Source organism: Puma concolor, chromosome D1 (genome assembly GCF_028749965.1).
Source record: "Puma concolor isolate L17-30 chromosome D1, mPumCon1.1.hap2, whole genome shotgun sequence".
NCBI classification, from domain to species: Eukaryota; Metazoa; Chordata; class Mammalia; order Carnivora; family Felidae; genus Puma; species Puma concolor.
The window spans coordinates 3,967,886-4,105,810 of record NC_141676.1 but is presented as its reverse complement, the minus strand read 5'-3'; the positions used below and the strand labels follow the sequence as shown (position 1 = coordinate 4,105,810).

The following is a 137,925-nucleotide window of genomic DNA, read 5'->3' as shown; positions in this document are numbered from 1 at the left end:
ATGGATGGATGGATGGATGTGTAGGTGAGCATGTGGATGGGTGGGTGGATGGGTGGATGCGTAGGTGAGCATGTGGATGGGTGGGTGGGCAGGTGGGTGAGTGGGTGAGTGGCCCTGAAGGCTTAGTTCCCTCATGCCCCTCCCACGTGGCCCTTCCTTTCCAGGTCCTCAACCCATCACACAGTCTTCTTCAAGAGACTCTAAACTTCACTCCTGCCTGTCCTACTTCATGGTGTGCCTAAGGTCACCTTCTGAGTCACAACACCTTTGATGCACCCCGTGGTCTCAGGCAGACCTAGTTGCATAATTTGTCAGCTCCAAGGCAAAAAAGGAAATGCAGAGACTCTTGTTCAACAATTATTAATCGTTTCAAGATGGTGACAAGTGAGCATTGAAACCAACCGCAGGGTTTTTCTGATTACTGGCTTTTGTGACTGCAGGGGTGGCCCACCCATGAAGCTGGGCCTGCCTTGAAGGCCTTCCTAAATCTGCACCTGAAGGCCACCCAGCTGGTTCCTGCAAACCTCAAGGAATTCTGTGCTCACCCCACTTGCTGCCTCTGGGCATCTGTTCGGAATGTTCCCGCCGCCCAGGGTGCCCTCCCCACTCACCTCATGTATCTGCGCAGCCGTGGGCTAGATGCCAGAAGGCGAGATGGGATAAATCAGACCTCGTCCTGACTCTGCAGGGGAAGTGCTCAGAGGGCATCTGAGTGCCAGCTCGGCTGCGGCCCTGCCCCCCTTCGAGGCCCGGAGCCCACCGCTCTCTGTCGCAAGATGGACGGCACCGGGCGGGTGCCACCCTCACCCATCCGTGAGGGGCTCTGCTCACAGCCCCTCCTCCCTTTCTGCAAACCTGAGATATGACTCACATATACTAGAACACTCATCCTTTTAAAGTGTACAATTCAGTGGTTTTCAATATATACGCAACATATGTCACTACTGTGTAATTCCAGAGCATTTCCCACACACTCTCCTACAAGAAGCCTCGATCCCAATAGCAGAGCTCCTGCCTCACCTGCTGGCCCTGGCAAGCACCATTTTACGTTCTGTCTCTATAGATTGCCCAGAGGAGAGAGGTGCGAGCCCGGCTCCCACTCTGACCTTGACCCTGAAATACCCTCCTAGGTCTCTGGAAAATATCCACTTCGCCTTCAAAGTCCAACTCAGATACCACCTGCACCAAGAAGCCTCCCCAGATTTCCCCGGAAGAGACTGATAACCCCTTCTTCTGGGTCCTCCTGCAGGGCCCGGTTCCAGGACACTCTACCCTTTCTAAGACATGAGGCGCCTCCCTGCCCCCACTCCAGATCCGGAACTGCAGTCGAGTCCCATTCCTGAGGCCCCGGCTCAGCCAACCGGCCAGAACTTTTGTGGAATGGAAAAGAGGGAAATTGGCTGGACGCTAATGGGCCGCCAGATAAGCTAATTATTTCCTTGAGATCACTAGCTTTTGCTGGGAGGAGAGCAGGGCCGGGGGAGGGTGTAGGGTAGGGTGGGGACGCGGAAATGACAGGCGTGGACGGAGATGGGGCGGGAACAGCAGGCCGGAGGCGGCCGGCCGTGGCAGGAGGCAGCTTCGTCTTCAAACGCCCAGTTGCGTCGCTCCGTAGAATTTGTGCTTTTCGTGCAGGAAGCTCGGTGAGCCTTATCTGTGCTGCAGCGCCCTCCCCTGCCGGCCCGGGTGCCCCGGGAGCGGCCCGGGCCAAGGGCGCGGCCAAGGTCCCTGGCACCCCGCACAGCCGGAGGTCCTGGCGGCGGGAAGGGTGCGGGGAGGCGGGGAGGGGCGCGGGAGGGGCGCCCTCCCCTCCCCGCCCCTCTGCCTCTGCACTCCCTCCCTGCTCGTTGCCGGTCCCCTCCCGGCCCACCCACAGCCTCATTTGCGTCCCAGGGTCTCGCAGGGCCGCTCCTTTGCGCTCGGTGGGGGGAGGGGGTGGTGGGAGTTAGCTGGGGCGGGGGAGAACGAGATCGGCCTTGGCCGCGGGGGCCGCCCCTGCCCGCCGGCACCCCCCCCCCCCGAACCCCGCCGGCACCCCGAGCGCCGGGACCCCAGGTGCAGAGCTGCTCGCAGCGCCCCCGGGGCGGGACCGCCAGCTGGCTGCCCAGGTCCCTCTGTAAGTTTTCAAATTACACGGTGCGTTCCTGGTGGAAACACGGGAAACCCTGAAGGGTCAAATAAAAAGCTTCACAAAGTTGCCTCACGCTCGGCGGCATTTCCTTTCTGCCTTTTGTGCTGCTTTCTATGGATCTTTCCACTGTCCCTTCGTGCCTGTTTACAAAATGGAAGTCGTGGGGCCATAGAAACGTTTCTGTTCTGTTTTTCCCGGTGTAACGTTATTCATTCTGCCCAGTAGATGGATTGTCTTGGGAATATATGGAAACTGCACAGAAGCCCCCTGGTCACCTACCACCCCCCACCCCACCCCCCTCTATCCAACTCCCCTCTCTGGAAGTAACCAAAATTGTTAGCTGTGTCTTCTTCCAGACCTTTTCACTTCTGACACCAACCTTATATATCTCTCTCTAGAAATGGACAGTTTTATTTTAGAGATCTCTTTTAGGCAGATCAGATTGGGTCGTATATACAGTTCTGGAACTTGCTTTCCACCCACCCCCTTAACAGTAGGTTTTGGAAATCAGTTGGTCTGGACCTACCTCCTTCGCTGCTTTGATGTTCCACAGTTTGAGTGCACCTTTATTCATTTTGAGCATTCTCTGTTGTTGTTAGTTTGTCTCACTCTATCCAACCATTCATCCCAAGCATGTTTCTTAAGCACCTGCTGTGTGCCCCACCTCTTCCAGGCTGGGGAAGTACAATAACGGACCAAAGAGATGCCACCCTCTTGGGGCTCACTCTCTAGAAGCACAACGCACGTATGTGAGGAGGGGATATTGTATTTCTTGAACAGGGAGTATGTTCGAATCACTAATATGGTTCAAATAGCAAATCAATATTTTAAAAAACATCTAGAGGGGCGCCCTGAATGGCTCAGTCGGTTAAGCGTCCGACTTCAGCTCAGGTCATGATTTCACTGTTCATGGGTTCGAGCCCCGCGTCAGGCTCTGTGCTGACAGCTCGGAACTTGGAGCCTGCTTCGGATTCTGTGTCTCCCTCTCTCTCTCTCTCTGCCCCTCTCCTGCTCATGCTCTCTCAAAAATAAATAAACATTAAGAAAAAAATTTTTTTAACTATCTGGAGAAAAGCCGTACCCCCACCCCTGTCTCCTCTGACATACAGGTAACCACGTTTATGCTTCTTTTGTTACGCTTCTAGTATTTCCTTATAAAAATCCAAGGGGGAGGGGCGCCTGGGTGGCGCAGTCGGTTAAGCGTCCGGCTTCAGCCAGGTCACGATCTCGCGGTCCGTGAGTTCGAGCCCCACGTCGGGCTCTGGGCTGATGGCTCAGAGCCTGGAACCTGTTTCCGATTCTGTGTCTCCCTCTCTCTCTGCCCCTCCCCTGTTCATGCTCTGTCTCTCTCTGTCCCAAAAATAAATAAACGTTGAAAAAAAAAATTAAAAAAAAAAATCCAAGGGGGAATAAACAAGCAAATCCAGCAGGTCTCGCACTTATCAGGGAGATGCAAATCAAAATTACGGTGAGCCATCAGCTCCCACCTGTCAGCATGGCTAAACTCAACGACACAAGAAACAACAGACGTTGGCAGGGATGTGGAGAAACGGGAACCCTCTTGCGCGGTTGGTGGGAATGCCAACGGGTGCGGCCGCTCTGGAAAACGGTACGGTGGTTCCGCAAAAAGAACTACCCTACGATCAAGCAATCGCGCGCCTGGCTTTCTACTCAAAGAATATAAAAAATACTATTCCCAGCGGGGGGGGGGGGGGGGGGGGGGGTACAGGTGACAGGAATTAAGGAGGGCACTTGTGACCATGAGGGGGTGGTGTGTGGAAGTGTTGAATCACTATATTGTCCACCTGAAACTAACATCACATTGTATGTTACCTAACTGAAATTTATTTATTTTCCTGGCCGCTCGGAGTTTATTTTCCACTCGGTGTAAGGCACACGGGTGCAGGGTGTCGGGAAGGCTTGCCTGCTGCAGCCTGCCTGGTCTACGGGGAGGGGCGAGGAGGGCAGGGGGAGGGTTTCTGATGAGCCTAGCGCCTCCTGGGGTCTCCAACGCCGTAGCCGTGAAGGGGAGAGTGGACTTCTGAAAAAGCAGCTGGCCCACCAGTGACCTGGGTCGGCCGCCGGGAGACCGGGGTGGTGAGTTCTGGCTTCCCCAGGATACAGTGCACTTGATCGGTTATGTCACTGGCAGTGGAACCCAGGTGGTGCCGTGAGCGGCGGGCGGGGACGGCTGCCACGCTGTTGCTTGTGGGCTGGTGGGCCTAGGCGTGCGTTTACAGATCACAGGTGGCGGGGACAGGGACACTAGGCCACGGAGTCCATTTGCAGAGGAGACCGCCCAAGGCTGCTCCAGGACCCCAGTGCCAAGTGCGTGCGGGGAGACAGTTAACTAACTGGAATTTAAATAAAAATGCAAGAGGACTGGGTGGCTCAGTGGGTGAAGCATCTGACTCCTGATTTCAGCCCAGGTCATGATCTCTTGGTGCCAGCCCCACATCAGGCTCTGTGCTGACGGTGTGGATCCTGCTGGGGACCCTTTCCCTCTCTGCCCCTCCCCTGCGTGTGCTCTCTCTCTCTATCCCAAACTAAATGAATCAACTTAAAACAGAAATTATCATGACAACAGCAAAGAAACCAGAATATACCTCCCTTCTTTCTCTCTCCTGTAAAAGGAAGCTTGCTAGGACTTAAATTAAAAAAAAAAAAAAAAAAAAGTGTCTTGTTATTTTCCCGTAATTGCATAGAGAGCTTCCTTGAACTTCATATATCGTTTGAAGGTACACAGTGTTCCATCGTATACTTTATTTTACCGTGATTTATTTGTGCCTTGTGACATTTGATGTCTCCTGTCTTTTGCTTTAGAGACATCGCCGCAATGAATAACTGTACAACGGTCATTTCTTCCACCGACAAGTCTATCCACAGGTTAGATTCTCAGAATTGTGATAGTTGGGTCAAGGCCACGTGTGTGAACGCTGTCGATATATATTACTGAATGGCCCTCTGTACTTAAAAAATTTTTTTTTCTAATGTTTATTTATTTTTGAGAGAGAGAGAGACAGAGCAGGGGAGGGACAGAGAAAGAGGGAGACACAGAATCCGAAGCAGGCTCCGGGCTCTGAGCTGTCAGCACAGAGCCCCACACGGGGCTCCAACCGATGAACTGTGAGATCATGACCTGAGCTGAAGTCAGACGCCCGACCAGCTGAGCCACCCAGTGGCTACTAAACCAACTAAACCCTGCATTAGTTAGGGTTCTCCAGAGAAACACAACCTATAGGATATTATACATATAGCTTAATATAATACAGTGATTTTTTTGTAAGGAATTTGCACCTGCAGTTATGGAGACCAACAAGTGCCAGAGTCTGCAGTAGGCAAGCTGGAAACCCAGGAGGGCGGAGGGGACAGTTCCAGAGTGTGAAGGCCAGCAGGCTCAAGACCTGGGAAGAGCCAATGGTTCTCTTTGAGTCTGAAGGCAGGGGGGAAAATCAATGCCAATTCCAAGGCAGTTAGTTCCTTCTTAGGCAGTTAGGAGTGCCTTCTTGTTCAGGAGAAATGCATCCTTTTGGGCTATTCAAGCCTTCAACTGATTGGATGAGGCCCACCCACATTAGGGAGGGCAATCTGCTTTACTTAATCTGCTGATTCACATGTTAATCTCATCTAGAAGCATCCTCACACACACACACCCAGAATCATGTTTGACCAAATATCTGGGCCCCCCTTGGCCTGGTCAAGGTGACAAATAAAATTAACCTTCATATACCCTCCTTGGACTTGTCCCGGTTTGCCCTCCCCCCAGCTAGGGATGAGAGCAGTGTTTCTCCTGGTCTCACCAAAAGTGTGTGCCAAAGTGTTGGATTTTCCCCAGTCTGAGAAGTGATTCCTGATGTCTTAGTGCAGTCTGAGTTTGCGTTTTTTCATTATGAGTAAGGCCAGCTATCTTTTCACAAACTTGGGGGCGATTACTTTTCAGGGTACTGCTCAGATACTTTGCCAATTTTTCTACTAGCTTGTGGACCTTTTCATAGATTGAACTGAACAGTAACTTTTTTAACCAGCATGTCTTTTTTTTTTTTTTTAAGTTTATTTATTTATTTTGAGAGGTGGGGAGGGGCAGAGAGAGGAGGGAGAGAATCTCACGCAGGCTCTGTGCTGTCAGCGTGGAGCCTGAGGCGGGGCTTGATCCCACGAACCCTGAGATCATGACCTGAGTGCAAATCAAGAGTCAGACGCTTAACCGGCTGAGCCACCCAGGCACCCCAACCAGTGTGTTTTGTTTTTTTTTTATCATGAGCATTATCAAAATAAAACTCTGTATGATACAATTCATCCATCTAAAGTGTATATTTCAATGGTTTTTAGTATAGTTACAGAACTGTGCAGCAATCACCACAATCAATTTCAGAAAAATTGCATTATCCCCTGAAGGAAGCTTTGGCCATCAGTAGTCACTTGTCACTGACCTCCAACATTTCTAGGCCTCAGCAGCTACTAATGTCCTTTTGGTATGTGTGGATTTGCCGTTCTGGACGTTTCATACAAATGGGATCATACAATATGTGACCATTAAAATTTTTTTTTAATGTTTATTTCGGAGAGAGAGAGACAGAACATGAGAGGGGGAGAGACAGAGAGAGAAGGAGACACAGAATCTGAAGCAGGCTCCAGGCTCCCAGCTGTCAGCACAGGGCCCGACACGGGGCTCGAACCCAGGAACCTTGAGATCATGACCTGAGCCGAAGTTGGACGCTTAACCGACTGAGCCACCCAGGTCCCCCGATATGTGGCCTTTATTGTCTGGCTGCTTCCATTTAACATAATGCTTTGGAGGTTCATCCATGTTGTAATCTGTCCGTACTTAATTCCTTTTTTAGGATGGAACAATGTCCCGTGGTATGGACAGACTACATTTTGTCTTTCCATTCATCTATTGAAAGACACTTGGCTTCTTTCCACGTTTTGGCCGAGGGCCATCTTATATTCCCAGCAGCAGTACAGGAGGGTCCCCTTTAGCCACATCCTCACCAACACTTGTTATTACCTGCAGCTTTGCTTGTAGCCACTGTTAAAAAAGGAATGATAGGCCCCCAAAGGGGGTCACCTGTGCCAAGCCCACGTCAGCAAATGGAGGCTTAACGCCTAACTACAGTTTCAGCCTTCCCAGAAGTGGGATTTTAAACCGATCAGTCTGGAATGTCCTGATCAATACTGGGGGGGGGGGGGGGGGGATGCTTAATCGCCCCCTGCCTTCCCCCAAGGGAAGGTAACCTTGCCTGAAGCAGTCCACTCTTTGTAGAAACTTCTCCCCGCCCCCCCCCCCCCTTCTGCCTGTAAAAGCCTTCCATTTTGCACAGCTTCTCAGAGCTCCTTTGTATTTACTGGGTGCGATGCTGCCCAATTCACGGATCATTAAATAAAGCCACTCAGATCTTCAAGTTCACTCGGTTGAATTTTGCTTTTCGACACCATCCTTGGGTAAGAAGGAGCATCTCATTACGGTTTTGAGGTTTTGATTTGCATATCTCTGATGGCCGACCGGTTTATTGACCTGGATTTTCTGAGTGTTTTCTGTAGTCAAGTCTACTTTCTTTTCTAGCTTCCGAATATTAACTCATAGAGAAAACTGTCCCCGCTCTAGGATTATAGAGAGATTTTCCTATATTCTCTTCTAGTACTTCTATGCTTTCAGATTTTACCTCCCAACTTGGATCGTTTGGATTTCAATCTGGCAAATGAGGGGAAATATACATCAGCCTCTCTCTTTTTTTCCGGAAGCATGCTGTGTCCTGGCACCGCTGTGGGGAGGGATTCTGAGCAGGTGGTCAGGAAGCCCAGTGCCAGGAGGTGACATTTGCACAGGGACCCGAGAGGTAGGCGGAGAGAGCAAGCCTGCGTCGCAGGTGAAGAGATCTGCAAACATAGGGGCCTGGGAGTGGGAAAGAGCTCGGCAGTTTCTTTTTTTTTTTTTAATTTTTTTTTTTTTAACGTTTATTATTTTTGGGACAGAGAGAGACAGAGCATGAACGGGGGAGGGGCAGAGAGAGAGGGAGACACAGAATCGGAAACAGGCTCCAGGTTCTGAGCCATCAGCCCAGAGCCTGACGCGGGGCTCGAACTCACGGAGCGCGAGATCGTGACCTGGCTGAAGTCGGACGCTTAACCGACTGCGCCACCCAGGCGCCCCAAAGCTCGGCAGTTTCTAAGAACAAGACGAGGGTGGCTGCAGGTGGTGAGAGTCCGAGAATGTAGAGATGGTTCTCGGAGGTGGCCGGGTCACAGAGGGCCTCCTAGGGAACTGCGAAATGGGATTTTATTTTGGGTTTAATGGCACTGGACTGCTGCAGGTAAGATCCTGACAGCTATTTCCTCGGTAAGAGAACACCTAGAAAGGTCCAGGGCAATTCGTATTTTTCAGCGCATCGCCAAATTGTTCTCCGTAAAGGCTCTGCAAAATTTCCCCCTCCCCCCTCACTCCCCTCACTTTGTTATTTCAATGTTATTTGCTGCCGAATTCAGGATTTTCGAAACGTGGTTTAATGACAACATGGTGTTTTTTTTTTTTAATGTTTTAGCATTCATTTATTTTTTGAGAGGCAGAGAGAGACAGTATGAGCAGGCAAAGGACAGAGACAGAGGGAGACACAGAATCCAAAGCAGGCTCCAGGCTCTGAGCTGTCCGCACAGAGCCTGATGCGGGGCTTGAACTCACGAACAGGGAGATCACGACCTGAGCCAAAGTCAGGCACTTAACCGACTGAGCCACCCAGGTGCCCTGTTTTGTTTGTTTTTAACATTTTGTAAGATGTTTTTTGTATCCATTGGGAGAAAGGTGGGGAGGGGCAGAGTGAGGGGAGAGACAGAATCCCAAGCGGGCCCCGTGCTGTTAGCGCAGAGCCAGATGCGGGGCTCGAACTCACAAACCGAGAGCTCACCACCGGAGCCGAAGTCGGACTCCTAACGACTGAGCCACCCAGGCGCCCCTCCCTGTGGTTATAATACTAGAAATCACGCTCAGGGGGGTGGAGCTTTAACCTGCTCAGTAGATGCCCCACACGAGGCAGCATGACCTCTGAGTGTGCGGGTTGGTAACGAATCCCCCCCACATGCTTCCACGGCACTCTTTTTCTCGTCGGTTTCTTTAAAACAGTCCGTGGGGAGTCAGCCTGAGAATTCTTTGCTCTGTGTGCCCCGCACCCCAAGCCGGAGCATAAGCCCCAACAAAGCCTTGCCGGGGACCCGTTTGGCCTCTTGTCTATTTCTTATCGCTTGGCGAGGCCCCGGGTGGGTTGGGTCACTCGCCCTCCATCCCCAGGCAAAGACCAGTCTGCCTTTTTGATAACCGCACAGTGCCCGCCATATGGCTGTCACCTACTTGAGAATTCCTCTATCGCTGGGCATCCACATTTATTCTATCTTCGCTATTTCTTAATCCACCTGTGATACATGTCTTTGCATGTGTATCTCTCCACACACCTGATTATCTTCTTCTTCTTTTAATTTATTTTTATTTATCGGGACGCCTGGGTAGCTCAGTCGATTGAGGGTCCGACTTCGGGTCAGGTCACGATCTCACGGTTCATGGGTTCGAGCCCCGCCACGTTGGGCTCTGTGCTGACAGCTCAGAGCCTGGAGCCTGCTTCCGATTCTGTGTCCCTCTCTCTCTCTCTGCCCTCCCCTGTTCTCGCTTTGTCTCTCTCTCAAAAATAAATAAGCATAAAAATAAATAAATTTATTTGTATTTATCTCTTTTTGACAGAGAGAGTACCACGCATGTGCCAGCGGTGGGGGTGGGGGGGGGAGTGGAGGCGGTACAGAGAAAGGGGGAGAGAGAATCCCAAGCAGGCTCCTGGCTCTCAGCGCAGATCCCGTGAACCGGGAGATCCTGATCTGAACCAAAATCAAGAGTCGGATGCTTAACCGACTGAGCCACCCAGGCGCCCCCCGTTGAATCTTTTTAACACACACTCACACACACACACACACACACACACACACACACACACACACGCACACGCACACACACACACACACACACACACACACCCCTACCTCTCCAGGTGTGGTTCAGATGTTTCTGCTTGGAATGAGGGCTGGCTGTTTGGGGAGAGGTACGTTTGCGGCTGAGAAAGAGACAAACATTAACCTTTGATGGGATTGCCTTGCCCCGGGACTCTGATGGGGTCCAGCCCGCCACAGCCCTCCCTCCACCACCCTACAGAATTCTGGGGACTCTACACCTGGGATGGCGAGATAAATACCTAGGGTCAACTTCTGTACCTGGCTCCTCCAGGAGCGACCGGGGCAGTTCCGAGGCGGGTGCAGGGGAGAAGCGGGTTTGGGGCACCAGCACTCCCCACCCCACAATAGGCCTCTTTGGCCTTTGGGTTGCTTTGAGCTAAGAGCCATCGAAAACCAGCAGATTCAGCAAAAGCTCTAAAAACCGGGCACAAGGGTTTTGGGATTTTTTTTTGTAAAGGAAATTTACATTTATAAAGGTAATTTCCATTTGTAAAGCGTCTCCCTCTCTGGTACGGAAGTGGAGGACCCTCCACGCTAATCAGTAGAGGCGGCTGGGACTTCCGTCTGCGTAAGGAACCCACGGTTGCCACTCTTTTCTTGTCACCCCCGTCCCACAACGGGTCTAACACCCTGAAGCCAAATCCCCTTCCCCCTGGTTTTAGCCTAGGTTATAGTTATGGTTATTATAAGATGGTATGTTTAGGTCCAAATCCTGACCACCGTGCTGGGGCACTCGACCTTGTACGCTCGCATTTTTGTGCGCGTGTAGCGTGCACGTGAATACGCTTCTGTTTGATTTTCTGCCTCTAATCTGCCTTTGGCCGGTCCGTTCACAGGGCCCCGACCCGCGGAACCTAGGGTGGGCAGAGGAAAATATTTTTTCCCTCCCCTGCAGGCATTGTTTACAAAAATGCATCCTACATTATATAACACTTAATAGAGACAAATGCGTTGAAAAAAGTCCGGAAGACTTTGCCATAAATTGTTCCTTCTGGAGAGGATGTGCATTTGAATAACGGCCAATAAAAAGGGATTCTTTTTCTTCCTCCTCCCTCCCTCCTTTCTTTTTTTTTCTTTATTCCTCCTTCCTTCCTTCCTTTTCCTTCCTCTTTCTTTCCTCCTCCCTTCCTCCTTCCCTTCTTTCTTTCCTCCTTCCTTCCTTCCCCCTTCCTTCCTCCTTCCTTCCTTTCTTCCTTCTTTCCTCCTTCCTTCCTTTCTCTCTTTCTTCCTTTTTTCCTTCATTCTTTCTTTCTTCTTCCTCCCTTCTCCTTCCCTTCCTTCCCTCCTTCCTACCTCCCCCCTTCTTCCTTCCTTCCTTCCTTCCTCCCTCCCTCCCTCCTTCTTTCTCTTTCTTTCTTTCTTTCTTTCTTTCTTTCTTTCTTTCTTTCTTTCTTTCTTTCTTTCTTTCTTTCCTTTCTTTCTTTCTTTCCTTTCTTTTCTCTTCTTAGACAACAACAGGCCCAAAATGGAGTACCTTCACTCTGGCCCGCCAAGACTTCTTACCTAATCTGACTGCGGTTTCAGCCTCTCCCAGGCCTGGGGCTTGAAACCAAAGGTCTAGAATTTCCTGGTCACGCTAGTGAGCTCCTCTGCTTGATAGACTCCCCCCAACCCCGCCCCCACCATTCTCCGACCCTGCACCCGAAAGGGAGGTGACCTTGCCTGAAACAATCCTTTCTTTTGCTAATATCCTCCTTGTCCGCCTGCTCTGTTTCTGCCCATGAAATCCTATAAAATCCTTCCGTTTTGCTCAGATCCTCAAAGCTCCTCCCTACCTGCTAGGTCACCTGCTTCCCAGTTCATGAATTGAATCTGTTGAATAAAGCTGATTAAGTCTTTAAATTTGCTCAGTCTCGGGGCGCCTGGGTGGCTCGGTCGGTTAAGCATTCGACTTCAGCTCGGGTCGTGATCTCGTGGTTTGTGAGTTCGGGCCCCGCCCCGGGCTCTGTGCTGACAGCCTGGAGCCTGTTTCAGATTCTGTGTCTCCCTCTCTCTCCGCCCCTCCCCTGCTCGCGCTCGGTCTCTGTCTCTCAATAGTGAATAAATGTTAAAAATTAAAAATGTGCTGTTCCATTTCTGTTACGCTCCCAGGTAGGCCACTGTGTGTGTTGTAGCTTCTCTAAGCTTCAGGCTTATTACCTGTAAGGCGAGGATCACGAAACCTACCTTGCAGGATTTTTTTTATTTTATTTTGAGAGAGAGCTGGGAAGAGGGAGAGAATCTCTAGCTGTCTCCACACTCAGTGTGGAGCCCGACCTGGGGCTCCATCCCCTGACCCTGGGATCTCGACCTGAGAGAAATCAAGATACTCTACCCCCTGAGCCACCCAGGGGCCACCCCTCCCCCGCTTTCTAAATATAGCTAACCCACCCTGCAGGATTGCAGGATTGTTGTGAGAAATCCATGGGCGTGATGGGTGATTTTATATCAACCTGACTGGGGCGTCCGGAGACCTGGAAAAACGGTTATTTCTGGATGCGTTCTGCAAAGGTGTTTCCAGAAGAGATCAGCCTGTGGCGGTTAGAGTGAAGAGGGTCGCCCCATGTCCCCAGGGATGCGGGCGGACACTCTCCCATCCTCGGGGGCCTGGATGGAACAAACCGGCACAGGAGGGACGAACTTGCCCTCTCGGCTTGGGCTGGGGCCTCCACCTTCGGTCCCTGGACACTGGCCTCTCCGGTTCTCAGGCCTCCGGTTGGCTCTGGAATCACTCTTTCCAGGGTGTTTGGCTTGTACATGGTAGATCACGGGCCTTCTCCGCTTCCCTGCCCGTATGAGTCAGTCTCTCACGATAAATCTCCTCCCGTGTGTCTCCGCAAATCCTGTGGGTGCTGTTTCTCCGGAGAGCCCTGACTCCCCCGGCGCGCCCATTTGGTGATGCGCAAAAGGGCTATGGTGCAAAGGGTGCCTCCTCCCCCTGAGAGACGCACTCGGGCCAGACCCTGGCGGCAACTTCCAAAGATACTCCGTGTTGTGACGCACATCGACTTGTCTGCAATTCTTTTCCCAAGTGAAATGGTGTCTGAAGACGGCTAGCTCAGGGGCGCCCAGGTGGCTCCGTCGGTTGAGCGTCCGACTCTTGATTTTGGCTCAGGTCGTGATCTCACAGTTCGTGGGTTCGAGCCCCGCGTCGGGCTCTGTGCTGACAGTGTGGAGCCTGCCTGGGATCCTCTGTCTCCCTCTCTCTCTGTTCCTCCCTCACTTGTGTGCCCTCTCTCTCTCAAAATAACTAAATAAATGTGAAAAAAAAAAAAAAAGGAGAGAGAGAGAAACAACCAGCGTAAGCACCTGAATGTGCCCGGCCGAGGACGTCCCAGCTCTGCGTCTGGGTCACCAGTACTGCGTGGCTGGGACCCTACACAGGAATTTGGTTTCACCTGTGTGCGAATATTTTTTGAGCATAACTGGTCTGAGAAATCAGCTTGCCAGGCAGGCCTCTCTTTAAAACCAGCATTCATTCATTCATTCATTCATTCACTCATTCACTCATTCATTCTTCCTTTTATTTACACAGAGTTCACGTCATATTTTGTTGTATACCCTTCATATGACTCCATGGGGTTTTGACCATTTTGCAGCCAAAAAGAGTGAGCCAGAAACAGGTTAAGCAACTTTGTCTGAGCTCCCATGGCTCACAAGGGCAGAGCTGGGATGCCAACCCCGAAGGTACCCTCCAGCGGAGACAGGCAGCACTGGGCTCCACCAGCCCAGGTCGGGGAACGGCTTGTCACCTTGTCCCGTGTGGGGTGCCGGGCCAGGCTTTGTGCAGAAGGCTGAATCTACGATTATGTTGTCCTCGTTTGCGAGGAGCTCAGCCCCCCCGGGCGGATAAACAAAAAGACTTGGGGAGCTTCTGAGTGCGTGTGTCAGGACCTGGAATGAAGGGTGAACCCCGAGGCAGGGAGACCGGCCCGATGGCTCGCGCGGTGACCCAGGCATCGGCTTGCCACTGTGGGGCCAAAGGAAACAAATGGATGTCCCAAAGGAGGGACAATCCAAGCGCTGCTGTGAAGGTTCAAGGGCAGAACTCCTGAGCCGTTGGTTCGAGGAGGAGGAGGGGGAGGGGTGCGTGATGGTGCCGGTCCCCGTCGGGTTCCTGGAACAACACGTGGCTGGGGGCCCAGCCACGGTCCCCAGATGATTTCAGAAAGAACTCCTGACCCCGTTACACGGCCCCTGGGGCTGGCCTCGTGTCCCTGCATCTGCAAGGTGACGTTTCATCACCAAAAAATGTACTATAATGGATTCAAATGCACGTTCACTGGGTTCCACTCGCCCCCCTCCCCCTGCTGTCTGTGGCCGCATTTGGGGTTAAGGGATCGGCAGGGATGGGAGTCAGAAGGAAGGAACAGAAGTTGGAACCGGAGGTTTTGTTCTTAGCCGCCCCTAGGACGTCTGTCACGGGAGAATTTAGATCCATGCGCCTCGAGGTGACGTCTTAGCAGCTCTGTCTGGCAGGGATTCGAGGTGAAGGGTGACAGGCTGGCGGGTGGGCCTCTGGGGCCGTTGGGCTGGCTCATTCATGACTCCAGCCAGCTGGCGCTGGGCGATCCCTGGAGGGGTGTGGGATGCCAGGACGAGGAGGAACCGGGTCTCTGGGCAGCTGGCTTGGCCTTTGAAGGAAAATGTAACACATGTGGATGGAGTCCATGGCTAGACCCGGGCAGGGCCACAGGCTGGGAGCCACGGGGCACGTCAGCAGAGTTCAGGGCTGACCCAAGGATGTGCCTTTGGTGTCCCCCCCCACCCCCGCCCCATCTTGACCACTGTCTTGGGCTTGGGTTCCTGGGCCTGCTGGATGAAGGTCCCGCAGACCGGGGATGGGGGGCGGTGGGGGGTTCACATGATTTGTTGTCTCGCGGTGCCGGGGGCTGGAGTCTGAGATCACGCCGTGGGCAACGCCACATTCCCCCGCAGGGGCCGGGCAGGCGTGTGTCCCGGGGCCTCTCCCCTGGCTTCTGGTGGCCCCTCAGCTTGTGGCTGTGTCACATGGTGACCTCGCTATGTGTGTCCACATGGCCCCTTTTCCCCAAGGACACCGGTCACGCTGGATCAGGGGCCACCCTAGTCCAGCGTGACCTCATCTGAACTCATCACGTCTGCAATGACGCCGCCTCCGAGTAAGGCCGTGCTCTGAGGTGCCACGTGGGCCCCGGGGGGGGGGACACAGTTGAACCCGTGACCACCACCCACCCCGTGTTCTTTTGGCCTCCCTTCTCCGTGTTGGTCCTGGTGGTGGCTACACCTGTGTGTGTGTGTGTGTGTGTGTGTGTGTGTGTGTGTGTGCGCCCTCGGGGTGGGTGCTTGAGGCTGGGCTTTGGCTTCCCCTCCAGTAGCCTGAGGCCCGGGACTTGGCTCCTGGGTGACGAGAGGACGGCTGGGCCCCTTGGGAGCAGAAGCGGCGTGTGGCTGCGGTCAGAGAACCGTGTCCTGATAGGTGGCTCTTCCCCGTGTGGCCGTGAGCAGAGTTGAGGAGACGCGCCTGCCCACGGCCTCTCCCGTCCGCGCGCAGCCCGAGAGGCCAGCTGCCTTCCAACCTCTGTTCACGTCCAGATCGCAGATTCCCCGACAGGTGTTTCCCGAGGGGCCCCCCCGCGTGCCAGGTCCAGTCGCCACCCGGAGCCCTCGAGGGGCTCCGCTCTGGGAAGCCGGCCCAGCCGCGATTTGTTCGACGCGGGCCCCGGAATGCGGCTCGGGCGCATCCGGTAAGTAGCGAAGTGTCTTGAAACTCAAAACGCATTTGCGTCAAAGCCCGTAATTTACTCTTACCCCGGGGAGGAAGATTTCTGCTCCACGGTCCACCTTTTTGTCGCGGAGTCTCTGGGTCTCTCGCACGACACTGGGTCTCATTGTGGACTCAGAGATGCAGGAGTCTCCCGGGATGTTCTGCGTGCGCGTGCGTGCACGTGCTCGTGCGTGTGCATGCATGTGCGCGTGCGCGCGCGCATGCACGTGCTTGTGCGTGTGTGCATGTGCTCGTATGTGCGTGTGTTCATGTGTGTGCGTGTGTGCACGGGCACGTGTGTGAGTGTGTGCATGCATGTGTGCTTGTGTGCGTGCATGCATGCATGTGCTTGTGCGTGAGTGCGTGCATGTGCTCGTATGTGCGTGTGTTCACGTGTGCATGGGCACGTGTGTGTGTGCATGCATGTGCGCGTGTGAGTGCGTGCGTATGAGCATGTGTGTTTGGCATGTCCTCGTGCGTGCGTACATGCGTGTGCTTGTGCGTGTGTGCGTGTGTGTGTGAGTGGCTTCCCCAAGAGGAAGGAGCAATGGGCAATGCTTTGCCGTGTGCTGAGCATCATCACACATGGGATTGTATTGAATTTGCACAAGTGGCTGAGGGGTGGCTTGCTCTGAGTTGTGTGTGGGGAATAGAGGCTCCCCAAGTTTCTGTTTTGTTGGTCCAAGCGTATGTCAACTGTGTCTCTGATTTTCTGCATTTCTTTTTCTTATAAAAATTTTTTTTTGAAGGTTTATTTTTTTTTCAGAGAGGGAGAGAGACAGAGTGTGAGCAGGGGAGGGACAGAGAGAGAGGGAGACTCAGAATCCAAAGCAGGCCCCAGGCTCCGAGCTGCCAGCACAGAGCCCGATGTGGGGTTTGAAAGCACAAATCATGAGATCATGACTTGAGCCGAAGTCGGACGCTCAACCGACTGAGCCACCCAGGCGTTCCTATTTTCTGTATTTCTGAGGCTCTGGCAACAGGGGCCTTGCTGACCCTGGAGGGACAGCCCCTCCCAGGGTTAGCGATTCCTAGAGACAGCAGATAACTAGCCTGAGAGGGTGGCTTTCAAAGGAGCCCACGCAGAGCCCTCTCTCCCACCTGTCTTACTGGGGTCGGTCTCACCCTCAGGACCACGGTCCCGTGCCCTGATCAGCCCAGGGCAGGTCCCAGACAGCCGGGGCAGAGGCCTTGAAATGATCCAAACTAGCCAAGCCCCCGCTTGTTCATTCCGCCTGCCTCTTCCTTCCCTCGAAACCACAGAGATGGTTCCTGCCCCCAGCCCCGTCTCCCTCTGCCTCCTGACCGACCCTCCTGCTTTCCCGTGTGGCCTCCTCCTCTCGGGCTCTGTGAGCCGCAGATCTGTTGTCCTCACTGTACCTGAATGACAATGAAAACCTAGATTCAAAAAACAGAGGGGTGCAGAAGAGGGGAGGAGGGAGGTGGAGCAGGAGGACCCCAGGCTCGTCTCGTCGCACAGACATGACTAGAGAAGCCACCGGGTCTGAAACTCCCAGAAATTGACCCGACAGAGCAGACTTCACAGCTGCAGAGAGAGAAGAATGCTTTTTGCTGCACAGAATCCCACCTCGCGTATTTTATTGCACAGAAAGCGGAATGCAGAATTTAACAAGCCCGGTTATAAAAGACTTACGCCAGATGCAAAAGAATAAATAATCAATAAGAGATACGACAGAGGGACGCAGCTCCCCGCTGGCCAGGAGAAGACGTTCACATAGGTGACCACCTGGCACAGGCGTTGTGGTCCTGGGCAAGGGTACCGAACGGCCAGGGAAGGGGTCATCGTGTCCTTTTGGATACTAAGACTAATGGCCCAGGCCAAGTGCCTCCTTGAGGCCAATAGCACTGTGGCCCCATTTGGCCGAGGCTCGGGAGGCGAAGTCGTTTGCCCATCAGAGCTGGGACTCTGAACAGGGTCACCTGTCCTGAGGCGGTGGAGGAATCCCACCAGAGAACCCCATACGGCCCCTGCAGAGTGAGCGCGGCAAACTCATTAATGCTACGTGTCGTTCGTACAGTGATGTTAAAAATCTGATATATGGGGCGCCTGGGTGGCGCAGTCGGTTAAGCGTCCGACTTCAGCCAGGTCACGATCTCGCGGTCCGGGAGTTTGAGCCCCGCGTCAGGCTCTGGGCTGATGGCTCAGAGCCTGGAGCCTGTTTCCGATTCTGTGTCTCCCTCTCTCTCTGCCCCTCCCCCGTTCATGCTCTGTCTCTCTCTGTCCCAAAAATAAATAAACGTTGAAAAAAAAAATTTAAAAATAAAAATCTGATATAACTGGGGAGGGCACGGGGGAAAAAACAGGTGGGCTTTAGGGGGGAGGGAAAGGTGATGTGGGGGAAGGGAATTTTCTGGGGTGACGGAGGGCTCTGAACCCTGGTCTCAGATCTTGCCCCCTGAAATAGCCCCACTTCTAGAATCTTCTCTTAACATCCTAGGATTTTTTTTCCCCCCCAGTTCAAACATTCCAGGAGAGAGAACTCCCCAAGCTGAGCTCCAGGAAGTCCCGGGCAGCAGACAGAGGAGGGGCTGGGGGCGTGTGCAGAAGGAGACATACTTGGCTTTCACATTGGGCATCAGGCTGGTCAGAAGAACAAGTTCCCTTAGGCTCCTTCGGAGACTTGGAAGGTCTCCTTAAGGAAAACATTCCTTATCGGTGGAAATACCAGTTTCATTTCGAAGTATGGGGTTGACAATTCAGTAGAGTCTTCCCTGGAAGGGCAGGCAAATCACGAGAGGCCACATGTCTGCACTGCATCCTCCTGTGAGAAGAGTCTTTCCTCGGGGCGCCTGGGGGGCTCAGTCAGTTATGCATCCGACTTCGGCTCAGGTCATGATCTCACGGTTCATGAGTTTGAGCCCCGCAGGGGCTGTCTGCTCTCAGCATAGCCCACTTTGGATCCTCTGTACGCCCCTCTCTTTGCCCCTCACCTGCCCTCTCTCTCTCTCTCTCTGAAAAACAAATAAACATTGGAAAACATTAAAAAAAAAAAGAAAGAAATTGGGGCACCTGGTGGCTCATTGGGGTTGAATGTCCGACTTCGGCTCAGGTCATGATCTCGTGGTTAGTGAGTTCGAGCCCCGCTTTGGGCTGTTTCAGATTCTGCGTCTCTCTCCCTCTCTCTGCCTCTCCCCTGCTCTCACTCTGTCTCTCTCTCTCTCAAAAATCAACAAGCACTAAAAAAAATAATAAGTAAAATGATCCTTTTAAATTTTTAAAAAAATGTTTATTTATTTATGGGCTCTGTCCCTCAGAGATCATTCCCAGAGACAACCTGTTAAACTGCTGACCCTGAGGTCTGGTGAGGAGCCTGGGGGCAGGTAAGACCCCCACCTTGCAGTTCTGTTCCGCACACGGAGCCCAGACCCCTTGGCCCTGCCGAGAGCGGGGCGCTGCCTGTCGTGGCGGCCTTCAGCAGGAGGAAAGAAAGAAGAAACCTGGAGGGCGTCTTTCAAGGACGTCAGGCGGCCTGGGTTTCTGTGTCTCCAGTCCCTCCCGTGTGGCTGCACAGGAAGCGGGTCAAAGTGCACCCAGCCTTCCAGCCGCTTGGCTCTCTCGTCTCCTGCGGCCGCTGCTGTGCCCGCCTCCACGGAAGCGGTCCAGGTGTCTGAGGCCCTGGGTGTGGGGATGCCGGGAGGAAAGGTTCTGACCCTTGGGCTCCCGGAGCCATGTGCAGACAGGTGAGCTCCGTGGGCACCACTTTATCAGTTTAGTTTAAGATAAGTGTACTCTTTTTGATATATATAAAGTTCATCCATTTATTTTGGGAGAGAGAGAGCATGAGTGGGAGAGGGGCAGAGAGAGAGGGAGAGAGAGAGAATCCCAAGCAGGCTCTGCACCGTCAGCACGGAGTCCGATGCGAGGCTCGAACTCACAAATGTGCCATCACGACCCGAGCCGAGGCCGGACTCTCAACCACTGAGCCACCCAGGCGTCCCCCTGGCCGACCCTTGTAGACATCGCTGAGTCCCACCTGCACTTTAATGCTTCCAGGGCTGTGTCTTTCCGTGGCTCCCGTAGACGCTGGGCCCCATCTCCTCCACAACCTCCCGGGTCATCAGCCTCGCCGGTGAGTAACACAGAATCTCATCCTTATCCTGGAGCTGGCTGTCCAGGGAGGGGGGAAGGCCAGTGAGAAACCCGGGACAAATAAATACACATGTGCTGACCCCGGGGAGCAGACAGGGAGTGGACAGCGACCCAGGGCAGGGTCCTCCTGAGATGAGATGGCCTGGCAGCCCCCTCCGAGCTAAGACGCAGATCCCTCGCAGCCGGGCCTGCGGGTTAGGGCGGGACTCATAGCCCTTGTGCCAAACCCCTGGGCTGTCCTGCCTCCCAGTGTCCCCTTTCATGCTTTTCTTAGTCTGCCCCCCCACCGCGTTCTCAGGACATTCCAGGATCTGCTGGGAGGCTCTGAGAGGGTGAGCGGACTCTGCAGGCCAAGGTGGGTGGAGGGAGCAGGGGGCTGGGTTAAAGGGAGGTGAGGCAGGCAGGTGCCTGGCCACACCCCTCCCCTCCTCCCCCCTCCCCCGTTGTTCCTGGAGCTGCAAGGTGACCCCGTGGAAAGAATGGAAAGCTGGCCTAGGGGAGCAGGGAGGTGCTGCGGCCCCCCTAGCGCCCTACCAACCCCGGGGGGCGGCCTGTGGCGTGGCTTCCGCCCCAGAACAGCACAGCTGTCGGGAAGGGCCTGTAAGGAAAAGTTCCCTCTGCAAAAATACAGATGTGGATCTTTTTTTTTTTCAATTTTTAAAAAAATGCTTGCTTATTTTTGAGAGAGCAGGAGTGGGGGAGGGGCAGAGAGAGACGGAGACCCTGAATCCCAAGCAGGCTCCGGGCTCTGAGCTGTCGGCACAGGGCCCGACGCGGGGCTCGAACTCACGGACCGCGAGATCATGACCTGAGCCGAAGTCGGACACGTAACCAACTGAGCCACCCGGGGGCCTACCATCTTAACCATTTTCAAGCGACAGTTCGGGAGCATTAATGACTGTCACAATGGTGTGCAGCCATTACTGCCGTCTACTTCCAGGCTTTTCCATGACCTCAAACAGAAACCCTGTACCTATCCAGCAAGAACTCCCCGTCCCCTCCCCGCTGCTCTCAGCCCCCGGGAACCTCTACGCTTTCTCTACGGATTTGCAAATTCTAGACGTTTCATACACGTGCAGTCGTACGGTTTGTGTGCTTTTGGGACTGGTGGCTTTCAGCATCGGGTGCTCAAGGTTCACCCGTGTGGTGACAGGTCAGGGCCCCATCATTTTTAGGGCTGTACGACATTTGACTGTGTGCCCACCGCCCTCATCTATCCACCCACCTGTTGACGGACACGAGTTCTTTCTGCATTTTGGCTACTGTGAACAGGCCTCGTCCAGTATGCTCAATGCTTTGTGGGCACCCGGCCAGCTCCCCGGAGCAGGGGTTCTGCCTCTTTCTAGGTGGTGCGCGGTCACTTCTTTGTCACCCGAGTCCTCACAGCCGTCCAGCAAGGCGGGCACCGCACACCCGGCTCCGTCTGGCTCCAGAGCCGAGCGGTACGGCCGGAATCCGTTCCGCGTCCCGGCGCGTGGATGCGCCAAAGGCAAAGAACATGGAAGGCGGATCCCGTCCTCAACTGTGTCAGCACGAGGACGGTCCTCAGAAGTTCCTGGCGTGGCCTCGGCGGGAGTGCACCCCACGCTCCGGGGCTGGCTCCTGCCACCCCTCACACCCAGCATCACGGTGGGGGGGGGGGGGCCTGCTGCCCACTTGTGTGGCCCTGTCCTGCAGGGCTGCGCCCCCTGCTGTGCACGGAGGGCACTACGGGAGGGAGAGCCCCCCAAGGGTGGCCGGCATGGGGGGGGGCCCTCCGCCTACAGAACTGTCTTCTTCCTTCCCTCCCCTGCCCACCCCCCTGCAGGGAGGACCTGACAGGCGACTACCCCCCCCCCCATGACTCCCCGACCCCCCAAGCAACTCCCCAGGACTCCTGCCGAAGAAAGCATTCACCCCGGTTCCACAAAAGGTTGTATTGTGCGACTTACAAGCCCTAACTGTTCTTTGGGAGGAAGGCCCTGCCTCCGGGAAGGACACAGAACAGGGGACACAGAACAGGGGGAGAGCCCCTCTCCCCCACTGGCTCCCCCTGTCCCGGGCCCACTCTGGGTTCAGGACCTGTCGTCCCTCCTTGCCTGGGGGGTTAGCTGGCCTGACTCCCAGCACACAGATCTGGGCGGCCCCAAAGGCTTCTGGGACAGATGGCTGCTTCCAGGACCCACTTGGGAACCCCTCCCGCCCCTCACGGCTCCAGGCTGCCCACTGTCCCTCCTCCCGTCCCCGCTGCCCTGCCCTTGGTGAGAGCGCCACCTCCCTGCACCGCAACCCTCCTTTCCTGCTGGACCGAGAGCAAAGGACAAGAACAGGGACTCTGGGCCCAGAAGGTTCGAACCCCAGCTTCTTGAAAAACCCAATCACTAGACACAGGTATACTCGGAGATGGGGTCCACTCGCTTTCTGTCCACCCACCTTGCCCAGAAGTGGAAGCTGGACTGTTTCTCTTGGCGTGGGCTCCCGGGTCCCGGCTGCGCCCCCCTCCACACCCTCGGGCCCCACCGCCTGCGCTGGGGTGGAGGACAGCCAAGAGAAGCACAGTGTCCCTTGCACAAGCCTCCAGGCTGCAGCCCCGGGAGGGCCGTGCTTGTAATTCTTCCCGAGTTCCAGGCTTCACTGGCTCCGGGAGGCTGGCTGCTTAAAAAACTATGCTCACAGACGGGGGTTCAAGCTACAATGGCCTGTCACGGGCACGTGGAGATTTTACGTCACAACTCAGAAACCCGGTCTCCGGAAAACGGGAGTTTATTTTTATACTCTGTAAATAGTAGCTTCGCGATCAACACAAACACGGAGCGATCTCAATGGTGTTCACCCGGAGGACAGTCTGTGGGTTCACGATAACTGGAAAAGACAGACAACAGGGTCACCGCTCGGCCATGGATTCTGCCGCTGTTCGTGAGCTATAGTGAAACCCTGCTGCTGGGCCACCCGAACTTTCCATGGGGTTGGCCTCACACCGGCTCTCCCCAGGCGGCAGGCACGTGTGGGCCCCGGCGGCCACCTGCCGTGAGCGCGTCATGGCGGGTGCTTTCCTCTCTGCCCACACGGCCCACGGGCACCATCAGACACAGCAACACCAGGGCCTGGAGGCCAGGAGCGTCCTGGCCTGGGGGCGGACGGTCCGTCTGCCCGAACCTGGGGCTACCTGATGGCGGCAGAGTGTAGGAGAGGCTCCTCCTGGCCTGACCTGCGGGGAGGCTGGCCTACTGGTTCGGGATATTTTAGGGACTCCCCACTATGAACAGCTTAGGCAGCCCTTACGGCGTCACCAAGGACCGTGGGTGCTATGCGCTCCCGGGGGCAGGATTCCATAGCCCGCGCGTCCCAGCCACGAGGAGCCCCCACCCTGTCAGTTAACCGGGCAACGGAAGGTGGCCGTGGACTGGGGCAAAGAAGGGTGACGTGTGGGGGTCAAAAAGAACGGGGCGGCACGGGCCAGGCCTCGGCTGGGCGCTCCCCCAGGACGGGGGGGCAGAGTGTGGGTAGTGCCAGCTGGACTGAGACCCAGGCGGGTCTCCTCCAGCCTGGGGCCTCCTCCCTGTGAGCCCAGGTGCCCCGGTGCCCTCTACCCTGGATGCGTGGAGCCCGGCACCCACACCAAGAGGCTGGGCGGGGAAAGCCGGCCTCCTGTCCTTGCTCAGGGGACGCTCTCGCCTTCCTGACCCCTCGCATCGCACCCTCTGCAACACTCCTGCAGCGCGCTCCAAAACGCCCCGGGATGAGGCCTCCTCTCCCCTTCCCGCTCACTGGCCGCTAAGCCCACCCCGCGGCTCCTCTGTTCCCTCACGTGCTGCTCACGAGCCCCTGCCTGTGCACCCACGCGGGGGACACGCACAGGTGACACGCACGAGTGAGGTCTCTGCTGTGAAGTCAGCCCTCAGACTCGCTGCTCCCAACTCCACCCTGGGTCTCCCCAACCGCGCCAGGGTGCCTCCTCCCTGCGCGGCTCAGGCGGTCGGCCACCGCGGATCAGGGCCTGCCTTGTCCCGTCGTCCTCATGCCGCAAGCTGCCCGAACCGTCATCAGGCGGCTCCCCCTGGTCCACGGTGGGCTTTGTTTCTTCCCTCTCTGACCTCTGACCTCACCCCGTGCCACCTGAGGGGAGCCTGAGGCTCCCGGGCCCTCCCTCTGCACCCCTCCACCTGTCCGTCCCCGTCAGACCTGTGAGGCCGGGCAGAGCTCCCTCCCCAGGGTGTGGCCGCTGTACCCCGGCGGAGCACGAACAAGGTGCCAGCCACACTTTCTCTAACTTACCTTTCTTCTTCCTATAGTTTTTCCTTCTCTGAAATTTCATATTGATTTTTGGCCATGATTCTGTCTTTTCAATGACTGTGGCTTCTACCCGAACGAGATCCTTTCTAGAAGACAGAAAATGCCCTTTTGATTATTTTTTAAGCTTACTAATGCTTTATATATAAGAATTTCCAAAATGAAGTCTTACTGTTGTGTGTGTGTGTGTGTGTGCGCGTTATAAAAGTGATATGGCCGGGGCGCCTGGGTGGCTCAGTCAGTTGAACGACCGACTTGGGCTCAGGTCGTGATCTCGCGGTTTGTGAGTTCAAGCCCCACATCCGGCTTGCAGTTGCTGTCAGCCTATCAGCACGGAGCCTGCTTCGGATCCTCCGTCCCCCTCTCTCTCTGCCCCTCCCCTGCTCATGCTGGCGTTTGCGCGCGCGCGCGCTCTCTCTCTCTCTCTCAAAAAATAAATAAATAAATAAATAAATAAAATAAATAAAATCTTAATGAAAAAAAAATAAAAGTGATATGTCCTTTTCCCTGCAGACATTTTGAAAAGCACGTAGCAGCCTGATCAAGATCAGTGCAGAAAAGACAGGGCTGGGGGGCTGGCAAAGTAAGTGAAGAGGGATAAACTCCCAGTGATGAAATAAATCAGTCATGGGGACGTGACTACAGCAGAGAATACAGTCAATAATGCTGTAATCGCTTCGTGTGGGGACAAACGGTGACCAGGCCCGTGGGGGGCGTGCACTCTGCAACGTATGAAGGTACCGCACGCCTAAAACGAACGCCGTGTCGTATGTGAATTATACAATTCAACACCATAAAAAAAGAACAGCATCAGGGTGCCTGGCCGGCTCAGTCAGTGGAGCACATGGCTCTTCATGTTGGGGTTGTGAGTTTGAGCCCCACATTCGGTAGAGTTTACTTAAAAAAAAAAAAAAAAAGAAAAGAAAAGAGAAAAAGACAACAGGGGCGCCTGGGTGGCTTAGTAGGTTAAGCGCCCGACTCTTGATTTTGGCTCAGGCCACGATCTCACAGTTTGTGAGTTCGAGCCCTGCGTCGGGCTCTGAGCTGACAGCAAGGGGCCTGCTTGGGATTGTCTCCCTCTCTCTGCCCCTCCCGCTGCTTGCACGCATGCGTGCACCCTCTCTCCCTCTTTCTCTTTCTCAGAATAAACAAACATTAAAACAAAACAAAAAGAAAAAACCAGCAAAAAGATCGCAGCATAGTCCGTCAACAAATCGTAAGGGCCTATGCTGTAGTAAGTTAGTTAACGGGACAACGCTGTGGTCCAGGGATCCTCTGCCTGGCGACCCTGCGGTGGCCCGCGTGGGTCCTGGACAAAGCCAACGTGAGCGAGCGTGTTACCCGAGGAGCGGCTTGCCAAGTAACGTGAAGTTGTCGGCTCCCACCAACAGCACCTGCGGAGTGAAACAGACACGTTACCGGCAAGTGACACCAGAGCTCGTCGATCAGGCGGCGACACAAACACCCTGGAGACTGAGACAGTGTGCCGATGGCATGCCGCCGACCAGGCTACCTCATGAGTCGGTCCCTGGGACGGGAGCCTCTCAGGAGCTGGCGAGCGGCAGCCGGGGCAGGAAAAACCGAGCCCTCGACCCGGTGATTGTGCACCCCGGGCTGTGTGTTCACCGTTTGTGCACATGGTGGCTCTTTTCTTTTTTTTTTTTTTTTAACTTTTTATTGGGGGGTGCCTGGGTGGCTTGGTTGTTTCAGCGTCCGACTTCAGCTCAGGTCATGATCTCGTGGTCCGTGGGTTCGAGCCCCGTGTCGGGCTCTGTGCTGACGGCTCAGAGCCTGGAGCCTGTTTCAGATTCTGTGTCTCCCCCTCTCTCTGCCCCTCCCCTGTTCATGCTCTGTCTCTCTCTGTCTCAAAAATAAATAAAATAAAACGTTAAAAAAAAAAATTAACTTTTTATTGGAAGTTATGACATAGACAAGGAGAAAAATGCACAAATCATACTGGGGTACTTTTTTTTTAAGTTTACTTCTTTATTTCAGAGAGTGCAGAGCAAGCAGGAGAGGGGCAGAGGGGGGGCGGGGAGAGAGAATCCCACACGGGTTCCACACTGCCATCAAGGAACCCCACGTGGGGCTCGAACTTACGAACCGAGAGCTGAAATCAAGAGTCGGATGCTTAACCGACTGAGCCCAGCGGGGGCCTCGTTCTGCGGCATCTTTTGAAGCAGCTCGTAATGCTAACCCTGCGCACTCAGGTTCAAGTGTATTTTCTGAGGACTGCGGAATCCCATCCAGCAGCCTTTCTCGGCACGGCCAAGTGTGGCCTCCCAGGACGACCTCTTTGCGCCGCAAGGGCAGGGGTTTTTATTGAAGTTGGAGAACCATCTGAAGTTTGACTGGTAAGAAAAATACCTGAGCATATGTAACTTAAACATCTAAAGGCAAAAAGCGACTTTTGTAGCAGTGTAAACGGGCTCTTTATGCCAAACGATGACAATCAAAAAACTTTCACGGTTACTTCAAGGACGATGTGTTTCCTGCTCCCAGAGGCTAGATTTCCTAAGTTAGGGATAAACAACCCGCGTTAGGTGAGGCTTTCGTCTATGTTAATGTGATGTGTTTGAGAACAATGTCTTTGGGAGGTGCCTGGCCGGCTCTGTCGGTCAAGTGTGTGAGTCTTGATCTCAGGGTTGCGAGTTCGAGTTCCATGTATAGAGATTGTTAAAAAAACAAAACAAAGCAAAAAGCCTTTTTAGAAGCCTTCACAGATACACTCTTAAAGGCTCCCGTTACTTTAGACATCACAGAGTAAACCCGCTCGTGCTCACGAGCCCATGACCGGCCACTGTGTCATTAAGGAGAGGAGAGTTCTGAGGGTTGCTGATGTCCAAAACAGTTAATTAGTCCAGCTCTGGGCTCAGATCACAGGCTGGGAGAAGAACTTCCTAGAAACAGAATTTAATGCTCGGCTTGGTGTAATACATAAAGAGTCTGCAATCACAAAGGAAGAAGTCTTAATGAAAAAACCACACGTGTTATGGTACGTTACGCTAACAGTTAAACCTATCCTACAGAAATGACCTAGTGCAGAGAACTTAAATTTTACATACTTTTATAAGTAGAACAGGCCAAAAACAAATAGAGCCGCCCAAAACAGCAAACAGAATCCTAAGTGATGGGTAGAAATGCTAAGTTCACAGACGGAGCGGTGTAGAACGGCCAGCAAGATCAATCAGTCCCAGGGAAATGCCTCTGAATCCAGTCCTCTCTGTTTAAAAGCCATCAGGGGGGGCGCCTGGGTGGCGCAGTCGGTTGAGCGTCCGACTTCAGCCAGGTCACGATCTCGCGGTCCGTGAGTTCGAGCCCCGCGTCGGGCTCTGGGCTGATGGCTCAGAGCCTGGAGCCTGTTTCCGATTCTGTGTCTCCCTCTCTCTCTGCCCCTCCCCCGTTCATGCTCTGTCTCTCTCTGTCCCAAAAATAAATAAACGTTGAAAAAAAAATTAAAAAAAAAAAATAAAAGCCATCAGGGGCGCCTGGGGGGGCTCAGTCTGTTCAGCATCTGACTCTGGATTTTGGCTCAGGTCGTGATGTCATGGTTTGTGAGATCGAGCCCCACGTCGGGCTCTGTGCTGACAGTGTGGAGCCTGCTTGGGATTCTCTCTCTCCCTCTCTCCCCTGCTTATGCACGTGCTGTCTCTCTCTCTCAAATATTAAAAAAAAGAAAAAAAAAAGAAAAAAAAGCAGCAGCCATCGATTTGAAGGCCAGAGTGGTGTTCCAGCCGAAACATTTCTCCCGTAACATGGGGTTGAAAGTCTACGTGTTCACCTGGACGCCCATTATGTTCTGTGGGAGCAACGTTACGGAGACGGGAGACGAATCAGCACACATACTTTCCTCTGCGGAACGTGCTGCCTGCCTCCCTGTGACAGGGTCTCCTGGGGGGGTGGGGGGGGGCAGCCGCCCGCCCCTCCCTGCCTGCCACCCCCGGGGAGGATGCTGCTCTCCTGCCCCATGGGTATGCTTGCCTTCACCCGCCGACCTGAGGGAGCCTCCCCAGTGATGCGCCCGGGGAGCGGGATGGCACGTCTGGTGACTGTCACTGACGGTCTCACCTTCTCCAGCCGGATCCTCTCCCCACACGCGACGTCTAATTCATTGTCAATTAAAATCAGGTCCTCGGAGGTCACCTTCCACTGGTGGCTGGCAAAGTGCACCACGGCGAAGAGCCTGCCGTACTGGCCGGTGGCGATCAGCTCGTTCACCTTTCCCACAACCTCTGGGGGGGGGGGGGGAGAGGGAGAGTCAGGACCGGGCCGGGTCGGTCAGCTACTCATGACCGGGACGGCAGCCGCTCCACCCCACCTGGCCCCAGCCGCTGTGACCGTGGTACAGGACCACGTGGCCCCTGCTCCCTCTCAGCGGGACAGGAAGCTTCCCCGGCAGCTGGCACCCTCGAAAGGGGAGCTCACAGCCGGGGGGGCTGCTTCCTCTCCCTGCTGCGGGAAGTGTCAGCCCGCTGTTCCCAGGAGCACAGGCACTCGGGGCACGTGGGGCTTTTCCAGACCAAGTCCCCAACCCCATACGATACCCCGCTCTGGCCTGAGCACTGTCTCTCTGACTCTGGGGAGGACAAACCTTCACCCTGTTTGATTCCCCATCTTTACTAAGAAAAGGCCAGAGGACTGGCAAAGCGAAAGGAGAGACTGTTTTGCAGGTAAGGAAAAGCTAGAACTATGCCGCATAGCATTGGGGTCTACCTGGAAGCTTCTGCCCACACAGCTCCCTGCTTCCGCTGCTCCGGCTCGGGTCACAGACCCTGCGGAGCCCTGACCCACCAGCCTGCGCGGGGCTGGGTGCGCAGGGGAGGAAGACATCCTTCCTGCCCTGAAAGCGGAGTCCAGGCCGGAAGCCGCATCGAGGAAGGGCAGGACGCTGTTTAGCTGGCGTGGCCTCTCAAAGACGCCACCTGCTACCCTGCGTGTCTAGCTCTGTAAAAAACACCGAGGGTGCCGCGCTCCCTCATGGCAGCCACGGCGGCCGGCCACACCGTCCCTCCTCACGGCCACAAGCCCCGGGCGGACACCCGTCCCGACACCCCGACGGTTTCTCCAACGCCCAGGACGGCAGGGGCTCCCGCTGCCCACTGTGCACCCTGTTCTTCTGATCGCAGACAGATCTGTCCCTGACCCTGTGCTCCTACCAGCGGCGGGAAGCACGGATGGCCCGGGGGCCCCTCCCTCACTTACGCAGCCTGCCCTGAACGTGCTCGGTGCTCAGGAGTATTTGCTAAGTGAACGACGGTTTAACTTTTTGTGCTCGGTGGCGAAAATGGGCCTGAGCATTCACACTGGGCCTCAGAGCGCCCGGCGACGCGACGTCCTGTCTGCGGCCAGGTGACCGCCTCTGTCAGGGAGGGGGGCACCGCCCTCCAGCTGCTGCCCCCGTTACCTGCGTGCTGTCTGGTCTCCTCAGCTGGGTCTGGCAGAACAATTTCTGGCCAAGGCGGTGAACTCAGCGACGTTTCAGGAACGTACCTGTAAAACGTTTTCACACGTGTGCGTCACCGTTCAGAATCTGTAAGACGGGGTTGCGCTCCCAAGCCCGGGGGCTGGGGGGGGGGGGCACGGCAAGTGCAAACTCACGGCCGTGCTGCCACGTGACGACCGAGGACAGGCTCCCGCACAGCCTCTCGGAAGGAGCAGGGATTCCAAGGAACATCCACTAATCACTCGTAATTAAAACGGAATTCCGACCATCTTATTCCAGAAGATCCCCTCCTTGGAATAACCACGCCCCGGGCCGGTGCCCCATCCGAGGAAGCCGGGCCCTCTCAGTGTCCCCAGGGCACACGTGCTCGGAGGTTAGGGCTGCAGCGCTGTGCTCCCCTCCCCCCAACACTCCACAAGAAGATAAGAAGCTCTCAGCACCTCCCCCCACCCAGCCCACCGGGCTCCTGTGTCTCATCTTGGCACTCGAGGGCCCTGAGGGCAGGACTCCAACGTCAGGACTGTTTCCCGTGCTCTCCCCCTTCCCCGCCAGCCCGAACCTCTAACTCCCACCCGGCAGGGGCCTGCTCGGCCTTCATGGGGGGACAGGAGCCAGGCAGGCCTGCATCTGAAGCCCAGCTCTGCCGACAGAGTAACGCGACCTTGGCAAGCGTCTCACTAAACGGGAATAAAAGTCCCTCCCCCCCTGCCCCCCCCCCCCCCCCCCGGGGCTGGGCAGGGTCAGGAGGGTCAGTGTGCCTGGAAGGCTGGGCAGCGGGACGCGCTCAGGAGCAGCGGCAGTGCTGTCGCGGGTCTGTCCTGTGCCGCAGCCAGGCGTCTGCCCGCGGCACGGGAGCCGGGTGCACCGGGCCGGGAGCCTGGAGGCAAAGAGGGCCGCGGGGTCTTTCTGACTTCCCCATCTACTTCTGCCTCCAACTACTGTCGCCTGCAAAGAGGGGAGAGCTCGGGAGAGCCCAAACTGAATTATTCAGAAGCGTCTTAGAGCTTCTGTCCCTTTGCTGCCAGATGGTGACAGGTCGGCATTTCTGCTGCAGAGCTCCAGCAAGGAGAAAAGGCCACTCGACAGGCAGAGCCGCCGACTGCGCAGCAGGACCCACGTCGCCGGCGGTCAGCAGGTGCTCAACACAGACCCGTGAGTCAAACGCTCTCTGGGACGGGGTCCGCTGGCCACAAAATTAAACCGGGCTCGTCCGCTGTGCTGACCTCGGAGCACCCAGAGACACGTCCCGGCTCTGCGGCCAGGCAATGACCTCTGACGGACCCGGAGGCGCGGAGTCTGTGCGTGGGAGCCCTAGCCCCCCTGCCGGGTCGGGCGGCACCGCACTGCAGACTGGCGAGCTGGAGGCCCGTGGGGAAATAGGAAGAATCAGGCAAATTAACTACAATCCCCCTTCAGGGGCTCTCTCTATAAGCGGATTCTGTCTTTCGACTTCTTCTCAACGTAAGAGAGCCCTGAATGTCTCCATTTCTGAGATCCTGTGACCCAGGGGCAGCTGACACTCTGGGACAACTTCCCGTCCGACAGGCACTGCCCTAAGCTCTTTAGACGTGGAAATTTACTGAGTGCTCACAGGACTCCACCGGGATGGACACGAACATCACTCCCATCTTGCAGAAGAGGAACCGAAGCTCAGAGTGGACCACCCGCCCAGGGACCTGCCCCAGGCTGCGAGAGGCGGGGCCGGGGTAGGAGGCGGGGCTTCCTCGCTTTTAACTGCTACGCTGTATAGGGCGTGACTTTGTCAGATTCACTTCCTGTAGTTTTCCCCAAAGCGTGATGCTTTAATACTGAATCCGCTCTTCCCAGTGGTATTTAAGCTGTTCCTAGAAATTCTGATACAACCTTCCATACTCCCAGTTGGAAGTCTCTAACTCGGAGTTAAAAACTTTCCTTAACAAAACACAGCTGCGTAAGGCCCGGGAGCACACTCGTCTTCGGGTTTCTCGATGCCCCATCCACACTTACCTCGAAGGTTTTAGAAAAACACTATCAAAAAAGTTACATATTCTCGAAAACCCACGCACGTGCAGTTTTGGCTTTAGAACGACAGTCCCACAAACGAAGGGTCGCCTGAACCCACATTTGGACATTACCCTTGTGGAACTGAAGTGCTCTGTGAACCGAACCTTCGGGAAGCCGACCCCAGGGAAGCTGAGGGGACAAGAAAAAGTAGTTACTCGTATGAAATGCCACAGCTCTTCACAAAGCTAAACACACAACGCTCTTGCTGGTGCCCGAGTCAGACCACCACACTATCACGTGCCTGTGGAATAATCTAGGTCACCGAAGCTAAAAGAACGTCACTTAGTTACTGCTTGTGTGTGTTGAGATGTGCTCATCACACTATCGGAAGTTTTCAAGCAATCTCTACACTCGATGTGGGGCTCAAATTCACGACCCCGAGATCAAGAGTCACAAGTCTCTTTCTGACAGAGCCAGCCGCGTGCCCCTGACCACATCATTGAAAAGAGCCCCAAACCGGAATCCCTCACCCACGAATCCACTCCTTGACCACCAGGTGCCCAGCAGGTTCAGACGCTGTTCTGGGCCTCCAAGACGGCCCGAGAGGCTATTCTCACCCCTGTACTGTCCCTCTCAGATGGAGCCGGTCTCTGTGACCGACGGCACATGGCATAAGTGATGTCGCAGAACTTCTGAGATTAGGTTATAAAAGACTGGAACGGAGGGCTCCTGCCGACAGGCAAGGAGTGAGATTGGAAATGGACTGTCCTTGGGGCGCCCGGGTGGTGGCTCAGTTGAGTGTCAGCGCATGATCTCACGGTTCGTGGGTTCGAGCCCCGTGTCGGGCTCTGTGCTGACAGTTCAGAGCCTGGAGCCTGCTTCGGATTCTGTGTCTCTCTCCCTCTCTCTCAAAGATAAACAAACATTAAAAAAAAAAAAAAAAAAAAAAAGAAACGATCGTCCAGCCCCAGCCGACAGCCTGACTGCCATCTAAGGAGAGCCAGAACCACCCAGCAAAACTGCTCCCGCACTCCTGACCATCCGACACGGTATGACATAAAAGTTAGTCGTCCTTAGCGGCTGGGTTTTGGACTAACTTGTTATGCAGCAGGTGACCGATACACCAAGGGACAAAGGCAGTCACCCCCCTACTGAGTCAAGAGCCTGGAAATCAGATGCAGAGCTTAGGAGCAAAAAGAAAAGAGTAGCAACTCAGTGGCCGTTGAGGGTTTATTTATTCATTTACCTCTGAAGACGTTCTGTTATTAAAGTTCTTTTGCGGGGGTGTCTGGCTGGCTCAGTTGGTAGAGCGTCTGACTTTTTTTTTTTTTTTTAATTTAAATGTTTATTTACTGGGGCGCCTGGGTGGCGCAGTCGGTTAAGCGTCCGACTTCAGCCAGGTCACGATCTCACGATCTCACGGTCCGTGAGTTCGAGCCCCGCGTCGGGCTCTGGGCTGATGGCTCGGAGCCTGGAGCCTGTTTCCGATTCTGTGTCTCCCTCTCTCTCTGCCCCTCCCCCGTTCATGCTCTGTCTCTCTCTGTCCCAAAAATAAATAAACGTTGAAAAAAAAAATTTTTAAAAAATAAATGTTTATTTACTTATTTTGCAAGAGGGAGGGAGAGCATGAGCCGGCGAGGGGAGGAGAGGGAGAATCCTAGGCAGGCTGCATGCTCCGTGCAGAGCCTGACGCGGGTCAAACCCACGAACTGTGAGATCGTGACCTGAACGGAAATCAAGCATTGGATGCTTTTTTATTTAAAAAAAAATTTTTTTTTAACGTTTTTATTTATTTTTGAGACAGAGAGAGACAGAGCATGAACGGGGGAGGGGCAGAGAGAGAGGGAGACACAGAATCGGAAGCAGGCTCCAGGCTCTGAGCCATCAGCCCAGAGCCCGACGCGGGGCTCGAACTCACGGACCGTGAGATCGTGACCTGAGCCGAAGTCGGACGCTTAACCGACTGAGCCACCCAGGCGCCCCTCGGATGCTTTTTTAAAAAACGTTTTTAGGGGCGCCTGGGTGGCTCAGTCGGTTAAGCGTCCGACTTCGGCTCAGGTCACGATCTCACGGTCCGTGAGTTCGAGCCCCACGTCGGGCTCTCTGCTGACGGCTCAGATCCTGGAGTCCATTTCAGATTCTGTGTCTCCCTCTCTCTCTGCCCCTCCCCTGTTCATACTCTGTCTCTCTCTGTCTCAAAAATAAAATAAAACGTTAAAAAAAAAAATAAAAAAAAAAACGTTTTTAAAGTTTATTTATTTTGAGAGAGAGAGAGTGAGCAGGGAAGGGGCGGGGAGGGAGAGACAGAGAGAGAGAGAGAGAGAGAGAGAGAGAGAGAATCCCAAGCAGGCTCCCCACTGTCAGCACAGAGCTCAATGCAGGGCTTGAACTCTCGAACTTGAGATAATGACCTGAGCTGAAACCAAGAGTCAGATACTCAACCGACTGAGCCACCCAGGGGACCCAACATTTTTTTTTTTAAAGTTTTATTTTTATTTTGAGAGAGACAGAGACAGTGCAAGTGGGGGAGGGGCGGAGAAAGGGAGAGAGAGAATCCCAAGCAGGCTGCACGGTGTCAGCCCAGAGCCTGATTCGGGGCTGGGTCCCACAAACCGTGAGATCGTGACCTGAGATGAACTCAAGACTTGGATGCTTACCTGACGGAACCACTTCCGTGCACGAGTAGACAACTCTTGATCTCAGGGTTGTGCGTTTGAGCCCCATGTTCGGCATGGAGCCTACTTAAATTAAAAAAAAAAAAAAAAGTTTCCTTTGTATCTATTTTTGTTTTTGTTATGAACACACGTTTACCTTTATCAAATATTTCCTATATCTATTGATGTGTCTTTTTTTTTTTTTTTGAGCTATAATTGACATACCATAAGATTCACCCTTTCGTAGCTACCTGTTAGCAGGTGTTCCCAGCTATGGGTCTCTTGGGTTGGTTTCCTCCTCTCCTCTGCTACCTCGCTGCGCCTGGGGTTTAGATCTTGGACCTTCTCTCTCCTTTATCTACCACCACTCGTCTGGTGACTGCACTTATCTGGATGGATTTGAGGACCACCAGTATGCTTAAGGTGCAGCCTGGACCTGACTCCCCACTTGACCATCTGCCATCACCACTTGCGAGTCTAACAGGCATCTCGAAACCTACAAAGACTCCAGGTTCCCCCGAGTGCCTGCGTCTCCTCCCCATCTCACGTGACCACAACTTCATCTCTCCAGGTGCTCAGGCCAAAAGTCTCCATCATTTCGGACCCCTCTCTCTTCTGCCTTCACAGCTATTGGCAGTTCTTCCTGGTTCTCCTCTTCAAGAGATCCGGGTTCTGACCACGTACGTTCTCCAACCCACCCCCACCTCCCGCCTGAACTACCACTAATGTCCTGCTCTCCCCATTACCTCCCTTCTCTGCACAGCAACTAGAGTGATCCTGCTAAAACCTAGGTCGGATCCTGTCACTATCGTGCTGAAACTCTCCACGAGCTTCCTATTTCATTCAGAGAAAAAGCCAAAGCCCTTGCAGTGGCCTACAGGGCACGGGCAGCGTGATCCCCTCTGTCTCTCTGAGCCCATCTTGTTGTTCATTTTGCACCCGCCGCTCAGGCTGTCTGGCTATTCCCATAACATGCCAGGCCCGTGCCAAGCACATGCCCACCTCAAAACCTGTGTTCCTTGACCGTTCTTCCCCTGGAACCTCCCTCCCCCGCAATCCACAAGGCTAATTCCCTTCTTTTCTCTGGGTCTCTGCTCAAACACTATCTCAGTAGAGAGGATTCCTTGACCATCCTATTTAAAACTGATCCCCTCCCTCCCAACCTACGCTTTCTTTTTCTCTGTAAGACTTATCAGCTTCCAGCACACTATGTAATGTGTGCATTTAAAAAATATTCTTAAAGTTTATTTTCTTGACAGAGTGTCCAAGTGGGGTTGGGCTGGTGGGGGGGGGGGAGGGAGAGAGGGAGGGAGACAGAGAGAGGGAGGGGGCAGAAGCAGGCAGGAGGGGGAGAGGGAGAGGGAGAGGGGGAGAGGGGGAGAGAGAGAGAGAGAGAGGCAGAGAGGGAGAGAGGGAGAATCCTAAGCAGGCTCCACTTCGTCTGTGTTTCTTAAAGTGGGCGTCCGGACTTGAACATGGCATTCCAGGGGTGGTTTTACGTGGGGGTAGAAAGCAGTGGTTTCCAGTGCTTTTGTAAAAACGTTCCTGCCAACTTAAAGCCAAGTTTCACCAGGGCACCTGGGTGGCTCAGGTCATGATCTCACGGTGGGTGAGTTGGAGCCCCACTCGCGGCTTGCTGCTGTCTGCTTGTCAGCACAGAGCCCACATCGGATCCCCTCTCTCTGCCCCAACCCCGCTTGCACTCTTTCATCAACAAACAGTTTAAGGGGCGCCTGGGTGGCGCAGTCGGTTAAGCGTCCGACTTCAGCCAGGTCACGATCTCGCGGTCCGTGAGTTCGAGCCCCGCGTCGGGCTCTGGGCTGATGGCTCAGAGCCTGGAGCCTGTTTCCGATTCTGTGTCTCCCTCTCTCTGCCCCTCCCCCATTCATGCTCTGTCTCTCTCTGTCCCAAAAAAATAAACGTTGAAAAAAAATAAAAAAAAAACAAAAAAACAAACAGTTTAAAAAAAAAAAACCCTTCACCATTTCCCAGACGGGGACAGGGAAGGTTGGAAGAGTGGCTCGTAGCCCGGGGGCGATGGTAAAGCACAGGCGTCTGGAGGTCTGTATCCCTCTTCCCCCACCTCCCCGCCGCGTGACCCTGGGCAAGTTACCTAAGCTCTCTGAACCGAGCCTCAGTTTGCCCCCCTCCGGGTAACACCGGGCCTGCAGAGAAGTTGAAGGGCTGCGGTCAGCAGCTAAGCTCCTAAAGGACCCAGGATCCGAACCCAGGTTTCACCCACTGCAGGGCCGGTGCTATATTCGCCGCATCAGGGAAAGCGGTCAACACCGAAGGCACCGGGGACACAGACACGCGCGCCCCGACCCCTCCTCTCACCCCGCCGCCCGGGTCTCACCCGCTCCGGGCCCCGACGCGCTCAGGACGCTGCGGCTGCAGGCGGACGCCAGCCGCCCGAGGCCGACCCGCACGGCCCGCGCGGCCATGGCCGCCGCCATCTTCCCGCGGCCTCGGCCGGAAGCGGAAGCGGCAGCGGCGCGAACCTTGTGCGTCGACGCACCGGGCCCGGCCGGGAACTCCGCCGCGCGACGCAGGGGGACCTCTGCCGCCGCGGGCCCGGGCCGGGCGGCGGTCATGGCCTCGGCGGCTGTGGAGAGCTTCGTGAGCAAGCAGTTGGACCTGCTGGAGCTCGAGAGAGACGCGGAGGTCGAGGAGCGCAGGTACTGGGTGGACCGGCCGGGATTTGCCCTTCTGCCCCCTGAGTCCCGCCCGCGGCGCTGTGCGTGTGTGTGTGTGTGTGTGTGTGTGTTTGGCGGGGGGGGCTCGACCGCCTCTGGAGATGGGACCCTGTCGCCTCCCGGGCGGCCGTACCGGTTTGGGGCCTTCAGAAAGCCCTTTCTTCTTGGCTTGGAGCCCCCACCCCCGAACTTCCAGTCCCAGGCCTTGCCCCTGCCCCCAGCGCGTCCTCAGCCCTTCTCTTTTTCGGGGCCGGGCGGGTGGGAAAGCGCGACGATGCGGTCTCCTGGGCCCTGGTCTGGGTAGGGGACGGGCCTGGCTTTGGGCGGGAGGGGGGGGGGGGGGAGGTGGGCCTGGCTTTGGGCAGGGAGTGGGCCTGGACCTGGGCCTGGCTGGGGGGGGGCGGGGAGGGGGGAGTGGGGAGTAGTGGGGGTGGGGGGGCAGGGGGTGGGCCTGGGCCTGGGCGAGGGGGGTGGGGGCTTGTAGGCCTGGCTTTGGGCAGGGAGTGGACCTGGGCCTGGCGCAGGGGGGGGGGGAGTGGGGGAGGTGGGCCTGGCGTTGGGCAGGGAGTGGACCTGGGCCTGGGGGGGGGTGAGTGGGGGAGGTGGGCCTGGCGTTGGGCAGGGGGTGGGCCTGGGCCTGGGTGGGGAGTGGGGGGGGCGGGGGGGGGGTGGAGGGGTGGGGGAGGTGGGCCTGGCTTTGGGCAGGGAGTGGGCCTGGGCCTGGGCCTGGGCAGGAGGTGGGCTTGCCTGGACTGTTACTTCCAGTTGGGCACACTCATGCTGTGTGTGCGGAAAGGGCTGTGCAAGCTCGGATGGCGACCAGCTCCCCCTGGGGAGGGCGAGGCTAAGGCTGGCTTTGGGGACAGGTGGTGCCTGAGCAGAGAAACAGGAGTGAAGGTTTCCTAGATAGAAGAGGAAGGAGAGGAGCCTTGAGGAGCCTTCCCGGATGAGATGGGAGGGCAGCCTTGCACCTGAGGGTGCGTGCCATAGAGAGCCCGGCTTGTTTCTCAACGCGAATATTCATTTAGTTGAAGAAGTAACAGCCAGAGCTTATGGAGCGCTCACTGTAAATGCTCTTTCCAGACCCTCGTTCCTTCAAACCTCAGTGTTCTTCTCATTTGGTGCACGAGGAGGCTGTGACAGAGCGGTTCAGTCACTTGCTCAGGTTAACACAGGTGGAGTCAGGATCGGAGGCTAGGAGTCTGATTCCAAGGTCTGCACTGCAGACATCGATGGGCTTTGCTTTGTGTGTGGCTGTGTGACTTTGCAGGTTACGTCTCTGAGCCTTAGAGCCACCTCGCCTGTAAAGTGGGATTATTCCCACCTCATGGGTTTGCTGTGAGCACAAGATGGCCTGCTGTCAGGTGCCCAGCTCAGTGCCGGGCGCAGTGAGCACCCACAGAAGGGTAGGCATCGGTCAGGTTGAGAAGGGTCTTGCGGGTGAGTTTGTGTTATATTCCGTGTGCAGAGGCCGGCTCTCCGCACAGGTGAGAGGGTGGGGTATTCACCTTAGAAATAAAACAGCAAGTTCCTCTCCTAGCAAAATGGGTTTATTCGTAACAGCAGAGGATTGCAGTTCTGGACATGGAATCTGTGACCTAAGCTCTAGGCTAGTGCAACCAGGGAAGGGGAGGACCTTTATTTTGTGGAGGAAGGCGTTGGGAGGGGTAGTTTCGAACTGAAGTCCGTTACAGAAGGGGCAAGAGTTCGGGAAGACGGCCGCTTCTCGCTGGCTGCGTCCAGGGGTAGTGGATTTCTTGTAGGAGTTGCAGGGTGCATCATTCCTGTTGTGGGATGGTCTGGCCCCTTTGCTGTGGGGGGTCTGTCACTGACAGTTCTGGTCGCTGACATCTGTAGGTGCAGCTCCCCCTTCTGGCCTCCCCGCTGCATTTCAGTGAGGTTTTTTCTCTTCGTTTTCACGGGTGGGGGGAGGGGAGGCGGGTGAATAGATTCGTGTTTTGGGTGGATTGCTTGGGTGCCGCTGCTTGGGACTGGACAGGGCAAGCCCCAGAGGTGAGGCAGTTAGGAGGCTCTGTCTAGTCCAGACGATGTAGTTGGTGTGGGTTGAACCGGGGTTATGGTGGGGAGGATGGAGGCAGAGGCGGATTCTCGAGGGTGCAGATGGCGGGGGGTGGGGGGGGGGGCTACGATGGACTTAGTGACAGGTGGGAACCAGGATGTGCAGTCAGAGCAGAGCAGGGCCAGCGCGTAGCTCTACCGGCAGGAGGATGTGGGGGAGCCCGATCTCAGGGGCTTACTTGGGGTCTTACTTGGTGCCTGTGCACGGATCTTTGTGTCTCTCTCCCTTTTCCCTTCCTCCTGTATGGGTGGAAACACAAGCTGGTGGAGTGTAAGTATTGAACTCTCAGTGTTGGGTGTCTTCCAGGTCCTGGCAGGAAAACATCTCTCTGAAAGAGCTCCAGAGCCGAGGGGTCTGTTTGCTGAAGCTGCAGGTGTCCAGCCAGCGGACCGGGCTGTACGGGCGGCTGCTGGTCACCTTCGAGCCCAGGAGATGTGCGTCTGCCACGGCCCTTCCCAGCAACAGCTTTACTTCCGGTCCGTGCGTCTGTGACGTAGGCATATGTCGTTTACGGCTCGCCTCCCGACTGTGACTTTCGCTCTGTAAAGGCTGGGTTGCGCATGACTGATTGGGGAATAAAGCATTGCAGTGAAGACCCCTTAGACATTCGCCAGTCACGTGGCTTTTTGGCAATCTAGGTCAGCACCGTCCAGACGGTAGCCACTGGCCACACATGGTCATCGAACACTTGAGACGTGGGTCGCGATTGCCGCAGGCATACCGTGCACACCCGGTTTGGAGATTGAGTACACAGATGTCTAGGCTATCTGAAGAGTAACCTTATTTTTTTTTTTTTTAATATTTTATTATTTATTTTTGAGAGAGAGAGGCAGAGCGTGAGCGGGGGAGCGGCAGAGAGAGAGGGAGACCCAGAATCTGAAGCAGCTCCAGGCTCCGAGCTGTCAGCAGCGAGCCCGACGCGGGGCTCGAACTTGTCAACTACGAGATCGTGACCTGAGTCGAAGTCAGACGCTTAACTGACTGAGCCACCCAGGCGTCCCTAGAAATGTAAATTCTGAGACGGATCCTATTCAGGGCACTAGTGGGGAGGTCACAGTAGGGACGGGGTCCTCTGTGCTCAGCCCCGTGGCGCGCCCAGACAGAACTGGACTCTGCCCCTGGGGGATTGTTGCCACCTGCCGTCTGTCTTTATAAAGTTGGGGAGAACACAGAGAAAAGGTTTAAGGTGTGGGTGAAACTCATTGCTTGAAGAAAAACAGCGCAGGGTCAGTGCGTCTGGTGCCTGGTTGACCTGGGGCACACACTTTCAGACACAGAATGAATGGGATGTAAGCGTGTGGGTGGCTCTGGCTTTATCTCAGAGTGGAGTCTGTTTTGGTCGGAACGTCTCCCCTTCCAGGTGATGAAAACCCAGGCCACGCTGGCTTGGGCAAGAAAGACTGCGTTCGTTGTGATGCTAGAAGGTTGGCTTCAGGGCCCACGGGAGGTCGCTCGGACTTCTCTCCGTTTCTTGGCTTTGCCCTGTCCTGGGGTGGCTTCCTTCTCAGGCGACACGTGATAGCAGTTATAGCCCCCGTGTGCCCTCAGGTTTCTGGTCCAGCTGGACAGAGGGAGGGCCTTTTTGCCAGGTGCCGAGCAATAGTCTCACCGTGTTCAGGGGGCTCACATTTGGTCCCGTGCTCATCTCTGAGCAGTCACTGTGGCCAGGGACGTGGCAGCAGTGATTGGCTGAGGTGTAGGTTGTGTGCTCCGTCCCTGGCATCAGGGAAGCCCCTCAGAGTCACCCGGCGGATGGGCGAGTCACCCGACAGTTACTGTGGGAAGTGGGGAAATCCGTACTTGAGTGGGCAGCAGATGACCTCTGTCCCCCCGTTGATGCTCCCGTTCTGCCTGGAATGTTCTCCTCTAGATGTGCTCGTGGCCCCCGCTTCGTTCAGGGTCCATCCTGCTTACCTGTGGCCACTCAGGGGCCCTTGCCATACCCTGTTTCTAAAATGACACGCTGGGGCGCCTGAGTGGCTCAGTCAGTTATGCATACAACTCTTGATTTCGGCTCAGGTCATGATCTCACGGTTCACGAGTTTGAGCCCCGCGTCGGGCTCTGTGCTGACGTTGCGGAGCCTGCTTGAGATTCTCTCTCTCCCTCACTCTCTGCCCCTCTCTCACTTGTGCATGCCACCTCTCTCTTTCTCTCTTTGAAAATAAAAAAATTAAAAATAAATAAAATGACACTCCCGTCCCTCTCCATCCCCTCCTGGGCTGCATAAGTCCTTGAAACCTCCAGTGCTGACACGTGTGTCTTATTTCTTTTTTTTTTTTTTTTAATTTTTTTTTTTTTCAACATTTATTTATTTTTGGGACAGAGAGAGACAGAGCATGAACGGGGGAGGGGCAGAGAGAGAGGGAGACACAGAATCGGAAACAGGCTCCAGGCTCCGAGCCATCAGCCCAGAGCCCGACGCGGGGCTCGAACTCACGGACCGCGAGATCGTGACCTGGCTGAAGTCGGACGCTCAACCAACTGCGCCACCCAGGCACCCCACGTGTGTCTTATTTCTAATTGGACCAGCACCTAGACCAGTGCCTAGCACAGACCAGGCACTTCAAAAGGTTTTATTGACTGGCACGTTTGTCTTAATTTTTTTGTTAAAAAATTTTTTTAAATATTTATTTTTGAGAGAGAGAGATTGAGAGAGAGGGGGACATAGGATCCGAAGTGAGCCTGGTGCTTATAGCAGAGAGCCTGATGCGGGGCTCGAACTCACGAACTATGAGATCACGACCTGGGCTGAAGTTGGACACTTAACTCACTGAGCCATCCAGGTGTTTTCCCTGGCGTGTCTGTTTTATTTATTTAAAAACAAAATTTTTTTTTAACATTTATTCATTTTTGAGACAGAGAGAGACAGAGCATGAACAGGGGAAGGTCAGAGAGAGAGGGAGACACAGAATCTGAAACAGGCTCCAGGCTCTGAGCTGTCAGCACAGAGCCCGACGTGGGGCTTGAACTCACAGACTGTGAGATCACGGCCTGAGCCGAAGTTGGATGCCCAACCGACTGAGCCACCCAGGCGCCCCGTGGTGTGTCTGTTTTAAATAGTTCATTGATCTCAAGTCAACTTTTGTACGTAATTTAGTTGTCAGTTAAACTTTTTTATTGCTATTGATTTCATTTCTAAAGAAAGTTAACAGGGTATTTGAAATAATGCTGGAATTTATCATAGAAAATAATCCACAGTTTAACTTGGCTCAGTGTTTGTATAACCGGAGTCTCTGTTCCTGCAGGAGATATAGTGGGTCTGTATGACGAAGGCGGTCAGCTGGCCACGGGGATCCTGACCCGGATCATGCAGAGATCGGTCACAGTAGCCTTTGATGAGTCCCATGATTTCCAGCTGAGCTTAGACCGAGAGCGTGCCTACAGACTGTTAAAACTCGCCAATGACGTCACTTATAAGCGGCTGAAAAAGTAAGGGCGAGTGAGCCTGGGAATCACATGTTCTTTTTCCTTTAATGTGGCTCACTCACCGTGGCCACCCGTCCTGTGGTGGAAAGGAGTGCAGTCGAGTTGAGTCTGGAGTCGTTCGGTGCCCCTCCCAGGGGGTGGTGGCTGCAGGTGGCTGTGCTGGGACAGGGGCTCGGGCACGGAATCGATGGCTGGTTTTCACCCAGCTCCTCTAATTCTCGTTTTTCTCCCTGGGCAGAGCTCTCATCACCCTAAAGAAGTATCATTCTGGCCCCGCGAGCTCCCTCATAGAGGTCGTGTTCGGTGGATCACCCCCCAGTCCTGCCAGTGAAACCCGTAAGAGCCTTTTCTTCCCTGGTCGACGAGATCACTCCGGAAATACTGAGAGCAGAGCGAGCTGGGGTGTTTCAGCAAGAGGTTGAGGATGTACAGTTGGAGGGAATGTCTGTGTCTTTATTTATTTATTTATTTATTTATTTATTTATTTATTTATTTTTAACGTTTATTTATTTTTTTGGGACAGAGAGAGACAGAGCATGAACGGGGGAGGGGCAGAGAGAGAGGGAGACACAGAATCGGAAACAGGCTCCAGGCTCTGAGCCATCAGCCCAGAGCCCGACGCGGGGCTCGAACTCACGGACCGCGAGATCGTGACCTGGCCGAAGTCGGACGCCTAACCGACTGTGCCACCCAGGCGCCCCTGTGTCTTTTTTTTTAAATTTCGTTGACTCACGTGAACCAGACTCTCCAGTACTCGGTGCCAGGAAGCAGCTCATTCCGTCGACTTTCCAGCGTTCTTTCGAGTGTTCCTAAACACGTCGCTTTGAAATGTGAGGATGTTCTAGCTCAGTGATCCGTGAAAATACGTGATGGCTGGGTATAGCGTTTGCCCAGTAGTATTTTTTGTTTGTTTGTTTGAAAAGTCTCCGTTCTAAGTGCATTTTGTTACTTTTTCGGCATCTTTCAAGCTGCACGTGTTCTGGTCTTTTCTACGCACAGACACACGTACACGCACGTGCTCCCCTTCCTCGCCTGCGCTTCCTCATACCCCTCAGTGGTCTTGAAGAGCCTCAGTTTTGAGGGGGCTTGTTGCCTCCCCAAGCACCGCCCGCGACGTCACACTCGTCCATCTCCTGACTCGGCAGCGCTCGGTCTGTCCCTGCTGCCTGGGGTGGCGGGGCTCATTCACGCCCTCGTGATGCCGTGCCAGTATCCTTTAAAGATGTGGCTGCCATGTGGTACTTCTCCACATTCTGAAAGCACTCACGTCTCAACGTTTTATTCTGCCACCTATTTATCGAGAGGCTGCTGTGCACGGGAAACTGAATTAGAAGTTTATTTGCCGTGTTTTAAGGAGCACGCTACATGGTGGTTATGGCAGGTGTCTGAGGAAAAGGGATGCGGTTCCAAGAGGTGGGGCGCGCTGGGACTTCGGGTCAGGTGATCGCTGCTGCTTGCCAAGCTGGTTTCAGTCTGGCCTGCCTCAACCAGGGCGCTGTGCCCGGGAGCTGTGCTCACTCAGGGGTCGGGTGCCCTGCGGCGGGTGCTGGGGGCAGAGCTGGACGCCCAGGGCCCACTCTCGGAGCACACGGCACACGAGGGAAATGCTTGGCGGTGGCCGGAGGCCGCGTGTAAGTGAACGGGCGTGGCTGGGTTCCGGTGAGACCGGACGGCCAAAAGCGGGCAGCAGGCTGGTTGGGGCCCGTGGTCCACAGCCTGCCGCTTCCTGTTCTGGGAGGAAGCTTTTGGAGACAAAGCAGGTGGGTTCTGTGTTGACGGGCTGATGCCCGGGGAGACCCAGGAGGCTGGTGTGCGATTCCTTCCGCCCGCGCCGTCCGCAAGGAGGAAGCGCCGGGGGGTGCGGGGGCCCAGCCTGACCGTGTTGCCCCTCCTGCAGAGCCGCCGCCGTTCTGTAACACCTCCCTGGACGCCTCCCAGAAGGAAGCCGTCTCCTTTGCGCTGTCCCAGAAGGAACTTGCCATCATCCACGGGCCTCCTGGCACTGGGAAGACCACCACTGTGGTCGAGATCATCCTTCAGGCTGTGAGACGGGGCTTAAAGGTGGGCGTGGGCGCCAGAGCCCCGACAGGGCGAAGGGGTTCCACGTGCCCGGCTTGCGGGTGCTCAGCAGTGTCCTCGCCTGCGCTGTGGGGTTGGTCAGGAACGTTCCCGAGCGTGGACTGATTGGGCGTGGGGCTGGGCCCTGGCTGATCTCTGACAGCTGCAGGGCGCCTGGGAAGGGCACACGCTCGGGAGCATTGGTCCGCAGGGTTCCGCTCGGTGCGCTTGCTGTGCCCGTGCTGTGCGCAGGCCTGTCCGTGCCCTCAGGAGCCCTGCGGTTGGTCGAGGGAGACAGACACGTTGCCGTTAATGGGTGCGCTGCCCGTGTGTGGTTCCCAGATGACTGATTTCCCGAGATGTGGAACAGGGTGATTGTATGCTGTTACTCACGCACGTTTTCAGTGGTCCCGATGGGGTCTTTTGTCCTCGTGTGCATCCACGTGAGTCCTCGTGGGTTCTGAGCCCGTGGAAGACTTTAGAAAGTCTTTCTCGTTTAGAAACGTCAGATGGTGATGAGAATTAGAGTGATAATGGTCAACGTTTGACTTTTTACGACGCAGTTCTCCTGAGCGCTCTCTGCGTGTTCGCTCAGGTCGGGGCAACCCTGGGTGCTGGGGACCGTTGGCACCCCCGGGTCCCAGAGGAAAGCAGGCACTGAGGTCCTGTGCCCCGGTCACAGTGCGTGGCAGGGCCAGGATTGGAACTCGGCAGACACGCTCCCCAGAGCCTTTGCTCCGTACCTCACGCTTCTCTGCAAGGCAGAGCTGCCGTCGAGAGTGTAGGGAGGTCTGTCACTTGGTCACGGGGCTGTCTGGTGGCTTCTGCCAGGTGAGTGGTACTTGAAAACTGGATGAATGACCATTCGCTGGTGGGAAACAGGTCTGGTGGTTTGATCAGATGCCTTCCGTTTCCATAAACGGTGAAACAGGACACACTCGTGCTCACGCTCGGGCCCTCGGTGGGGGTGAAGGCGATGGGGTTGGGGGGGGCGCCTGCCACCGAGGCTTGTGTGTGTGTGCGGGGGGGCTCTCCTCTCCACCTCCTCTGCCAGCTGCCACATGCTGCCTTTTGTTTTTGAAGTTTATTTATTTTGAGAGAGAGAGAGAGAGAGTGTGTGCGTGCCCGTGAAGGGGAGGGGCAGAGGGAGAGAACCCCAGGAAGGCTTCTCACTGCCAGTGCAGAGCCCGATGTGGGGCTGGAACTCACGAACCGTAAGATCATGACCTGAGCTGAAATTAAGGGTCGGACGCTCGACCTCCTGAGTCCCCCAGGAGCCCCCGCCACCTGTGTTTCATAGTGGAACTTCAGGTTTTTCTTTGCTGATGGAAGGCACTACAGAAGAGTTCTAGACGCAAGATTGAGCCCATCAGAAAGATTTTTCCCTCATACCACTTTGTGAGTTGATAAAGTGATTTCATTGGTAAGAAGCCGGATGCTCCAAACCTGATCATTTCAGAGCACACTAATATTTGAGTCCTTTTTTTCCCCCAGTTGCCAATTATTTAACATTTTTGGTGTTTGGGTCACCAGTAGTCATTATTTAAAAAAACTTTTTTTTTTTTATATTTTATTTTATATTTGAGAGAGAAAGAGGCAGAATCCGAAGTAGGCTCTAGGCTCTGAGCTGTCAGCACACAGCCCGTCCTGTGGTTTGAACTCAACGAACCGTGAGATCGTGACCTGAGCCGAAATCGGATGCTTAACCGACTGAGCCACCCAGGTGCCCCTCAATAGTTCTTAAGACCACAGTTCCAGATACTGTGTCAGTCTGTGGTAATGTGTTCTTTTAAAAAAAAAAAAAAAAATATATATATATATATATATATACATATGGGGTGCCTGGGTGGCGCAGTCGGTTAAGCGTCCGACTTCAGCCAGGTCACGATCTCGCGGTCCATGAGTTCGAGCCCCGCATCGGGCTCTGGGCTGATGGCTCAGAGCCTGGAGCCTGTTTCCGATTCTGTGTCTCCCTCTCTCTCTGCCCCTCCCCCGTTCATGCTCTGTCTCTCTCTGTCCCAAATAAATAAATAAACGTTGAAAAAAAAAATATATATATATATATTTTTTTAAATACTTATTTTGGGTGTGAGAGTGTGCGCACGTGTGTGTGGGCGGGGGAGGGGCAGAGAGGAAGGAGAGAATCCCAAGTAGGCCCTGTGCTGTCATCACAGAGCCTGACTCAGGGCTCGAACTCCCGAACTGTGAGGTCATTACCTGAGCCAAAAATTGAGGGTTAGACGCTCCGCTGACTGAACCACCAGACGCCCCCGTAGCACGTGTCCCGTGGGGCGTGTCCACTCATGCTTGCGTCTGCGTGTTTATGCGTTGACACGACCTCTTGCACACGTTCCGGTCCTCCTCTCTTGGCCTTCAAGCCTTCCGGTCCGTTTTAGCGTGAACTTGAGTGGTTAGGTCACTGAACGCGAGCCTTGCTTCCCCAGGTGCTGTGCTGTGCCCCCTCCAACGTCGCCGTGGATAACCTGGCAGAGCGGCTGGCGCGGTGCCAGCAGAAGGTCCTGCGCCTCGGGCACCCCGCCCGGCTGCTGGAGTGCATCCAGCAGCACTCCCTCGACGCCGTGTTGGCACGCAGCGACAGCGCCCAGATCGTCGCAGACATCAGAAAGGACATCGATCAGGCCTTCGTACGTCCCTCTGCGTGGCTTCTCATCTGAGGTCTCTCCCGGGAGACATTTCTGTCTGTGTTTCTCTCGCTTTTTTTCGGTCTCCGTCAGCTCCTCTAAGAATTTCAAACATTAGGGGGCGCCTGGGCGGCTCAGTCAGTTAAGCGTCCGACTTCGGCTCAGGTCATGATCTCATGGCTTCATGGGTTCAAGCCCCGCATTGGGCTCGGTGCTGACGGCTCGGAGCCTGGTACTTGCCTCAAATTTTGTGTCTCCCTCTCTCTTTGTCCTTCCCCAGCTCGTGCACTCCCCCCCCCACCTCTCTCTTTCAAAAATGAACATTGAAAAAAATTTCAGATATCAGGATGGCCCATTAAAAATTTTTCCCCCATCGGGGCGCCTGGGTGGCGCAGTCGGTTAAGCGTCCAACTTCAGCCAGGTCACGATCTCGCGGTCCGTGAGTTCGAGCCCCACGTCAGGCTCTGGGCTGATGGCTCGGAGCCTGGAGCCTGTTTCCAATTCTGTGTCTCCCTCTCTCTCTGCCCCTCCCCCGTTCATGCTCTGTCTCTCTCTGTCCCAAAAATAAATAAAAAACTTTGAAAAAAAAATTTTTTTTTCCCCCAAGCTTTACTAAGAAAGGAAGGGCTGCCTGTTTTTGGTAGAGACTTGTACTCGGCATCTCGTAGGGACTCGACTTGTCAAGGTAGTTTCGTGAGTAGGTGAGGGGTCGTCTTCAAGAGGACCTCTCTCTAAGCGCCTCTGCATCTGATCTTGCTGGCTGGGTCACGTCAGCAAGAAAATACCCAGCGGCCTGAGAATAAAAATTCAAAAAATATTCATCCTCCTGGTCTCTGGTCCATTTTATACCCTCCTGGTGGAAGAGAGGCAGCAGGCAGTGCATCAGGCGGAGACGTGTTTCTTCTTGCAGTTGGGGCTCTGGAACTCTGTGGTCCTGTGACTTAACGTTCCGCTCGGTTTGCTCACTGTCAGCTGGCCTCACGTTGGCGTGGCCTCCTCCGTGTCCCCGCCCCACAGGGCTGTGAGTCAGCCTTCCCGCGGGCCTGCGGGATAGTGGGATGGCGCACGGGATGCCAGCGTGGGCCCAGCAGAGGTGGGGACGAGTTGAAAATATGTCATTCAAGGGTACAGGTGGCGTGGGAATGTGCAGCGATGGTATTTCCTCCGTTGCAAATGCAGATGATTTCACTTCTTGTTCCTGTTTAATCAGTGCTTTTGGGATCTTCTTCTCCGTAAGGGAGGCGCAGTAAAAACCCTCCGCCAGCCCTGGAAACCCTGTGCTCCAAAGCAGAAACCACAGATAAGGAAGGATGTCTTTTTTAGTATTGCAGGAAGTTGGGGCTTAGCTAAGCATTTCATGGGCCCGGGAAGACCTGTTACTCCCTTGGCGGATGTGGAGTGGAAACTGGCGTGCAGCCTCTCCTCTGTAAGCAGCGAAAACCCAAATCCTGGGCTGGCAGGCGCTCTTTGTTGCGCGGGCGCGTGCGGCAATTCCGGGCAGGGTCGGGCAGGGCCCAATTTCTGGTTTTGTGTGAGCTTACAGTTCAAGACACCGTCTGCTTCGAGGACCTGGCCTTTGTCCCTCTGCCTCTGCCGGTGCAGGTGACAGCAGCTGTAAGGCCACAGAGGGCGTCAGGTGCTCGGTCACCTGCGTGTGTCTGTTTGCTCCATCGAGAAAGGTTTTTGACATCTTAGTGCCCCTCAGGGAACTTCACGCGGTGGACCCGCTGGTTGTAAACAGAAGCGCTTTGGGAGTGAGAAAGAGCTAAGCAGGTGCAAAGTCATGTCCAAATACTTACGTTTTCTTGGCTTTCCTTTGTAGTTGAAGAACAGGCAGACCCAGGATAAGAGACAGAAGAGTAGTTTCTGGAACGAAATCAAGCTGTTACGGAAAGAGCTGAAGGAGAGGGAGGAGGCCGCCATGCTGGAGAGCCTCAGGTCGGCAGCCGTGGTGCTGGCAACGAATACAGGTGAGGGGGCCGTGCGCCCCGCTCGCGGGGGCCCCCCTCGACGGAGGCGCGGTCCCTTCCACGGGCTGCGGGGGGCGGGTTTGCATAGAACTATCCGTCGGTGTCGGGTAGGGTTCCCAGGGAAGCCTTCGGGCCTGCGGTCTTCCCGTAAGGAGGTTTCTCGAATCGGTATGGGGGCGCTCACGTTCCCTCTCGCGGAGCCAGCTGGCGTCTTCCAAGGAATCTGTTCGTTGAGTCTACGTGATTGCATTTGTAGGTCTAGCGTTCACTCTTTCCCCTTCTTTGACAGTGTAGCATCTCGGGCGACCTCACTTGTTTCCTTCCTGGTGTCGGTAATTTGACACTTTGTCAGGACAGTGATTAGCGGGGGCGTCCGGGCTGTGCAGGGCCCGAACCAGCCTTCCAGCAAGTACCGTAGAGTCAAGTGCCTCCAGGTGCGCCTGGGTGGCTCAGTCAGTCGGTTAAGCGTCCGACTTCGGCTCAGGTCATGATCTCGCAGTCGGTGAATTCGAGCCCCAAGCACTTGTCGGTCTCCATAACTGCAGGAGCAAATTCCTTACAAAAAATCGCTACGTTATATTGAGGTATACATATAATATCCTATAGGTTGTGTTTCGTGGTGGGTTGAGCGCCTGACTTCAGCTCAGGTCGTGATCTTACGGTTCGTGGGTTCGAGCCCCATGTCAGGCTCTGGGCTGACAGCTCAGAGCCTGGAGCCTGCTTCTGCTTCTGTGTTTCTGTGGAGAACCCTAACTAACACAGGGTTTAGTTGGTTTAGCGTCTGGTCTCGGGAGCCGTCCTGTGCGATACAGGTGGTGCCCACGCTTGTAGATGAGAGAGGTTCAGGGTTGGGGGCCCTGCCCGGGCTCACTGCTGTCTGTGGGGGTTGGCGCGAGGCCCGGGTCATCCTTACACATGAGCTCTTGCCACGGCACTGCTCTTCCGAGGAGGAGCCGGGGCTGTGCTTTCGTGCCGTCACACACACGGAGGCTTCCCCCTGGATGGACGTTCAGTTAATTGTTCGGTACGTCTGGGAGAGCAGCAGAGAGGGGAATTAATTAAGCTCGAAATTCAGAAAATGATACAGGAATAATATTTAGAAAAGAGATGCCCTTCAGGGGACTTGGGCCCAGACCCAAGGGGGAGATCGATTCTGGTGATTGGACTGTGGGAGTGGCCCTTGGCCAGGGGCCCGCTGCTCACACTTAGACTCAGCTGGGCCGGAACGGGAGGTTTCTCGTGACCTTCCCCGTTTTTATTCTAAGACGCCCAGTCCTTCTTACACAGTCTTCATGCCGGGCTGGGTTCTGAAACCCCCGTCCCGTCGCGGCCTCGTCCGGCGTGGGTGCGGCCTCTGGCACCTTCTGTGAAGGCTCACGGTTCCGATTTCCACCAGGCGCTTCTCCCGACGGCCCTCTGAAGCTGCTGCCCGACGGCCACTTCGACGTGGTGGTCATCGACGAGTGCGCCCAGGCCCTCGAAGCCAGCTGCTGGATCCCCCTGCTGAAGGCCGGGAAGTGCATCCTGGCCGGAGATCACAAACAGCTGCCGCCCACCATCGTGTCCCCCAAGTAAGACCCCTGCCCACGGCGCTCCTCGGCCCTCACCCGCCACCCCTTCCGTCTCTCCTTGGGCGCAGCGGCCCTGACGTGCCCTCCTGCACGTTCCTGATGACAGCCCCTCGCGCCCGTTTCTTTTTTTCTTTAGTGTTTATTTTTGAGAAAGGGAATGCGCGCGTGAGTGAGCAGGGGAGGGGCAGAGAGAGAGGGAGACATAAGAATCCGAAGCCGGCTCCAGGCTCTGAGCCGTCAGCACAGAGCCTGACGTGGGGCTCGAACTCATGAGCTGGGAGATGATGACCTGAGCCGAAGTTGGGCGCTTAACCCACTGAGCCACCCAGGCGCCCCAAGCCCTAGCACCCGTTTTATTGCGCGTACTTGTTTAGAGGTCAGGCGATCCCACCGTGTGCTCCTGAGGTCGGGGGTCGTGGCCACCACACGCCTGTCTGTAGCGTCAGCACCCGGCGCCGTGGCCGGTCGTGCTGGGGGCACGGAGCTTCTCTGGCGAGGCCAGCAGGTTGATGTGCCCGTTCCCGCCAGGCGAGCCTCCCTGAGCCGAGGGAGGCGCCCCTGTGGGCCGGCCGGCTGGCCTCCGGGTTCGTTGGCGCACAGCCTGGCACGGGTTCTTCCAGTCCTGACCTGTAGGCGCGTCCTTTGACCTGGGCCACAGGGGGGACTCTGTAGAGACACAGCGGTCCCTGCCATTGCCGAGCTGCACTGGTCTTGCCACCCCTCCCGCACCGCTTCGGCCACACTGGCCTCTGTCCTTGCTGTCCCCGTCTGGACGGCTCCTTCCCGGACCCTGGGTGGCCATGCCCTCCCTCCACTCAGTACTTTCTCAGATGAGCCCACTTCGTGGGCTCTCGTGACCACCCTGCCTCAGCGGGTCCCCGCCCCCTGTGGGTCCCTTGTTACAGCTGCGCGTTCCTGAGCGCTCACTGCTCTCTGGCGGTGGTGCGTGTCTCTCTGTCCGTTCCCTGGCTGGTCCACCTAGAATGGAAGTCGTGTGCAGCCAGGACCACAGCCAGCGCGTGGGTATCTCTGACTCAAGTGCATCTCTAAGTGCGCCCGGGACCGTGGCCGCTCCAGCCACCCCCGAGGCGGGGGACAGGAGACTCCCAGAGCCCGGCGCCAGGGCTCTCCCTTCACGCAGGGGGCTTTCTTCTTGTCCCCCTGCTGCCTGAGCCCGGCCTCTCCTTCGGGGTGAGTGTGGACGGGCCACGCTTGACCGCGGGACGCTCCCTACTTGTTCTGAGGTCCAGCAGCCCTCGGAGATGTGGGGGATGTGCCCGCACATCTGTCGGGTGGAGCCTTGCTGGAGGGGGGTGCGGCCCCCGGAGCCGGGGGGGGGGGGGCGTCAGGTCAGGATCCCTCAGAGAGAGAGTGCGTCCCATCCACGCAGTGTGGCTGGCAACCGGGGACTGCGTTTGGGAAGTTGGTCGTGGCCGGGGAACGGCCCCCGCGGTGGGAGTCAGCGTGCAGACTGCAGGACAGGAGTGGTCTGTTTCGGGGTCCCTGGGGGTCCTTGAAAGACAGCGTTGTCCTCCACAGAACTTTGTGTGGAGAAGGTCTGGAGCCGTGCCCTTGGGAGCAGGGACCCTCTTGTGTCTAGGGGGCAAAGTGTCAAGGGGACACGTGCTGGGTGCTTCTGTGTTTGCCGTTGGGACCGGTAACCACTTCACTCGTTTCTCTGGCATTGTTTTTGGTGGACGCCTTTATTACAAAAGGTTAAGCGCGAGATCTTACGAGCTACCGAGTAAGGGCCCCCGAGCTAGAATGAGTAAGCGTCCCCTGGTTTTAGTGTCACCCACGCGGCGAGAGCTGTGGTTAAGACGGCGGCTCCGGAGATCGCTGGCTGGGCGGCCTTGAGCTGCTCCCTTAACCTCTCTGGGTCGCACTCTCCTCCTAGGGAAGGGGCAAGCGCAGCGGTGACCCCCGCCTCAGGTTTTGTGGGCGTTAGGTTGACAAGTATCAGGGGTGCAGAGCGGCACCCGGGACACAGGAAGCGCCCAGTGCACGTCAGCTGTGGCTGTGCTTAGCAACGGATTACTTGCGGCCGAGGGTATCGGCTGTTGAAAAGTTTACCCGTAACAGCTCGCCGTTGCCGCTGTGCTAGATTTTCACAGACGCGGACGAGGTAGGTTTGCGTGGGTTCGTCGTTCCGCGGTTCTGGAAATCAGAAGTCCGAAGGCTTCCTCGGTGGTTCAGATCCAAGCATTGGCAGGGACGGGTTCCTTCTGGAAGCTGCGGGGGAGGATTCACTTGTCGGCCTCTTCCAGCCGGCAGAGGGGCCGCCCCCTTCCCTCGGGGCCCCTGTGGAGCCGCAGGCAGCGACTCCCGCCCTCCGGTCCCGTCTTCTCTGCCCGGACCCTCTGAGGAGGAGCCCGTGGCGGCCTCGGGCCCACCTTAGCTTCGCGCACGGAGGGTCACACATTCGCAGGTCCCAGGCTCGGGACCCAGGCTTCTCTGGGGGCCGGTGTTCAGCCGAGCACACCCTTAACTTTAGGCAGGAACTTGGGTGGAGCCGGGTCCCGAGGTTTGAGGGGCGGTGTCAGGCGGGACAGGGGGAACCCAGGCGCCCCTTCCCGGTTCCTCTCTTGGGGCAGGGCTGCGGCGGCGGGCCTGGCGCTCAGCCTGATGGAGCGCCTGGTGGCGGAGCAGGGCGCGAGCGTGGTGCGGACGCTGACGGTGCAGTACCGCATGCACCAGGCCATCATGCAGTGGGCCTCCGAGGCCCTGTACCACGGGCGGCTCACGGCCCACCCTTCCGTGGCGGGCCACCTCCTGCGGTGAGTGACCCGTCGTGCCCTCCCCGGCCCGTCCTGCTGGGTCCTCATGCCCCGGAGTCTCCTGTGTTCCCCGAACCACGCTCTGTAAAGACTTCAGAGTCACCCCCGAGGCCGCTTTCCGGGAGGGGGGAGGGGCCTGGCCCTGGGGAGCTCCATCGGGGCACTCGGTCTCCGGTGCTCCCGGGGCTCCTCGTCCTCGAGAGGGAAGGGCCCGCACCAGACGGGGCGAAGGGAAGCATCAGCCCTGTCGGGAAGGCCCCGGCTCTGCTTCGTTGCCCTGGCCTCATGTGTTCAGTGTCTGCCCGCGGTGCAGGGACCTCCCTGGGGTGGCCACCACGGAGGAGACGGGCATCCCCCTGCTGCTCGTGGACACGGCCGGCTGCGGGCTCTTTGAACTCGAAGAGGACGACGACCAGTCTAAGGGGAACCCTGGTGAGCCTGCTTGGGCAGGGCCAGCCTTTGGGTTTGGATGGACCCTGAGCTCCTCTGTGTGGACAGCAGAGGGCCTGTGATTGTGGACCTTAGGGGGGAGGAGGGGGGGGTCCCCCGGTGAGCTGCGGGGTTCCAGCCGGACGGGAGCGCGCGGTGCCCTTCTCAGCGGGTGGCGCTGCTTCGGCGAAGGAGCTGGCCCGGGAGGGTGAACGGGGTGGTCCCTGCTCCCCCGAGGTCCCAGCCCGCCGGCTTGCACCCAACGCCGCGGGGCCCGCGTCCTTGCTGGCTCCAGCCGGCCGGCCTGCGACCCGGCAGTGCCCCAGGATGACGCTGTGTCCGCTGGCCGGGGCGGGTGGAGTCCTGAAGAAACCGGCACCAATGAGGGCGTGACCTGGACCCGCGGCCTGCTTGCTCCCCAGGAGAGGTGCGTCTCGTCAGCCTGCACGTCCAGGCCTTGGTGGAGGCTGGCGTCCGAGCGAGCGACATTGCCGTCATCACACCGTACAACCTCCAGGTGCGAGAGGGCCCCCTCTGCCAGTATCCGTGGGCTGCGGCTGACGGGAAAGGGGTGATTCATGGTCTCTTCTGACTGCAAACTCCAGGTGGAATCGACCACCTCACGACCGGATCCGGGGCTCACGTGACCTCAGCAAGAGCCTTTGTCCGTCTGTCCGTTTTACTTGCTCTAACGTGTCTGCCCCGTCCTGATGTCAGCCTTTGTTGGCTTTGTTTTCTGGCCAGCTTCCCGGTAGCCCTGTCCGGGGGCACTGTCCTTATGGGGCGGCCCCGGGGACCGCCTGACCCTCCACGGCATCTCCCACAGGGTCTCAGCTTTGGATCTTCCGCGTCGGGCTCGGGTCCCCATCCCTGAGCTGGTTGCCGTGGCTGGTGCGGGGTCCTTGCCCACCTCTGGGCGGGGGCACTGGCTGTGCTTCCTGGGACAAGCGTGGGCGGACAGGAAGATCGGGGTGCCGCCTGGAGGAGGGGTGGGGGTGGGCCGGCAGAACGACCCGTGCTCACTCCTTTCTTTTCTGCTCACGTCTTCTCTCTCGGCGCCTGTGGGCTTATCAGCAAAGCCTGTCTTCTTTGGTGGGAAAGATATGGCCACGGCAGGGTGTTGTGGGGTCCGTGGGCGGGCTGCCACCCCTTCCCGGCGTGTGGACACCACACCAAGGGGCGTCTGAGGCAGGTGGCTGTCGTGAGCCAGAAGAGCTGGTGTGATGTCAGCGCTGGGGCGTGGGTCACGTCCGACCTGTTCACGTGCTGCCTTGTGCGTTCACGGACACCTGTCGGACAGCGGCTCCGGGGCTCTGCAGGGCTTCCGTGCAGTGGTTTTGGTTCTGCAGGCTGAGGCCCTCGGCGGAGTCCAAGGGCGGAGTGTTGGGGCCGCCCTGGCCTGAGCTGTGATGGGGACGCGGCCTTGCTTGGTGTTCCAGGTGGACCTGCTCAGGCAGAGCCTCGCTCACAGGCACCCCGAGCTTGAAATTAAGTCGGTCGATGGCTTCCAGGGCCGAGAGAAGGAGGCTGTGGTCCTGTCCTTCGTCAGATCCAATAGGAAAGGTACGTGGGGCTCAACAGACTCCTCTGGGGCAGCACAGAGGAGGGTCATCCGGGGGATGCGTACCAGATTTCTGCTCCGGGCTGTGCAGGGCGGTGCGAGTGTGGCCTCCGTGAGCTCAGCATCGGGCGAGAGGCGGGCGAGAGAGCGGGCAGGGGTGGGGTGCAGTGAGGCCCTGACCGGAGCCACCGGGGCCGGGAGGATCCCGAGGGGCTGCCTGTGAGCTGGGTGTTGTGGGGGGGGTGTGGGGGGGCAAAGCTGGAGGCTGAGCAGCGTGCAGGTGCGGGTGTGCTTGGACCACCTGGCATCCTGCCCCGGGGGCGGGCGGCGGGGCTGAGGCACAGAGCCTGGCTTTTGGCCTCAAGGTGCAGTTGGCCTCAGGGCCTGGTGTTTCCGCCACTGGGGCTTGTGGGTCCTCCATGTGGAGGGCGTGTGGGACCCTGAAAGGGCTTGTCTGGGCTTCGTAAGGTGCTTTCAGTGGAAGGTTGAAGGCAGACAAGAGAGGTGGGATAGACGGGGGTTGGGGACGGGGGAGAAGCTACTGGAGCACCCCCCTCGCTTTCCCGGGTCTCGGCTGCAGCCACCTCCTGGGCTGGGCGGAGGGAGGAGCCCGTACTTGGAAGTGACCGACGGTTTGGGGGTCCCACACCCGGACCGGGTGCCGTGGAGCCAGACTTGGGAAGCCGGGGTCAGGCAGCAGGGAGTCTGTGCAGGCATGATGTCCCGGCGGTCGCTGGAGGGGGTGTCGGCTGATCCCCGCGGTGGGCAGAAGCGTTGATTTCCTGTTCCTCAGTCTTGGGTCTGCTCGGCCACTCACTCTTGCCTCGTTCGCAGGCGAAGTGGGTTTCCTCGCCGAGGACCGGCGGATCAACGTGGCCGTCACCCGCGCTCGGCGCCACGTGGCAGTCGTGTGCGATTCGCGCACCGTTAACAACCACGCCTTTCTGAAGACCCTGGTGGATCACTTCACGGAGCACGGCGAGGTGCGCACGGCCTTCGAGTATCTCGATGACATCGTCCCTGAAAACTACTCCCACGAGAGTTCCCAGGGCCACGGCCAAGCTGGTGCGAGGCCCCGGGGCCCTGCCGCGGCTGCCGGGAAGCCTCCTGGAAGCTGGATGCGGGAGGGGGTTCGGGAGGCCCCGGCCGCCGCCGGGCTGCGGCGGAAGACGCCTGGCGGGAAGCCCTTGGGCCCTGAGGTCAGTTCTCAGCCCAGCCTCAACGGAGGCGGCCTCTGCCCGGAGGCCGCGGACGGCAGAGACCGCGCGGACCGCTTCAGGGCTGAGATAGCGGAGTTTGTGGCGAGTGAGAACACGCGGCTGGAGTTTCCCGCGTCCCTGAACTCACACGACAGGATGTGGATCCACCAGATAGCAGAGGAGCACGGGCTGAGGCACGACAGCACCGGTGAAGGGAAGAAGAGGTTCGTAACCGTGAGCAAGAGGGCCCCGCCTGCCCCGCCGCCTCCAGCGGGCGGCCCCACGGCCCCTGGCCCCACGGAGGCGGAGCCCCCTCCCGGGGAGCAGAGTGGCCGGGACCCCCCGGATCTGAAGGCTCTGCACCTGGAAAGGCTGCAGAGGGAGAAGAGCCGGCGGGAGCCACAGGCCGAGCAGGGGCAGCAGGCCTCGCGCTCAGGGCCACGCAAGTTACCGGAGAAGAAAAAGAAGAAAGAAGCAAAAGGTAAGCGAGTTTACCTGAGGAGAACACAAGCTCGGTGTCCCCTTAACGGGGGCGTTTGCCCTGTTTGAAATCCCCCACCCCCTCCCCCAGAATTGGGACGTCCTCTTGGTGCCACGGCCCTGATTCCGTGTCCCGCGCCTTGTTTTTAATCAGTTAGGTGTGAGCTCCCCGAGGGTGGCGATTGGCCACAGTGACCTCTGCCCCCCGGCTCCTCAGGTGGGGCCTGGCAGGTAGGCAGCCATCGGGGTGCAAGAGCCAGGGGGAGGGGACGAGGACGGCGAGCAGGAGCCCTCGGGCAGTTACGGACCCCCGTGCGGGCGGCAGTCTCGTTCACTCACAGCCCAGCTCGCACGTCCGCCGTCCCGGGTCCCCGTCCCAGGAAAGGGGCCGCCTGCGTCCTGCGATGCCCCGTGGGGCTGTTTGCTCTGCCCCCGTCCCGCGCAGTGGTGGGGCATCCACGGGCATGACACGGATTTCCTGCAGACTCTGGGTAAAGTCGTACTCCTGCTGTTGTCCTCTGAGCAGGGCCACGGAGCGTTTGCTTCTTTCACTGAATTCCTGGGAGCAAAGCCGCGTGGGAATCACAAGCGTGATTCCTGGTCTGTGAAAGCACCACAGAGCGGGGGTGCAGCCGATGTCGTTCTGGGGGACTTAGCGGCCTCTAGGCGCCCGGCCGTGTGCTGGGGAGCGAGGTCAGCCCTGCTGCCCAGGAATGGGTGTTCTGGCAGAGGATGGAAATGTCAGGTGCCTCTTTAAACCACACCGAGAAGGTGCTGAGTGCCGTGCAGGGCAGATGCTGGGACGAGATGACAGGAGGACCTGGGAGAAGGTGTGTGGTGTGGTCAGTTGAGGACAGAGCATCCTGGGGAGACTTTGCCCCATGTAGGGGACGGTAGCACCACTTAGTTTTGAAGCGTTTCTTCAAGCCGCCTCCCGATTTCGCCTTGCCGCTCAGGTCAGAGCGTGACCCAGGGGGACAGGTCCCCAGAGGCTGTGCCGAGGTCCCAGCAGCTGAGAAGCAGAGGCCAGTCTGAGCGGCCCCCTCGGGCCATGGCTGGGGGCCCCCGCGGGGAAGGGTGCCTCTGAGTGATCAAGGGCTGCCTGTCCCTCTGGAGGGCTGGGGGAATGACAGGTGCTCAGGCCCGCGGGAGAAGCGGTCAGTGCTCTGTTGATGAGATCTCATTTTCCGATTGGGGCCCGAACACCGTCTGCCTGGTCCCTGCGGCGTGTCCCTTTCCCGAGGTTGCCAGTGAGCAGCCAGCACCTTCTCAGGCCTTCTCTGAGCTCCCCTGGTGCTGCTCCTGGGGCATCAGCACATCTGGCCCTCCTTGCTCTCCGTAGAGCTCGCCTTCTACCACAGCCCGTCTGGGGGGACAGGGGAGGGGCACGTCCCCCTTCACAGGTGGCCCTGCCCGGAAGGGTGGCAGTGGCTGCAGCGGGGGAACTGGGAGGCCCTGTGGTGTACCAGCTGCCCCTCCCCGTCCCCTCCGAGGCTGACCTGGCCCGTGTACCTGGCCCCGCGGTGCGCCTCTTGTAGAGAATCTGCTCGGGGAAACGGCACGCCGCCTCGCCTTGTCTGTGCCCGTCAGCCACATAACTGACGAGAGCCACCCGGCTGGTGCCCCCCCGTGTTCCCTGCATGCCTGTGTCTGCGCGTGCGTTTGTGGTGGGGGCGTGTGTCCCACAGAGTTACGGGTGCGTGTGACCTCGTGTTCTTTTCCACTCGTGAGCGTTCCGCAGGAACTTTCCAGGACTTGTGCGCACCTGGTCAGGAAGCTTACGGCCCCCTGGTGCTGGGGCCTGTGACTACGCCCTGGTTCACCTGGCCGTCCCGGGTACGGCAGCGTCCGTTGGGCTTCGTTTGTACAGTCGATGGCGTGAGGCGCGTTCTTGTCTTTAAATGTGTGCTCAGTGAAAGAGGATGTGCTTTTCAGAGGCGCTCTCCGTGGGCTGCCACCCCTTCCGGGGAGTCCGCACGGTGCTCGCACCTCCTGGCAGTGACGGTTACTAGCTCGCTGAGGAAGGGCCACCCCGGGCTGGACGGAGGGTCATTGCCTGTTCACTGAGCCCGAAGGCAGGAAGCTGGGCAGAGCGGCTCCGTGGGGGTGAAGGTGGGTCCAGCGGGGGAGTTCTCGTCCTGCTTCTGTGTCCTTCCCCCGTGTGAGTGACGCTTTTCTTCCCCTAGGACACGTGGCCATAGACTTGCCCGGTGAGGAGGACTTCGATGCCCTGGTCTCGGCCGCCGTGAAGGCCGATAACACCTGCGGCCTTGCTAAGTGCACAGCCAGCGTCGCGACCCTGGGTCAGCTCTGCCTGCACTGCGGCCGCCGCTTCTGCCTCAGCCACCACCTGCCGGAGGTGCGCTGGCCCTCCTGGGGCTCGGGACGGTGGGTGGGGGGACGGTGGGGCTGTGTCTCCGGGGCTCGGTCCTGGCCAGATGCGCTCCCGACAGAAAGGGTGACGGGTCACGAGCACGGAGTCTTTGAAAGCGGACACAGACCTGGGCTTGGTTTCTGACGCGTCACATTACAACCCAGCCGGTGGGAGTTCCGGGCAGAGAGGATCTTGTTTAAGCGCGTTTGGGGTCTTTCGGTGGGATAGTAGAGGGGAGCTGGGGCCTCTGGCCCACGGTCTGAAATGGGCTGGCTGCCTGGCCTCTGCTTCATTCGTTCCTTGAGCAGGAGTGGCTGGGGATCTCCGCCCCGGGGGGCATGGGCCGTGGGGACCTGGGTGTGAGAGCAGTGGATGGTGTCGGGTGCCGAATGTGTGGAGGGAGGGCCTCTGGCGGCAGGGGTGGGGAGCCGGGCCGGGGAGGGCATGTGGGCAGGGCCCCGGGGAGGGGGCACATGCATGCAGCTGGGAGCAGAGCAGGGGGCAGGGGGTCAGGGGTGGAGGCTGAGAGGGCCTGGCTCTGGAAGCTGCGCGGAGCGTTGGAGACCTGGCCGGGGTGCGGAGGAGGTCTCCGGCAAGGCTGGGAGGTCCTGGGGCCTCCCCTGGGGCGGGCAGTGGAGGGCGCACGGTGGCCCCGGGGGGTTCTGGTTTGGGCCGTGGGAGGAAGGCAGTGGGGCTCTTGGAGGGAGAGGGAGGGGCAGGCACAGGGGAGGGATCGTGGCACCTGGGGCGTCACTGTCCTGGGCCACCTACGTGGGGGTCCTCACCGTGTCCCCACGCTCTGGGTCAGGGCTTGTAGTGCTTGCCCGCAGGGAGCTCTGCTGCCTCCGACCCTGGAAGGGGCCTTCTCCCTCCCCTCTCCCTCCCTCTTTTCCCCTCTCTGCCCCCTTCTTCCCCCTCCCCTGCTCTCCCCCACCTCCTCACCTCTTCTCCTCCTTCATCTTCTCTCCCTTTCTCTACCCGCTCCGCGCCTCCCTCTCTTAACTTCCCCATCTTTCCCTCTCCTTCTCCCCCCTCTCCCCCTCTTCTCCCCCCTCCCCTACTTCCTCTCCTTCTCGCTCTTCCTCCCCTCCCTCCCCCTCTTCCCTTCCCTCCTTTTCTTCCCCCTCCCCCTCCCTCATCCTTTTCCTCTCCCTCACACCCTTCCTCCCCTTTGCCTTCCCGCCCCTCCCCCCCCGCACATGCACACTTTCTCCACACGCACGCACACACACGCACGTGTGCAGTCTGTCGATGCCTGTTGACAAAGTGTATGGTGTTCTAGAAAGATTTTCATCCAGAGCGTTTAGAAATGGCCAGATGCCAGGTTTGGGAGGCCAGCGTGCGTTACCGGCACGGCCTGTGCTGGTCCCTGGTGCCGGGCGGTGGGAGCCCGCAGGGGCGAGCGGACCGTGCGGTCCTCGTGCCGTCCGTGGAATAGCCGTCTGAGCACGGATACTGCCGCGGGCCGGGCCGCGAGTCTGTCTGCTCCGAGCTGCTCTGCGGGATGAGGCCCAGGGCTGGGTGGCAGGGACCTGGCCTCAGAACCCGCTGTGTCACCTGCTCCCCTTGAGACGTGGGCAGATTCACTCCGCCCAGCCCTCGCCGAGGTGCCGGGAGGAGCAGCAGGCCGGTGCTGGGTGTGGAGGAGGAGGGCCGGCCCGAGGGCCGCCCGGAAGGCGCAGGAGAGGGGGACGCCCGCCGAGCGGGGAGGGGGCGCGCGCGGCACAGGGGTGCGGTGGGCTGTGCACAGGGGGCTGGGCGAGCCGCTGAGCTGTCTGTTCCGGGGCCTTGCTGAGTCCAAACTGGGTCCCACCCGGCAGTTCCCAAGGAGGCAGCCTTCATTTGTGCAACGGGGAAGCCCGGGCTTTCCAGAAGAAGCCGTGACTCGCACACGTGGCACCGTGGCCTCAGTGCCCGGCGCTGGGGAAACGCTCAGGGGCCTCCTTCTGTCTTCCTTCTCCTTTCAAGAACGGAAGGGGTCGTGTCAGAGCGTCCTCGAACCGCCGGGGCACGTCATGAGCTGACGCACGTTTCGGAGCTCCTGGGACGGGCCTAGCACTGGGGTCCGGTTAGAGAAAACGGCCTGTCGCCCGGAGCAGCCTGCTCGTGCTTTGGCTGCGTGCTCGTGGAAAGGCGGTGTGGCTCGCGGGGGCTCGCGCTCTGCTTTCAAATGCCACTGCTGGTGGCACACACAGTTGTGACGTCCCCCTGTCAGAGGACGGCGTGGCTAAGCCGAGGGCGGGGCTGGAGGCCGGGTGCGGGTGCTCCCTCCGGCCCCCCCAGCCCTGAACGTGCAGGATCCGGGTGCAGGAAGGGTCAGGAGCCCTCCAGGACCTGGTCCGGGGGCAGCAGGCAGAATCGCGGGGCCTTTGTCCCCCCTTGGCTCAGCACCGACTGCTGTGTGCCCCCCCAGATCCACGGCTGTGGGGAGAGAGCTCGCGCCCACGCCCGGCAGAGGATCAGCCGGGAAGGAGTCCTCTACGCCGGCAGTGGGACCAAGGACAGGTCCCTGGACCCAGCCAAGAGGGCCCAGCTCCAGAGGAGGCTGGAGAAGAAGCTGGATGAGCTGACCAGCCAGAGGAAGAGTAAACGGAACGAAAAGGAGAAGTGACGGGCTTGTGTCTTTGGAAGAATGGGTGAGGGCGAGCACGGCTGCCTTCCGCTTCCTTGCGGCCGCTCCCCGTGACAGCGTGCAGCCCGACCCACCTGCCTGCGCCGCGGCCACGTGGGGCTCGGGATCTGGGGGAGAAAGGGTGGGCTCTTCTAACCTGACGGGAGGGTGCCCGGGCGTGTGGTCAAGGCCAGGTAGCCCTCTCCCCGGGCATGCCCACACCCTACGTCCTCCCCGTCACTGCCAGGACCATCGCCCGGTGCATTCTCTCCTTCCCGGTCAGAACCGAACCCCCCCCCCACCCCATCTGAATCTTGGGGTGTTGCCGTGAGGGTCAGTAAGTTCCGTTGGAGACGTGCCTCTGTGTCCCCTGCCCGGGTCCGATGCCCCCTCAGGCTTTGTAAAAGTAAATCCCGTCAGGGCCCGGCCGGCTTTCGGCCCATCAGAGTGAGGGAGAGCACCCCAGAACTCAGTGCGCCTGAGATGGGCTCTGAGAACGTTCTCTGGGGCGCTCCTCCCGCACGTCCCCCTGCAGCTGGCTCACCCTCGTCCGTCCGTCCGTCCGTCCGTCTCCCGTCCCCTGTGGCTGCCGTGAGCCACCCTGTCCCGCGGGCGGCAGACACACCTCGGGCTGCACCTGCGAGGTCTGGAGGGCCCCTCGCGTGTGGCCTGTGCGGGCCCTGTGTGGGTGGAGGTCTCTGCCGGCTGCCTTATTGAAGAGAGCCTCAGAGGCGCGTCCTGTTTTAGTCCCAGGGTGTTATTTGTGTCAACGGGGTAGAAATTATTTGAGAAAACAATAAAGACACACGCACATCACCCGGTGTCTGTTACGTGTTCACGGGGAACGTGCTGTCCCGTTTGCTCAGCGTCTCTTTCGCGAAGCGAGGGGCCCAGAGCTCAGGGTGCGCTGATGCTTGCTCTCAGCTCTTGGCCTCCAGACGGCATGAACTGCACTCTGAGCGAGGAGGGGGACGCGCAGGGCCACTGCAGGGGTGGGGGGGGGGAGCTCGTCCCGTTAACAGATGCCAAGAGGAGGAAAAAAGATCCCCGTTCGACTTGCCTTTCTACCGGTTGGAGCGAGCGTTTGAAATCGGGAAGGTCGGGGAACCAGGCCGGGCTCCGTGGCAATACCGTGGCAGAGCGGCTGCCCCCCCCCGAGGGAAGAAAGAGGGAGGTGCCAGAGATGCTGCCTCCCTGGGGGCCCGGGGGTCTGCCCTGTGGGCTCAGAGCTGCCTCCCCCTCACGTCCACCCACCTGCTCTCGCCCGACTCGCGATGTCCCCTGCCTGCCTTCCACCGGCCCCCCGGCCCCCCTCGCGCAGACCTCGCGTTCTCTGGCCCTGCGTGCCGTTCGTGTCTCGGCCTCCCTGACCGGGCGTTCGAGATGTCTGCGTCGTCCTCAGGGGCCTCCTGGGCCTTATCCCCGTGCCGCTGCCCCCCCAACGCCGTTTACTCGGCACGTTTATTGCCTGTGTCTTCGGTGCCAGGCCCGCGTACGTGGGCCACTCTGCTTTGCTGGTGCTGGGCCGCCGTCTCGTGGGGACAGCCCGTTCCCACACGCAGGACGGTCGGGTGCAGTCCTCACCGCCCCCAGCAGCCCGTGGCGGGCGGCAGGCAAGGAGATGACCGCAAGGTGGGGAGTTCCGTGCACACGACCCGCTGCTTCACCGTTGTTGACGGGCACAGAGGCGCTCTCCTGGCTGCTGAGGACGCTCGCTCTTTCTTCCTGTCTTTGTGGCCACGGCCACGGCGAGGCCAGGTACAGGGACCGGCCGGAGTCCGGCCAGGGAGCATCAGGGTTCTAGCCTGCGCTCCGCACGCAGATGCTGAGAGGCATGTTGGTCGTTCGTCCTAAGGGTGTGGCTGGTAGCCAACCTTCCACCTGCAGGAAGCCTGTCCGCAGGAGAGGAGGAGGCCGACACGGAACCAGCCGAAAACTGGGGGAGGGAAAGAACACGATCACACTCTTTGAGCGCCTGGATCCAGCCACACCTGACCCCCACCCCATTCTTCCCGGTGTCCTGAACTAGTCTCCTTTCTCAGCTGAAAACAGTCTGTCTTGAGGTTCTGTCACTCGCTGCTAGAATGACCTTTGCCGGTCCCGTCGTGCCTTTGTGTATCCCTTTGGGTGCACCCAGCCCCAGCAGGGAGGCGGTACCGAGTCAGGACTCCTCTGCTCCTTAGAGAGGGAGCGAGTCTTGTACCTTCACCCACGTGGTCTTCCCGTGAGCCATCCTGCCAGGAAGAGCTCAAAGAAAGGCCGCGGGGCTTGGGCTGGGGTCGTGGGAGGCCTCCGCGAGTCCCCGCCTCCCTGAACCTGTCTGCTCCTCGGCCATGAGCTCACGGGGTTGAGACCGTCTTCACCTCGCCAGCCGTGCCGACAGGCCCACAGGATGATCGATGGGCAGTGTCACGTGTTGCAAGACCTGGGTGTGGGTTAGCAGGCTCCGTGGCGGTGGCCCGGCATGGGGTTCGCTGTGGCCCCCATGCCCACCCCCCCCCCCCCCCCGGAGCCTTCACCCTCCACCGCCGACCTCCATTCAAGCTGGTCTTGACGCATCGTTGAAATATCAGAGTTGACCATTGCAACGCGTAAAGCTGCTGTTTGTCGCCCCAGAGAGACCTTGTTGGGACAATGTCCGACATTTGGCCTGGACAGGGTAGCCCCCCAGAAAGGAAACAACGTGCCAAGCCTGACATCTTAGCCAGTGAGTGTGGTCTGCCGGTAACCCACAGGCTGCAGCCCTTCCTGGGGGAGCAGCCTGGAGCGGAGGGGTCCCTTCCGGGTGGGCGTGCTTCCTCTCCTCCGAGGCACCGAGGCGGGAGCCCTGCCTTTTGGGGGGAGGGGGCACCGTGGCACGAAACGGAGCCCCTGCTCGGAGTGTGTCAGCCCCGGGGCGGGGGGGGGGGTGGTTCATTCTAGATTCACCCCATGTGTGGCTCATGCCTCTGTTTCCTCATCTGTAAAGTGGGTAAAGGACAGGACCTGTCTCCCAGGGTTGCCGCAAAGATGAGTTAGTTGCTTGAAGGTCACCAGGCCCCCAGAGCGGTGCCTGGTGCTTCGGTGCTCAGGGGGCGCCCGCCGTCCTTGTTGTCTCGCAGAGCTGCGGCAAAGGTGAGGTGAAACACACAGCCCTCCGCTCAGGGCCAAGGCGAGGGCGCCCAGGGCCCCAGGCACTGGTCAGCTGCCGGCAGAAGGTGTGGGTGCAGCGAGCCCTGGCCCTCCGCGCGGGCACGCCGGGCTTCCTTCGGAACAGCAGGGCTCAGCCTCGCCCCCTGCCGGCGGCCCAGGCTGCCCACTCTGTGTTTACCCGGGTTGTTTGGAGCGTTACCCGGAGGGACCAGTGGGCTGACGGGCACCGCGCTGCTTTGGGACCTTTTAGGCCCAAGTTATAACCTGGCACTTAAAAGGAACTGTGTTCTGTGCCAGGAGCAGTGCAAAAGCTGCAGCCTTATTTGGTCTGGAAACTTCTTTGCTTGGACGAAAAGCGGACTAAGTAAGCAGGCTTCTCATCCGGGCGGGCAGATTTTTAATTGTGCTGGGGATGGGGCGTCCGGTCCGAGGATCCTTCTGTTGGTGGCTGCCCGGCCGGCCGGCCGGCCCTGCCCTCAGCGGCCAGCGAGCTGTCCTGGTGTGCGGCTTTATTGAAGGTGTGATGGTCACGCCGTGAACGTGAACTCTGCCAGCTGTCCCCCCACCCAACTCCCTCGTACCCGTTTGTAGTTATCAGGCCCGGAAGTTCCCCTCCGGCCTTAGTTTGCTGAGAGTTTTTGTTTATTTACTTGTTTATGAAATTGTAAAAAAAAAAATGTGTTATTTTTGGGAGAGTGCCAGCGGGGGAGGGTCAGAGAGAGAGGGGGACACAGAATCGGAAGCAGGCTCCGGGCTCCGAGCCATCAGCGCAGAGCCCGACGCGGGGCTTGAACTCACGGACCGTGAGATCGTGACCCGAGCCGGAGTCGGACGCTCAACCGACTGAACCACCCAGGCGCCCCACGTTTATACATTTTTTTGTTTTTTAAATCATGAATAGACTTGGGACTTCATCGTATGCTTTTTCTGTGCCTGTTGAGATGGGGTTTGTCCTCGGTTGTATGAATATGGCATTAGTTGATTTTTGCGTGTCAGATCAGCCTTGAACTCCTGGATGAATCCTGCCTGGCCACGGTGTTTAGTTTATGTCTATGTTGTCGAGAGGGGTAGGTGACCAAGGAATATTTGGAAACTACCGTTTTGGGACCTGCTCCAGATCACAAGTGACTGTCCTTCTATGGGGCAGCCACGGTTGGGTTCTTTTCGCGAAACGAGACAGAGAAGTCGGGACCTGGAGGCACAGACGCGCCCAAGGGTCCCCCCACGGAACGCAGCGCCCAGACCGTCCTCCGTTGTGACGCCCCTCACATTAGCCCTCACCCGGAGCGTGGCATCAGCAGGCAGGGTGGTCCCGGCCCGGCTGGCCTGTCACCTCTTGGGGTAGACGGCAGCGGGCCCCCACGTAAGGCCGTGCAGGGTGGGCTTTAGGGGCAAGTTGGGGGCTGCAGCTCTGGTGCCTGCTGGTCAAGTCACGTACACGGGCTGTCGCCACTCGGAGGAAGGGGTGCCAGCTCCTGGTTTGCACAGCGCTGCCGCGGAGGCTGCTGGCGGCCCTGGCTGTGGGCAGGGGTGTGGGTGCCGGGCTGGGATCACACCGCCGACCCTGCACAGGGAATTTCTGGTCTGTCCTCGTGTCTTTCGCACTCTTTCCTCGCGTGGAGAGGACAGAGCCTGTGGCTTCCTCCTTCCCGCCTTCCTCCCCCGCTCCCCGCCCTTAGGCCCCGGCAGACCCCATCCAGAGTGCGAGCTCGCTCTCTTAAATGTTCGGGAAAACGCCTAGATGCCGGTGGCCAGCGCGTCGTGGGGCAGGGTCCCGGGAGCCGCGGTGGTCCTGCCCCTCGCTCCCACCGTGCGGCCGCTCAGCTGTGCTCCGGGCGAGGCCTCCGCCAAGGACTCTATCGGTGGGGCAGCGGGGCTCTCAGGCCTCGCCGGGGGCGCCCCCAGCCCCGTCACAGAGGGCGGCCCGTGTTGCAGGAGGCCGAGGTGACATGGCTGGTTTATGCCGAGAGGCACCGCCCCCCACCCCCGTCTCTGAGCCGGTGGAGAAAGTTTTAAAAACACAGAGCCACACTCGAAAGAAGATAAACATCCGTGTTTTTTCCAGGCACCAAGCAGGGCGGTCAGCGGCGTGGACGCTGTGGGCCCGCGAGGTACCTGGTGTGGCGAGAAGCAGGAGGCGCTTTGCCGTGGGTGACGGGGACCGCAAGAGGGCCGATTCTGAGCCGGGATCGGAGCCAGGTTCACACTGAACCTGGCAGCTGGGACGGGACTCCCCGATTCATCACAGGAAGAAAGGCTGTTCCCCTTACTACAGCCGCGTAATAAATTGACCCGAAACTGTCGTATAAAACGACCAGTTACCACGCTCGTGGGTTCTGGGCGCGGGCAGATTGACTAGCCCTTCTGTCCCCCAGAGCTGCCGCGGGGTCAGGCTGACGGCCCTGGTCTCCAGCCAGCTCCCCCTGAGCCCACCCTGCTTCCCCTCCGTCTTCTCCCCAGTGGCCTCTCCCAATAAACCCCACGCCCTGGAGTTCCGTCTCGGGCTCGTGTCCCGCAAACTGGGCCTGAGCCGCTGTGCGCCCAGCCTTGGGGCTCCCCGCTGACGATCGGCTTTGCTGTCTGCCCCCAACGCCGAGCGAAGAACTACTCACATCTTCCCTGGGATATTCAAGACGCATCTCGAACCCAGCGTGTCCGAATCCGTGCGGCCTCATCTGTCAGCCCCTCGGTGGTCGGGTGAATGGTGACCCCTGAAAGATACGTCCACGTCCTAATACCCAGAACCTGGGGATGTGATCTTACCTGGAGAAAGGGTCTGCAGGGGTAATGAAGGATCTCGAGAGATCATCCTGGAGGCCGGTGGGCCCTCGACCCAGCGAGAGGTATCCTTGTAAGAGATGCACAGAGGACAGACACAGGAGAGGAGGGGATGACCGTGTGAAGTTGAAGGCAGGGTCCCCAGAAGCTGGAAAAGGCAGGAAGGACACCCCCCCCACAACCCCCTGCAGAGCCTTTGGAGGGGGCGTGCCCACACCTTTGGATTGCGGAAGCCAGGAACAAAGGAATTACTGTTGTTTTTAGCCTCCCGGTACAGCTGCCCCAGGACACTCACACGGCCTCCAGATCTGGAACCTCATCCTCCAGATCCCCCAAATTCTTGCAGTCATCCTGTCCCCCCTCTTTCTCCCACACTCCACACCCGTCTGCCAGCAGCTCCTCTTTGCTAGGCCTTCAGCAGGTGCTTACCTGCCCCCTGGGTCCCGGCGCTGCCCCCTCCTTGTTCCCCTGTCTTCACCCTGGGGCCGCTGGCTGTTCCCATGGAGTTGGGACGAGGGACTGGGGTCCTGTTCTTCCCTGGCCCTCCGAGTGTTCCCCGCCCCCCCAGCGGTGGCAGCTGTCTCCTGCCCAGACTTCTTCTGGTCCTTCTAAAACCAGCCTCTTGCCTGATGTCAGAGGCCACACGGTGCCCCCTGTTCTGTGGGGCCTGCCCTGTGAGCTGCCGCGTTCTGGACACCCTCTGTGTCCCTTTTGTCCTCCCAGGGCTGACGGTGGTCCCTGGGACGGTGACTCAGGTCCTTCCCTGTGTGGTTAGCGCAGTGCCTTTCCCTGCTTCTGCCCAGGGGAGTTTTCCGAAACTGTTTTCCTGATTGCTCTCCGCTGTGTGGTTTCTCTCTGTCCCCTTCCCGGAACACCTCCCAGGCGTGTGGCAGGTCTGGGCCCACTTTCTAGTCCTTCTGTCCTCTTCTGTTTCTATCTCTTGGTCTTTTGCATGAAATATTTTTTTCTTTTTTTTTATTAAAAAAAATTTTTTTTTTTTAGCGTTTATTTATTTTTGAGACAGAGAGAGACAGAGCATGAACGGGGGAGGGTCAGAGAGAGGGAGACACAGAATCTGAAACAGGCTCCGGGCTCTGAGCTGTCAGCACAGAGCCCAACGTGGGGCTCGAACCCACAAACCGCGATATCGTGACCTGAGCTGAAGTCGGACGCTTAACCGACTGGGCCACCCAGGCACCCCTGAAATATTTTTTTCTAAAGCTTATTTATTTATTTTGGGAGAGAGAGCGCGCGTGCAAGCAGGGGAGGGGCAGAGGGAGACAGAATCTGAAGCAGGCTCTGAGCTGTCAGCAAAGAGCCCGACGCAGGGCTCGAACCCACAAATGGTGAGATCATGACCTGAGCTGAAGTTGGACGCATAAGTGACTGAGCCACCCGGGCACCCCCCCTCCCCCCTTCATTTTAAAGGTTATTTTATTTATTTTGAGAGAAAGCATACGTGCGAGTAGGGGAGAGGGAGAGAGAGAGGATCCCAAGCAGGCCCCACACTGTCAGCTCAGAGCCCGATGCGGGGCTTGAACCCACGAGCTGAGAGATCGTGACCTGAGCTGATATTAAGAGTTGGATGCTTAATGGACTGAGCCTCCCAGGCGCCCTTGGATGTCCTTCTCTTTGTGTGGGAGCCCCCGCCCCACTGCGCCCCGGGCCCCGAGGAGTGTCAGTCACCTGTTTTAACTGCTGTGCAGACAAGACCTGTGTTTAGTCCTCACCCAGACTGGCTCGGAGCCTTCACTGAGGGGCACAGTGGTCGGAGGACCTGATTGCCGCTCCTTTTTTTGGTGGTAAGATAAACGACAATACAGTTTGCCATTTGAATCCTTTTAAAAGGGACAACTTGGTGGCATTTACTGCACATGCACTGTTGTGTGGCTGTCACAGATGGAAACTGTGTCCCCGTGAGACGCTGACACCCTCCCCCATTTCTCCCTCCCTCCGCCCTGTACACATCCGTTAGCGGCCCCCCGCCCCGCCCCCCAGTCCCTACAGACCCCTCTGTCTCTATGGCTTCCCTATTCTGGACATTTCGTATAAACGGAATCACCCAGCGTGTGGCCTTTTGTGCCTGGCTTCCTTCGCTGAGCAGAATGTTTTCGAGCTTCCTCCACACGTCAGGATTTCATCCCTTTTGAGGGCTGAATACTATTTCGTATGGATAGACGACACCATATTTATCCATTCGTAATTAATTATCCATCCAGTTGGTAGACATTTGGATTTTTTCCACTTTTTGGCTGTCGTGAATCGTGTGGCTATGAGCATTTGTGCACAGGTTTTATTTATTTTGTATTTTTTTAAAAAGATTTTGTTTTATTTTTCTAAGTGAGCTCCACACCCAATGTGGGGCTCAAACTCGTAGCCCCGAGACCAAGAGCCGCGTGCTCCGCCGACAGAGCCAGCCAGGCGCCGCGGGACGAGATTTGACATGAACATATTTTCGCGGCTTGGGCATGTGCCTGGGAGCGTAAGTGCTGGCTCATGGGGTCACTCCGTGTCCCCCAGACTTCTTGAAACGCACACGGAACTTCCTGCCTGCCCTCTCAGCCGGGTTCTTTAGAACTCTCCGGTCCTTTGGCCCTGACTGTCCTCTGTGATGGAGGTGTGCTGGCCAGCTGCATTTTTCCAGCGAGGACACGGAGGCACAGGGCAGTGAGAAGACGGGCCTGGCCTCCGTGCCTCTGCCCTGTGGCTCCGAGGCCACGTCCCTCGGGCAGAGGAGCTCGTCTCGAGCCTGTGTGGACCGGGCCAGGCCTGCGGGCAGGCCAAGGGGCGCCCGCGGGACACTTGCTGGCCCAGCTGTGGGCACAGAGCCGGACGCGGGGCTCGAACTCATGAACCGTGAGATCGCAACCTGAGCCGAAGTTGGACGCTTAACCGACTGATGCCCCCAAAAGTTACTTTAGTCGCTGGCCGTGCCGCGTCCCCCGGCCTCCGAAGTTTCGTTTTATGCCAGGAGCCAAGAATTGTTGTATTGGTTCTTGAAGAAAAACGTGTAGAAATAATGATGAGCACCCCTGCGCCCCTCGTGATTTGCTGACTCAGCCCGGCTGTTTCAATGTGCAGACCACCCTCCACAGGCTTTTGCATAATTTTGCATAGTCACCATCAAGCTGTTCATCCCCTTGTGTGTTGTGCTATTTTTAACCGAACGAGTCACAAACATTTCCCGTGTTTTTTGCCTTTGTCCCAACTGTCATTTTAAAGAGTCTCACAGTCTCGCATCATGGGGCTCTCCATAATTTAGTAAACCATCTCCCTAATGTTTGTTCTTCAGATCAGGAATTGGCAAGTATAGCCCGCAGGCCCAGTCTGGCCCAGCACCTGGCCCACAAGCTAAGAAGGGGTTTTCCATTTTCATTTTATTTTATGTTTTACATTTATTTTTGAGAGAGAGAGAGAGGGAGGGAGAGCGCCAGAGAGAGCATGTGAGTAGGGGAGGGGCAGAGAGAATCCCTAAGCAGGCTCCACACTGCCAGTGCAGAGCCTGACGCAGGGCTTGAACTCGAGAACCATGAGATCATGACCTGAGCCAAAATCAAGAGTCAGACGCTTAACTGACTGAGCCACCCAGGTGCCCCAGGTTTTCCATTTTTAATGGTTGGAAAAAAAAAAAAAAAAATCCAGGGGCACCTGGGTGGCTCAGTCAGTTAAACGTCTGACTTTGGCTCAGGTCATGATCTCACGGTTCGTGGGTTTGAGCCCCACGTCGGGCTCTGTGCTGACAGATGGGAGCCTGGAGCCTGCTTCGGATTCCGTGTCTCCCTCTCTCTCTGCCCCTCCCCTGCGCTCGCTCTCTCTCTCTCTCAAATATAAAATAAAACCTAAACATTTTTTTTTAAATTCAAAAGAAGATCTATGATAATGGTATAAAACGCACATTTTAGTGTCTGTTAGTAAAGTTTTATTGGAACACAGCCACGCCTATGTGTTTATTGTTGTCTATAGTTGCTTTTGACTGAAATGGCAGAATCCAGTAGCTGTGTGGGGACCGTGTCATCCTCAAAGACTAAAATGTTTCCTATCAGTCCTTGACAGGAAAATGTTTGCTCACTCCTGATTAAGATTATTCACAGGTTTTTTTTTTTTTGGTTCTGCACTGTAAAAAAAAATTTTTTTTAATGTTTATTTTATTTTTTTAAAAGAGAGAGACAGAGACAGAATGCGAGCAGGGGAGGTGCAGAGAGAGAGGGAGGCACCGAATCCGAAGCAGGCTCCAGGCTCTGAGCTGCCAGCACAGAGCCCAACATGGGGCTCAAACTCATGGACCGCGAGATCATGACCTGAGCCGAAGTTGGATGCTTAACCGACAGAGCTACCCAGGTGCCCCTTGGTTCTGTACTTTTTTAGGTGGCAGGTGCTATCTAAGCTTTGGGGTACAGTGGGACATAGAATGAACAGAGCATGCAGGGTTCTTGAGCCCTCAGGGCTGGAATGTTCTGGAAGTGATGTTGGGTGGGGTGAGGAGAGGGACAGTGAAGTAAGATTGTCTCAGAGAGTGGCCAGGGGAAGCTCATGGGGTCTGGGAAGTCCTCTCCAAGGAGGTGACACCCAGGAGGTGTTGTTAGAACTGAGATCTGAATGTTAGGAAGGAGCAGCCATGCAAAGACCATGGAGAAGGACATTCTGGGTCAAGAGAATAGTGAAAGCAATATTAGCTGAACCGATTGGGGTAACCATTTTGCAACATATGTAAATCAAATCATTGCACTGTATGCCTTAATCTTATGGAGTGATGTGTGTCAATTGTTTCTCAAACTGGGGCAAAAAAAGAGTAAGGGGAAATACTCTGAAACAGGAACAAGGTGGACACTGTTGAGGAGCCAGTAGGAGGTGAGTGTGAGTGGGACAGAGAGCGATTGGATGGTCCAGGTGGGGCGGGACCTCAGAGGCCATGGAAGGGAGCTTGGATTTTACTTAGAGCCACGCTGTGTGAGGGTCTTGTAGAAAACAGGTTGTGGGGTCAGAGAGAGTGCAGGGTTGATGGAGAGAATTGGGCGGATGGAGGATATTTTAGAGGTTGGAATTTACAGGATTGCTGAAAGGATGTGAGAGATGAGGGGTTGAACAGAGGGGTTAAGACACCTCCTCGGGTTTTGGCTTGGGCAGCTGGTTGGATGGGGTTATAATTCCTGAGACAGAGCAGATTGCGAGAGGAATGAAGCTTTGGAGCCAGGATCTGCAGGACTGCAGGGACTCTGCTGATGGTATGCTAGGTCTGTGGAGCCTATTAGACACCCAAGGAGAGATTTTTTAAGAAGTCAGGTCGATAGCAGAGTTTGAAGCTCAGTAGGGAGGTGGGTGATGGGATACAATAGGGGAGGGGGAGTCACTGACTCCACAATGCATTTAAGGCATGGGATGGGATGGGCTCATGCAGGAGGACAAATCAGGGTAGAAGAAAGAAATATGGTAAACTCTGACTACATTTCCTTCTTGGACAGCTCTTTGTTTTTACTAGTTATTCATTGCCTTGTTTTTCTCATTTGCTTAATTTTCTATGTACTTTTCACAAATTCATCCTCAGACATTCTCACAAAACTAAAAACCCATCTTTCTTGGTTTTTGGTATTAGTGACTTTCCTGAGAAAGAGTGAATGGGAGGTAGTTGGTTTTTGGTTTTGTTTTGTTCTTGAGGACTTTTCTTTATCTAGTCTCAGTCTTGAATTGACAGTGTGGATTCTAGGTTGAAGATCGTTTTCACCCTGGCATCAGAAGGGATTATCTTCTGTTTTGCTTCTTCCCTCAACACCCTGCATGATCTGTTTCCTCTGAGTTCCTTTCTCCATTTTGTTTTGGCACCTCGTCTTTCATGTTTAAACGTTCCCTGGAGATCATGGACTCTATTTTTATTTTATTGAAGAGTGCAGTACTAAGAGCTGATGGCAAACTCTGTTGGGTGGGGCACCTGTGATTATTGGTTTCACTATCAGTTTATAGGGAAGGGCTCATTGGTTTCTTTGGGAAAACCTTACACACTGTCTGTAGGTCCTACCTCTTGGGCAGGCCACTTCCCACAGTATGGTAGACTGACTAATGGCCCCCCAAAGATATTTGTGTCCTCATCTCCAACGCCTTTGTATATGTGACCTTAATGGCAGAAGCTACTTTGCAGATGTAATTAATTTAAGGAACTTGACATAGATTATTCTGGATTGTCCATGTGGGCCTAATTAAGTCCTTAAAGAGGGAGGCAGGCATGTGAGAGACAGAAAAGGTGAGCGGAGAGAGTGATCTGAAGGTGTTAGCCTGCTGGCTTTGAAGGTGGAGCAGCGGCCACAGCCAGAGAATGCAGATGGGCCACTAGAACCTGGAAGAGACAAGGACACAGATTCTCCTCTACAGCTCCCAGAAAGAAGTCGGCCCTGCCCATCCATTTCAGATTTCAGACCTCCCAAACTGCATGACAATGCATTTGTGTTGTTTGAAGCCACTAAGTTTGTGGTCAATCACGGCAGCCCCGGGAATCTAACACACGTGGTAAAGAACCCTCCAGCCTTCCACCCGGCGAGCTGGGGGGGCGTCTCTCTGCTCTGACCAGCGGGTGCTTCTGCTTTTTCTCCGGTTTTCAGAATGGCCCCTCATTTCTGTTCTTGGCCTTGTCGCTGGATACAGACCTGAGGTTGGTTGGTTATGATGGAGAATACTAAGCATTTGTTGACCAGTGCGAATTTGTGCTGGGCTCTGAGTTTGCGGAAGAGTGTGAAACCTTCCCACCTGGGTGCCCACCCTCTGGGGGCTGAAGAGCCCATGGGCCAAGTTCATGGATTCTGGAGCCCAATTCCTGGCTTCTGAGTCCACTTCTGCCGCCCCCTGGTTTGGTGACAGGCCACTCAACACCCCCCCCCACCCGCCCCAGCTGCCTCAGCTGTTCGAGGAGGGTGCTCATAACACCTGCTGGTGCTGTTGGGTACTGGGCGGTGCCTAGAACCGTCCCTGGCCCCCAGTGAGGGCTCCTGACTGCTGCTTAACAACCATGTGGTGAGTGTGTCTCACGTGCCTGGCATTACGCCGTCCTTCACCTGCTTTCTCTCATGTCCTTTTCCCTGTGGCCCCATAGGGTTGTTGTAGTGGAATCTTTCCCTGGGAGAAATTCCCTGGAATGGGAAGTCTTGGGTCAGTGTCGCAGCTGGGGATAGGGGAGGGAGGGGAGTGCTGTAGTCGTCATGCTTTGGGGCCTTACTCAGCACACCGCCCCCCCCCGACCAGGCTGGGAAGGGCGAGGCTGGTCTCAGGCGCCCCTAGGATCCAAGGCCCAGAGGCCAGGGGATCCCGCGTGGGGTTGTGACTGGAGGCAGTTGGCACGAAGGGGGCTTTAGCAGGAGGCAGCTTCAAGCCCTGCGTCTCTACCCCGGACAGGACTCTCCAGCCCTGCTGGGGAATCCTTTTTAGGAGGCTGAGGGTGGGGACCAGGCACAGCAGGAGCGTGGGTGTGGTGTACTTGGGACTTTGCTCAGGGAGCCACTTGGCCAAGTGGGGGCTGGGGGTGGGGCTGGGGGTGGGGCTGGGAGGGGCTTGGGGTGGGCGGGGCTGGAGCTTGTGTGTGAGTGGAGCTGGGAGGAGCCCGGGGCGTGGCTTACACAGAGGGACCTGATAGGGCGGGTGCTGGGATTGGGGCGGGGCTTGTCTGGGCGAGGCCAGGGCGGGGCCGAGTGGCAGGCGTGGGGTTTGCACAGGATGCTGGCTCCTGTCCCTCTCTCTGACCAGGTTTTGTTTGTGCAGGACCAACAGCCCGGCCCGGAGGAGAGGCAGCCTCGGGTCACTCGGAGGGCTGGGCGCTCCGCGAGGTGGTCCCTGTGCCGGGGCGGCCCGTGTGCCTCTCTCGTGGGGCCCGAGATGCTTATGCGTCCTCATTGCAGGGTCTAGGGGCTCTCTTAAGCGGCCGTTTCTTCTCTTCTCCCCGCTCCCCCATCACTGCTTGAGAAGGGAGAGGAGTTTGGGGAGGGAAGAAGGCTTAGTGAGATGACAGGCCATTTGTCCTTTTCTCTCTGCATTTCCCTCTTCCGCGTGCTCCTGGCTCTGCCCCAGTCAGACTGCAGTGCGCCAGATCTGGAAAAGGCAAAAATGTTCCCTTTGGCAAAAAAGAGGTGAGAGGAGCCTCTGGGGGCAGGGGATCTTGGCAACAGAGTGGACTGGCAGGGAGGTTGTGTACTATCATCCTGGCTGCCCTGTCATCCTGGCCTCCCTCGGTCACCTTGACCTCTCCTGGTCATCCGGGTGCCTCTGGCTGTCCTTACTGCCCCCTGTTTACTCTCCCTGAGCACGCCCCGAGCTCTCCACGTTTGAAGTGGAATTTCCCAATCAAGGATGGGTACAGCCCTGCCACACAAAGTGACACATAGACCATGCAAGAGCCAAGGAAGTCATGGCCTTATTTGGGATGCGAGCTCATCCTCTGGGAGCCTGCAAGTCTCCTGGAGGGTTGGCATCTTTTACCTGACCCTACCTGGACCCGGGACAGGATAGAGAGGGCCTGGGATGGCTCAGGCAGGGCTGGGCTGGTTAGACGGCTCTATAACCCACTACAGACCCCTCATTGGAGGGGCCCAGGATTCCGCCTTTGGAATAATGCTTCTCAGTGCCCAGTGATGGATGGATGCGGGACCTGTGTGTCCTTTCCACATTGAAGAGTGGTAGAGGGTGGATTGTTCCCATTATACAGATGGGAAGACAGCTCAGAGAGGGTGCAAGATGGGCCCAAGGGCACCCAGGACAGTGGTGATGGAGCCAGGGCCAAAGCCAGTCCTTTCCCTCGATCACTATAACAGCTCAGTGAGCTCTTTATGACTGACTCCTGGTGGGATGGTAGATCCAGGGCACAGGCCTGCCCGCTGTAGTGCAAAGGTGCAACTCAACTCGATTCCCAGCTAACAGATAGGAACACAGAGAGGTTGAAAGTCAAAGGAGGCAAGAAGAAACAAGCACCAACCAAAAGAAGCCTGGTGGAGCCAAGTTAATATCAGATAAAATAGATTGTAAGGAATAACATGACTAGGATCGAGGACGATAACTTCATAATTTATCACCAAAGCGCCAGCTCCCCTGGATGACATAACACTCCTAAAGCTGTATGCTCCTAATAACATCATTTCAAAATTGATAAAGTTAGGTAGCAGCTCATGCATGGACTTGTTTTTTCATTCTGGAAGTCAGGTGTTTTTGTTTTGTTTTGTTTTGTTTTTGATGGACTTCAGTCTTGGCCATCAGCCTTGGGCAAGGCTAAAGAGTCAGGCCCTCCTCTTGGGGAGTTTGCCCTGTAGAAGGGAGAAAAAAAATCACAGATGCATGAAATAGTTGGAGACCAGGGGCTGGCACTAGCTGAGGAAGGTGTGGGTTTTGTACTGTAGACACACTCACGCTCACAGATGGCAACACCAGCAGGTAGACACATTCCTTACTCTCTCATTGACACAGTCACACACGTGTGCCCACAGGAACGGTCCTCCCACCCAGGTGTGGGGAGGATGCTTAGGGGTTTCATTTGAGGAGGGCCCTCTGGGAGGTGAACTGTGGACTTGAGCTATCTGGATGACCACTCTGCCTCACCGCTGTGGCTTTCTCCCTGTCCCTTGTCTGGATTCCCACAGTGTGCCTACCAGTGGGCATCCCACAAACATGTCCTGGGCCCCTGTCTGCCAGGCATCGTCCTAGGCCTGGAGCACAGCAGTGATCAAAATGGTCATGGCCTCTGCCCTCTTGGTGAACACGTAAACACGTAACGTATCGGTCAGTGGTGAACGTACCAGGGGAATGAGGCAGGGTGGGAGTGTATATGTATCACAGTTTTAAAAATATTTATTTTTGAGAGAGAGACAGCGTGAGCCAGTGGGGGAGGACAGTGAGAGAGGGGGACAGAGAATCCCGAATCCCAAGCAGGCCCCACCCAGGCTGTCAGCACAGAGCCCCGGGTGGAGCTCGAACCCACTAACCATGAGATCATGACCTAAGCTGAAATCAAGGGTCAAACGCTTGACTGAGCCACCCAGGTGCCCCATGTATCACATTGTTTTATGTCAGGTGATCAGGAGAGGTCTGTCTGAAGAGTTGATATTTGAACAGTGACCCGTGGAAACTGAGGAAGAGAGCTCTGTGCACGGCTTGGGGAGGGGCGTTCCCAGCAGCGGGCACAGCAAGTGCAAAGGCCCTGAGGCGGATGCTTGGTGGAGTGGAGGGACACCTGCTTGGAGGCAGGGACACCTTGCAGGCCGTGGCCATGACTGTCGCTGCCCAGGAGTGTGTGCAGGAGGTGGGAAAGGGCCCAGAGGAGAGTGTGAAGGAAGTGAGGGTGTCCCGCATCTTGCAAGCCGGTAGTGTTATTCTCACTGGGTCATACATGTTAAATGCCTACCGTATGCGTGGTCTGTGCAGGGTTGGGGTGTGTCTCCTGGGGGGCACTGACCCAGCAGGGTGGCAGTCACTTGGGGGGCTGTGCCCACCCCTGTTCCCTGTTCTGGCATGCAGGTCTCTGGGTGAATGGGGCTGGTGCAGAGGCCCATGGTCCCGACGGATCCCATGGCCCCGGATGCCCCCTCCCCTCCCAGCACCCTCCTGCCCGGGCCAGGTCTCCTAGAAACGCTGCTCCCGTCAGGTCCTGTCTTCCGGGGTGCCCTTCTCCGCCCGTCCCGCACCGCCTACCTGGTGGCCCTGTAGCCACACCCTCTCTTGCCCACGGCCCACGGCCCCGCACAGCCTCCTGCCAGTGTGGAAGGTGCTGCTCATGTGGCTGGGCACAGGGTGGCCGCCCCATCTGGTCACCGCGCGGGCTTTCAGCTGCTGTGTGCGCAGTAAGGCCCTGAGGCCATTAAAATGCGGAACTACCTCCTAACCGGTTGATGCCTTGCCCCTTCCTTGCCCCCCTTCGTTGCCCCTTCCTGGCCTCCCCCCACATCCCCCGCCGTGGCCTAGTTGCTCATCTTCTTGCCCAGGACCCGCGGGACCTCTCTCTCAACATCAGGTTCAGCATCTGAAGGGTGGGCACCCGGTGGCTGCCCAAGGCTATGGAATGCCTGCCTCCCATACCTGACTGGTGTCAAGATTATTCTGTATAAACGTGCCTGGGTGGCTTGTCCGCCTCCTCTGTGTCCTGCCCCCGCCTGCAGGACCCGGCTCATACTGGCCGTTTGCCAGTTAAGCGGCCACTGGGCGCTCAGAGTTGGGGAAGGGCAGGAGCCCGGCGGGGAGCCGTGGGGCAGAGCTGTGAGTGGCCAGCGTCAGCGGGCAGCCCCGGGGCAGGGGCGTCCGGAGGCCCCGCTCTCCGGCTCGGACCTGGTTGGTGCTGGGGGAGGGCGTCCGCGCTCCAGCACAGGCTCCCCGCTCCGCGCCCTGCGGAGCACGGTCCCCAGGAGCTCACGCGGGCTCGCGCCGTCCGGACCGCCCATCGGGAAGTAGATGACAGGCTGGGCGCTGTGGCTCACGGCCGAGGATAGGCACTCCGGGTGGCGGAACACAGTCTTCGTCCGCCGGGTTGGGGGTGGAGGCAGGTCGAGCCAGTAGATGCCGAGGGGCGGGGAGGGTGCAGGTGAGGAACACCAGGACGGAGGCCGGGATGACCGTGAGCGGCGGCGTGGGCCGCGGTCGCCGCCAGGAGCTCCTTTGAGTCTGGATGACGAAGACTGCGCTGGACGAGATCGTGATGGTCCCGGAGCTGCCCCGCGTGAAGACGTGGAGGATGGTGTCCACGTGGAGCCCTGCCACAGGTGGGCGTTTCTGGGCGCGCCGTGGAAGGACAAGGCCGGCGTGGTCAGCAGGAGGGGCAGCAGCCGGAGGGTGGCCCGCCCCGTGCTTGTCACAGGTGGGGACGAGGACTGAGAGGCAGGGCTGGGTGCCGGTGAACTCCAGCGGGCTCAGGCCTGTGTGCCGTAGGCCAGGTGCCTGACACCCCTCGTGGCTTGTGGGGGCCGCCTGGGGGCCGGCGTTCAGGATGGTCAGGCCCGAGGAAGACGAGGTCGGCCGCGGCCGGGTGGAGGACCGACATGCCCGCGGCGCCCCTCTGCACGGGGAAGTTCAGCGGCCGGGCCACCGCGCCTTTGCCCACCATGGCACCCACGCAGGGGAACGCGGCCAGGGCACCGGGCGCCTGCCGGACCCTGCGGGTGAGCTCCTCTGTGCGCGGAGACCCGCGGCAGGTGGCTCTCTGAGGAAGGCGTGCAGCCGGACGGGAGTTGTCAGGGGCCGTGTGGCCCTCACGGTGTGGGGGGGGGGCGCCCCGCCATCTGTCCCTCAGGCCGGGAAGCCGCGTGTTGTGTGCTTAGAGGGAATTAGCACTGGGGGGGGGGGGGTAGGTGGTGCATTCAAATAGAAGTCTTCAAATGAGGAGGGAAACGATACCATATCTGGGATTTGCTTTAGGATATTCCGCAAGAAGATGGGGCGTGCCCGGGTGGCTCAGTCGGTCAAGTGTCCGATTTCGGCTCGGGTCATATCTCACGGCTTGTGGGTTCCAGCCCCGCGTTGGGCTCCGTGCTGACGGCTCGGAGCCTGGAGCCTGCTTCGGATTCTGTCTCCCTCTCTCTCTGCCCCTTCTGCAAACTCTCTCTCAAAAATAAACACACACACACCAACGAATTGCCATTTTTGCTCTTTGGGCCCCTCCCTCGAGCACAGAGCTCCAGACTGGGGTGCCCAGGGGAGCCAGAACGTGTAAAGGGGGACATTTCCAGCCATCAAGTGGCACAGTGGCCGAACCATCATCTTCCTGGGCTGTGACAGTGACAAGCCGTTGGAGGGTCCCCATGCCGGTCCTGGATGCTGGTGGTCATGGGCAAGGATGGGCCCTGTGGAGCCCAGAACGTCGCAGGAAGGTGGCAGGCAGTGAACGTGGAGCCCTGGGTGGGCACAATGAGGGAGGGTCTCCCGGTGTCCTCGTGAGCCACCGTGTCACTTGGCACCAAATGTCACCGCTCCCCGATGATGGCAAGTGAGAGTGCAGAGCGGTGGGGACCTCGGGGACCACGGGGCCAAGCCACCTGGGTTTACACCCTGGCTCTGCTCCTTAGCTGGTGTCCCCGCAGGAAGTCACAGAACCCCTCCTGCCTTGGTTTCCTCACCTGTAAACACAGGGCAGGAAGGGTTCCTGCTCGGGGGCTGACGGAAGGATTCGGTTTGTTAGCCAAGCCCCAGAGGGACACCAGGTGTTACTGTCGCTGGATCCGTGAGGCAGACAGTTTAAAGGGGGATTAAGAGACGTAGAGAACAGAGTGAACGAAAGGCCCCGTGGGCAGTGGGAGACAGGACCCCTGGAGCCGCAGCCCTGCGTCCCTGGCGGACGTCACGCTGTCCTATTGGAGTTCACTTTGACAAACACAAATTCAAGACAACATCGTGACGAGTTTCGAGAAGGCAGCTGCAGGGCATGAAGCCCCCTGCCCCCCACAGGTCCTCTGTGGGCAGGCCCGAGCCACCACACCGGCCGCACACCCGCGCGGGGCCAGGGGTCCCCTCCCCGCCCCAGAGGCTGCCGCGCCCTCGGGTCCTCAGGGGGATGAGGCAGTCGGGGGTCAGAGGGAGGACTGGGGGAGGCAATCAGGGAAGGAATTTCCTGGGAGGAGGTGGCTGCTGCGGGTGCATTCTGGCCCCTTTGGGGCTAATGGGGGCTGGGGGTGAGGGGCTCCGGGAGAACCGTTGGAAGAATGTGACCCCAGAGGAGGCCTCGGTGTGACTCATGCAGCAGCGACCCACCCGGCAAGGAGGAGGCTGCCCGAGGCTCTGGCGGTGAGCCGAGGGCGAGCTGCTCGTGGCCGGATGTAGATCTCTGGGGGGCTTCCCTCTCTGCTTCCCCTGGGGGCTCCTGGGGCCTCCAGGCGTTCCTTGCTTTGTGGCTTCGTCACTGCACCCTGGGCCTCTGTGGTCACATGGTCTCTTCCCTCCTCTGGGTCTCTGTCCTGTGTCTCTCTCAGAAAGACACCTGTCCAGGTTGCGGGTCCTCCCCATGATCCAGGCCAGTCTCCTCGTGAGATTCCTGACCGGATTCCAGCAGCAAAGATCCTTTTCTTTTTTTTTAAAAATTTTTTTTTTTTTTAACGTTTATTTATTTTTGGGACAGAGAGAGACAGAGCATGAACAGGGGAGGGGCAGAGAGAGAGGGAGACACAGAATCGGAAACAGGCTCCAGGCTCTGAGCCATCAGCCCAGAGCCCGACGCGGGGCTCGAACTCCCGGACCGCGAGATCGTGACCTGGCTGAAGTCGGACGCTTAACCGACTGCGCCACCCAGGCGCCCCTCAAAGATCCTTTTCTAAATAAGGCCTGTTCACAGGAGCTGGGGCGTGGGATGCGGACGGGTCTTTTGGGGGTGCCATCCAGCCCGTGCACCCCTCTGCACCAGTCGTCACCCCGAGGGAATAGGGGGTGCTTTCACCTCTGATGTGCAGACTGTGCTGATTAGCTACTGCTAACGCCAGATCCCGCGGCCCCGGCCGGCAGATTCCCCCCATCCGGGTTGGGCCAGCTGGGGCCCTGGGCTGCCGTCCTCACCCTGAACCTGACACGGCGATGCTCCCTCAGTGAACCACGGAACGCCTTGTGTGGCGGCCGCTGCCCCGTGAGAGCACGGTCAGAGCGGCACAGAGCCTCATACAAGCCGTGGAGGGCGTCCCTCGGATGAACCGGAAGGACACAGATTGCGGGTCACCTGCCCGGAGACCCCCCTCCTGGCCCTGAGGCTGGCCGTGGGGGAATGTTCTCGGCCCCCCACCCGTGCTGGGCCTGGGAAGCCGGCTCCACACCTCTCCGCTTTCCAACGCAAACAGCCACCTCGGGAAGGCCTGTGGGGTGGAAGGAATTTTAGTTCCTCCGTTGTTTGTGTTCGTAAAGTAGCAGAGTCTAAAAGGAGAACAAGCATTGCCTGAAATCAGCTCCCCCCCCCGTTAATCCGTTTTTTCCCACCTACTTTCCTTCCATCGAAGCAGATGAAGGAAAAGACCCCCCCGCCCCCCCAAGTCCATTTTGTCTTTTCTTTGAATAAACAGAAGCTTACTGTGTCTTCGAGATAGAAGCAGACTGAGGAGGGACGGCCGTCCGCTCTCAGCTTGGGCCCCTCCCACGCACAGACAGCTTGGGCCAGCCCGTGCCCAGGCGTGCCACGAGTGGCTGTCCCCGTGGGCGGAAGGGAAGAGGGACGGTAGCAAGGTCAGAGGAGCGGCCAGGGTCACCCAGGGAATGAGCGAGTGGCCGAGGGCAGAGCGGAAGCCGGGCCGGCCGTGGGTTCCTAACCACCGCGCACCCCTGCCTCCCGCTGAGTCCTCCCACCTCCCTCTGCTGCCGCCGCTGAGTCCCGTCCTCGGACGAGGGTGCCGGCCGCCCACGAGCCGCTGTCCGTGCTGCTCCCCTGGCCAGGGGGACCAGCTCGGTCTCCTGATGCTCCCGGAAGTCCCATCGCTGGGACCAGGCTCCCTATCCTCCCAGAAGCGGGAAGAGGGGTGCGAGGTGCACAGTCTGGAGGCCCGGGGAGGTGGGCCTGCCCTGAGCTGCAGCCCCTATCAGCTCCTGCCCAGGGGAGGCTGGCTTTGCGGGGGCCTGGAGGACCAGAGTGGGGGTCCCTGTGCCCAGGAAAGTGCAGCACTGAGCCCTCGGGGACGCGGTAGGGCTGCGGCCCGGGGCCTGCGTGTGTGTGTGTGTGTGTGTGTGTGTGTGTGTGTGTGTGTGCGTGCGCGCGCGCGTTGGCTGACCAAGGCTGTCGGGCTCCGGTCCGTGGGTATTTCTGGTTCTCTGAAGTTCCTTCTGCACTGCAGCCCAGACACCAAAGCCTGGAAGCCAGAGCCCTGGGACCCTGTGTCGTTCTGCCTCTGGTCTAGCTTTGGCTAAGTGACCCTGGCTCACCCTTCAGGTGGGTCTGAGCCTCACTCCCCTGGTTCTGTCACTTCCCTGTGAGAATCGGGCCAGGTGGTGCCGTGAGAGGCACCTGTCTCGTGCCTTCAAATGGTGGACAGTCCTTGGGGTGGGGGGGGAGGAGGCACAATCATGGCCCCCCAAGATGTCCATGTCTGTTATGGGCTGAATCGTGTCCCCCCCCCCCCCAAAGAAGAAACGCTGGGAGGCCTAACGCCCAGGACCTCCGAATGTGACCTTCTTTGGAAATAGGGTCTTTGCAGATGTGACCAAGTGCAGATGAGGTCATGAGGGTGGGCCCTGATCCACTGTGACCCGCGTCTTTATACCAAGAAGAAATTTGGACCCACACCCACGCCGGAGGGCTGAAGCGGTGTGCCTACAAGCTGGGAGCACCGAAACTTGCAGGCAGACCCCAGAAGCCGGAGAGACGCTGGACGGGTCCGTTCCTAGCGCTGAGGAGGGCACACGGTCCTGCCATCACCTTCACCTCAGACTTCCGGCCTCCAGAACTGTGAGACAATACATTTCAAGCCTTAAAAAAAAATTTTTTTTTTTTTAATGTTTGTTTATTTTTGAGAGAGAGAGACAGGGCGCGAGCAGGGCAGAGAGAGAGGGAGACACAGAATCCCAAGTGGGCTCCAGGCTCCGAGCTGTCCGCGCAGAGCCCGACCTGGGGGTCGAACTCACGAACTTGGGATCATGACCTGGCCCGAGTCAGACGCTTAACCGACTGAGCCCCCCAGGCGCCCCGGCCTGCGGGTTTTAACTGGGGAAGAGGTGTGCTCGGTCTAGTTTACGCAGGTCCTCCTGAGGCGTCTGTGTGCGGGCGGCTGTCCTCGCCTTTGTGTCCTCACGGGGTCGCCGGTCTGTGCGTGTCTGTGTCCTGATCTCTTGTCATAAGGACCCCCGCCCTGATCAGGGTGCCATGTCTTTCAAGGCCCTATCTCAAAACGTGGTCCCTTTCTCAAGTACTGGGGTTAGGACTCCAACCTGGGCATTGCACCCCACAACAGAGCCTTGGAAAAATGGGTGGGGAAGGTCAGGATTTCAGAGGCTTCTGGGCGTTTCCAGGAAGGCCCCCGCAAGAGCCAAGCCAGCATCCCGGAAGCTGAACCATCTGAAAATAGGAATAATAAAGCCGTGTGGAGAGAGGTCCTTTCTCTTTGGGGTCAGCAATTGAGCGGGGCTGAGAGTCCAGTGGTCTGAGCCCATGGTGGGCGGTGAACCCAGTAGAGGCGGGAGTCCTACCAAGCCTGGGGGAGTCCCTCTGTGAGCTCTTCCTGCCGGAGGAGCTGGGCACTGTCCCAGCTGTAAGAGCCATCTGTCCCCTCAGCTGTGACCTGGGGACGGGACAGGCCAGATGAGCCCTATCGGCGAAACAGAAATCAAGTCCCAAAGGAACTCACCAACTCATAAATACAGCAGTGACTTTTATAGCAGCTACCCCCACACAACCCGGAATGTGGGGGGGGGGGTGGCCCCGGGTGACTGCAGGGCTACACCGAATTCCCACCGGCCGTTGTCCTACTCTGGGCGAACGGCCACCCCCTCCTGCTCGCACGCGTGAAGGGCGCCGTTGCACTCGCTGGGACATCCTGATTTTTCGGGGGCAGCGCGTCGACCGATGGTCCGCACAGTTTGTCACGTTCTTCGACATCCGACTGGAACGTTAGCTTCAGCTCAGCCCCACCCCGGAAGAGCAAATGGGGGGCTGAGCCGGATGCAGGCCCGGGGAAGCCGAGAGCTGGGGAGCGGTGGGGCCTCACGGCCTGCGGTGTCCGTGGGAGGGCCGAGAGCTGGCTTTGGTTTGCGCCCAAGGAGGTGATGGACCGTGTATACTCCACAAGGCAAGCCCGCTTTTAAGGGGGTTGGCGCCCCGCCAGATCCCAGGCGTGGCCGGCCCGGTCCGAGCACTCTCACCAAGACCAGACCTGAGTGTTTGTCAGCGGGGAATCCCGGCCGCACATCTGGTCCCTCTGAGTGTAACACTCTCCCAGCTGGGACGGTCTGCATACCCGATTCTCTTGGCCGTGTAGTTACTTTGGGGAGAGGGGTATCTCTCCAGTTCAGTAGAACTAGAATCTAATTTATCCAAGAAGGGTCAGTCCCGGGAGTTCTGTGGTGAAAGGTCTCTCCTTCTGGGGTTGCCGGACAAGGCAGAAGGGAGGTCTGAGAAGGGAGACCCATTATGCCAGCAACAAGTGGGCAGGGAGTGAAGTGCCCAGCCGGTGTGTCGAGGTCCCGATGACACCCGGATCCACCCGTGCCTGAAGCCACGATACGTTTTCGAGTTTTTAGTTATACCGAACCACTACATTGCTTTTCCCTTTTGTCCATTTTGACTTTCAGTTCTGTTCCCGCAGCCTCAGGCGTCTTTACTTAGGCAGTTACTTGAATGACAAGAATAAGAGATAGTCCTAATCAGCCCTGTCTGACTTCAGGACAAAAAGGAGAGAAAACAGACAGAAAGACACTGATGAGAAGCAGTCCAGGGAACCGCCGAATTATTGGCTCCCGGAGAGCAGGGTGGGAGTGGCCCAGGGGGCCTTCTCTCCGAGGTTACTGGGCGTCCTGAGGTCCCGTGTCAGTGCCCTGGGGCGGCCACAGCGTAGGACCACAAATCCGGGGCTTTAAATGCCGGGAATTCATTTTCTTGTGGTTCTGGAAGCCAGAAGTCTGAAGCCAAGGTGTCGGAAGGGTGGTTCTCTCTGGAGGCCCTAGGCAAGAATCTGCTCGAAGCCTCTGTCCCGGCTGCTGGTGGCTCCCCCAGCCCTCCGCCAGCTGTCCTCAACGTCCTTGGCTGTGGTCGCATCACCCCAGGCTCTGCCTCTCCTTTCTGTGTCTCTGTGACTCTTCACACGACCTGCTTGTAAGGACGTCAGTCATTGGGTTTAGGGCCCATCCCGATCTGGTGTGACCTCTTCTTACCCTATTTTCAAATGAGATTGCGTTTTGAGGTTCTAGGTGAACGTGAATTTTTGGGGGGACGCCATTGAACCCAGTGAGGGCCATGTCTACACCCCTTAGTTGTGTGAGGCGAGGAAATGAAGCGTTTTCAGGAAGGGGCCCCTCTGGCTTCTGTGGCTGAAGATGCCACGTTATCCGCCCCCTTCCCCCCACTCATCAGGAGCCGCCACTGAGGAAAACCACGAGGAGGTTGGATCTTGTTTTAGTTTAACTTTTTTTAAGTTTGTGTATTTATTTTGAGAAAGAGAGAGAGTGCGAGCTGGGGAGGGACAGATAGAGAGGCAGAAACAATCCCCAGCGGACTCTGCACTGGCGCTGGGGAGCCCCATGCGGGGCTTGAACCTTGGAACCGTGAGATCGTGACCTGAGCTGAAACCAAGAGTCGGAGGCTCAACCAACTGAGCCACCCGGGCGCCTCAACGAATGCGTTTTAAAAATGGGGTACATGGGGAATATTGTTCGGCCACGAAAAGAAGGAAATCCTACCGTTTGCGACATGTTTGAACCTGGAAGACATCGTGCGAAGCGAGTCAGGCACAGAAAGCCAAGTGCCATGTGGCCGCACTTACACGTGGAATCCAGACGCATTGAACTCCCAGGAGCGGAGCGGAGACTGGTGGCTCTGGGGGCTGCGGGGTGTTGGTCAAGGGGCCCAGGCGTCCAGCTACAAGACGAGTAAGTCCTGGGGGTGTGATGCCCGTGTGGCAACGGAGTTAACGGTACCGTATCGTGAACTTGAAAGTTGCTAAGAAGGTAGGTCTGAAGTGTTCTTTTCCCTTTGTTTATGGAAGAAGTTTTTTAATGTTTATTTATCTGTGCAAGAGAGATAGAGTGAGAGAGAGCGAACATGAGCAGGGGAGGGGCAGAGAGAGGAGACACAGCATCCGAAGCAGGGTGTGGCACGGGTCCATGCGCACGGCCACATCCCACTGGGTCTTGAGGGGCTCTGTGCCCGCCTCGGTTAAGCGCTCCCCCAGACCCATTCCTACACAGATCAGCCGGAAGTTGACTCATACAGAGTACGGAGTCCCGGCCTGGCTCAGGTCGGGGGGGGGCTGGTCCAAGGCAGGGATGACCACACCGGGGAGGCGGGAGGATTATGATTTCCTGCAACAGAGGCCTGGGGAGGTTGGAGGCCTCCCCAGACGGGGGAGGAGGGAAACCTTTTGGCGGGAGAAGCCCGTGGGTGGTTTCACAGAGTTTGGCTTTTCGGGGTCAGCACCTGCCCTTTGGCTGAATAACAGACCCGTGAAGTGTGAATCCGACGGAAGTTCTTTTTTTTTTTTTTTTCCAACGTTTTTATTTATTTTTGGGACAGGGAGAGACAGAGCATGAACGGGGGAGGGGCAGAGAGAGAGGGAGACACAGAATCGGAAACAGGCTCCAGGCTCCGAGCCATCAGCCCAGAGCCCGACGCGGGGCTCGAACTCACGGACCGCGAGATCGTGACCTGGCTGAAGTCGGACGCTTAACCGACTGCGCCACCCAGGCGCCCCCCGACGGAAGTTCTGATTGAGCCAGTTGCCAGAGTGCATCGTGAGTTTTGTTTTTCTGTGGTTCCCCCAGGTCAGTCTCGGCCTCCCGGCTACCAAAAAAAAAAAAGAAAAAGATTTCTTTCAGCGCTGACCTAGAGGGTCCCTAAATTTCAGTCCGGATCTCACATCAAGAAATCAGAGATTTGAATTGTCCTGAGGTATCCTGTCCTGCCGGAAGCAGCCCCCCTGCCCTGTGGTCCCGGGGCTCCCGCCTACTCTCGGGGGGGGGGGGGGTCTCTGGCAGTGGCTCTGTGGCCACCCCCCTGCTCACCGTCCTGGAGTTTGGGAATTCCTCTGTCCTCCATCCAGGGACAGATTTTGTGGGGACCAAAGCTTATCAACAAGAGGGGGACGCCCCTTCTGAGAAAGAACACAAAATCGTAAATTCAAAGTTAGATCCAACGATGAGTCTTTCAAGCGGGAAGGGAAATCGCAGCAAACTGTCGATTTTTAAAGGCGACAAGTACCACAAATAATGCGAAACACAGGAAAACAGATGCACTGTTTTTTTCTACCCATTTTTTGCTGCACGCTCTTTGATAGCTTTTTCATATGTCCGCAGTTTTGAAAGATTTCCAGAAAGAGAACTGAGAGAGAGCTCATTTTTTTTTTTTAGCATGGTCGATCAAAAATTGTCTTGTGTTATTTTTTTTATTATTTTTTTGATGTTTATTTATTTTTGAGAGAGAGAGAGAGAGAGAGAGAGAGAGAGAAAGCTCGCCCACATGTGCCCACGAGTAGGCGAGGGGCAGAGAGAGAGGGAGACACAGATTCTGAAACAGGCTCCAGGCTCTGAGCTGTCAGCACAGAGCCCGACACGGGGCTCGAACTCACGGACCGCGAGATCATGACCTGAGCCGAAGTCGGGCGCTGAGCCACTCAGGCGACCCCCAAAATTGTCTTGTGTTATTAACAGTTAAGAGATTTTTCGTAGTTTCGTAACTCATTCTTGGTAAGGTTCTGCACATTTTTAGGACTGTTATCAACTCTGGGAAGATCATCTGTCCTGTTTTTCATGCACGGATAGTAAAGTTTCAGGGCACGCCCAGTTTTCTTGTATGGCGGTTAATCTGAAATGGATGATGCTCGTTGATAGTTTTCTTCTCACTTTCTTTGCTGTCGTGGTGACTTACGACTTTCAGCTGCCGTCGCTGATGTTAAATCGGCACAGAACGTAACTATTTCCCAGTGTGTTAGGAGATTATCATTAACCGGATTATCAGAAATCCAGTAGGCTCTTGATTTCTTCTTTTCCAAAAGGATCTCTCCCTCTCGGTGAATTACTTTGGGTTAAATTCAGTTCTCAGTTGCAAACTTATGGCTGTTGACTTCAATATTTATCCTTACCCCTTCTGTCTCATAGTCCATTCATTTTTTTTTTAATTAATTTTTGAAAGAGACAAAGAGAGAGGGAGAGAATCTCAAGCAGCCTCCACACCCAGCACGGAGACTGTCATCGGGGTCAAGCCCGTGACCAAGAGATCATGACCTGAGCCGAAATCAAGAGTTGGACGTTCGACCAACAGAGCCATCTGGGCCCCCCACCTAGTCCATTATTTTAATCTGAACTTTCTCTTAATTGTTCACAAATAAACAAGATTAGAGATAACCCAAGAAGGTCCCCTTCTTACCCATTTAAATCAGAAGCTTATAAATTCTCACTCTTTGGGGGGAAATATTCCAAAATATGCCTCCAAGTTTGAAAAATCTTTTCTTTTTGTTTGCAATCCACGCTTTCCTTTCAGCTCCAAAATGTAGCTTGGAGTCTTGAGAATGTCACCGTACCCACAGCAGAGGACTTGAGCGGCTTTGTGAGGAGAGCCCATCCCCGCCTTGTGTTCAGCTCTTTATTTTATCTTACTTTTTATTTTTGTAATGTTTATTTTTGAGAGAGAGAGAGAGAACGAGAGAACGAGCAGAGGAGACTCAGAGAGAGAGGGAGACACAGAGCCCGACGCGGGGCTCGAACTCACAAGCCGTGAGATCACGACCTGAGCCGAAGTCGGATGCTTGACCGACTGAGCCACCCAGGCGCCCCTGTGCTCAGCTCTTTCAAAGGAAAAGCCCAGTCGGCGTGTGCACTAAAGCATTACATTTACAAGGTGGACTCGAGAGGAGAACCCATACCCACTGAGAACTCTGAAGTGCTTGGCAACCGCTCTGATGACATCTGTCCTGCTTTTCTGGTTGTTTGCCGAATTTTCAAAGCCCTGAGAACGGGTCCTTCCCCTTACAATGGTCCTCATCTGATTGGATGAATCCCCCACAGACTGGCTTCTGGCCTGTATGTTTCTCCTCCACCCCTACCTCCTTCGTGTCCTGGGTGCCACGGGGGCACCGTCATAGCCGCAGACAGCCACCTGAACACGTTGCAGGACCCCCTTCCAGGACGGAGGCTGGAACAGACCCGTGGCTTAAGCTTTACGGGCCTCACGATCTCGGCCGGGCGGGGTGGGGATGGGGTCTCTGTTCTCAGTTCCCCGCGTTTACTAACTGGAGGGTCTGCACGTGCAACGCTCTTTCTGATGGTTCTTGTGTCCGTGGTTGCAGGCAGCAGGCCCCCACTGTGGCCAAGTTAAGTAGTAGATAGAAATAGCTGGAAAGATGCGGAAGAGCCTCCGTAATCAACACACAGACTGGAAAACCTGGCATCAGAGCAGAGTAGGCATCAGAACAAGATCTCAGGGCGACGTCAGGTTGCCACTGGTGGGGATGGGTGGTTTCCAGATGCTTCTCCTGTCTTGTTTTGCTGCCCAAAATTCAGAGTCCTGGGACAGAGTCGGCCTGGCCCGCTAGGTCCCAGGCCAGCCCCTTACATGTTCTGGGGCCGTGGGGACCAGTAGAAAGACGCAGAGAAACCCGGGGTCTCTGGAAGGGTGGACTTCCTGATGAGCCACATCTTCCTGCAATGAGGAACAGACAGTCCGCCAACAGCGAACTGCGGGCTCCTCAGGAATGGGATCGGAGGCTGCGTAGCAACCCCCCACCTCCAATTCTCCCAAAGGTCCATGCACAAAAATAGTGACGACCCCTGCGTCCTTGCTGTGTGCCAGATAGAGCCGAACCCAACATGATCGCCTCATCGACCCCTCGGCAAACCCACGAGACGGGCACGTGTATTTTTCCCGCTTCCGAGATGCACGACTAAAGAATGAGAGAGACCGCACGGCAGCATGTGGCGGAGGCGAGGTTCGCCTCCCGTACCCCGGCCCCAACCCTGTGGCCCCAGAGTTCTCATTCCTGCAGATTTGGTAGTGTTCTCTGTAGAGAAAACAGAGAGATAACTCACCGATCACTTTCATTGAAAAGCACTGACGGCCGGGGCACACGAAACACGCACCCGTACGTGTGGACATCTTTGTAGTTCACGCTCTGGCTCCTGATCAGGCCTCCAAAGGCAGGACATCGGAGACATTGTGTTTCGCACATTTCCCGTCAAAAGAGAGGGTATGGCCTGTTTTCTGATCACATGTGCTGCGGGATCGGGCAGAGTCCCAACAGGTGAGAACCTATCCAGTTTTCTGCGTCCGATGATTGGAGGCCTTTCCCACAGACGAGCTTCTGGTCCTGCGCGTGCCCAATCTTGTTTCTTCTCCACGAGCCACTACCGCCACGTGGCTGGTGGTGCTCGGCTCGCGATGGCCTAATGACACGCAGAGGCGACCGCGAACCGCACCCCTGTGCCCCCACGAAGCCCAGGCTGCAGGCTCAACCTCTCCTTAGCCGGACCCCCCAATACCTGTGGCCCCACCGGTGCCCCTGGCCTGAGGCGGAGAGAGACGGAGGAGAAGTCAGGGTAGAAGGTGACCGCGGCCCCAGGTGATGCACCGTATTGACAGTGGCACCGAAACGTGACCGCGTGAGCGATCTCCAGTGTTCCTCCCCTCCCACGTGCAGCTGCCCCGAGAGGCGAGGTTGTCCTCGTCATCAACCATCTGCTTCTCACCGGCCACTGTCACTGCCACGTTCGGAGAAGGACCACAGAGCAATGGGGTTTGTGGTGGAGACGTGCGGGTTGAGCACTAGCCATGTGACGCTGGACGAAACTTGGCTTCTCTGAGCGCCCCTGCTATAAAGCACTGGACAGGTGTCGGTTATTAGCCGCATGAGCACTTATTGAGTGCTAATGGCATGCAAGGCCAGTACCAGTACTGGGTGCTCCCTTAGATGGCTGCGGTGACTGATAAAGGACTGCCGCCCACCCCACAGGCCTCCCTGGGGCACGCAGACCTGGGGGGCTGGCTCGAGGTGGGAAGGCAGGTGACCCAGGAAACCGAGGGCGCTCCGAGCTCACACGCTCCTTCTGGCTCGGGTCAGTGAGTGCCCAGGGGGAGCCGGGGCGGTGGATCCCAGGCCCAGACACATATGCACCTCACTCCCAGGACTCTCCTGCCTCCTGCGACAGGGGGGCACAGACCTGGAGATCTGCTGCCACAGGGCGACAGTCTATAGATTATTCACGCCTTTTCTCTCCCTTTCTGAGGACGGGAACTCCGTCCCGGCTGGCTTGCAGCCTGTCTTTCGGGACGAGATGGGGAACTGCTCCAGAAGGCTCCGCAGGGACCACCTGTCACGTGCCCTTTCCGCCCAGGCTCCCCAGCCACAAGGCTGGACACTGCACGGTAGGAAAAGTAACACAAGTGTCCACTCTTTGTTCTGGAACCAGGAGACGGAGGGAAGAAAAGGGGGAGGTGAGGGAGGAAGCATGCTGACGTGTGTCCCGAATTTTCTCTAGGGCCAAAGCCCAACAAGGGGAGAAGTGTTTCCAACGATGTGGCAGGGGCAATCAGTCGGGGTACAGACTCTTGCTCTGTTGGCCATGCGGGTCTGTGGGACGAAGCTGCCTCCAGGACGCACGTCACCCTCTCCCCCCTCTCCACCTCCCCCCCCGCCCCAGCTCCCAAGGCACAGCCTCACCAAGGTCGACTGTGCATCTCCAGTGAGGCCAGACAGAGGCTCTCCTGGTTCCAGCCAGCTTCCTCCCGGAAGAAAGCAAACAGACCGGCCATGGTTGCCAGGGACAGTAGTGCAAGGTGACCCAAAGGCAAAGGCCAGGGGTCAAGTGCTGGCCAAGGCCACGTGAAGGATGCGGCAGTCTCATGGCTCACGGCCAGCGGGAGTTTGATCAGCGACGGACACAGTGGACCGGCTGCAGACGGTGGTCATGGAGGTGGTCGGCAGGACACCTGGTGGAAGGCGGAACAGGGCCCTCGCCCCTGTGGTCAGCTGGTGGCCCCGGCACATGCCCAAGGCCCAGCGTCCGGCCACAAGGTCACGGGAAGCACATCCTGCCTCCCATACAAAGACGTCATTGTAGGGAGCGGAGGGGGCCGGGAGCGCGTGCTTTCGCCTTCAGATGGGTGATGGGTGCCCGCTGCCTGTTTGCAGAGCCTCTGCAGAGACTCGGCTGTCAGCAGCCAGGCCTCAAAGCTGACACGTGCCCTCTGACCGGGAGGTCCTCCGCAGACAACGAAATTGAATTCCTTCTTCCCCCCGGGGTCCCATTGCGAGACCCGGGACAGGCAGTGCTGTGGGGGGGCTTTGGCATGGAGGAGAGGGGCCCCAACGGGGCGAGAGGCGGGCCTTTGGGGACATCGGCGGCAGGCCGGACAGGCACCGGGCAGGGTGGGCATGCACACCCGTAGGGCGCGGTGGCTCTCGGACCCCCACCTCGTTGGTGCCGGTGGACGGCGTCTCCCTCCCCTCCAGCTCGGGCTCCTCCCTCAGCGCCCAGTGGAGCGCGGCCCCCAGGGGCTCCCGCAGGCCCCGGCTGCCCACCGGGAAGTAGAGGACCGGGTTGGCCCTGCTGCTCGCGGGCAAGGACCGGCGCGCCGAGTGGGAGAACGGAGTCTTCGTCCTCTGGGGCAGGTCCAGCCAGTAGAGGAGGAACCAGCGGATGCCCAGGGGCGGGGCGTGGACGAGGAACACCAGGACGGAGGCCAGGATGACCACGGACAGTCGTGGGGGCCGCCGCCGCCGCCGCGTGCTCCCCCCGCGCCCGCACGAAGAGGGTCGCGCTGGACGGGATCACCGTCGCTCATGTGAAGGACCCGATGATGAGGACGCGGAAGACAGAGTCCGTCACGAAACACTGCACTTCCCAGAGGTGCCAGAACTTGCCGCAGAAGAAAGAGGCCAGCGCGTTCATCAGGAGGGGCGGCGCCCAGAGCAGGGCTCACTTGACAGCCGGCAGGTGCTGGGGCCGATGACGCTTGTACCAGATGGGGAAGGGGACAGAGAGGCAGTGCGCTGATGGCCGCCAGCGGGCTCAGGCCCAGGGTGTAGGCCAAGTATTTCATTCTCTGCAGCGCCTCGCGGGCCAGCAGGGGGGTGTCTAGAGTGGGCATGGAGGCCGTGCAGAGCAGGAGGAGGAGGTCGGCCACGGCCAGGTGGAGGATGTACGTGCAGAAGGGGGTCCTCTGCGCTCGGCAGCCCGGCAGCCAGACCACCGTGCCGTTGCCCGCTATGCCCGCTATGCCGCACGAGCAGGTGCACACGGCCAGGGCGCTCAGCACCACGGGAACCACGGCCAGCGGGTCCGCCCCCGGGGCGGCTTGCGGTGGCCTTTCGGATCTGGCTGCTGTTCAGAGTCTGGTTCATCCTGTGGCAGGAAGATGGACCGGCGTGAGGTTCTGTGTCGCTCGGGCCCGGAGGGACTTCTGAATTTCCTGCTTCGGGGCTCTCACCCAGGTTCTGTTTGCAAGAAGCCATGGCCCGGAGGCTGGACCCCTTCCCCACTCCCCTGGCTCCCACCCTGCTGGCTCTGCCACATCCTACCCCCTCCACCGTGGAACACACACCCAAAGTTGTTCAACGTGCACTTTGTCAAGTTAAGAGGCTCTCTTGTATGAGTCTTTTTTTTTTTTTTTAACACTTATTTATTTTTGAGACACAGAGAGACAGAGCATGAATGGGGGAGGGGCAGAGAGAGAGGGAGACACAGAATCGGAAGCAGGCTCCAGGCTCTGAGCCATCAGCCCAGAGCCTGACGTGGGGCTCGAACTCACGGACCGCGAGATCATGACCTGAGCCGAAGTTGGATGCTCAACCAACTGAGCCACCCAGGCGCCCCTGTTTTTTTTTTTTTTAATGAGAAGCTGCATTCATTCATTCATTCATTCATTCATTTTGAGAGAGAGTATGCAGATGCATGTGAGCGAGAGTGAAAGAGGGCAGAGAGAGGGAGAGAGAGCATCCCACGCAGGCTCCCTGCTCAGCATGGATGGGGCTCGATCCCACGAACCATGAGATCACGCGTGACCTGAGCCTCGATCGCCCCGCCTCTAAGTGTTTTAAATGTACACGGGTGTTGTTGTGATTTAGAATTTATGCAGTTTTTTTGGGGGGCGCCTGGGTGGCGCAGTCGGTTAAGCGTCCGACTTCAGCCAGGTCACGATCTCGTGGTCCGTGAGCTCGAGCCCCGCGTCGGGCTCTGGGCTGATGGCTCAGAGCCTGGAGCCTGTTTCCGAGTCTGTGTCTCCCTCTCTCTCTGCCCCTCCCCCGTTCATGCTCTGTCTCTCTCTGTCCCAAAAATAAATTAAAAAAGTTGAAAAAAAAAAAAGAATTTATGCAGTTTTTCTTCGCTCAACGGTACGTTTTTAGGATATTTGCAGGTGGCCGTGTGGAAAAGTAGTTTGTTGTTTTATAATGTACATTGGCCCCATCTTGTCCATTTCTTCATTTCCAGGATCGTTGAAACACTGTGTTAAACAGGTTCATGCCTGGCCCCATTGACCCTGGCTCAGGATTTTTCTGGGGTGTCCGAGGAATGGGGGTTCTGGGTCACAGGACCTGTGCATGCCTGGCTTCACTAAATATTTCTTGCTTCCCTCCCTGGATGGCTGTTTCAGTTTCATTTCCACTGCGGCACAGGAAGGATTCCGTTTCGTCATTCTTTCACCAAGACTCGCTATCACACACTCTCCTCATTAACTGCCAACACGATGGTGGCACGGTAGATTTTGCCGACATTGAAATTTGCACTTCACTGACGACAGTGAACTTGAGTATTGGTTCATTTACCTGCCACCCCGGGGCTCCCCTTCTCGAACTGCCTGTTCACAGTGATTGCCCATTTTTCAGTTGGGTTTCCTCCCCTTTCCTTTCCGTCTTGATTTGCAGCAGTCTGGATCCTTGCTGGTGTTAGACACTGCGGGTGTCATTCTCTGAGAGCTAGCCTCAGTGTGGTGGCTTTATCTGTGGTGAACATGAGTGGCCAGATACGCTCAACTTTGATACAATCAACTCCCATACATTTTCACCCTGAAATGTTGTGGCTTTTGGATTGTTAAGTCATTCCATGTCCCTGGATGAAAAAGATATCCTCTTATATTTTCCTTAGTTACTTTTATACTTTTTCCCTTTTAGAGTTTGGTCTTGAATCCAGCTGGAACTATTTTTATGTGGAATAAAGACAGGATACAGCCCGATTTTTCCTCCAAATTATGAGCCAGTTTTCCCAAAACTGTCTCCCAGGCAGCCTGTCTTTTCCCTGTTGACTTGTCAAGTTCCCGTTTACACATGGGACTCTTTTAAAACTCTCCATTCTGGTTTCTCTGTTTCTTTACTGTGTGTGTGTGTGTGTGTGTGTGTGTGTGTGTGTGTGTTTAAAAAAAAATATATATATATAGCTTCATGTGCGCTCTGAGTGTTGTGTAGCTGACAGCCACTCTGTACTTGTTCTTGGCCATTTCCATGAAGTTTGATCCTTCAGGGAGGGAGGCCACCGAGTTACACCTGACTTCTCCCACTTCCCGTGACACTGTCCAGAGAGTACCCCGCCCCCACCGGCAGAAAGCCGGGGTGATCGCAGGGTTCACCTCTTATATTTGTCTTCTCTCAGAGTTCATATGCCCAGGATGCCTCTTGTCCAATATCTGAAAACAGTTGTGTCTTATGTTTTCCCCAGTTTTCTGCTTGTTTAGAGTGGGAAGGCTGGTCCAGTGCCATTACTCCCTTGTGGCTGGAGATAGGAATGCCTCTATTTATATTTTTCTCTTGATTATTGCTGGTGTGGAGGGACACTGTTGCTTTGTGTCGTTTTTGTTAATCAGGCAAACGAGCTGGTTTATTGTACCATGCTATTGGTTTTCTGTTGACTGTTTTGCTTTTCTGTGCAGCTGTCCTCATCCATCTAATTTCTTTTTCGTGTCTTATAGCATCGCCCAGAGCATCTAGTTCTCTGCTGAGCAGTGGTTGGAATTAGGCACACTCGTCTTCTCCCTAATCTTAAAGTTTCTATATCAGATGTGATGGGTACTCTGAGCTCGTAGTATTGTCTTTTATCAAGGTGAGAAAGTTCCCTTCCTTGTTGTCTGAGAGTTTTAATCTTAAATAATAGAATTTATCACAGTTTTTCTTTCTGCATCTACTTAATCGCTTTCTTTTTTTCTTCCTTTTGTCCATGTGGCAAATATATAGTGATACATTCCGTGCTGTTTATTCATCCTTATATTTTTAGGATAGACCATTTCTAGTTTGCTCTGGTTCCCCGCCGCCCCCCCACCACGCGTCCTGATTTTATTTAGAAAATTTTAACCCGTGTCCCTAAGTGAAATTGGCACGTAATTTTCCCTTCTGCTGCTATCCTTGTCTTTTTATTCCAAAGCTGTAAAATTATAGTGGTTTCCATAAAATGACTTGGAGAGATTGCCTTTTTCTCTACCCTCTGGAACAATTTGTATCATGTAAGGATTATCTTTCTTTGAAGATTTGGCAGAAGGTAAAACCATCTGGTCTGGCGATTTTTATGTGTTAGTGGATATGCATGGCTTTGTAAAAAGAAAACTGCAACTCCAATTTATTTAATGCTTTAGGTTTATTCAGACTTTCAATCTCTTCTTGAGTTAGAGTAGGTAGTAGTATTTTTCTGGAAAATAATTCATGCTTTCTGTTTTCACATTTATTGGTATAATCCTCTCAATACTCCACATGGTCGTCTCTTCTAATTTTTAAAACCTCAATTCTATCTGCCATGTTAAATTTGTGGGCTCACTCCTTTTAAAAAAATCCAGGCGTGCCTGGGTGACTCAGTCGGTTAAGCGTCTGACTTCGGCTCAGGTCACGATCTCACGGTTTGTGGGTTCGAGCCCTGCGTCGGGCTCTGTGCTGACAGCTCGGAGCCTGGAACCTGCTTCGGATTCTGTGTCTCCCTCTCTCTCTGCCCCTCCCCTGCTCTCGCTTTATCTCTCTGTCTCTCAAAAATAAATATTAAAATAAAATAAGATAAGATAAAATAAAATAAAAAATCTATTTGCCAGAGGTTTGCTTTCTTTGAGAACTTAAAAAAAAATCATCTCTGTTGTTTTTTTGCTTCCAATTCCTTAACTGATGCTTTTATTTCTTCTACTGTCTTTGGATTTACTTTATGATTGTTTTTTTTCAGCGTCTTGCATTGGATGCTTAGGCAATGTTCAAGCGTTCTTCTGTTTCTAATGAATATTTAGGGTTATAGATGCACTACTGAGTATCTCTTTAGACGTTTCATGAGTTTTGGTAAGCAGTGACGTCATTGTTCTTGCCTAAGTATTTACAAATGGAAAACCACTGAAAATATTTAAAATGTAAATTTCCATGAATTAGTTAGAAACACATTTCACAGCACTACAAATATTTTGACCTGCTACCAATGAGTTTTGTCATTTTCTCTTTACTTCACCTTTTTTGAAACTTTGGGAAGTGGGTACCAATCCAAGATGATCCTGTTACCCTGGTCAAGCGTACCTGTTAGGTTGTGGCCCCCTTCATTTTTAACGCTTAGATTTGCTCCCGCACATTTGGCACTGGCTTCTGTTGGGGGACTCACGGGATCTCTCTGGCCCAGGACCAGGCTTTTGATGGCGCTGCTGGCTTGGAGATGTGGCATCATGCGAGTATCTGTAAACTCAGTACCTGTGAATGTGGCAGATCTGGGGCTTTAGTTGCTGAGATCGGTGCCCGGCTCTGCTCACACACTCCCCCCACCCCCCTGCGGTCTCCAGCAGGGAGACCCTCCTAGCGGCATTCTGTGCAGAGCCCCCTTCTCTGAGCAGCGGGGACTTCTTGGGCTCTGGCCTCCTAGAGTGGTACCACAACACACAGTTTCCAACCCCCAGAGGAGCCCTGTCATTGTGGTCGGAACGCCCTCCCTCCGATGCCACACGAGCTTAAATAGTACTTACCAGACATGGGGCGCCTGGGTGGCTCAGTCGGCTAAGCGTCTGACTCGGTTTCGGCTCAGGTCGTGATCTCAGGGTCTGTGAGTTCGAGCCCCGGGTTGGGCTCTGTGCTGCCAGCGCAGAACCTGCTTGGGCTTCTCTCTCTTTCCCTCTCTCTTTGCCCCTCCCCTGCTCGTGCTGTCTCTGCCTCTTTCAAGAAGAAATAAGCTTAAAAAAATATTTATCAAACTTACACTGTGTGCCAGATACATACATGGTGCTCCATACGTATGTACGTAACACACGCAAATCCACGTGTATGCACACGTGAAATAATACGTAGACATAGACATATGCGTATAGTACAAACGCGCATATACACACAGCACGTATGTGCACACACACAGCACATGCACACACATACAGCAATGACAGCGACAGACAAGGCCTGTCGTCACAGAACTACAGTCTGGGAGAGGAAACACACCACAGACACGGTTACCTCCTCCCTCCTCTGGGCGGGGTGCCTAACAAGGAGGGGACCCAGGGGGGCGGGGCAGGAAGGCACTGAGGCTGGGTGGGGGGGCAGCTGGGAGAGGCCAGGTGGAGGGGTTGCCGTGAAGGACGGTCTGGGGTTCCTTCAGGGGCTGGGACCCTGCTCCGCCGGCCCCTCCGCGGCCAGCAGAACCCTCACACACGCCCCCCTCTGCAGCCGCTACTGATTGGGTGTGGCCCACCGCAGGGCTCGGCGAAGGAGAATCCACACGACCCCACACGAAGTGAGATGTGTTTGGGCCACGCTCCTGGGGAGGGAGGACGCAGGCGTATACCTGCCGAGGGGACAGGGGACAGGGCAGGAGGCACACTGCTGGCCTTCGGCCCCTGGCCCCCCAGCCCTGTGCCTCCCCCCAGTCCAGACACCTCTGGGTGTCTGTAGGACCCCCTGACTGAATTGTGACCCCCTCAAATGATCCGTTGAAGCGCCAAGCCCCACCCAGTGCGGCCGTCGGGGCTGGGCCCCTAAGGGGTGAGTCAGGGTCAATGGCGTCATGAGGCGGGGGCTCCCTCTGATAGGATTAGCGTCCTTTTGAGAACAGACAGGGAGCATGCTCTCCTCTCCCAGCCGCCTTTCCCTGATGGGCTTGTCCTGGGGTTCAGCTGGTGCGTCCGGGGCCCGTGCGCCCCTCGGGCAGGCCTGCGTCTACTGGAGCCTCTCCACGGGTGACCTCTGCTGACAGTGATGGTTTGCAATCTAGTCTCTGAGGCGCGAGCTTCTGTACCCCTGTCCTCTCCCGCCTTGTTTCACTTTTTGTCTACACCACGGCAGACTTAGGGCAGCGTGTCATTCCCCGCGAACTTTGCCCATCTCTCTTTGTACTTCACACGCTACGTCACACACACGAGGTGGTAAAGCAGTCTTATTTTATTTTTTTTCAACGTTTATTTACTTTTTTTTTTTTTTTTTGGGACAGAGAGAGACAGAGCATGAACGGGGGAGGGGCAGAGAGAGAGGGAGACACAGAATCGGAAACAGGCTCCAGGCTCCGAGCCATCAGCCCAGAGCCCGACGCGGGGCTCAAACTCACGGACCGCGAGATCGTGACCTGGCTGAAGTCAGACGCTTAACCGACTGCGCCACCCAGGCGCCCCAGCAGTCTTATTTTAAAAGATCCCAACGGAAGGGGCGCCCGGGTGGCTCGGTCAGCTGAGTGTCCGACTCTTGATTTCAGCTCAGGTCGTGGTCCTGGAGGCTTGTGGGATCCAGCCCCGCGTCAGGCTGTGCGTCATCGGCGCGGACCCTGCTCGGGCTTCTCTCTCTCTCTCTCTCTCTCTCTCTCTCTCCCCTTCTCTCGGCCCCTCCCCCGCTCGCTCTTGCTCTCTCTCGCTCTCTCAAAATAAACAAAGACCCATTAAAAAAATTTTTAAAGCTCCGAATGGTAAAGAAGACATGATTTTGGCACGCCCCCGGGTCACCACTCTGAAGGGTTGTCACCTAGGCTTTATCAGCCCGTCCTATTTGGAAGGTGCCGGCTCGGAGGCCCAGAGAAGTCGAGGCACGCCCCGGCATCCAGCTGCACCTGGCAGAGGGGGGACTCTCGCCCGGGGGTGGGGGGAGGGGGCGAGTTGCAAGGTATCGCCTGTCACCGCCACCCAGACAGTAAAAACGTGAGGCTCTCACCTGCTCCTGGCGTGGCGCTCGGCTCTCCGGGAAGGGCGGCCTGCCCCTCCCGGCTCCGGTGCCTGGGGGCATCTCCGCTTGGCCCGGAACCCGCTCAGGGCTGCTCTGAGCTGTCCCTGGGTGCTCCCCACCCCGGCCTCAGAGGAGTCCTCTGCCCCCGACGCCCCAAGAACCTTCACTCTGCTCCCTCTGAGGTGCTGGAAGGGGAGCTTGAGGTAGAAATGCCAGAAGGGGGGAGCCTGGGTGGCTCCGTCGGTCGAGCGTCCGACTTCGGCTCAGGTCGTGATCTCACAGTTCGTGGGTTCGAGCCCCACGTCGGGCTCTGTGCTGACGGCTTGGAGCCCGGAGCCTGCTTCGGATTCTGCGTCTCCCTCTCTCTCTCTGCCCCTCCCCCACTCACGCGCTGTCTCTGTCTCTATCTCTCTCTCAAAAATAAATAAATATTTTTAAAAAATTTAAAAAGAAATGCCAGAAGGTACCTGCCCCACCCACCGGGAGGCTGGGGGCTGATGGCCCGGTCGGGCGTGGCCTCCCCGGCTCCAGGGAAAGGAGAAGGCGGTTGGGGGCCGCAAGGAGCTGTGGGAGGTTCACCCCTCTCCTGTGCCCTCCTGGCAGAACCTCCCCCCCCGTCCCATGTGGGACAGCCACAGAGACCTCAGAGCATCAGCAGGCCCCGTCATCTTGGAGTTAATGTTGGTCTGTGCAGGGAAGAGGCCGGGAGAGAGGCCATTATGCCCGCACAGCTGTCCGCACGGGGAGAGACTCTTACGGTGCAAAGGAGGGAGCCCTGGCCCCCGAGTCCAGGACCCGATCTCAAGTCCGAGTTTTGCCACTTACTAGCTGGGGAGCTGTGTGGTGTGGTGACCCCTCCGAGTGTGCAAGTCCTCCCTGGAATTCATGGAATCCCTTCCAGCTCATGTCCCCTCCCGGCGGGAATCGGAGGTGAAGCATCTCGTCTGCCACACGAGGCAAGAGGGGGGGGATCAATTCGGCCCTGATTGGTGACCTTTTCCCCACCTAAAACTGAGTCCCCCGCAGGGCAGGGTGGAGGCTGACCTCGCCCCTGTATCCCCTGGTGTGCCAGGTGACCCGCGGGACCCGGCAGCTGCTGGGGGGACCGCACACGGCGGGGGGCCGGTGGTTGAGGCCTGGAGCTGTCGTGCTGACGAGAAGGCGAGGTAGGTGTGGGAGACTTTGGGCCTCGGCTTTGGAAGGAAATGTGAAGGGAGAAAGGAAAGGTGGGGAGGTCAGATGCTGGAACGGTCCCCAACCCCATATGTCACTAACAGGTGACTTAGGACAGGGTCCTCTGCTGTGCTCCTCCTGGTCTCAGAGGAAGAGTTGGACCGGCCCAAGCCCTTATTCGGGTCTTGCTGAGCTGGGGCCGTGGTGGACTCTGACCTCCAGGGGGCAAGGCATAGCCTGAGGTCGGGCCAGGACAGAAACACAGGGCCTCAGACCCAGAGACACATTCAGGCCACCCAAGAACACACGAGCTTCCGGAAGGCAGAAATGCTCACGTTCGTGACCCTTCTGTGCCCAGAACAGTGCCTGGCAGGTACGGAAATGGCTCACGTTTCTTGATTAGTTATGGGTTGATCGACGCGTTCCCTGGATCCGGGTGCCCAGACCAGGTGCTCTTAGACCCCCTTCCACACCTGGACCTCTCAGTGATGCGAGCCGGTCACGTGACTCTGCGTTCCGTGGGGATTCCGTCACTTGCAGCCAAGAATCCCAACCGGTGGAGACACCCGTGCCTGGAAGAGGCGTGTCACAAGCCCTCTCCTGCAGTGTGGCCGGGCTCTGGGGGTGACGGTGAGGACTGTTCAACCCCGCTGGTCACGTCAGGCCGCGCGCATCAGGAGGCAGGCGGGTTCCACTTCTCCACCCAAAGCGATTGTTTTCACGCTCTGCGGTCTCGCGGAGGTCGTCCTCTGAGGCCAGGGGGACAGCGGAGTCTTTGACACGGAATGATGGCGCACCCTGCACTAGGCTTTGGCTTCAAGGACCATGACTCAACAGGGGATCTGGGTTGTTTTTTAAAGTTTATTTACTTGTTCTGAGAGAGAGAGAGAGAGAGAGCGAGCAAGCACGGGCAGGGAAGGGGCAGGGAGAGAGAGGGAGAGAGAGAATCCCAAGCAGACTCCATGCTGTCAGCACAGAGCCCCACGCAGGGCTCGATGCTACAAACCGAGAGATCATGACCTGAGCCGAGATCCAGAATCAGAAGCCTAACCGACCGAGCCACCCAGGCGCCCCACGGGGTCTGGTTTTGGTTACTAGCTCAGGGAGCTGACGGAAAGCAGAAGCAAAATGACAGGGAAAGAAAGTTAAAAAACAAAAAAAGCCAGAGTTTGGAGGGCTGGGTCGTCAGAGATTCCCCCAACTCGGCACCAGATGGCTCACCCTGTAGGGCCAGAGCCAAAGCCTTCAAACATCTACCATCGGGATGTAGGCTCTGGGGGTCTTACCAAGAGGCTCAGCTGGGGAAAGATAGTTTCCAAGCTCACGTGGGTGTTGACAGGATTAAGCTCCTCACTGGCCGTTGGACTGAGGGCTTCAGTTCCTTGCTGGCTGTTGGCCAGAAGCTGCCCTCAGCTCCTTGCCATGGGGAGATCTCTAGTTTGGCAGTTCACAATATGGCCGCTTGCTTCATTAAAGCCAGCGGGGGCGGGGAGAGTCTGCTGGCAAGATGGATGTCACAATCTCTAATTATTGTTGCTCCATTCTGTTGGTTAGAAGCAAGTTTCCTGGTCCAGTCCGCGCTCACAGTATGGGGTTACATGAGGCTGGGAATACCAGGAAGTGGATGATGGGCACCATCTTGGATTCTGGCTAGCATGCTGGCTGGCTGCCCGACATCCTTACTGCTTCCCGTCCAGTATGGAATACCCTATGGGCCCATTGCGTGTGGTTGCTGTTCTTTCCTTTCCCAAATGGGATTTTTAAAGGATCACAGCCATTCTGCCGTGACTTGTGCGTCTTGAGGGTGGCGATCATTTGTCATAGGATGTATCTCCGGATCCGGAGGAGAGAGACGCAAACAGCCCACCGATCCTGGGCCCAGTGCTGAGGAGGCAGTCCCTGGAATTGATTTTGGACTCCTTCTCTTCTGGGGGGAGAGGAGAACGCACAGTATAGCTACAGATTTTGGGTAGGAGCATTTAAAATCGTCTGTGGGGAGGAAGGGAGTGTGGTGGTGTCCAGGAGGACCACGGCCCGCGCTCGCCACCTTGCCTGTCCGCGTCTCCTGCTGCCGACACACCCAGGTTTTCCCTTGAGCTCACACCTCTTCCCTGCTTTCAGCCTGTGGGGTTTGGGTGAGTTGCCCCCCTCGCCACCCCCAGGCCCCACTCTGGGGGACAGCGTGGGGCTCTGCGGGCCAGTGAGCACAGTCGTTGGGACTCATCTTACAGTTACGAGGAAAGGGACCGTCTGCGGGGGCTGCTGAATTTGTGGGATGGAAACAGGAGCTGCTGGTTACCGGCCGTTTCGTTTATTCGTTGAGAATAAACGCGAAGCGGGAGAGAAGTACCCTTGAGAACACCACTTGAGGCTCCAGATCCAGCTATATCTGAAGCGGAAATCATTTCTGGAGCGTCCCTGGTGGGTGAGTCAGTCGACTTCCTTAAACACACACACACACACACACACACTTTCCCCGCCCCCACCCCAAGCTGGATCACACTTGGCCTCTGTTACTTTACTGGTCACCAAGAGGCGTGGCCGGTTAGTGAATACATCTGCCTATGAAGCGGATCTCTGATCTAGAATCTATTTGGCATAAAGCAGAGGCGAGCGGCCGTCTCCGGCTGCGGGCGGGGCCGTCGCGGGGTGGGGCTGGGTGCTCTGGGGCACCGGGACATCTTCGTGGGGGGCGATGGCAATGTTCTCTTGGGGGAGGATGGAAACATTCCACGTACTGATTTGGTGAGGACGTGGGCGTTCGTACCCGTGTCAAAGGTCATCGTGCTATTTGTTCCATGGGTGTATTTTATCGCGTGGAAATTAGGCCACAATTCAATCCGTCACAAAGATTTTTGTTTTTCACAAAACCTTCCTGAGTAGGTAAGCCTTCCCTGGAATTGCCAGGAAACTTCGCGCTGGCATCCTGACTCACTGGGGCAGAACTTTCCACGAGTGTTCATTTTGTGAACTGTGCCCTGTTGTTTTCTCTAGGCCCCACTGGCTACCGTCCAGCGCCCGCTGGGCCCAAACATACGAATTCTGCCCGCATTCCGAGTTGCCCCCGTTCGGGAAGATCTGTGCAGCGTGTTTTTGCAGCTTCCCGGCACGTCGAAGGGCTCGTTTCCTCGGGCTGGGCTTCTCCCCTTCTGTGGGACCATAAACGGACCCATCCCTTGGTCCCACCTTCCAGATGAACCCCGTGCCTCCTGGGAAAAACCCGTCGCCTTGGCGGAGGATCCTGAACCGAGATGCGCATGTGGGAAAAGATATCGCCCTTCAAAATTCTGGCCCAAGATCCCAACCCCAATCATCTCGAAACCACAGCTGGCGGGGGCTCGGGGAGAGCTGGGCGGGTGCCAGGGAGGCATTCCGTTTCTTCTCACTAAGAGGGGAGATGAAGGCAGGAAGAGGCGTCAGCTGTCCGGCCGGGCACTGTGCTGTCTGTTGGACACGCGTCCCTTTCCCATGTCCCGCTCGCCTCAGCCTCCAGCAGCCTGGGCCTCGGCCTGAGCTGCCCCCCGCCGGCTTTGGTCTCGAGCGATGGGCCGGCCTGGGTTGAACTCGGGCTGTGACGGGCCTGTCCTGTCTGTTCCACGCGGCGCCCCTGGACCCCCAACTCTCAGTGCTTTGCTGGCGGGGGCTTACGGGGCCACTGAGCCTTTGGAGGATGACTGTGGCTCCACAGTGGGTGCGAACGGGCAGTCCTTTGGAGCCCTACTGAGAAGATTCACTGGTTTTGCAGGTGGAGCTCTTAGCCCGGGGCCCGCTGCGCCTACTATGTCATCCGTAATAGTCCCCAGTGCGTGGGATAGGCCGTTCCCCTGAATGTCCCTCCTTCGGGGCCACCCTGCTGCCTCCTGTCCACCTTGCTGCTGCCCGTGCGTCACCAGGGATTTAGCTCCTGAGGCCTGTGCCCGGTATGTGACAAAATCCATGCCCCACAGCTTATAGGTGGCAGCCCCCTGTCCCTCTGGGACTTGCTCTTGACTTTCCAGATTTGGCCCCTTTGCGTCCTTTGCGTCTTCTAGGAGTGCGCTCGTCGGCTGGCACCTTTCTGCACTGATCGCCAGGGAAAGCTCGGCCCGCAGCCCAACCCCGGCCCCTTCACCCGCCCACCCCGTGTAGCCCGCATAGGCATAGCCCGTGGTGGTAGAAAGTCGGGCTTGGTAACCGCTGGGGGGCGGGGCAGGGAGACAAGTGTTCCTCGTTGCCTGCGAGCTCCTCCCCAGGGACGCTGACACCGCTCGCTGAACGCTGCCCACCAGAGGTTGTCGGGGGAGGATGGCCAGACCCCTTGCTCCAGACAGTTCCAGGGTGGATTCCCGTGACGCTCGGGGCCTCCGCTTCCTGCCTTCACCAGAGACACCCAGGAAGAAGGAGGCTGGGGGTGGGCCCAGCTGAGCTGCCTGGGGAGGGGTAGGTAGTGAAGGTGCATCTGGCCCACCCCGCAGCGAGCTCCCCTCCCGGCCCTTTTAATAATTAAATACCCCAGGAGGCAGGAGCAAAGCGGCCGTGAGCCTCTCTGCCATTAGCACAGAGCGAGGTGGTCCAGGCTGTGGCTAGATGTGCAGGTTGGATAGGATAGGTGGTCCAGGCTCGGGGATTGGAGGGGGAGGAGAAGGCACGCTCCCTGGAAAGACTATCGATCCACACCCGAGAAGGGGCCAGAGGCTGGGGGAGGCCCGATCCCCAGAGTTCACCCCCAGCCTCCCAGGCCTGGCGCCCACCCAGCTCAGGCGGATGTGCCTCCCCATAGGGGCTCAGCCCTTCCCTGACGCCCGGGCCCTGCAGTGAGTGAGGGCCGCCCGCCCACCTGCCGGCCCGGGCCTGGGTTCTGAGCTTCTGTGGCCGGACCCGGGCAGCGAAGCGGCTCCAAGCTCCTGGGGGTGGGTAGCTCCCGGCAGCGGACTCGGGGCTGGGTGGGGGCTCCTGAGGAACCCCTGGGCCCCCTTCAGGACTGGAGGCATCTCCACCCGCCTGGAGGCCGGCTGCTGGAAGCTTTTCCAGGGAGGGGGTCCTGCTCTCACCCCCCCCACCCCCCGCAGGTGTCCTCAGGACCCCACCTGCTTCTGAGTCCCCAGGGGTGTCAGATGTGAGGCCCCCAACTCTGCTCCTCGGGGACTCTTTGACTGGTGACGGGGAGTGTGTGTGTCGAGGGTGTGGGGGGGGTTTGGGGGGTGGAGTGGTGGGGAGAGATGGGGGTGGGGGGATGGGCGTCGGAGGGTGAGTGGGGGGAGGGTGTGGGGGGATGGGATGTGTGGGGGAGGGTGTGGGGGGAGGGGGTTGGGGAGCGGAAGAGGTAGGCATACTGACCCCCACCCCCTGAGGCTCCTCTGCCTCTGGGCACACGGACACGCGGGCACGCAGACGTGGATGCAGACACGCAGACACACGGACACACGGACACAGACAGATGCAGACACGGGTGCGTCTCTCCCTGCAGAGCAGCTGCCTCGATAGGAGCACGGGTCTGTTGGAAAGGGGGGCACGGGAGCAGTGGCCTGGAGAGGCCGGGAGGGATGAGTCCGGCCAGCTGGGGGCCCGGTCACCAAGAAATGCACTTGGGGGTCAGCCCACCCGGGGGGGGCTCCTGTGGCCCCTGCTCTGGGAGCGAGTCCAGGGTCTGCGGGGGGAACGCTGGCCGCCGGGCGGGCCCGGAGGTACTGCTTCTCCCTTAGCCACCGGCCCCCTCCCAGCCCCTCCCGGCCTGCCCCCTCCCTTCCCCCTCCCGGCCGCCGGCGCACAGGGGCCCTGCTCTCTGCCCTGGGCTCTCCTTGGGCCCGTGAAGTGAGCAGAATCCCCCCAGAGCTTCCCCAAAACGGGGCTGGGATCCCAGGCTGGACACCTAGAGCCTAAGACGGGCCTCTTGGGACGCTGGCTGGAGGACAGGGGTGGGGGCGGGGGGGGGGGGGCAGTCAGGGAGCCTCTGGCCTGGCTCTAGTTGAAGTCTCCCCTGGGAGGGGCTCCAGCCTATTGCTGGGCAGTAGGGAGGTGCCACCCCCAGCCCCCACCCTGGAGGGGTGCATCCCGGACAGGGATGGAATCAGCAGCCCAACCCGGGGAGCCCCTGTGTGGACACACTGTGGGCCTTACAGGCAGGGACTGCATTAGCCGGCACCAGGCCTGGCAGTGACTAGGGACCATGAGGAGTGTTTCCAAGGGGAGCAGGGGGGCCCAGAACGGGTGAGAAAGGGCACAGGCTTTAGCCAAGAGGACAGTGCGGCTGACCAAGGCCCCTTCTGGCAGAGGGGTGGAAACCCTACCGGGAGAGGGAGCACCCTGGAGGTATAGACAGACCAGCCAGGGGAGGGGGCATCCCGGAGGTGTAGACGGACCAGCCAGGGGAGGGGACACAAGAGCTGGGGTACAGAGCAGGTTGGGTGGGGCACAGCATGGCCAGGCGGCCATCTGGGCCCATAGGCGCTGAAGGGCGCCCTCACCGCGGAAGAACACAGACGGGACCGAGGGCAGGGAGCCTTGCTCAGTGCACGATATAAAATGTTTATTGATATACATTTATTGGCTTCCATACAACTTGCATGGGCTGCACAGGGCCACTGTGCTTGGAGGTGGGCTGGGGTGGCCGGGTCGAGCCAGCGCCTGCTCCCAGGCGGGGGCTGGAGCCCAGAGGCTGCTGGCCAGTCTGCCAAGCCCCGAGGACCAGGCACATGGCAGCCTGCCCTCCGGAGGGGGTCCCGGGGCTGGCCGCATGAAGTCCGAGAAGGGAGTGATCTGTCCACGCTGGCCCAAGCTCCGTCCCGGCAGGCTGCTTGCCATGACCAGAAACCACCGCCCCTCTGCCCCCATTAAAGTCCCCAAAGGATTCCTGGACGGGGGCTGGGGCGTTGTGTGCAGAAAGACCGAACTCCAAGGCAGGTTAACCAGAACCTTCTCCCAGGTAGCACCATTGCGCTCAGGTCGGCTCCCCGACATTGCTTGGACTGGATGGAATGGAGAGAACAGGTGCCCTAGCAGGGGCACAGCTGCTGACCCCGGGGGCGACCGTGCTGGCTGTGTCGTTTTCAAGGAGGGCAGATTCAAAGGGGCAGGAGGCGGACGGGCCTGGATGACCCCCCGCCTCCCCTTGGCCAGCCCAGGGTGACTTCCATACAGTAGGCCTCTGGGCGCCGAGGACAATGTCTGGGGCGGGGGGGGGGGGTCTGTCGGGGCCCATTTGCAGGTGGCTTCTCAGTCTCCCGGTGGCCCCTAGCTCCTCCAGCCCGCGGGGAAGGAGGCGCGAGGGCAGGAAGCGACTTTTCTCCTTGCACTTGGGCCCCGGGGTGGTGGCCGAGCTCCCGTCCTGCGGCAGAAGGTCTCTGGAGGCCGCGGTCCCTGCCTCCCCCCCCCGGGCGCTGGCCTCTCAGGAGGCGTTCCCAGAGGGGCACTGCATCTCCATGGTGACCGTGTTGGGCGTGCCGCCCCCGGCCTCCCCCAGCTCGGCGCCGTCTCGCAGGGCCCGCTGGAAGACCACCCTGAGAGGCTCCCACAGCCGCTGTGACTTGTCCCTCCCGGCCAGGAAGTACACGACCGGCTTGGCGCTGCTGTTGATGCAGATGCACAGGTCGGTGACATACTCGGGGAAGGGGGCCGGGATCTGGAAGACCCAAAAGAGGAACCAGTCGACCCCCAGGTAGATGGAGGACACGAGGAACACCGAAACCATGGCCAGGACGACGTGGCTGAGCTTCGCGGAGCGCTGGCGCCTCCGGGCCCTGCACTCCGTGTGCAGGATGAGCACCAGGCAGGGCAGCACCATGAGCGGGCAGAAGACCAGGAAAAGCAGGATGCCCAGGAAGGCGTCCATGTGCATGCAGCCCACGCCGGACGCTCGGTGGCCCAGGAACACGCAGAAGTAGTTGTGGACGGTGGTGACCAGGAGCGACAGGGCCCAGAGCAGGGCGCACGCCACGGCCGACAGGCGCTTGGGCCGACGGCGCCAGAACCAGGCGGGGAAGACGACCGACAGGCAGCGCTCCGAGCTGATGGCCGGCAGGAGGCTCACGCCGGCGACAAACATGCAGAGCCCCGCGACCCTGCACACGGCGCGGACGTAGGCGGCGAACGTGCCCAGGAAGCCGCCCGTGTTCAGGACGGAGAGCACGGCCTTGCTGCAGAGGTAGCCGGCGTCAGCACCGGCCAGGTGCAGGAAGTAGACAGAGAAGGGGCTCCTCTTGATGGAGAAGCCGAAAAACCACAGGACCAGCCCGTTGCCCACCAGGCCACACAGACACAGGAGCAGGAAGATGTAGTCCATGACGGCCGGCGGTGGCGGCGTGGCGATCTGCTCGATGGTCAGGAAGCCACGGCCGTAGAGCGCCGGGGCCTCGCTCACGCCGGGACACATCTGTGCGGGGGGCAGAGGGCAGACGCCTGTGATGCTGGCTGGGCCCCGCCCCCACCCCCCGCACCTGCAGCCCGCGTGCCGGGTCCTGCTTACAGGCTCGCGGAGCGGCTGGCTCCGGAGCAGAGGCCACCCCCGTTCCCGCCTAGTGCCACCGCTCTGCGCCGCGGTGTCGCAGAGCCTGCGGCTAGCAGCCTGGAGAGGGCCGACAGGGGCGACGTCAGTCCCCCGGAAAGGCACCCGATCGCCCACCTGTCGGAACAGACTTTGGGCCACGAGTGTCCTCGTCACGAGAGGTGAGGAAAGCCCGGGGGACCTTTCCAGATTGCAGGGCAATGAAGCCGCGACCGGAAAGGCCACGCGGCGTCCCGGACCTCACGGTGGCTCTAACGGTTGCCGGAGAGGATGTCACGAGGTGCCGGGGGGATGTGCGAATGGACCGCGTGTCCTGGGATGGCACCAACCCCGTCCTGGGATGTCCTTGTTAAGGGGTACGGGCTGTTTGGGGACCAGGGGGCTTGATGTCTGCAAACCTGCTTTCCAACAATTCTGGGAAGGAGCCTATCGTGAGGTGCACAGGGAGAAAGCGCAGGTGGACCCTGGCCCTAACTGGAGCAGGACTGTGTCCCATAATGGGATCGGAGAGGCCTGGGGAATCAGAGGCGGTCCCCTGGGGGGCCAGGGAGGCTCTGGGTTTCTGGATCATGGTCTCGGTGCGGGCCAGGGATTCCCTGGGGAGGGGGAGACACTGGAGGCCACAGCTGTTTATGCTCTGGGGAAGCACTTTGATACTTGAACAAGCTGTGGCTGCCTGAGCACACCCGGCTGGGTTTCTGTCTTGCCTGCTGGGTCTGGGCGAGGTGGGTCCCCTGCGACGATGGGGGAGGGGCGGCAGATCTGAGCAAGGTGGGCTTTGCTCCAGCTGGTGGGTGCTGGGGGGGGTGGGTTTTGGGGGGGTGGGGGACAGGACCGTGGGCCCGGTGGCCCCATCGCCCTTTCCCCAGAGAAGCCAGAACTCTGGGTTGTAGCGTGAACCTCCCTGATCTCTACATGTTTGCATTTAAAAAACATCCTGTGGGCCAAACACAACACATCTACAGGCTGGATGCATTCTCGGGCTGTCATTTTGACCTCTCATTCCAAGTGACAAGGCTGCCCAGAGCGCTGTCACCGCCTTCTCTCAGCCCGGGAAGATATCACTAACCCTTCCCACAGAGCCTGAACCTGACCCTTGACCTCGGGGCAACGCCGGGCATTCCTTCGTTCCCACTGCTCGTGACTCCCTCCCAAAGAAAACAAACAGGTTCTGGAGGCTGGAGCGTTCTGCCACCTTCCGGATGGCCCCCAGCTCTGCCAGAAAGCTGGGGCCTGATCCCCCGTAACAGCCTTTCCGTCCTGGCCCCGGTCAAGGGGAATCTGCAAGCAGGGGCCGGAGGGCGTTGGCCCAACTTGGGGAGACTCTGTGAGGTCAGGGCAAGCTCTTCAAGGGCGGCCTATTCACCACGCATCATCCTCTAGGTACATTTATTGGCTCAGCATCTCTGTCTGTCTGTCTGTCAGCCACCGAGCCCCTTGGCTTCCTCTTTGCTCAGCCTCTCCTGTTGGTGGCTTTGCTCCAGGCCATGGAGCAGTGCCACCCACCCCACCCCCCACCCCGCCCCCGGCTGGGGCGCCAGACCCAGAATCTGTAAGACCCGGTGCCCAGACAAGCCCACGCAGAGGGATCACTCAGTGCTTCTCCAGGCTGGAAAAAGTCTGCAATCCCTTCCTTGGAGTCAGAGCGGGAGGGCCGGGTGAGTCACGGGGCACGTGGCTGCCATCTCCAGCCACATCCCGCCTTGTAAAATGCCTGCCCCGGAGCCTGGCCCCCCTCCCGGGGCTCTGGTTTTCTCTGGAGATTTCTGGAGACTTCTCCCCAGCCAGTCCCATCGCTGCGTCCCGTGGCTGCTGCTCCACGGTGGTCACTATGGGAGGAGGCTAGGGGACACGGGCCCCGGGCAGGAGTCCGGCCTCTGCTCAGACCTCGGGGCTCGTCCCAGTCTAGTTACTGGCCCATCGCAAGCCTGGGTCTCCTCGAATGTGGAGGAGGTCGTACTAGGTAAACTCGAGGGGTCCCTCCAATTTGGAGACTGTATCGCCTGGGGTTGAGAAGGGAATTCCAGAATTCTCAAGGACCTCAGAGAAGTAGGGGGCTTGGAAGAGAAGAAGGGGTGTTGGCCTGGTGCGTCGTCAGGGTCTCGGCCCCGGTGGGTGCCTGGACCGCCAGACCCTGGCCTCACGGGGTGGCCCGGAGCAGGTGGTGCTCCGTGGGGCACACGACATCAGCGCCGCCTTGCAGCCAGCGTCTCAGGGCCTCCTGGCAGGGACTGGCCACGGGAAAACGCTGACCACCCCGTCTCCACGGGGGAGAGGCGGAACAAGGCCGGTCAAGGTGGTAACGGAGCACAGGGTCTGCACAGGGAGGGACTCGAGGCTTCGGTTCCCCGTGCTTGTCTCACTGATGAGGACACTGGAGGCCTGGGGGGCCGCACGGTCCAGAGGGCCTGCCGCCCACCTGTTCGTCCTTTGACAGAGGATGGGCCCGGGCGGCAGAGTGCAGGGGGAGGAGGTCCTGGGCTCCGTCTGCCTCTCCCACCACACCTGGCCCGACGGTGCCCGGACCCCCTCTGCTGCCGGCCAGCACTTGCCTTGTTCCTGTCCCCGGGATGGGCCTCCCAGGAACAGTTTCCCACCATCTCCAGGCCCGGCGAGTCCAGACTCCTCACGGCTCCGCTCATGGCTCGCGGCCCCGCACACCTCCCCTGGCAAAGGAACAAAGGGTCACGTCAGGGCAGCCGTGTTCCCCGCCCCCCCCGCCCCGCCCAGAAAGCCCCTCTCCTTCCCCCCTTCTTGCTTGATCTGTGAGATTTCTGGGACCAGGTGGCTTCTGGGGACATACATTTATACACCCGTACGCATTCCTGGGCTCCTCTTTTCTGCCGGCCCACGGTGGTGGCACAGGGGTCCCTGGCAGTCGGTGGCAGCCAACCCAATGGCCACCATCGCTTTTGGTCTTCATTCCCCGTTACGGAGCAGGTAGCCTTGCTCCCCCATGAGGGGCACTCCAGGGCTCCGGGAGGTGAGGTCCCCTGCCCGGGGTGCATGTGACAAGAGTAAGTTCGGAGATTTTGTGCGTGCTTGAGACTAGAGGGGCTGGAGCAGCTGGAGGGAGCCAGCCAGGACGGCTCTGGGGGTGGCGGGGTGGACATCCCCGCCCGGGAGAGGCTGCTCCGCGCTGGCCAGGCAGAGCATGGGTCCATCTGCCCCAGGTGCCCCTTCGAACGGTCTCCTGTCCCCCAACCTGAGCTCTGCTCCGGCAGGCAAGCACCCGTCCCTCCCCCCGTGCAGGTGGGGAAACTGAGGCTGAGCCGCAGGCCGCCGGCACCCCTCTCCCCATGCGAGGAATGCTGCTGCTCGGCGGCCTCCCCCAGAATTCCTTCCCCGACGCGGCAGGCCTGGGGAAGGCTGGGGCGGGCCGAGCCAGGCGCGCCGGTCGTTGGCCGGGAAGGGGGGCCGTCTGCGCGCTGCCTGCACCCTCTTTAACGTTTGGTCCTCTCGAACCCCGAGCACCGGCGCGGGGGGATGCGCGGAGAACAGAACAGCGTGGGCATCAGACCCCTGGCCCGCCGGCGGCCCTGCTCCCTTCCCGGCCCCCGCCCCCCACAGCGCCCTTCTGCCCCAGGCCCTTGGGCAGAGTGGCCGTGTGTGTTGTGGGCAAGCGCTTGTGCGCCCGGCAGGAGGGTCTCGGCGTGGCCTGCCGTGACAGTGCCTGCTGGCGCCAGTGCCCCAGGTGGCTGTACGCGGGGTGGGGGCCCTGGTGCTCGACGATCAGTGGGCGAGTCTGCTTGCGTGTGCGTGCAGAGAGCAGGTGCTGCGAAGGGTGGATCTATAGCCCCCCCCACCGCCCCCCAAGCGTCATCCGGGCTCCAGCCCCTGCACTGTCCCCACTGCCTCCCCCGGGTCTCATGCTTACCCACCCGCTGGGGCTTCCCTCTCCTGCCTGCAACCCCAAAGCTACCGGCCCCTCAGACCCTATCCTTCCTGGTCCCCTTCGCCCCCGTCCCCGACGTTCCCGCTCGGCCGTCCTGGTCGCACGCCATCCTGGGTCTGGGCCCTCGGGGACGTCCTGACTGCAAACCTTGCCCTCTCACCCCAGCCGAGCTAGGCCCCCGGCACACAGATGCCCCGAAAGGGCAGCCGGCCGGGGCCAGCCCGTGATGCCCAGCTTGGACCCGGCTCGTAGGAAGGGCTCACCTCTGCCGGTTGCTTCCACGTGGGGGCCTCCCTACTGTGTGTCTTCCCGCCTGCCACGGGCAGTCTGGAAAGCTATGGCGCCCAGGCAGAGATCTGGAAGCCAAGCGGACCCCCCAGACGGACGATGAGAAGACACGTGTGTGTGACACGCGTAAGGCGTGTGCGTGAGCGGCGCGTGCGAGCAGGGGCGGAGGGGTGGGCGCCTCGCGCATTCTCGGGGTGGGGTCTGGACTGTGGCAGAACCAGCTGCTGCTACGGCAAGACGACAAAAGCTGTCGGCTCGGTGCACCCCTGACCCTCCCGTCAAGGCCCAAGGCCCGCTGGGGCTCCGGCCACCTGTCTGCCCCCTCTCGGCCCACCCTGCCACGAGCCAGCCCCCAGTTTGTCGGGGACGGGGACAGGGCGAGGCTGTCTTCCAGTGGGCACGGTCAAGCCCCGCTTCCCTGATTGTCTTCCCAGCCCCTCTCCTCGCCACCCCACTGCCCCCCCCCGCCCCCCCAGCTCACAACTGAATTGAAGAGGCTGCTCTGGGGACTGGAGAGCCCACAGCACTCCAGGTGCCATCTGTCCGGGAGAAGGTGGGAGGTCGCGGGCCGTGCAGCAAGCCCCTGGGAGCAGTGGGAGCCATCTCTCTGCACTTGGGACGCTGCCGGCTGGGTGTTCCCTTCCCGCCCTTCCAGAAAGCGGACTTGGGCGGCTGGCGAGGGTGGGGGCAGGGCCAGAGGGGGAGGTCGGGAGTGGAGGACAGCACGGGGGTCAGGCCCTGCCAGGATGCCGGCTCCTGCCGCCCCCGTAGGGGGGACCGTCAGGGCCTCGGGAGTGTGCGGGAGGCGGCTCTGGAGTGTCAGGGTTCCTGCCTGGAGCCACGTGATTTCTGGGGGCTGCCCGCCCTGACGGCGCCCACCTCATTCTCCCTCCCCGCCTGGCCTCCTCCCAGCAGCCCTGGTTCCCAGAACGCCCTGCCCTGGGCCCAGGGCCCCCGCAGACCCACCTGCCGCTGCCCAGGTCCTCGGAGGTCTCTCCTTCCTGGAGCACGACACCGGCCTCTGGCCGCCGACCCGCCAGGGCAGCGGGCCAGCCCAGAGCACTGGCTGGAGCCTCAGAAAACGCGAGCTCAGAGCAGAGGACGGCCCTTGCTTGCCCGCCTGCCGGAGGAGATGGCTTTGGGAGCAGAACCCGCCCCAAACCCAATTCCAGGCCCGGAGGGAGGGGGAAGGGGAGGAGGAGGGGGGAGGAGGGGCCGAGCCCCAGCTGGGATGAAGCTTCGGGAAGGAATGCCCCGCTCGGGAGCCCCCCCCCCACCCAGGCCTCGCTGGGCGCTCATCCCCCGGCCTGGTGACGTCACGTTGGCCCGAGCACTGCTTCGGGAGTCCAGCTGTTCATCTCCCTTGCGCCCTCGCAGCTCCGCTGGGCTGCTCTGGAGAAACAGCACCGGGCTGTCCGCTTGCCCGGGATTGGCTCCCACTGGGCATTTCGGGGCGCGCAGGCCCGCCAGGGGCAGGTCCCCACCCGGTGGTTTAAAAGCACTCAGGGCTGGTACGGAGGAGCCGGGAGGTAGCCAGGTGAGGGCTCCGTGGAGAAGGTGGCGCAGGCACTTTTGAGAGGTAGACTCGGGGGCAAGACGGCAATGCCACCCAGGTGTGGCCCCATCCCCCTTCCCACCTGGAGTCTGCCTGGGGAGGGGGGGGGGGACGCAGGGGCCCCAGGGGGGACCGTGAGGACGGGGCGTGGTGAGGAGTGGCTTCCCCGGGGAGGCGCCAGGAAAGGCACACACCCCTGCCCTGGGCCAACTTTCTCATGACCTCGGGGAGCCCGAGGGAGTTCCCATCAGTGCTTTCTCTGTGGGAGGAAATGGTGCCCAGATGGGGGGCGGGGTGGGCACCCTGAAGAGGACCCAGAAATAGAGCGCGGCCCTGGCACCTGCCCTGGGGCCACAGGCCTCCTGACCCTGGGTGGAGGGACCCGACGTCCCTGCAAACCCCAGAGCGGAGGGGGGAGCCTTGGACCGTGCCCTGCATGGCCCAGCGGGTCTTTGGGGGGGGCCTTCGCCTTTAGGGAGGGGGTGAGAAGGAGGGCTCTAGGATGCTAAAGCTCATGGCTACGCCCCAGAGAGCGAGAGAGAGAGAGAGAGAGAGAGAGAGAGAGGGAGGGAGGGAGGGGCTGGGCGGGGAGCAGGCAGCGGGGGTGACCCTCCCCTCCTCTCCAGGGCAGGCCAGCTGGGGCCCAGCTGGGCTGCTTGTTTACGTGGGGGGGCCAGGGGGAGGTGGGAGGAGGCCGGGGGAGGCTGGATGCAGACAAGTTCCAAGCGTAATTGCATTTGGACACTTAAAAGGAATTGTGCGAAGTGGACAGGAGCTCTAAAGCCTTATTTGGTCTGGAAATTTCTTTCAAGACGAATGGGAGGGACTCCTAAATGGGAAGGTCGTCCTTTACCTGGGTTTTTTTCTGGGTCCCCCAGCCGGTGTGCCCACCTGGAGCAGGGAGTCGGGGCCGTGGGGGGCAGGTCTGGGGGCTGGGCTCCCGCAGGGACAGTGAGGGAGCCCCCGCCCCGGGGCTGGCGCTCGGCCTCCCGCTGCCTCAGGCTCTGTGTGTGGGCTTGTCGCCATTCATTCATTCATTCATGCCCGGGCTCCCTCCGCAGGGCTTAGGACGGTGCCGAGGCGCCAAGGCCACGGTCGGTCCCTCCCTGCTCTCTCACATCCTGTCCTCGTGCCCTGAGCCGCCACCACCCTGCCATCCTCCCAGTACAAAGGATCTTTATTTGTAATTGTCCCCGGCCACGGGCCAAGGGTGCAGGCCGGGACCCTCCTCCGCTGGGGCTTCCTGGCTTCTGGGGTCCACGATCTCCCTGCTGTTGCCGGGTGACGGGCCGGGCGGGGACCAGCCCTCCGGCGGCCCCTCTGAGCCGCACCGCACGGCCCCCAGGGAGTTCCCTGCTCTTGCTGGCATTCACTGAGTGCCCGCTAAGTGCCGGGCGCCATGCCCCAGGCTGCCGAACAGGACGGTGGAAGTCCAGCGAAGGCGGACCAGAATCAGACGGCCCAGACACGCGTGAAACCACACCTGAGCGGGAGGCCAGGTAGCTCAGGAGGGCTTCTCTGAAGAGGTGATGGTGGAGCCCTTGGAGAGTTGGGCAGGAGTGACTCGGGGGAGAAGGAGCAGGACGGCATCCCCAGCAGAGGAAGTGGGCACGAGCAAAGGCCCTGGGGTAGGGAGGCGTGCCGCACAGGTGAATTGGGGTGGCTGTGACCCCAGCCGGGCCGCTCTGAACGGCCCCTCCGGGCCCTCCTTGTGCCTCACCCTTCTGCTGCCATTTGTGCCATGCGCTCAGGGCACAGGTGCAGGGGTGACCAGGACAACCACAGCTGCACCATCCTGTGTCCTGTGAATCGGGTCCGCCATCAGTTCCGTCGTTCAATCTCAATCCTACAACACCCCCCGTCTCACAGGTTTCATGCAACACGTGTATACCGAGCACCTGCCCTGTGCCAGGCGCTGTTCTAGGCTCTGGGAAGCCACTGATGAATGAGCCCTGCCTGCAAGGTGCCCAGATTCTGGAAGTGAGGAAACTGAGGCCCAAGGAGTGACTGTGTGTTTCCCTTGGACACCTGCACCCCCCCCAGCCCCCCACCCGCACTGCAGGACTTGAGCTGGGGGCTGGGGCCGCTTCATCTCTGCACCCCCAGCACTGGGCACGGAGGCATTGAGATACGGGGAGAGGTCCAGAGCCCCGGGATCTCGTCCTGGCTTTGCCTCTGATGAAACAGGGGAAACTGAGCCTCGGTTTCCCAAGTTGTACTACAGAGGGATGGCCGGGGCGGCCGGGGGGGGGGGGGGGGGCTTGGTGATGCTTCTGCTCTATGCCCCGTGCCCATCTTCCGCTCCAGCTCCGGTAGGCCAGTCTTCCCCCTTCTCAGCAGGGCTACTGAGATCTGGTTCACACAGCAGACAGCTCGCTTCTTTAACGTATACAGTGGTTTTAGTGTATTCACAGACTTGTGCAGCCGTCACCACCGTCTCAGTAGGGAACGCGTCGTCACCCCCAGAAGAAACCCTGTACCCGCGAGCGGTCACTCTGCACCCCCCCCCCCAGCCCCTGGTGACCACGAATCCACCGTCCGTCTCCTTGGATTTACTTGCCTGTCCTGACGCTCGATGGAAATGGAATTACACACGCAGCGGTCTCTCGTGCTTTGTTCCTTCCACTCGGTGCAAAGTCGTCAGGTTCACCCGTGCTGTGCTATGGCCCGGTACCGCACCCCTTCTTACGGTGAGAGGCTGGTTCCTTCGGGCCCTGTGGTCCGCCCTGTTCTCTTGCCCTTGGCTGAGATCCTCCAGGAGACGAGGCAAATGTGGACGTGGTCTGGGTCTCCCAGGTTAATGCCTTTGCCCTTTTGGCTGCAGCTCTGCAGATTCCTCAAAGGTCTCTGCAAGGCCTAGCTGGCTTTCCTGATGGGCAAGGGTGAGTCCCCTTGTCCCCTCCTCCTCCACCCTCCTCCTTTCTCCAGCTAGGCTGGACCACCTGTGATGGAAAGTGCATCTTGGGAATGAATGCAGAAGCCGACATTTTCCTCTGTCCTTCATGAGGGAGATTATTCATTTGTTCATTCATTCATTCGCTCATCCACGTGTCCATCCATCCATCCACCATCCATCCGCCCATCACCCACACACCATCTATCCTTTCTTACCTACATTTACCACATATTTACTGAACACCAGCAATGGTGCTGGAAAAGAGTAGTGGATAAACCAGAACAGGTGGAGGGGAGAGGAGCCGGCCAAAGAAACGAACGGACACAGAAATTCCCACTGAGATCCATGTAGTGAGGAGGAGGAGCAAGTATGGTGATCGAGACTGAGGGAGGTGTGACGTAAAGTGAATAACGGCCACCTGAAACGTTGACCTCCGGATACCCAGGGTTGAGAATATGTGACCTTACGAACCAAAGGAGACTTGGCAGATACGATAAAGCGAAGGATCTGGAGACGGGCGATGATCCTGGATTATCTGGGCGAGCCTGCAAATTATAAGGCCCTTAAAAGACAGAGGCAGAAGGCTCCGAGTGATGTGTGGTGAATGGGGTCGGTGGGGAGAGGCAGTTGATGTGACGACTGATCAAAGAGGTTGGAGGGATATGAAAAGGGACCTTGAGCCAAGGAACTCAAGTGGGTTCTAGAAGTTGTAAAAACCAGGAAATGGCGTCTCCCCCAGGTGCTTCAGAAGGGACCAGCCCTGCCTCCCCCTTGGTTTTAGACTTCTGATCTCTGGAGCTACAAGAGAATAAATGTTCGTTGTTTTAAGCCCCTGAATTTGTGGTCCTTTGCTGCTGCAGCATCGGGAAGTAATACAGGTGGCCGGTAGGGCTACCCAGCAAGGCCAGGGGGATAAGATCTCTTTCTGCTTTAGCGAGACCTGCGGCATCCGGGACAAGGGCAGCAGGTGCAAAGGCCCTGAGGTAGTAAGGATTTGGTGCGTTGCAAGAACAGAAAGGGTGAACGGGGGCAGGAGTGGGGAGGTGTGTGTGCTGAGGCTGGGGAGGTGGGTGCAGCCGCCAGCCCCCTGTCAGCCCAGGTGAAGAGCCGCCTCCTCAAGCCAAGGTCAGGATGCCTCCAGGCACAGCATCTGGCCGGCGTCCCATCGTTCCCGTTTGAGACTCTCTGCCCAGTTTCCAACCCCTCACTTCCCTAGTGCCTGGAAATTTCCCAACTGTGTGCACTTCTCTCCCTCCCCAGGGCCATTACCCTGGGGCGGGTTTTTGGCACCTCTGGCCCAGACTCCTTGCCAGGGGCCCGGCCTCCACTGTGTCCTTCCCTCCGCTTCAAGTGTACTTAACGTGCCGGGGCAGTGCAAGTAGTCGACTCGGGTGATGATCCTAGGAAGCCCTCCAAGGAAGCGGGGAAGTGAGCCAGGGAGGAAAGGCGTTGTGAGAAGATCCCACCTTGTCTGAGGGGACTGGTCTCCAGCTCCCCGTGGCCTCAGCCTCCGTCATTGGGTCATCGTGACCACTGACGCCTGCAAACCCGGGCGGGGGCCCCGGGAGGGCGGCGGGCGCGGGAAGAGACAGGCTGAGACCAGTAGTCTCTAGACGCGGTTTTCCCGGGTCTAGTGCAAAATCGCAGAGCTGCGCTCGGGTCTGAGCGATCTGGTGTCTTCTGTGTGTGGGAGGCCACGGTTCCTTAACTTTCTGGCACAGGTAGCTGTTTTCCAGATAAAACTCAAGATTGTTCTGCTGCTGGTACATCTATCTGTTTGATCTGGAATTTGCCCCGAAGCCTGGTTCTGTCTGCCAGCCGAATGGATCACACTGGGGTGTGTGTGTGTGTGTGTGTGTGTGTGTGTGCGCATGAAGTCCTTTTTTTTTCTTTTCAAGAGGTTTTAAATTCCAGGATCTTTTTAAAAATTTTTTTTTTCAACGTTTTTATTTATTTTTGGGACAGAGAGAGACAGAGCATGAACGGGGGAGGGGCAGAGAGAGAGGGAGACACAGAATCAGAAACAGGCTCCAGGCTCTGAGCCATCAGCCCAGAGCCTGACGTGGGGCTCGAACTCACAGACCGCGAGATCGTGACCTGGCTGAAGTCGGACGCTTAACCGACTGCGCCACCCAGGCGCCCCTAAATTCCAGGATCTTAAAAAAATTGTGGGAAAATACACGTAACACCAACTTTGCCATTTTATAATTTTTTTTTCAACGTTTATTTATTTTTGGGACAGAGAGAGACAGAGCATGAACGGGGGAGGGGCAGAGAGAGAGGGAGACACAGAATCGGAAACAGGCTCCAGGCTCCGAGCCATCAGCCCAGAGCCCGACGCGGGGCTCGAACTCCCGGACCGCGAGATCGTGACCTGGCTGAAGTCGGACGCTTAACCGACTGCGCCACCCAGGCGCCCCATCCAGCTTTGCCATTTTAATCGTTTTAAGGGCACGGTTCCGTGGCATTTAAGCGCATTCCCACTGCTGTGGGACCGTCCCCACCGTCCATCTCCAGAGGTTTCTGTCTTGCAGGATGGAAGCTCTGTCTCCGTGAAACGGTCACCCTCCAGCCCTCCCCCACCGTTCCCTGCTGCCACCTTCCCACTTGCCTCGAATTTGGTGACTCTGGCGGACCTCACAGAAGCGGAATCACACAGCGTCCGTCCTTTCGCGACTGGCTTGTTCCGCTCAGCGCAGCGTCCTTGAGGTCCGTCCAGGTCGTGGCAGGTGTCGGAGGCTGACGACTGCTCCGGGGCTCTGATCGACCCCGTGGTGCGCATCTGGTCGTTCGTGGGTGGACACCTGGCTCGCACGTTTTGGCTGCCGGGAATCGCCCTGCCGTGAACACAGTGAGGGCCTGTTTGCCAAAGTCTCTTGGAGACGCTGCTTTCCCTTCCCGTGGGGATTTGCCAGACGCGGAATTGTGGGGTCACATGGTGATTCCAGTTTCAAGCGTTCGAGGGCTCACTCCGGTCCTAAAGGCCCCTTAACCCATCTCTGGGTGGTGGTGTTCGCTCCTTCTAGCTGAGCCGCACTCCCTTCTGGATCCTGTAACTGGAATACCAGACAGGAGGCAGCCACTGTTAGCACATTTTTTTTTTAATTTTTAATGTTTATTTATTTTTGAGAGAGAGAGAGAGAGAGAGAGAGTGAGTAGGGGAGGGGTAGAGACAGAGGGAGACACAGAATCCGAAGCGGGCTCCAGGCTCCGAGCCGTCGGCACAGAGCCCGACGCGGGGCTCGAACTCACGAACCCTGAGATCGTGACCCGAGCCGAAGTCAGATGCTTAATCGACTGAGCCACCCAGGTGCCCCTAACACATTTTCTATTAGCTGGCGCAGGAGGGGAGACGGGGAAAGAACCCATCCACACCTACAACAGCCCTTGTTCCTGTGGTTCCAGTGGGACAGGTGAGGCCTCCTTTCCCTCTGCCCATCCCGGACCGTTCCCTTTGCCCTCTGCGCCCTCGGGGGGCCCGCCTCTTGGGGGTTGCTGGGGTTCCCCACACATACGTACCGGGACACGGGAGCTCTGAGGGGAGCCTCAGAGGCTCTCCTGGGGTCCAGGCACACACTCCCTACTGCCTGCTAGGCCCCAGGACCAGGCATCCCAGACAGCATCGTAACCCCCTTCTTGGTTCAGAGCCCGGACTGCATCCTAGGGTCCTGCAAAGTTTTGTCACCCAGTCATCAAAAGGGCCACCCCTTCACTCAGCAATACCTAGGATGATGGGAAACGAGGCGGGACGGAGGCCGGTGGGCAAAAGCCTACCGATGCACTGCATTCGTGCAGGAGGGGGTTCCCCGAGCAGAAGCGGTTGTATGACTTGCGTGGGGACCAAGGCGTTTCCTCAAGTCCACGGACGGTGATTGTGTCGGGGATTCCTTGCAAGCGGGGCAGGCATAGTCACGCTAAGGGCGGGTGGTGGTTCCAGGAAAAACAACCGTCCCTTCCATGACGGGGGAAGGGGCCCGCCGAAATCAACCTGCCACCCAAGTGGCTGGCCGTCCTCTGGGGAAGGGTGTCCGATCCGGGGCGCCCGGCTCTCGGCCCCGGCTGAGCTGTATCAGCTTGGATGGGGGGACAGCAGGGAGGCGCGGAGCCACGCGGAGCAGGGCGGCGGAAGGCGCGGGCCGACCCACATCGGAGGGCGTCACCTTGTCCACTTGACTGCGGGGGCCTCTTCTGGGAAGCTGGCCTCACACTTTGTGCCCACTGAAATCGCTCCTTCCTGCCCGTGCCTCCTCCCCAGACCTCCTGTGACCAAAAGCGTTCCTTCCGAGTCCCTCCGGTCCCTTAGACCCCGCCAACGAGGCGGTGTCGACCCACATCTCTGACCATCTCTCCTTCCGAGCAAAATGAGAAACCCGGGCGCTGTTGGAAATTCTTTAACGGAATTTTCTCTAATGTTTACTTTTGTGGGGTGGGGGAGGGGCCGAGAGAGAGGGAGACACAGAGTCCGAAGCAGGCCCCGGGCTCCGAGCTGTCGGCACGGAGCCCGACGCGGGGCTCGAACTCACGGACCGCGAGATCGTGACCTGAGCCGAAGTCGGTCGCTCAACCGACTGACTGAGCCACCCAGGCGCCCCTGGAGGCACTTGACTCTACGGTACTTGCTGGAAGGCGGGTTCGGGCCTGCACAGCCCGGACGCCCCCGCTAATCACTGTCTTGACAAAGTGCGGATCCCATCATGCCTCTGTGTTCCCCTCCAGCAGCGAATGTAGAAGGTCTTACTGTTCCGCCTTCAAGGTCAGGGGCTCCGGGGGTGGCCAGCCCGGAGCATCTCCCTCATAATGAGGAATGTCCGGGGGGCCTTGACGTCCTTGGAGGGCTGGTCACGAAGGAGGGAGGGGACGAGCTGCTCGGGTATAAAAGCTCACGGCCCCCAGATCCCCGCAGCGGGTGCTCTGTTCGGTCGGCCGTTCCTGGACGCCCTGTACGTAAGTTCCCCCGATAAGCCTGTGTCTCGATTTCTGTCTCCAGGTCTGTTCTTTGGTCTCACTGGGTTGTCACCCACCCGTGGCTTAGAGTCTGCCCGGTGTGGCTGCACAGGCTCCACATGACTGCAGTTGACTGTTTAGGTACTGATTTGGAGGGACACGTGTGTGGATGCCAGTGTCCCATTCACTCCTGGCAACGAGGTGCCTGTAAATGTAACCAGGGCAGAGACCTCATGCCGGACTCTCGTCCCCAAGCCGCACTTCTGTTACAGAAAACGGCGTCCGCCCGAGTCTGATCAAGAAAACAGAGGGGTGCCTGCGGGGGCTCTGTGGGTTGAGCGTCCGACTTCGGCTCAGGTCACGATCTCGCGGTCTGTGGGTTCGAGCCCCACGTCGGGCTCTGGGCTGACAGCTCAGAGCCTGGAGCCTAATTTGGATTCTGTGTCTCCCCCTCTCTCTGCCCCTCCCCTGCTCATGCTCTCTCTCTCTCTCTCTCTTTCAAAAGTAAATACAGATTAAAAAAAAAAAAGAAAAGAAAACAGACCCTCTCCTTGTGTTCCAGAAATAAGGACCTTAATGTGGAAATCGAGGCTTGTGTGAATGTAAGAGGAGGTTTGGGGGAAAGGTCTGGAAATCCCAGAGGATAAGGGAAGCAGTCCCTGTGCACCTTGACCCAAAGCCCCAGAGCAGAGGGGAAACGCAGGTCAGGGAGGGGGCTGGAGGCCACCACCTTTGGCCACCACGGGTGGCCCGGGAGGGGTGTTCAGAGCCACCGCATGGCTCCTCCCCAGGGCCACGTGGAAACCCCTGGAGACGTCCGTGAGGCTGTTGTACCTGGTGCCAAACATCCAGACAATTCTGCCTTCCTTACACCTTACAAACCTTTAAAAAAAATTATTTTAATGTTTATTTATTGTTGAGAGAGAGACAGAGACAGAGCGTGAGCAGGGGAGGGACAGATAGAGAGAGAGGGAGACACAGCATCCGAAGCAGGCTCCAGGCTCCGAGCCGTCAGCACAGAGCCCGACGCGGGGCTCGAACCCACGAGCCGCGAGATCGTGACCGGAGCCGAAGTCGGACGCCCCACCGACGGAGCCCGCCCCAGGCGCCCCTTCATTTTCAAGGTTCCTGCTTTTGTTTGTAGAACTCATTGTCTCCCACGTTCCTTTCTGGTTTTGTTCTCATTTCTTAATTTCCTCTCCTGTTTTCATTCTTTCTGCAGCCACCTCTTTCGAAATTGTCCTTTTCTCCGATCGCTTCACTTCTGTGCTTGTTCTAATTCTGGCTTAGGCTCTTCGGTCGTGATATTTCTAAATATCTCAAATGGTAGTTATTATTCAGCCCTAAAAAAGAAGGAACTCCGGCCAGTTACAATAACGTGGGTGGATTTGGAGGCCCTTGTGCCGAGTGGAATCCGTCAGAGACGCAAATGCTGTGTGATCTCACCTGCACGCAGAATCTGAAAAAAATCCAAACTCGGGGCGCCTGGGGGGGGGGCTCGGTCGGTGGGGCGTCCAGCTTCGGCTCGGGTCACGATCTCACGGTCCGTGGGTTCGAGCCCCGCGTCGGGCTCTGTGCTGACGGCTCGGAGCCTGGAGCCTGTTTCCGATTCTGTGTCTCCCTCTCTCTCCGCCCCTCCCCCGTTTGCACTCCACCTCTGTCTCTCTCAAAAATAAATACCTCTTTAAAAAAGATAATAACAAAACCCAAACTTGCAGACACAGAACAGATCGGTGGTTGCCAGAGGTGGGGGGAAGGGGACTGGGGGACGTGAGCGAAGGGGGTCAAAAGGGACGGACGTCCAGTTACCGGACGAGCTCTGGGGATGCCAACGTCTTAACAATAAGTAAAACGACCGCTCATTTGGAAATGTCACACGTGCTCCGTTTGGAGGGCGCGTCCTCGCGGCCGGTCTTCACGGGCTGGGGAGGGCCGTCGCTGTTCCCCGTCGTCTCTTTCGCGGTGTCTCTGTGTGGGTTTTGACCGTGGTTCTTTTCTGCTGCTCGGGTATCTCCCGGCGAGGTGAGGTTTTGCGACTACTGGGAAGGAGGCGGGGGGCCGCGAACTGTCCCTCTTTCAGGACCCCTGCCCATCGGAGGCGACCCCCAGCCGGTTCCTCTCCGAGGTTTTGCTTTGTCAGCTCAAGACGGCTCGGGCACCGAGACCTTGCCGCCACCTGCTTGGGCTGATGGCCTGTGTGTCCCCTTCGAGTTCCTGCTCTCCGAAGGGGCCGCCAAGCTTGCCGGCCGGTCCTCGGCTGACTTCCCTTCCCGTCCTCTCCTGCGCCGGCTCGCAGCCCGTGGGCGACTCGCCCCTGCCCCCTCGCACGTGCCGCCTCGTTCCGCCGTGCGTTTTGGGTGTTGCTCTCCCGAGGTGCCCTGCCCGTTTTTACGGGGCAGTCTGGGGAGATCAAGAAACGATAGCATCACTGTTCCCTCTCCCCCCACCTGCCTTCAAGCCCCGCTTGCTAAGCAGCAGCAGAAACATCTGCTCTGAAAGCCAAAGGGTTGATGACAGCTCGCAGCCGACCATTCTTCAGTAGAAACAAGCAGTGCCAGAGAGCTGAGCACGAAGTGTGTGGGCATCCTGGTCTTTCCAGGCCCCCGGCACCAGACCGCAGAGGCCCTGCGAAGAGAGCCGCGAGCAGGCCCACCATGTACTGTGGCTGGGTTGCGCACTGCTCAAGTGCGCCTGGCTGACAGGCTGGGTGAGGCTCGTGCTGTTTGCTGAGCCCTGGGTTCCGTCCTGGGCTGCACCCCTACACCCCGACGGCTTCCCTGACTCTGGGGGAGGCTGCGACTCCCCGTCTTTGGGGCCTCTTTCTGCAGTGGGATTCCCTGCGGGAGGGGAGGGCAGCCGGCAAAGTGTAGGCTGGGCCCAAGGTCTTTCCCTGCACCCAAGTGAATGCATGTCCCCCTGGCTCCAAAGTCCCTTCCGGCAGAAATGCGGACTTTCCTCGCTTCTGTCTTCACCGGTGGTGTCTGCGGCCGCCCTGGGGAGGGAGCTTCAGGAATCAGAAGCAGGCAGACCCTCAGCCAGGCCAGAAGCTGGGCATCAAAGGAGCCTAACCAGTTAGGGAGCCCCTGGAACGTCCCGGCTCAGCTCAGGTGGGGAGTTCCCGGCAGAGGGACGCCCCTCCCGGAAGGGTCCCCTCAACCTTCCCAGCCCCACCCCAGGCACGGACTGCTCAGTTCCCCGGTTGGCGCGGCCCCTTCCAACCTCCAGGCCTGTGCTCACGCGATTCTCTCTACCTGCTGTGCCTTGGAAACCTCCCGTGCGTCCTTCAGGCTCCAGCTCAGACGTCACCTCTTCCAGGAAGCCTTCCCGTAAAGCCTCGCTCCTCACCCACACTCAGTTCGTTACTCTTTCCTGAACACGGCCACTGCCCCACTGCTTCCGTTCAGCGTGGGTAGCTTTGGTCAGTCGTCCAACAAACGTTGGCCGAGTACCTACTACGGATTCAGCCTCCGAGGGGAGCCCCCTGGGGGTGGGTGAGACAATCCCGGCTCCTGGCCCCCCGAGAGCACGCAGTCCGGTCGTAAGTGCTCTGTGCCCATCTGCCCCTTCCCGGGGATGACACCGTGGCGGACCCCGTGCTGACCCCCATGCCCCGTGAGGACCCCACTTGATGCAGGGTGAGTGTCTCCAGTGAGGCACCCACGGTCGGCTCCAAAGGCATCCCTCTCCGAGCGACTGGTCGGTTCCGGCTGCCAGGATGCTGCCGGCTCTCTGCGGGGCTCGCATGGCCCATCCGCCCCCCGAGGGACAGGTGGGGACCCCCGCTCCCCCCACAGAGCAAACCTTGCCCTCGAACCTCCAGGTCCCCTGGCCTGGCTTGGGCTCTTGCAGGTCAAGGCAGGACCAGTCCTCCCAGCCTGGCTGATCACCAGTGCCTCCTTGGCCTCCAGTCCTGGTCGCCCCCCGCCCCCCCCCCCCCCCCCCCCCCCCACTTCCAGACTCCAGGCCCTGGGATTCCCGGTCCTGGTCTCTGCCCCGTGGGCCTGGGACGTGCCCAGGAGCCCTGGGCAGCTGGCCTGGCAGCGAGCTCAAAGTCCAGGCCGCATTCTGGATGGTTCTGGGGTCTGCTTCCGTGCCTGGCCCAGTGTCTCTTGCTTAGTCCCTCTGACTTTCCTGCAGCCCCGAGGCGGGCCTCCCCACAGGGCTTCCTTTCTGTGCTGTGGCACCCCAAACTTTTCTCTCCCTGCCTGGGCCTCATCGTGTCCCACCCACGGCCCTCTCAAGGCACGGGGTGTTGGCGGGGGACGTGTTTCTGCCACGTACCCCCTGGCACTCGTCCCGTGATCCCCAGGAGGCGTCCGGTCTCCTGGATGGGGGTGGGGGTCTGCTTCCTGCTCCTTCTCATCCACCACCCCAACCCCAGCCCACCACGCTTCGAGAGCACAAACCCCGTCGGGTCTCTGTCCCCCACCCTGACCCTCCAGCAGCCCTGCCCTGGATCCGCACCCTCAGCACGGATGCCGGGCCGCGCGGGGTCTGCTGCTGTCCCCTCACGTCACCTCGGGCCCTCCCCTCAAGGGCACTGTCCTCAGCCCGCTGTCGCTCCCTCCACACGCCACGCCTCCTCCTGCCCCACTCTGACCATCTCGTCCTCATCCTTCAGACCTCAGCTAAAATGTCACCTCCTCCCAGAAGCCCTCCTTGACCATCTCATCTAAAGGTGGCCCCGCCACCATGCTTGATGTAATTCGCTTACCATAAAACCTACCCTTTTGAAAAAAGTTTATTTTATTTTCTTTTTGAGAGAGAGAGAGAGAGAGAGAGACAGAGACAGAGACAGAGAGAAAGGGGGGGAGGGGCAGAGAGAGAGAATTTCAAGCAGGCTCTGCACTTTCAGCATGGAGCCCAGTGTGGGGCTCGAACCCACGAACTGTGGGACCATGAGCCGAGCCGAAGCCCGACGCTTAACTGAGCCACCCGAGGTGCCTCCCACATTTACCTTTCCAAAGTGCACAGTTCAGCTGTTTTTAGTATAGGCGCGCGGTCGTGCAGACGCCACAGCTGTCTAATTCCAGAACGTTCTCACCACTCCAAAAGAAACCTCGAGCCCACTGGCGGTCGGTCCCCACCCTGCCTCCTCCAGGCCCAGCTCCCACTACCCTCCCTCTGTCTCTGTGGACTTACCTACTCTGGACGTTTCACACAAGCGAGCCTGCCTTCCTCCACTCGGCAGAATTGTTTTTCAGACTCAGCTCTTCGCCTGGCTTTGTGGCTGAAAAATATGCCATTGCCTGGACACGTCCTGTTTTGTCTGCCCATCCGTCGGTCCCTCCGTGCACGGATGCCACGGATGCTTTTTCACTTCCCCGAGTCCCTTCTCATTTCCGATTTCCTAGACGGCTCGCCGCCTCCGAGAGAGAAGGCCTGGCTGGGCGCTCCTCGCTGCGCCCCGGAGCCCCGCACACGGGGTGCTCAGCGAGCAGGGGCGTGGCGGGACGGTCGCAGCGGCTGCCCCTGGCGTCCGATGGTGGCGTTGCGCGCTCACGGATCCCGGCCAGGCTGATAGGACAGGGACAGGCTAGGACAGCCTCTCAGGCAGGTGGGACTGTGCCCGGGTAGCTGGGGGCACATCTGCTTCCTTGACCATAGAGGGTCTCGTTCTGCGAGGTCCCCGCTGAGACTGAGCCCCGTTGCTGCCGGCTGGTAATGTGCCTTCTGTGGCTTCCTTCCCTTCCCTGGCTTCTCCAGCTTGCCTCCAGCCCTGTGTTGGGGGCTGCACCCCGGGCCCCCAGCCCAGGAAGACGTGCTTGTGCTTGGGTCTGACCTGGCAGGGCCCCAGATTCCGCCCAGCTCGCCAGCCTTCCACGTGGCCAGACTGGGTCCGGACTCTCCCAGACCCTCACTCCAGGCTCGCCACCCTCGGGCCTTCTCCCCAGGGCGGCACCCCAACCCCGCACGCCCCGCCCCCCCTCCCGCCCCCTGTCACCCACAGCCCCTCCCTTGGCTGCCGCCCCGAGCCGCGCCGTCCCCAGCACCGCAAATGATGTGGGTCTCCCCAGATCTTTGCGTGGGTCATGTGTGAGAGCGCTGAGAATAGCAAGGCTGTGGCCTGGGCCGCATTTCGTTGTGCCAGGGGGTTGTCCCCGGGGCCCTGACGAGGGGCTTGCTCACTAGCGCCCCTGCAGGCGGCCGCAGGCTCAGCAGCCGGGCTCTCCCAGTGTCCGGCCAGGCTAGGCCGGGCCGCTGTGTGACTGCGGACAGAGCACGTGGCCTCTCTGAGCCTCAGTTTCCTCAGACACAACAGTGGAAAAATTTCTGCTCTGTTCTCAGCAGCGTTTTCGAGACTGAAGAGTGACAAGGGATTTGGGAATTCTTCGTTATCTTAAAAGCCCGTGAGCACCTTCCTGTATTATTCCACAGCGCCTGAGGCAGTCCTGGCGTGGTAGGTGGGCAGCAGGTGGGTGGACGAATGAGTGAAGGAATGAATAAAACCCACAAATAGGGGCACCCGGGTGGCTCAGTCGGTTAAGCGTCAGACTTTGGCTCAGGTCATGATCTCGCAGTTTGTGATCTCGTGGTCGGATCCTCTGCCCCTCCCCCGCTCATTCTCTCTCTCTCTCTCTCTTTCAAAATAAAAATAAATAAATAAATAAATAAATAAATAGTTTATTTATTTTGAGAGAGAGAGAGACAGAGAGGGACAATCCCAAGCAGGCTCCACACTGTCAGCGCAGAGCCCGATGCGGGGCTTGAACTCACAGACTGCGAGATCATGACCTGAGCGGAAACTAAGAGTCAGATGCTTAACCGACTGAGCCACCCAGGTGCCCCTAAATAAACTTAAAAAGCCCCATAAAGCCACCTTTAGAAACACCTACGTGGGCACATGCTCCCTGCTCGTGCAGGTAAGGAGGGACCCCAGCCCCATGGAGGGGGGTGGGGGCGAGTGGCCTGAGGTGCCCAGGAAAGAAGGGAATATGACCAAGAAGCATCCAGAGCAGGTGCAGGGTGCCTGACCTGTGACGCCTGTGTCTCCAGGCTGCAAGGACATTGGGCTGCTGTTGTGATCTCCCATATACCCCTGCAGCCTCACCAGGAAGTTTCCATAATTCCCCCTAGAAAACAAATGGGGAAACAAACAGCGAGGTTGTTGGCACTTTGCCCCAAGTAACATATCTCCAGGCATGTGTTTGGGAACCGAGGGGGGCATTGTTTTTTTTTTTTTTCTTTAATGTTTATTTAGAGAGAGAGAGAGAGAGAGAGAGAGAGTGCACTCGCACAAGTAGGGGACAGGCAGAGAGAGAGAGAGAGAGAGAGAGAGAGAGAGAAACATGAGCAGGCAAGGGGCAGAGAGAAAGGGAGAGAGAATCCCAGGCAGGCTCCAAACTGTCCTTTCCGAGCCTGACACGGGGCTCGAACTCACGAACCGTGAGATCATGACCTGAGCCCGAACCAAGAATCTGATGAGCAACCCACTGAGCCACCCAGGTGCTCCCAGGGGCCCATTTCTGATTTTCAAGCCAAGTTTCAAGCAACCTCCAGGTGGGTGTCCTGGGAGAAAAAGTTCCCTGTCGACGGTGCAAGCCTCCGCCAGTGGCCCCGGTGTGACGTGAAGCGATCCTCAGGCTGAGCCCGCGTCGGTGTCCCCACCCAGAGGACGCCCTTCTCCACTGCACGTCCCTGGGGACACTGGCAAACGCAGCTGCGTGGTGGGGGGTGTGTGCAGGGGGAGGCGGCGGAGAGGGCGCTGTCCCCCGGTGAGTCTCAGGTTTGCTCTCTTGCCTGGGGGCAGGGCAGGCCCCGGATTTCGTGCCAAGCCTCCCCGTCTCATCTACTCCGCGCACTGCCGGCTCTGACTTTGCCCCAGCGCCTCCTCTGGGCTGGCCTCGTCTCGCAATCCAGGCCGGTGCCAGGGCCCCGCCTGGCCCCTCCCCAGGCCTGATGTGCTGTGGCCTTCCCCGCCCGGGGCTGAGTCACTGTCCCCCTTCATCCCGTGCTGGGTGGGTCCTGTGCTCGTGGACTGAGCTGAGGGCCGGTGAGGGCTGTTTTCGGACGCGGTGCTTCTAGCCCCCTGGGGCGATGCAACCTTGGGAGGAATGTCACTGAGACCCTCCAGCCTCAGTTTCCTCATCTGCCGACAGGGAAGAGGGACAGCCGTCGTGGCCCACAGGACTGATGGGAGAACAGGCAACTGTGGTGTGGGAGATGACCTGAGGGGCACAGGAATGAACACGAAAACAAAGCCTTGTCCCCTCTTGTGGCTGGCATCCTTCAGAGATGAGCCCCCGCAGCCCCCCACCTGGTGTTCCTGCTTCCCTCCTGTGACCCCCCTCCCCTTGAGGGAACCTGGGGACCCTCACCAACAGGACACAGCAGGAGTGAAGGGGCCGGGTTATAAGGACTGTGGCTGCTACCTTGCTAGTCCTGTCTCTCTGGCTTTTCTCTCTAGACCGCACTGACGACCGGCCGGGACGTGAACTACTCTAGCAAGAGGCCTGCGTGGCAGGGAATGGAGGCCCTCAGCCCTGCAGCCACCGAGGGAGACTTGAACCTCGAGATGGGTGCGGCCTTGCTGGACCCCTTGATTGCCGCCTTCGAGAGACTCAGAGCCGGGGCGGCCCGTGGCCAAGCTGCTTTCCGATTCCAGCCTAAGAAAAACCGAGAGACAATTGATGTGCTGTTAAGTTTTTGTTTGTTTGTTTGTGTGTTTTTTTATTCATTTTGGAGAGATAGAGAGTGTGAGCCGGGGAGGGGCAGAGAGAGAGGGAGACACAGAACCCGAAGCGGGATCCAGGCTCCGAGCCGTCAGCACAGGGCCCGACGCGGGGCTCGAACCCACGGACTGCGAGATCACGACCTGAGCTGAAGTCAGACGCTCAACCGACTGAGCCCCCCGGGCGCCCCTTATGATTGATGTGCGCCTAAACCATGAAGTTTTGGGTTTGTTTGTTATGCGGCAGTAGACAACCAAGAAACGTCTTACTGCGTCTCGGAAAAAAGATACAGTAGCGGCACGTCGTTTGGGTTTGCAGACGTTTATTGGGTGCAACGAAAGGGAAACAAGTCTGTTTAAATCAACTGGAAGAGAACTATAAAATAAAAGTACGAACGGCAAAGCTCGCGAGATGGCAAAGGTCGGGAGGGGCAGGGACAGTGATCGAAGTTCCCTAAGGATGAAGACGTTGATGGGACGCAGTATTGAAGCCACAGCGGACATATTCAGTATTAGAAATAATTAGGGGTTATGTCAGGGGCAGGCGTCTCTGCTTCCTGGCTCCTCTTTTTAAAATTCGATTTTTCTCGCGGTCCGTGAGTTCGAGCCCCGCGTCAGGCTCTGGGCTGATGGCTCAGAGCTTGGAGCCTGTTTCCGATTCTGTGTCTCCCTCTCTCTCTGCCCCTCCCCCGTTCATGCTCTGTCTCTCTCTGTCCCAAAAATAAATAAACGTTGAAAAAAAAAATTTAAAATTCGATTTAATTTGAGAGGGGGGGGTTGAGCCAGGGAGGGGCAGAGGGAGACAGAGAATCTTAAGCAGCCTCCACACTCAGCTCAGAGGTGACGCGGGGCTTGACCCCGAGATCCTGGGATCGTCACCTGAGCCAAAACCAAGAGTTGGCTGCTCAGCTGACTGAGCCCCAGGCGCCCCGCCCTGGTCCCTCCTGGCACCACAGCCTAAATGTGTGCAGTGTATCCATCGGGGGAGGGACAGCTTTGTGGCCTGTTTACTGCAGCCTGGTGTCCGGTGGGGATGTGGGCACCCCGGTTCTAGGGCAGCGTCTGACTGTGGCACTTACCTCCGTTCTCTGGGCTGAGGAAGGTGGGCAGAAGGGGTTGGGGTAGGAGAGGAAGGAGAGGGGAGGATGGGGTGGAGGGTGTCGGATGATGTCACAGTCACGCGATGGCTCTCCTGCAGAGGTGCCTCCCGGTCCGGGACACCAGCAAGACCCACGGACCGAGCAGGTAGGAGGACTCGTGACCTCATGCGACTTCAGCTGCAGACAGACCTCGGCCGAGCCCTTCTCACCTCTGGCCTTAGTTTCCTCACCCCCAAATGCAGGGCAGAGGGCCTTGGGGTTTTGTGTGGCCAGAGCCAGCTGTGTTCGTCCCTTCCGGCTGGACCTGGGAAATGCCATCAGCAAGCCCTCATCCCCAGTTCTGTCTCCTCCATTGGACCGGAGGGACGAGGAGCCCTGAGGGTGGGCTGCTGGGCGGGGTGGGGGCCCCAACAACCAGGCAGTTTCACAGAGCGCCTCCCCCCTGCCCCGCCCTTGACAGGTGTCACTTAAACGCTCCCAACATCCATATCGGTGTAACTTTCTCCCCACTTTACAGATGGGGAAACAGGGGCTCAGAGAGGAGGGAGGCGTGCCCAGGGTCCCCCAGCTGGGTCACCCTGAGGGCAGAAGTCGCGGGGCTGAGATGCACGCGTCCCAAAGTGCCTGTATTTTTTTCGCTGCTGTGGCCCCAGCCCCTAACTAGCCCCTGGCGATCAGGAGATGCTCGTGAGTACTGGCTGGACCGGGCTGGACTGGGAGGCGGCGCCTGGTCGACCCCATAGGAGGCGACCGGGGCACAGACACGGGCTGTGACTCGCCGGAGGCCGCCTGCTCGGCATCGTTCTGGTTTCACTGCCAGACTCGCACTGCTCCCTCCGCCCTGTGCCCCCCCGGCCGGTGTCCCCAGGCCCAGGAGACCCATCCACGGGACCACAAGGCTGGCGTGAGGACCCGGCTACCCAGAGGGCCTACCGGCCACTTCCCTCTCCGTGGGCACCCCTGAGTGCTTACCGAATACTAGTGACAAACTCAGCCCAGATGCTGCCCGTCCGCACCGCAGGGACAGCCTGGCCGTACCAGGGACAGTACGGTACCCTGGCATCTGAGAAAGCTTATTCCGGTCTTCCCTTTACCGAGAGCGCCTTCTACGAGCCGTGCATCCAAGCCAGGCTCCACACCATAGAGTCCGTGTAAACCGTGAACCTATAAACAAGCTGCCCGTTATTTTACCAGCAAACGTGGGTTTACTCGGGAACAGCAGAGAATTGCAACCGGGGAGAGATGAGCCACAGCAAGGCCACAGGCAACTCTGCAGAGAGGACCCCTCCTTTGGAGAGGACGGAGGGAGTTGGGCGGGACCGCTGTAAAGAGAAAGTTCATTGGAGCACTTTACTCCAAGTGCCCGGTGTCGTGGCTTCTCATTGGTTGAGCGGGGACTATCTCTCATTGGCTGGGCTGTCGCTGGGGGCGGAGAAAGCCTTCCTCCCGCTGGGGTAGGTAAGTTCCAGCTGGGACTGTAAAGTGCACGCTCTTCCTGTTGGGGTCTACGATTGACCGCCAGGAGTGGTAGTGCGTGAGAGTCCCCTCTTTCTGTCCTCCCCACTCCATTTCATTTCCTTTTACTTTTAAAGATTTTATTTTAAAAATAAAGCCACTCAGTGTGGGGCTTGAACTCACAACCCCGAGAATAAGAATTGCATACCCCACGGACTGAGCCAGCCAGGGGCCCCTCCCAACTCCATTTTAAATGAGGTTTCCTTGGGGCACCTGGGTGGCGCAGTCGGTTAAGCGTCCGACTTCAGCCAGGTCACGATCTCCCGGTCCGCGAGTTCGAGCCCCGCGTCGGGCTCTGGGCTGATGGCTCAGAGCCTGGAGCCTGTTTCCGATTCTGTGTCTCCCTCTCTCTCTGCCCCTCCCCCGTTCATGCTCTGTCTCTCTCTGTCCCAAAAATAAATAAACGTTGAAAAAAAAAATTAAAAAAAAAATGAGGTTTCCTTTAATTAATTTTCACAAAATGCTTATAGTGCCCTGCATTCCACTTGGGCCTCCGTGAGTTTGTACTCAGACCTGAAGGGAATTCCTTAATCGCAATTAAAGACAAATCCTTGGGGGATGGGCCATTTTTACAAAGTTCTACGTGGATCAATTTTCTTTTTTCAGAATGAAAGTATCTTACTTTTTCCAGGTTTTAAAATGCATGCTTCGGGGCACCTGGGTGGCTCAGCCGGTTATGTGTCCGACTTCGGCTCAGGTCATGATCTCATGGTCTGTGAGTTCGAGCCCCGCGTCGGGCTCTGTGCTGACAGCTCAGAGCCTGGAGCCTGTTTCAGATTCTGTGTCTCCCTCTCTCTGACCCTCCCCCATTCGTGCTGTGTCTCTGTCTCAAAAATAAATAAACATTAAAAAAAAAAATGTAAAATGCATGCTTCTTGTTAAAAAAAAATAACCAGTCTATGATTTTTCTGACCTCCTCAGATAACCACACCGTTAACCTCCAGCACTTTTAAAAATGTGCCCACTGATTCGCTCAATGATTTTATTGTTATTTTGATTTGATTTGCATCCCACTGAGGCGAAGTTTGTTTCAAGCATCCTACATCTATAGTTCCTCTGTTGTGAACTTCCTGTTCCAGTCCTTTGCTCCCCTTCCACCTAAGGAGAATTTAATGCTTTTCTTACTGATTTTTTTTTAATTAAAATAATTTTTTAAACACTTTTGTTTATTTTTGAGAGACAGAGTGCAAGCAGGGGAGGTGCAGAGAGAGAGGGAGACATAGAGTCTGAAGCTGTCAGCATGGAGCCCGATGTGGGGCTCGAACTTAGAAGCGTGAGATCATGACCTGAGGCGAAGTCGGATGCCTAACCGACTGAGCCACCCAGTCGCCCCTTATGGATTTTTTAAAAAAAGTTTATTTATTAATTTTGAGCGAATGAACAGGGGAGGGTGGAGAGGGAGAGAATCCCAAGCAGGCTCCATGCTGTCAGTGCAGAGCCTGACTTGGGGCCGAACCCAGGAACAATGAGATCATGACCTGAGCCGAAATCAAGAGTCAGACACTCAGTTGACTGAGCCACCCAGGCGCCCCCTTTCCTTACTGTTTTTTTTTTTTTTTTAATTTTTTTTTCAACGTTTATTTATTTTTGGGACAGAGAGAGACAGAGCATGAACGGGGGAGGGGCAGAGAGAGAGAGGGAGACACAGTAT

At 57.9% G+C, this 137,925-nt stretch overlaps 4 protein-coding genes across 8 annotated transcripts; 1 reads left to right on the top strand and 3 right to left on the bottom strand.

Annotated features, from left to right (window-relative positions):
• Window positions 1-22,679: 22,679 nt before the first annotated feature.
• Window positions 22,680-36,792, bottom strand: MRPL21 (mitochondrial ribosomal protein L21). The gene is made up of 7 exons (XM_086676668.1): window positions 36,659-36,792; window positions 31,780-31,837; window positions 29,627-29,712; window positions 28,291-28,454; window positions 25,564-25,616; window positions 24,208-24,311; window positions 22,680-22,794 (listed from the first exon to the last, which is right to left on the bottom strand). Exons 1-7 carry the CDS (start codon window positions 36,756-36,758, stop codon window positions 22,730-22,732), a joined length of 630 nt encoding a protein of 209 aa, XP_086532794.1. The 5' UTR covers window positions 36,759-36,792; the 3' UTR covers window positions 22,680-22,729.
• Window positions 36,793-36,818: 26 nt separating this feature from the next.
• On the top strand, window positions 36,819-133,635 carry IGHMBP2 (immunoglobulin mu DNA binding protein 2). Of its 5 annotated transcripts, XM_086676663.1 has the most exons (15): window positions 36,821-36,980; window positions 39,385-39,554; window positions 42,325-42,508; window positions 42,744-42,841; window positions 44,403-44,566; window positions 47,008-47,208; window positions 49,028-49,175; window positions 50,572-50,746; window positions 53,341-53,523; window positions 53,837-53,955; window positions 54,375-54,469; window positions 55,392-55,515; window positions 56,348-57,193; window positions 59,379-59,551; window positions 61,980-62,993. In XM_086676663.1, the coding sequence occupies exons 1-15, from the start codon at window positions 36,895-36,897 to the stop codon at window positions 62,175-62,177; spliced, it is 2,964 nt and encodes a 987-aa protein (XP_086532789.1). In that variant the 5' UTR covers window positions 36,821-36,894; the 3' UTR covers window positions 62,178-62,993. The 5 variants fall into 5 exon arrangements, with proteins under 5 accessions (XP_086532790.1, XP_086532791.1, XP_086532789.1 ...); XM_086676664.1 differs by lacking the exon at window positions 47,008-47,208 and having other exon boundaries at window positions 36,819-36,980; XM_086676665.1 differs by lacking the exons at window positions 59,379-59,551; window positions 61,980-62,993 and adding an exon at window positions 133,396-133,635 and having other exon boundaries at window positions 36,820-36,980.
• MRGPRD (MAS related GPR family member D) lies at window positions 93,530-95,143 on the bottom strand. The gene is given in 5 exon segments (XM_086679304.1): window positions 93,530-93,618; window positions 94,072-94,424; window positions 94,426-94,680; window positions 94,682-95,012; window positions 95,119-95,143. Coding segments are annotated over 5 exon segments (1,053 nt in total).
• MRGPRF (MAS related GPR family member F) lies at window positions 109,416-114,097 on the bottom strand. The gene is made up of 2 exons (XM_086676662.1): window positions 113,963-114,097; window positions 109,416-111,278 (listed from the first exon to the last, which is right to left on the bottom strand). The coding sequence occupies exons 1-2, from the start codon at window positions 114,050-114,052 to the stop codon at window positions 110,295-110,297; spliced, it is 1,074 nt and encodes a 357-aa protein (XP_086532788.1). The 5' UTR covers window positions 114,053-114,097; the 3' UTR covers window positions 109,416-110,294.
• Window positions 133,636-137,925: the final 4,290 nt, after the last annotated feature.

Coding starts and splice junctions, on each gene's coding strand:
- MRGPRF (XM_086676662.1), bottom strand. CDS start 114,052: ATGAGCGGAGCCGTGAGGAGTCTGGACTCGCCGGGCCTGGAGATGGTG. Junction 111,279..113,962: donor ATCCCGGGGACAGGAACAAG/GCAAGTGCTGGC, acceptor CCCCCCGCACAG/ATGTGTCCCGGCGTGAGCGA.
- IGHMBP2 (XM_086676663.1), top strand. CDS start 36,895: ATGGCCTCGGCGGCTGTGGAGAGCTTCGTGAGCAAGCAGTTGGACCTG. Junction 47,209..49,027: donor AGGACATCGATCAGGCCTTC/GTACGTCCCTCT, acceptor TTTCCTTTGTAG/TTGAAGAACAGGCAGACCCA. Junction 50,747..53,340: donor CCCACCATCGTGTCCCCCAA/GTAAGACCCCTG, acceptor CTCTTGGGGCAG/GGCTGCGGCGGCGGGCCTGG.
- MRPL21 (XM_086676668.1), bottom strand. CDS start 36,758: ATGGCGGCGGCCATGGCCGCGCGGGCCGTGCGGGTCGGCCTCGGGCGG. Junction 29,713..31,779: donor AGCACTTCAGTTCCACAAGG/GTAATGTCCAAA, acceptor AACGTTTTACAG/GTACGTTCCTGAAACGTCGC. Junction 25,617..28,290: donor AGAGGATCCGGCTGGAGAAG/GTGAGACCGTCA, acceptor TTCACTCCGCAG/GTGCTGTTGGTGGGAGCCGA.